Source organism: Polypterus senegalus, chromosome 8 (assembly GCF_016835505.1).
Source record: "Polypterus senegalus isolate Bchr_013 chromosome 8, ASM1683550v1, whole genome shotgun sequence".
NCBI classification, from domain to species: Eukaryota; Metazoa; Chordata; class Cladistia; order Polypteriformes; family Polypteridae; genus Polypterus; species Polypterus senegalus.
The window spans coordinates 45,681,628-45,825,806 of NC_053161.1; the positions used below are offsets into that span (position 1 = coordinate 45,681,628).

At 36.8% G+C, this 144,179-nt stretch overlaps 1 protein-coding gene across 1 annotated transcript; it reads left to right on the forward strand.

Annotated features, from left to right (window-relative positions):
* The first annotated feature begins 7,978 nt into the window (after positions 1–7,978).
* On the forward strand, positions 7,979–107,177 carry LOC120533935 (putative interleukin-17 receptor E-like). Its single transcript, XM_039761065.1, has 18 exons — positions 7,979–8,131; positions 16,376–16,403; positions 48,759–48,899; positions 49,201–49,310; positions 65,931–66,045; positions 66,596–66,640; positions 67,255–67,394; positions 74,381–74,452; positions 75,460–75,514; positions 84,125–84,288; positions 91,399–91,443; positions 94,543–94,600; positions 95,314–95,468; positions 97,291–97,356; positions 97,442–97,499; positions 99,786–99,890; positions 105,021–105,089; positions 105,480–107,177. Exons 1-18 carry the CDS (start codon positions 8,024–8,026, stop codon positions 105,488–105,490), a joined length of 1,545 nt encoding a protein of 514 aa, XP_039616999.1. The 5' UTR covers positions 7,979–8,023; the 3' UTR covers positions 105,491–107,177.
* The last annotated feature ends 37,002 nt before the right edge of the window (positions 107,178–144,179 follow it).

The following is a 144,179-nucleotide window of genomic DNA, read 5'->3' on the forward strand; positions in this document are numbered from 1 at the left end:
TTGAGGCATTTTAAACAGTTGTTACACAACAGAGTCCAAAACAGAACTGCCTGCCTAAGCAAAGGCAGTGAGCTTTATAGCACAGAGGGCGGAAATGATGTCGCCCTCTGGGCCGAACTGGAAGTGACATCATCCTTGGGGCCGGAACCGAAGTGACCTCATTCTTGGGGCCGGAACCGAAGTGATGTGTCCTTCCTGGAAATGGCGGCTCCTGGTGGGATTTCCGGTAAGACCTGCAGAGAACTCAGAAAGAGCGCCAGTGCACCCGCCCCGGGCAGATGTATAAACAGTATTTCTAAGCCCTTCAGCTGCTTCCCATGCACACGCAGGTGACAAGACTCCCCTCAGCCCAGACCCGTGGTCGGGCGACCTGCACCGAGAGGTCGTGGGCCGGGAGAGGGCATCGGCGCTGGCATGAAGAGACCCCTGTCGATGAACGAACGTATACTTGTACTGCTGCAGGTCAAGAAACCACCTCGCGGACCCGTGGATTCACTCCCTGTGAAGGGCCATCCACTTCAGAGGTGCATGATCCGTCACCAGAGTGAACACGCGACCCAAGAGGTAGTACCGCAGCTGAGTTACCACCCATTTGATCGCCAGAGCCTCTTTCTCCACCGCCGCACCTGGTCTCCCTGTCCAACAGTTTCCGCTCAGGTACATAACGGGTGTTCAACACCGCCGACGCTTTGGCTCAACACGGCACCCAAGCCTGTGTCCGGCGTCCGCCTTGAGGATAAAAGGGAGAGAGAAGTTAGGGGAGATCAAGATAGGTGCTGAAGTCAGAGCCCTTTTTAAGTCACTGAATGCAGCCCCCGCTTTATCAGACCATACCACCGTATTAGGAGCTCTTTTCTTTGTCAAATCGGTCAAGGGCGCCGCTCTCGGAGAAGCGAGGCACAAACCGGCGGTAGTACCCGCCAAACCGAAAGGATTGGACTTGCCGCTTGGTTTTGGACGGGCCAGGCCATTATGGCTTGCAACTTGGAACACTGTGGCCTCACAGTACCCCGCCCACTAGGTAGCCCAAATATTTGGCTTCCTCAATCCAAAGAAACATTTCTTGGGGTTGATTCGAGCCCGCCTCTCCCAGTGTCCGTAATACTGCTGTGACCTGCTGTATGTGTTCCTTCCAGGTGCTGGAATAGATGACGACGCCATCCAGATAGGCAGCACAGAACGAGTTATGGGGCCGGAGCACTTTGTCCACCAGACGCTGAAAAGTCGCAGGCCGTGTAACCCAATGGAAGGACACGATACTGCCAGTGTCCGCTAGGAGTGCTAAACGCGGTTTTCTCCTTCACGGACTCCGTTAGAGGAACCTGCCAGTACCCCTTTGTCATGTCAAGTGTAGTCAAGAATTTGGCTGGTCCCAGTCTCGAGGAGGTCATCCACGCGAGGCATGGGATAAGCATCAATCTGGAAACTTGGTTAAGCCGACGGAAGTCATTGCAAAACCTCCAACTGCCGTCAGGCTTAGCAATCAAGACGATGGGACTGGACCAGGGACTACTACTTTCCTCGATTACTCCTAGTGCCAGCATTCGCTTGATTTCCAGTTCCACTTCTACTTTCTTTGCCTCCGGGAGTCTGTAGGGTCGCCACGGACGATCACCCCGGTCAGTCAATATGTCGGCGCAATCAGAGAGGTCCGACCGGTTTTCACTTACCACCTCTGGGACAGAGCGGATAGCTGCTTCGAGCTCTTGTTTCTGTCTGGGGATAGCTGCTCGCGAAATTAAGGGAACTTACTTCAGCGAAGAGAGCAGGGCTGTCCGGAGGAGGGATCGGGATCCCTCTCCTTCCACGGTTTCAGCAGGCGATTGGGCTGTTTCACCAAATAGTCAACCAATCCCTTCCTTTCCTTAATTTCGTAGGGGCCTAGCCAATGTGCGAGCAGTTTAGAGTGAGAAGTTGGTACCAATACCATGACGCGATCCCCCGGTTGGAACTAAAGGCGGGCCTGTGCTGATTGCGCCTCCTCTATATGACTTTTTAGAATCGGTCTTATTGCATCAAATCTATCGCGCAATTGGGCGATATATTCCAAAATATTAGTGGAGGGCTGTGCCTCCCTTCCCAGCCCTTTTTAAAATATCTAATAAACCCCGGGGTTGTCTTCCGTACAGTAATTCAAATGGAGAGAACCCCGTAGAGGCTTGAGGAACTTCCCGATATGCAAAGAGGACAAGGGGGAGGAGTTGGTCCCAATTCCTCCCATCCTTGCTGACTACCTTACGTAGCATTTGCTTGAGAGTTTGATTAAATCTCTCCACTAGCCCATCGGTTTGAGGATGATACACCGAGGTTTTTAAATGCTTTATTTTCAGTAACTTGGCAGTCTCCTTGAACGTTTCCGAGGTAAAAGGCGTTCCTTGGTCCGTCAGGACTTCTAGGAATGCCTACTGCAAAAGACTCCTACTAGTTCCGTGCAATATTTTTGTGGTAGCCGAGCAACGGAACGGCTTCAGGGAATCGGGTAGCATAATCCACGAGGACGAGTATATATTTATGTCCTCGGGCTGAGGGTTCTAGGGGTCCTACTATATCAACCCCAATCCTATCAAAGGGAACGTCAATAAGGGGAAGGGGAACCAGAGGAGCACGGTCCCTCCTAGGAATTTGCCGCAGTTGACATTCCGACAGGAAATGCAAAAGCGCTAACCTCCTCATTAATCCCCGCCAGAAAAACGGAGCTTAATTCGCTCTAATGTTTTATCGGAGCCGAGATGGCCTCCAAGAAGGTGGGAGTGTGCTAACTCGCAAACCTGCCGCCGTAGGTCCGCTGGATTAGCAACAACTTCGGACCTTCCCCTCATGTTCAGCGACCCGATACAACAAATCATTATCAATGACAAAGTGAGGTCCCTGTGGCATGGGCAAATGCGTGCGTTGGCCGTTAACGAGAACCACTGCATTCTTTATGTGTTTCAGAGAGTCGTCATTCCATTGTTCTCTTGAAAGAAGCCGGTGTTGCTCTAAACTGAACGTGCAATTCAGAGAGGGGTCCGTCTGACCTCAAGGGGCGGAGATTCCTCCTCGCTGCCGGGCGCTTAGTGGATGACGAGTAGCCCGCGACGGTCCGGGAGTGTCTTCGCACTCTCTTGGCCTACCGCCCCACTCCCTGTCGGCTGATTACACGGTGTGGAAGCAGCTTGAGATGAATCGTTGTCATCTATAACGAGGCCATAAGTTTTCGGGAATGCTTTCTAAACTCCCGCCGTTACTATCAGACCAGTCTGCCCGAGGATTACGGGAAACGGAGGATCCGGATGCACCGCCACGGTAAGCTGTCGAAGGGTTCCTCCGAGACATACGTAACACCGGCGGTATTGTATGCGGATATCTCCGTGTATACATTTTAGACTGGTCTTCTTTTAATCCACTGTTGCGGTAGAATAAAACGGCGAGCAACGACAGACACGCTACTGCCGGAATCGAACAGCGCTGTTATTTTATGACCATTAATAAGAAGCTCCCCCGTATGTTTATCCGCCAGGGGATTGCTAAGGGCACACAAACAACCCCGCCATTGTCCCTACGGTCCGCCTTTGTTCCCGACAGGTCGCAAGCCAGACGGCCCGCGACTTCGAACAGGCTCTGGATTGCGTGGAAGGGACTGCTTTAGTAGGACATAGCTCCTGGTAGTCCACAGAGCGGCTGTTCTGCCTCCCAGGTTTCACAGCCGCTTCTGGGTTTGCAAGGTTTGTAGCAGCTCGTCCATAGAATGGAATTTGCCCCAGGCCGCTGGGCAAAATCCTGGGGTAGCTTTTAGCAGCAAAAACAGGCCACTTGCTGCACTATCTGTAAGGGGTCAACTCAATGGCCGTAGCCACTCACCCACCTTTGCCAGAGAGCCATAGCCTGCTCTGACAGCCCTTTGTTTGGGTTAAACTCCCAGTTTATTATTTCCTTCACCTGCCAGCCTGGGGACAACTCATCGTTAACAGGGACCTTGGTCCCGATGGGCAGCTCGGCTATCCTGCCAAGGAGAGCATACTGAGCCACTCGTGTGTGTTCCCCAGAAGCCAGCCCACGCCTGTGGGTCCCCTCTACCTTCTCCACAGATGGGTGGTCAACCCGGTTATGCTCATGGAGCAGAGCCTGCACCGCCCTTCCTGACCCTCCGGCGCACTCCCTGCCCTGAAACTCGGCCCCGGTACTCACCCACCTGGTTCCATGAAAGTTCGTGTCCCGGTCGTTCCCGGTGTTCATCGGGGACACCATCCTGCCGACTACGCCACTGTAAGAAGAGGAGACCAGAGACGAAGAAAGGTTTGGGGCAGCCACGCGCTGTAATGCGGTTTCCAGGCTGCAAAAGTCTTTGAGGCATTTTAAACAGTTGTTACACAACAGAGTCCAAAACAGAACTCCCTGCCTAAGCAAAGGCAGTGAGCTTTATAGCACAGAGGGCGGAAATGATGTCGTCCTCTGGGCCGAACTGGAAGTGACATCATCCTTGGGGCCGGAACCGGAAGTGACCTCATTCTTGGGGCAAGTGATGTGTCCTTCCTGGAAATGGCGGCTCCTGGTGGGATTTCCCAGGTAAGACCTGCAGAGAACTCAGAAAGAGCGTCAGTGCACCCCGCCCCCCCCAAGCAGATGTATAAACAGTATTTTCTAAGCCCTTCAGCTGCTTCCCATGCACACGTGTGTGACAATGTGTATATATATGTATGTATGTGTATATATATATATATATACACACACACCCCTATCTACATTATATATATATATATATACACACACACACATACATACATACATACACACATATATATAATTTGTGTGTGTATGTATGTATGTGTGTGTATATATGATGTAGATAGGTATGTATATATATATGTGTATATGTAGATATGTATATATAGATATGTAGATATGAAGATATGTATGTGTATATATATGTGTATATATATATATGTATGTATGTGTGTGTGTGTGTGTATATATATATGACAGCAGCAATCCAAGCTTTGAGAAAACAGTAAAAAGGAGGCGTGTCAGACGTCGTGGTACATTTTCTGATGCAGCTACCGAAAACAACTTCGTGACGCTGCCGCCAAATACACAAAACAATTACTTTGACAATCATGTTACATTATTTTTAAAATGTTTCCTTTTCTTTTTCATAACTTCTTAAACACATGACATCGCTGCGAAGCGCGGGTATTTTGCTATATATATATATATATATAGATAGATAGATAGATATGAGAACAACACTCATATCAATGACAAAACAATTACATTAACAATCATGTTACGTTATTTTTAAAATTTTTCCTTTTCTTTTTCGTACCTTCTTTAACACACTACTTCTCCGCTGTGAAGCGCGGGTATTCTGCTAGTTAACTTATATACTGTATAGCTTTGACTTCAGAAGTTCAATATACAATATCTTCGATTTTCCACAAATATATCAAAATGTACATAAATGCCCATCTAGGGGAGAAAATTGTAAAAACCAAGGCAAAACATATTTATTTTAAAGTACAAAAAAAGCAAACAAAGACACAAAATGAAAAAAATGAAGTAAGAAAATTTGCCTAAAACTTGCAAACAAGTCCCAACATATAATACAATAATCAAAACAAAGCAAAGAACAGAAGCAAATAAATCCAAGAATCAAAAAAATAAAAATCAAATACAATTGCACTCTACAAACTTCAATAAATGACCACTAAAGGACCTGCCTCCCATCTTCAACTATATAGAGTGAAGGTGGTCCATCAGCTGTGACATTAGGGTGTCCCCGGCTCTTGTGGGTTCTACCCTCAAAACACAAAGAACAATGAACAACCCATAACACGTGCATAGTAATAAATAAACAAAATAATAGGAATAAAATACATAAATACAATAAACTTTAAAAAAAATCAACAAAGAAGACACCAGAAAGGAAAGTAAACATACAGTAAGCCAGGGAATATACTCTTGCTGAAACTAATAATAATGTGAAAAGTGAAGCACCTTTTTCATTTAAAAAATCATTTATCTGTTTCAGTGGTGTGAGACACACCAACATCTCCCCAATTTTCTTTATCTGTTACCAATCAAGTGTCTATGATAGTTTCTGACCTGCCAAGTTTGCACTTTTTGGGATTTGCAGTTAGGCCAGCCTCAAACAGCCACGAACATGAGATGGGTTCCCCATTCATTGTTAGTTAAGGAGCTGAGTGTTCTTCATGAGGTTCAAGGAAGCCTGACAAGAAGAGTTCTTCACATGAATTATAACAAAAGTAAAATACAGCTATGAGTCATTTATAGCTTAATTTTCTTTTCTTTGTGTACAATTTTATTAATTTATTTTTATTAATTGCCTTTTTTATAAATTTGTACTCAAGGTTATATAGCGTATTTTAAGAAGTCTTATGAAGTAAATTTTGCTTACCCCACTGGCAGATTTTTTACTTGTTACATAAAAGCAAAACATCTTCCATTTTCAAGTTTTTGTTTCGTCTGTTTTTGTTTTTTTTCTATTTTTAGCATATGCATTTTTTGTAGTGTGAACAACTGTGGAGCTATATGAGTAAACGTGGCAGCTGTTTTCCTAGAAATTGATTTATCATAAGAATTAGCTGCTTTTGCAGAAGTTGCTTTATCTGAAGCATTTGGCTATCTTGTGAGGAGCTGAGTGGTGCACTGTTGTGGCTCTCTGATCAAAGTGTTTAATCTTTTGGTTACAAAATCCAGTAAATTTCAAAGTCATGATTAAGTTCAAATTCATTGTCACATGTATAGAGTACAATGAAATTCTTAGTTTTATGTATTAGCAACATGTTGCTACTGTGGCATAACAAAATCTACTTATACAAGGAACTGATAACATCAAATTGGTTCAATAATAACAATAACAATTTATTTCTTATATAGCCCAAAATCACAGAAGAAATGCCTCAAAGGGCTTCAATAGGCTGTTTTTGACTTCCTAAGAAAACAAGATAAAACTCCACCTAAAAAATCCCTTGTAGGGAAAAAACTGGAAGAAATCTTGGGAAAGGCAATTCAGGGAGACACCTACTTCCAGGTAAATTGGATGAGTAATATACAATGCACAAAACATAACAAAGGTAACCCGATTCACAGAGCTGCATCTATTTTTTCCACCTCAGAAATACAATACAATAGTACAAACTGCATTGTCCTTGCACAGTGTGTCTCACCAAGTGGCAACTCTCAAGGCAAAATGCAAGAATAGATATTACCACTCACTAAATATAGAACTATCATATATAAAGATACAGATTTGTTGAAATACATCAAAAGCAAATTAGAAACTAGTTAACATAAATGAAAGCCAACACTGCAGAAGATATATCTTTTGAACATGTTAGGAGAAAATAATAAAAATGGACTCCACATACTTGGGGCAAATAAGCAAAATAAGCAAAGCACCTTACTTTACCTGTATCTTCTACTATGCTGTAATCTGTAATTAACAGGGCCCTAAATTCTGGCACATAATTAAAACATGTTCTTTTGGTTTGTGAAAACCATTTGCCCATTTAGAGGGGGGTACTTCAGGGGTCAGGACTAAGTCAATCACACTTACAAAACAAGTTAAAAATGGGAAGACTTTTATGTTTAACTAACTTACTGTACTACACATGTATAATCTTCCAGATGCTAAATCAATTACTCTGCTGCCTTGCAAAAGTCAGGCTAGTCCTAAGGAAGACACTTAGTATCTAAAAGTAAACTGATTTTCAAAAATCATTTACATTTTAATAGAAAATACATAGAATGTGGTCTTTACAATTTATAGTAAATTAAATATAACAATATCAGTTCTCAGTCTTCTTTTTCTTCTGCTTCTTATTCTCCTTAAACAGAGGAAACACATACACCCACACACACCCACAGACGCACGCACACGCACACACAGCACCTACCCTACTAGTAGGTGTGTCTTTTTTTTAATGGGAGCCTACATTGATATGAGACAGCTAGCCTGTAAACAGAAGGTAGAGTGCTGCTTGTGAAGAGTGATTCAAAAGAATTGCTTCACTGGCACTGAAAGATGATAGTTATACATGTCATTTCAGTTATGGTGCTTTGTGTAACATACTTAGTATGTGGCAGGGAGAGAATTGAGCGAATTAACCAATGTGAACACCAATGCTCTCCGGTAAGTGGCAATTTAAACTGTTTTATGTTTGTACTATAATTTACTTTAAGGTGATTTTAAGTAGCTCATCAATGCTTTTAAACAGAACCCTGTTTTTTACTATTATATTAGAACGTATCAGTTTTTTTTATTAAACTGTACCATTCATTTTTTACACAGCTGTTTTCTATACTCTTAGAAAAAATGAATAATTTAATGAATACTGGGCAATGTGTTCTGTTTCATTGTGACATCTGTGTTTAAATTGTTGTTCATTAGAAATTTAAGTAGGTGCTCTTTTACTTCTAGATATTTTCATAACTCTGGCTGTTGTTTGCAGTATATGAGTTCCTTGTAAGTACTGTAGATTCATATACAGTATTATGCCATGTATAAATATGTAGATACTTATAACCTGTCTTAAACCAAAGCCTTTTACAGATGGTTAGACTTTGTTTTTCATAAATGTATACTCTATTAGGAATTCATTTTCAATGCCTTACATAATTCAATTTTTTTAAACGCATTTCTCTAGATTATTTTTGCGGGGATCCTGGAGATTATCCCAGCAAGCAATGTGTGCAAAGTAAAGAACAATTTCTGGACAGGGCACTGGCCCATCACAGGGTGTACATAATTAATATTGTTTCTAATATGATACCTTAAAACTCTATAACATTGATGTTCAAATATAAAGCCATGCATCCACTTCCTGAACCCATTTAATCTAATTTCACGTTAGTGTTGGCCCAAATGCTACTCTAGCCTCAATGAATGAAGGGAGGGACAGTAAATGAGTGCAAGCTGCTAGTCCACTGAAGGGAGTTCTTACATAGAAGTCTACTGTCTCATAACAGGACAGTTCCTTGTCTGTGATATAAATTCTTAGCTCAGACACCATCTGTGTGAAATTCACATGTTTCAAGCCTGTCCACTTAGGCTTTCTCTAGGTACAATGGTTTGCTTCTCCCAAGGTACATGCTAAAGCTGTGTTTCTTAGATAGCATCAACTGTTAATTAACACATTACATGAGGTGTGTGCATAAACATGCCTCGTGGCAGACTATTATTTAATCTAAGGTTGTTGGTATTTTTGGTTCCCTGTGATCCTTTAAAAGGCTAAGCAGGTTCAGAAATTAAACTGATGAATGGTTATAAATAAGAAACTTTTTCAAAAAATAACAATACTTCAATGGTTATTTTCACAGTTCCAGGGGACTTGATTCAAATTCTATTCTGGTCTCTGTTGATGTGAGGTTTGCACATTCTATCCAAGTCTAGCTTTGGTTTTTCTCAATATATTCTGGCTTTCTCAGAAAAATGTATGTAAGGTTGAGACTGGACAGTCTAAATAGGATTCGTGTGAATGAGTGTACCCCTAGTTTAGGAAATGGTGGGATGAATAGTTAACCATAATGACATCTCACTTCACGATTTTCTCTGTATGTTACCATAATTCCACATTAGCAAGAGACAATGATACACACTGAATTAAACAGATTCCCGTATACAGTATAATGCCAACATAATTTTCCTTTCTCTATTTATTTCCAGAAGCATACTTTGTTCCATACAGGCTATTGGTGTTTTCTGGTCTATCCTGATACCACTGCATGCACTACAGCTCATCACATGACAGGATAGTAGTGTCCATTTATTTTATAAATCTGTCATTAGTTTTACGCTTTAACACCAAGTTTGATACAGACATAATCAATCAACCTGAGAACTTCAAGAAGTTGACAAGAATCCATCCATCCATCCATTATTCAACCCGCTATATCCTAACTACAGGGTCACAGGGGGTCTGCTGGAGCCAATTAACAAGAATACAGGAGGAATATATAAACATCACATTAAAAGAACACCATCCCACAAATGATCCCCAAAGTTTATGATACCCTCCGCTTTAGCCAAGTTCCACCTTCTTAGATAATATGAACTGTTTGCATCATCTAAGGCTAAATTATGAGGGTACAAAAATGCATTAAGCAAAAGAGAATATATTAAAGAAAGTTGAAATTATTACTATTTATTTCAAAAACATAATAGTAAAATAGCCTTTATTATTTTTCAGATCGATGTTGTAAGTGCTGATGGGCTACATAATAGTGATTCTCATTGCATACTGAAATTAGTGATTCAGTAAAAAGGCCTCTCACTATGAGAAACAGAAACTAGCATAAAATAAAATACAACAACTGAGTCATTACCTTATCATGCCAGGAATTTATCCTCGTCAACTGATGCTTACTTCTAACTGGTAACATCTTTCTGACTGCAAAAAAGTTATTATTCCCATTACCAAAGTTCATAGTAATTCAACTATTGTTCAAAAAAAAAAAAAAAAGCTCATACTTCCTTATCCCATATTAAGCTCTAAAAGAGTACTGACAGTAATTTCTTGTTCATATTTTGAAATACACTTCTTAATATTTAGTCACATATTTTTGTAAGCCTAATGCACAAGTGCCATAACAAACTATGCTTCAATGCAAATGAAACCCAAGACACATGGTATATGATATGTAACAGGTGATGTCAAAAAAAAAACCAAAACAAATTCTCACACACAGGAAGTTCTGAGAAAAATTACTCTAATTTGGTTACCTCAGTGCTATGAGTGAAGATAAACTAAGCTGACTTAAGCAAAACAGCTTGCAAAATAAAAATCAATTCTAGTCAGACGTGAGTCATCCTTTGTTGAATTCTCATTTAACATGCATCACCAACTAGGCATAAAACCATTCAATGAAAAAGGCATTGATTCTTTGCCAGGGCAAAGCATAATTCCAAATCAGGGTCACTGCAAAATCCCTAAAAGGATAATAGCCTTCTTTTTAATGCTTGCAACTTGATTAAATGACTAAACTAAAAAAAATGTACTTTTCTGTTTTTAAACCTGGAATTTTCACATACCAAACATTATGTTTTGGGTAAATTCATTATGCTTATCACTTTTGGTATGAGTCTCGTGTTTAAATCATCTGTATTTAGCAATATAGCCCTCATTTTTCAGCATTTAAATGTTCTAAAAAAGTAAAAATCCTTTGCTATGTATCAAGAAAGATGAACGCATGACAAGTCAATGGAGGTTGTCCTTAAACTTTATAATGCAGTGGTGAGGCCTCACCTGGAGTACTGCATTCAGTTTTGTTCTTCAGGCTACAGAAAAAACTTAACAGTGCTAGAAAAGTGCAGAGAAGAGCGACTAGGCTGATTTCAGGACTGCAGGGTATGAGTTATGAGGAAAGATTAAAGGAGTTGAACATTTTCAGCTTAAGCAAACGAAAGTTAAGAGCTGTCATAACTGAACTTTTTAATTTAATGAAAGGAATTAGTACAGTGAATTCAGGCCATGGTTTTAAAACAAGTTCAACAAGAACATGGCTACGCAGTAAGGATAAATTTAGCAGTGGACTGAGTTGCCTCGAAAGCTTACATATTGTAATTTTTTTAGTTAGCCAATAAAAGGTGTCATTTTGCTTCTCACTACGCAGAATTGTTAGAAAGTTTTTCTTCACACAGAGAACGGATGGATGGATTAGTGAACATTGTTGGAGTGAATGGGCTATTCTCATGTTGAAATGACATCTGGTTAAGTTATACAGGTAGACATATACACACACACGCAGATAACAAGATCACATGTGAAATCAGCACTTTTAACAAAGGGCAACTCTTAACTCCTGATGTAAGGGTTTAAATGAACAACTGTGTGTGAAGTAAGTCAGCATGGTGTTTTATAAGAGGAGGACATGTCTTCTTCATCTTTTACATTTGCATTCAATTGATTACACCTATTTCTCTGAATCATGATAGTCTCTAAAGATCAGATTGCCCTTTAACCTTTTAAATGTGGCGTAGTAGATTCAGGAAGAACTCTCAAGTCTTCTACTACTTCATTTTATTTACCTGTTTCATAAAAAGGGCTGGTCAAACTATTGTACTCTGTTTATTATACTGTAGTCAGTTTATTAAAATGATTAACAACTAGAATTGCAGGTTCCTCTTACAATATAACCTTTAATGTGTTATAAATGCTCAGTTCAGTTTTTTCTTAATGAAACATGTCTTTAAAAAGTCATTGGAATATTATTAGTTGAACAAAACTCTGCTCGGGTCACTAACTGTATTTTACACTTTTTAACTAAAAAATTAGGCACTGCTGTGGATGAAGCTGATGTGCTCTTATTACAGAGTACTGCGTGTTTAAATCCTAGACTCAGAGCTGTGCAGTTTGTATATTCTCCTTATGTGCCTATGTCTTTTTCAGACATTTCTAGTTTACTCGTATATCCCAAAGGTGCACATTAGGTATTTTAAAAAGTCTAAAGCTCTAGAGCTTTCCCTATGATTGACTGATGTCGAATCAAGGGCTGATTACTCATTTGGCTTTCTGTTGAAGTCCCCACACCATATTGGAATAAGCAGATCATTGGATTTATGGAACATAAGGAATATCAACCAGTATTATGAACCATAATACTTTTTATACCTCTATATGATTTCCCAATAATATTACAGCAACTCTCCCGACATTAGCCCTTTATTCCACTGTGAGTACTGTATATGAAAAGCAAGAAATTACATTTATAGATGTACATATTTACAAAATATTTAACCAGTCCAATAAACCTGAAACATTTGAAGAAGTAAAAGATCATTAGTTTTTCATTTTTCCTAGCATGAGGCATATACTGTACATCTCTACTGACTTCTTGCACAGTGCTAATATGTTTCTTTGTTTAATATAAACTGTTTCCTAGTAACTATGTAACATTTGCCAGTTAAAAAACTAAAAAAAATCTAGGCCTTAATTATAGTTGTTCTGTCCAAACTTGTACTGTTTATAGTGTAATATTCATTATAACCCAACATCCAAGTTTATTTTTTTCCAAATTATTTTTCAACACTGGATTTAGAAATAATTCCCCACAATTTCCTACAAATTCTACCTCATTCCAGTTTGAACCCAATTTCTCCCCAGTTCACTGTCAGTAATGCAGCACAAACAACAAATAGAAAATAGCACACCACCCTTTAAATTAACCATCAGACAATACACATATGAAATTATCATTCAGTTGTCACTATAAATATCTGTTAAATACCTTATGAATATCTTATGCCCTGTGACTAAAATTGCCTCAGAATTCACATTTCAGTGTAATACTGGACCTGTGGTAAAAGTGACTGTAAAGGACTTTAACAACATATGCAACTGTTTCCACATATTTATGTTTTCTTGTGAAAATCTTGGTTATTCTACATTTTTCTGAATGAAGTAAGCATTTATGTCTTTTCATCATACTTTTTAATATTTCTTTTTTATGTTTCAACTGTTCACTTCATTTTTTTAACTAATAAGCACGCAAACAAATGACAATGAAGTAGCCACTTGCGTAGCGGTCTGGCACTGCTCAGATTTACACTGTCGTAGTTGTGTACTAGACTGTGGACTTGTATACTTATCAAAAGAAAATGACAAAACAGAGTTAAAAGTTTAAAGCTATGGCAAACAATTCAAGTATTTCTTAATTTTTATCATCAATGTAAATTTGAATACTTCTGCACTTTTTTGCGTGCAAAATAAGAAAAGGTAGAAAAGGTCAAATGATGAAACTATGAGAAAAATTTCAAGGAAAAATCAGTCACTGATTATGAAGCTGGTTGGGAAAAAACCTGCAGCCACAGGGGTCATGAACAGGAATTGAAAACAAGTGAATTATCTAAACATGCATATGTTTTAGATTTCTTGGGGGGATTAGTGTATGTACAGGAAAATGTATGCAGACATAATGAAAAGGATCAAAGTCCGTATAGACAATAACCAAATATGGGATTTGAATCTTGGATGCTGTATCCACGGGGCAGTAGAGTTAACTACTGTCCCAGTGCTAAATACTATTTATTTATTCATAGAAAAGGTCCTAATAACAAAGAGCTTATTTTGGCTAATATTCAGCACAATCTAGACCCAGATTCAAAGAACACGTGAGTCAGAATCTGCTTTGACAAAACAAGCATAGCCTCTCAATATTTATAATAGAAATGCAAGCAACCAATCATTCACTTAAAATGATTTTCAATTGTTAATTTGAATCCTATTGCTTTTGGTATAAATTATCTTGTAATTGTGGGCTCTGTGAAAGACTTGATAGAATGAAGCAACATTTTTCATTAAGGTTATCATCATTATCATCACTAAAATTACCAAAGGATTAAAAACTTGCCCTTGTATCAGTTTTTAACTTTGTACAAATGACGATGATGACATATGGAGCACAGCATGCATTCATTTTGTGCCCCTACATTTTCCTATACAGAGCAAAAATCACAGGGCTTCCTTAGTTCAGTTTTTCAAGTCAAACATTTCTTCACAAACATGATATGTATGCATTTGCCACAAAAACTGTGTCCTAAAGTGAAGTGCTTTCTAAGAATTTAACTAAATAAATTTAAATGCACTAGTGCTTTACATTGGAGGATATGGGGCACAGAGCAAAAATTACAGATTTACCAAATACATCAATTTTCCAGCCAAGACAGTTGTCGAGTATTGCTATGCATCTTGTGATTACAGAAACACATTGTAAAATAGCTTATGCATATCATTTTTGAACAATAAACACCAATATTATGAGATTCAACCATTTTAAAAGAAGATCTGTACATGATAGCTCAACACTTAGTCTTACTGTGCAGCAACCTTTCATAATCACAGGTCTTGGTCATCTCTCGAAAGACTAAATCACAGTAAACTGTTCATGTGACATGATTGGTTTTATCATGATTTACTTCTAGATTTATGTGAAAACTTGCACAAGTGAATAGAAAATGTATTCTTACTATGATAAAAATAGCACCAGGAATATGCGATACAATAATTACTTCCAAATCCTGATTGTTGTCACAAACATGCATCAGTAACACAGAACAACTGTCTTGCCTTGAAAAATAGACTTATGTGGAAAGTGTTTAAGCTTTTATTTCATATCCCATATCCTCCATTGTGAAGTTGCAGTGCAAGTAACATGTTTCTTTAAATTTCTAGAACGCACTTAACTTTAGAGCACAGTTTTGTGTGCAAATACATATATACCATGTTTGTGAAGAAATGAATGCCTACTCAGCATTAATCAGCACAAAAAATGTTATCCGTTATTAAATTACTGATAATATACCAACTGAACCTGAGAGTCAGCTATTATAAAAACTGATAACTCTCAGTTAGGCATTGATAAGAAACTAGACAACTGAATTGTATTATACTGTATCTACAGCAAGAGGATGAACACAACTTTCCTTCTATGAAACGTATATTCCAGCATGTATCACATTTTTGTATAGATTCAATATTCACTATGCACTTTGTTTTGCCTCTCATGATGAAAACTTATTATTACTGAGGTAATTATAAGATATACTCTGCTCTTCTATTCATTTCAAGTAATACAATTGTTCTTTGTTGGTATAATTAGTTGCTGTACATGAATGACTGATGGGAAATTGTTTACTTTTGCATTAACTCTAACAATGACAATAGCAGTTTTCGACATCATTGTGATATTTCTTTCATCTGAAAGAAGGATGTGATGTCTTTACAGTCTTGGGAAATCCCCTGCTTTCCCCACTGTAGCAGGTTTTATAAAAGAGGAAAAGGATATGTCCTTTATGTATGATTTACTGTGTTACCAGTAGTTATGGCAACCAACTACGAGGGTGAATATTTTAAGACCATCAGATAAAGCTGATTAATTTTCTGGTCTACTATTAATAAATCACTTTCAGTTTGTAAGCTGCACATATAAGATCTAAGTATAAATCCCAACTTTAGGTAACATAGCATGGTGTTTTATTTCAATTAAATTTTTTGCCAGAATTCAATTCATATGTGTATAATATTGTATAGAAAAGTAAATATATATATATACAATTTTTGCATGTTTAAAAACTGAGCTCAATTGTATTATGATGTGTTTAAAATTAAATGATATTACCAATAGAAAATATAAACTTTATATTCCTGTTATCATTTTTTCTTGCTTGACTAAGAGCATTTGCTGTGAAGTTAGTGGTAGCCCTTTTCTTTTCATAAATCCAGTGAAGAGAACAGGCACCTTCATTAATCTCCAGGGCTGACAAACTGTGGAATCCAAGAAAAAAATCTGTCAAAAAAAAACTGTGACAATGTAACAATGTCTGACCTTTTTTCCTATTTTTACAAATGTATTCTAACACTTTTGTGACATTTCTTTGCAGGGACTGGAATGCACAGTGAAGGCAGTATGTAAGTAATGGAACCTTTGTAAGCAGTTTTCCGCTTACAGTACTTAAATAATACAGCATTGTTGACAAATTTGCTTCGTGATGCCTGCTCTGTTGAACTCTCTTGCTTTGTATATTTGTGAGGAAAATGTAAGCCTGTGCACGCAATGCTGCTCTGGATTAAGAAAATGCCATTATCGCTCCTCATCTGGGACTTTTGTACGAGCTATAATTAATTTGGTCCTCCCTTGTTATTGATTAACATTTATAAGAATGTTTTGTGAGAAGGGTGTATTATTTCCCATACAAGCTAGTTCAAGTGTTTTCTTAGTTTTTACTGTCATTTAATCACTCTTGACTGCTCCGACCCCATTTAAAAGAAAACACAATGGCTATTCAAACTTGACATTAACGTTTAACCCAACTGACACATTAAGCAATCAAAGTCTAAACTGTCTTTCAGATCACTACCATTTTCTTTCTGTGCAGTAATTTGTTAACTGATAATAACTCATTCCAGCTTTACACAAAGATGGTAGTGGAGACTCTGAAATGTTAGAGGATCATGTGATTATATTTTCATTGGCTGTGTTACACATGAGCAGCATATGAAGACATTCTGCTGTTTACATCTTTACTATTTTTCTCTAGTTGTGAATCTCATGATTCCTTTATTCAGTCTACTGAAGTTATTGTGTGTTCAATTTACTACTTTATTGTTTTCATTTGAATTCTGTTTTTATTTATAGATAAGGCACCTTGTAAATGCACAGTCTGAAAAACTGTGCTCTAATTAACATGTTTTATTTGACAACATCGCACCCATTGCAACCAGTACCAGCTATAACTTATAAATTGATTAAGAATGTTGTTTTATCTTATGTAATTGGTAACGTTATTTAAATACTTTAGTATGTGATATCTAGAAGTTAATCTGACTATTCATTTGTTCATTTCCTCATCATGTTTTAATGCTATAGAGAGCTTGAGCATGTTCTGGCAACCAAGACAGAAACTAGCCCTGGGCAACCTCACACAAACATATCTACACTCAGTCACAGCTTTGCCAGTTTAATGACAGCAATTAACCGAAGTTTCACATCTTTTTGAAAGTGGAGGAAAACTGGAGTATTTTCTACAAAATCCACAACTGCACACGTAAATCACACAAAAGTGATTCAGCCAGGAATTAATCTTTGGCCTTTTGAGTTGTGTGTGAATATTCCTAACCACTGACTCCCTGTGTTTCTCTACATCTGCTGTTTGTTTTGTAGAAAAACAGAATTGTGGAAGGGTATATATGTAAGTGTTTTCTAAAAACACCACACTTTAATTAAATAGCATTTGTGTCCACTGTTGACCCTATCCTCAATATTGTGTATAAAACTCCCATAACAGATTCACTATGACACTTATGCGGAGATGTCTGCAGAAAAAGCAATATGTCCCCCCATTCATTTTTTATACATGCTCTGTTCTGGCTAAAATCACAGAGAAGCAGACCAAACTATGGCATTAATGGTCTTAAGACAAAAGTAAAGGCATAAATCAAAACAGACTACTGTTGAATAACAAACTAACTTAACTGGATGTCTGCAACCCCTCAAAGTAAATGGCACAAAGACAAGGGAAAACATGAAAATGCTACACAAATGGGACACCAGCCAGAATTTAAATAAGAGTCCAAGTAATTAGAAATGGCAAAACTGCCTCCAAAAGTATAACAAATAAGCATAATGTCCCACACTGATATTTACAAAATACCAAAACAAATATTTATTTGCATGGGGTGTGTTTTGTTCCACCACAATGTCATGATACTGTACCGTATCTTCCCATTATCAACAAATGCTTAATGAAACTCATCTCGCAGCTCTAGATATAACTCATTAAAAGCCATTTAGATTATTAGTAACTATGACTTATTGTCCTGGAGTGCTTTTAATTAACACAAATGAGACTTTTTCTGTGCCCACAGCCTCCAAGATGTATAACTTCTTGTCCCACTGTGATGATCATCATCCTTTTTTAGTTAAACAAGCATATTAATGCAAAGACTATATTTTGTTAGGGATATTGTAAAATTTATATTCTCCATCTGTACTGTACTGGCTCTGCACTTTTACTGCAGTTTGCACTATGTTCTACATTGTTATTGCACAATGTGAATATCCATTCAGGATCAAACATATCTATAATAAGTTTCAAAATTTGCGTCCTTAGTGGCCAGTGGTTTTCTATTGTTCAAGTTGTTTTCAATCCTTGCCAGTCGTGGAATCTGCTGTTTTAATGATTTAATAATGCTTTTATTCATCCAGTTCAAGTTATTCTTATACAAGTGCTATTACATTCTGATGATATCATCCGCAGGATTTATTGACTTGAGGTGGTTATTCCTCTTCCAAGTCTTTCCAAATATTTTTAATACAAGCACTTCATGATGAACACACACAAGTATAAATGAGACCAAGTTATATGGTGAACTGTTGGCTCCTTTATCATTTGCCTCTCAGTGTTACAAGGCAGTTGGTTAAGAAAAGAAGAAGCAAATAAAAACAGTAAATACATCTCCTTAAGGATAAAATAAGCAATTAAGGGGTAGGGAATTGTTAACAAGCAATTTAACTAAAATGAAGCCATAACTGTTTTAGCAGCAATGATTGGTTTCTAACTAATAAACTGTTCTGGAAAAAAAACCTACAGCCATTGTGGCCCACCAGGACAGAACTTGGGAACACTTGGACTATATGTTGACAACTTGCAAGTCAAAGGAACATTTTAGTGGATCAAAAACATTCCCTCAACAAAGCAGTAAAAATAAATAAATAATAAGTTAAACACTGTATATACAACATATATGCACAATTTAAGATCCTCCTGTAGCAATGATGCTCTTAGGAACAATCCTGAGCTTAACATGGTTTGAATTATCCATCCATCAATTTTCTAAACCCCCTTATCCAGAGACATGGGTAAACTGGAGCCCATCCCAGCAAGCATCAGATCTAAGACTAGAACAATCACTGGAGAGGGTGCCTGCCCATCACAGGGTGAGCAAAATCAGATATATAACAGGCATATTTACCAGTTCACCTAATCTGCTTGTCAGTGCACTGTGACAAGAGCACCTGAAGGAATCCCACCTAGACATAGGATGAACATGAAAACTCCACACAGTGAGCACCTGGGACAAGAATCCTAGTCTCCTTGTTGCAAGTCAGTAGCGCTAACACTGCTCCATCATGCCACCCCTGGTTTTAATTACTTTAGTATAAATGAAGGAAGCAGTAAACTATCTATCCAGTACAGTATTAACAATAGGTTATCTATGCTGCACCCCTGCATGATATTACAGTACAAAGGCTTGAGTGGCATTTTCCACACAATAAAGAAACACAGGTTTGACATTATTATCAAATTATATAACTATTTTAAACAGCAGTCTATAAACTGTAATAAAAATCTCCAAGAGCACATTTTTCCAGTTGTCATTAATTATCCATGATCTAACAGCATGCAAAACTACCTCCAGAAACACACAGAAAAGCACCAAAATGAAAACCAGACATGATGTGTGCACCTAAACAGTTGTGGTTTGGTTGATAAACAGAAAAGCAAATGGTTTATTTGTAAACAGGAACTGCATTGAACATTATGCATATTAAATTTACATATCTGGTTTAACAATTACCAAAGAAAATGTCAGAGAAAGGGATTTTTTGTGCTGGGACAATAAGTTTATTGTGGAAAATTCAACTTTGTATCCAAATAGGTTTTATTTCCTGTTTTTCAGTAACACATTTGTCAATAAGTACCTTTTTAATTTAAAAAATGACTCTTTCAACATATGCTGCATCGTTACACAACATCTTAAAGAATACCTAAATAAGCAGATTTATAGTAAACTCAAAATTACGCTTTCTAAATAGGTACAATGAGAAAATGATCTTGGCAAGGTTTGATTTAAATATTTTTATTCAAAGTGCCACTTAGGAAATATCTACTGTAACCACACAAATTCAAATGTGACGATAACTCAGATTCAATTTCCTTCTAAGGACACCACTGCTACATCAATAAAAATCTTTATACAAGACTTCTAATTGCTATTTTTGCCTACCTCTAAATATGAGAGTGACAAGAACATGGAGAGTCAGACCAGCTTGGACATCACCAAGATTAAAAAGGTCTGCCTCAATACAGTAAGCAGGAGTATTTGGTTAGTGAGCTCTAAAGCAATCATAAATCGAAAAGACCTGATAGCCTGGAAATAATGGAATGCTACTGCTGTACAAAAGCAATCCCAATGAAAGAGGTAAAAATGCACAATGGAGCTATGGATAAAGAGAAGATGATCATTCTCAGAGAAACAGTTGGTCACACAACACTCATATATAATCAAAAGATGCCTACTATTAAAACTAGAAACTGATGATATAAAACACACTTGCCAAGATTTCATTCTTACACAATCGCAAACTGAATCCATGCAGTTAGAACAGGAACCCATTGAGGAATTATGTACTGGAATTTATGCCAATATCTTTTTATGTCCCAGCTGCTGACAGAAAGAACACGATCAGGACCATCCTAATCACCAACAGCCATCAGGCTCAGCTTGCCACACATGATGCCAATGTACAATCTAGGAGTATGCTAGCAGATTTGAATGCAGCAGTATGCACTTTTCCATCTACCAATCTGCAGTAAATGAAATTAGCAAACAAATATTTGCCAGAGCAGCAGTGATCTCAGGACTACTGGGTTGCAAAAGCCTTTGTGCAAAATTTTCTTAGTATCCTAACTGAAAAGTAAGACTCTAAACTAAACATGACTCTGAGCTCATTTTTAAAAGGCCAAAATAATCAAGGACAAACTCTGCCTGCTTAAAGGGTACAGTGGTGTGACTATGCCTAAGGTCCTAGAGACTGCCAAACAAGGGCTAATGGTACTTCCTGCCTGACTACTGACAAACATAGAAGAAACATTCACAGTATACTCTGTTATAGTGCAATATTGAAGAACAGATTGGAGAAGGAGGCATTGCATAACAACAGTATTCAATGGCTAAGAGAACTGACGACTGGACACAACAATATTCTGAAGCACAAACCAGTTTTCAAAAATAATATGATCAGGACAGGGGAGTTGATTTACCATAGGGTAATGTAAATTAAAGACCTAAAATAAAGTGCATATAAATATTTACATATATTTGTGTGCATATGTATGTGTATATGCATACTTTATATATATGTATACATTGTTTGTTCAAACAGGACTGTTTAATATCACATCTCTGGTTTATTGTATTAGAATTCTACTGTCATACGTTATCTGGATAGTGGATGAACACTATTTAACATCATACCTTGGGTTTATTCTTTCAAGCCTAATCAAGATTATATTCTAGGTTTATAGTATTTGAACTGTATTGCCAATAGATATCTCTACTCTATTTCTTCTACACTTCTGCTTGGGGGCTTGTTTTGTTCTGGATGTGCTCTGTCTCTAGACATGTCAGAGGACTTGTACTTCGTAAAGAGTGGTCTAGCCTCACTTGGGCAGGCAAAATGAGAGCAAGCTGTTTCTAATCTATCCTTTTCATCCCCACAATTTTAAGTGCCAACACAATAATAGGCTTTATAGCCATAACTCCTGGCAATATTGGAAATTAATGTTAAAGCTATCAAATGCAATAGTGTACAACCTTAATTTAAGATTATAAAATGACAACAAAAGTTCAGAAGCAATGTCTCTATAACTATACAGTGAACTTTGTGAGCTGGAATGTCAAAGGTCTTAATCATGAATAAAAGAGGAAGAAAGTAGTCTCTCACCTAACAGGTCTCAACACCAAGATATTATTTTTACAGGAGACTCACTTAATCAGCAAGGATCAGTTTTGGTTGCAAAAAGACTAGACTGGCCAAGTATTCCACTCCAGCTATACAAAGAAAACTACTAGAGGCATGGGAATCTTAATTCATAGAACAATTTCATTTGCAGTATCAGATGTAGTATCTGATCCTGAAGTGCAATATATAATGGTGATGGGTAATTTATTTAATTGTAAAGTGATTTTGATAAATATCTACGCACCCAATGTGGATAATAGAGACTTTATCCAAAATGTATTTGCATCAATTCCTAATGTGAATATTCACAAAATTATAATGGCCGGAGGCTATAATTGTGTTTTAAATCCAGACCTGGGGCGTTATGTATGAATGGTGCGTACGCACAAAAATGTTACGTAAGCCTGTTTCCACGTTCAAATCGCGATGTATAAAACCTAAACTTGGCAAAAAGCCACGCACATTTACACAGTAGCTCATATGCTGGCAAAGCAGTGCTACTGTTCCAGTGTGGTTTCACTTTCTTTTTTAGATCCACATCCCTTTATAAATACACTGAAATTAACCACATATTGTTTATTAGTTTAATGCATCTGATTGTAATTAACCTGTGTGAACGATAGGGGGTGCTCTCGCTCCCTTGAACCCCTGTCCACGACTCCAGACACCAAGTAAAAGTCCAAATGTTGACTTTATTTCTCTTCCACAGTGCACAAAGCACACTCTCCTCCACAATACTCATATAATCACCAGTACTACACAATGATACAATAAACCAATCCTCCAGCTCCCAGACGCGTTGCCACCCTTCCACCCAGCTCAGCTCATTGTCTGTGAGTTCCCAAAGTCCTTTTATACTCCTGACTCGGAAGTGTTTCTGCCCAACAGTCCACAAGTCCTTATTCCTTCCGGGTCAGGGTAAATAGTCCTTTTCTTCAACCCGGAAGTCCGTCGCTCTTCCTGTGACGAACCTCCGGGTCACAGGGCACGAAGAAGCCCTCGGTCCTCCCTGCAGCTCCCTCCTGTGGCCCCCACGGCATCCAGCAGGGCTTTGCATAAAACTCCAATGTCCATGATGCCCTGCTGGTCTTCTGGGGACCTCCACGCTGCAAGGAGGGCTCCACCTGGCGGCTTGGGGGTATTGGCCGGGATAAATGGCCGGCCATCCATCACACCTGTAACAATATAATGGTCCACAGAATGGTCGAACTATTCTAAATACCATAGCTGCTTTAGCGCTGCTACTCTCACTGCACCTTCTTCTTCTTTTTTCAGCTGCTCCCGTTAGGGGTTGCCACCGTGGATCATCTTTTTCCATGTTACTCTCACTGCACCACTCAGGGTATCTATATCACTGCATCTGAGTGGGGAATCGCAGCTACACAGCAACTGATCAGAAAGAGAATTATCAGTATTCAGCATAAAGCACATGCTGCCTCAGCCATGCTGAAAAATTGAACTGCTCTCATACGGCAAACGTTTCAGAGCCTTACCTGTGCTGAGCTCGCGGTTCAGAAACAGTTTCATCCCAAGAACTATAAATGCACTCAATAAGTCCATCAAGTGCTTCTTGTAGAATTGTCTGTACCTGTAAGTACAATTACCTCACTGTAAACTTGCGGTACAGTTATAATATTGCACAAACTGAGCCACTTTATAAAGCGTGTATTTACATATAAGGACAATATCATTTTTAAGATGAAATACAGCAAAATATGTTTATTATATTATTCAGATAAAACTTTAACTTCATTTAAATAATCTATATTGTTAATAATTAAACATGTGAGGACACGGTGCCGCAGCGCTAGCGAGGAGCTGGCGCTCCGTTCACGGATTATTCCTGCCTCGCGCTGTGCTGCTGTGGCTGGCACAACACTGGAAGGATAGATGGATGGAATAATTAAACATGTACTACGAAGATATTTCAATGTTCCTTAAAAGTTTTGAAGAATCGGCGTTCTAGGCTTACAGATGGCTTAACGTTTATTACAGAGCTGATTGTGTGGTGATTGGGTATTTGGTAAAAGAAAAGTAAGGATTTGAATTGGGGGTTAGTACTTTTGAAAGAGATAGTATTGCTGAAATAAATTATTTAATCGAAGGTCGCGCACAGTGCAGCAAGCATCTTGCGTGAGGCATGAACAATCACTGCGCCACCGTGTTCCCATGTTTAATAACATGCTTTAACTCCTATCATCATGAAAATGATATCAAGTATACATCTCAGTATTTTAATTATTCAGAGAGCAGTAATATCACGAATGTAAAGGATTCTGTGTCCTGTCGGAGGAAGAAGGGCTATTTATGTTGATTTGCATATTCAAAGAGGCATATTTCTGGGATGAGTTGGGGTGGGACAGCAGGCGCGTGCACATGTGTTACTTTTCACTCTCACTGGGATTTATGTAGCGGAAGAACGTGGAAGTTGTTGTTCGCACAGATTTATGCACCTGGATTTTTTTGTACGTAAGCACATTTCCGCTTTTGTCCATATGCCATGTTATAGTGTGAATTCTACGCACAGCGTTATGCATGAGACCCCTGGATAGGTCTTCAGCTACAGGGATGACAACATCTAACACTGCAAAAATAATCACACAGCTTTTAATTGACCGTAACTTATCAGACCCATGGAGATTTCTAAATCCATACTTAACAGCATATTCCTTCTTCTTACCAGCACATCATTGTTACTCAAGAATTGATTATTTCTTTATAGATAAAAATTTCTTCCCCGCAATCAAATCTTGCAAATTATCTACGACTGTGCCCCTCTGGTCATGGTGCTCTTTATTAGCTGACAAGAACTGTACAGAATTTATATCCAAGAAAACTGATTTTTTTAGAGACAAATGCATCCTCAGAGATTTCTGCAGGAATACTCTGGAAAATGTTTAAGCCGTTTTTAAGAGGACATATTTTTCATATCTCTCCCACAAAAATAAATCAGAAACCAAAAAGGCCTCAGAGTTAATCAGTGAAATTACCAGAATAAATCAAGAACATGCCAGGTCTCCAAAGGAGGCACTTTTAAGGAAAAGACATGGTTTGCAATCAGAACTCAACCTTTTGACAACAAAAGAAACAAACAATTCATTACATTGTTTTATTGAGCACATATCTTATTTAAAATTGTCCAAAATGTTTCCAGGGCAAGATCCAACCTGTGAACATTGCAGTCAAGCTCCAGCTTCACTAGGCCACGTTTTGGGCGTGAACCAAATAAACATCATTCTGGACAAACATTTTTAAATGCCTATCAGACAGCCTTGGTGTCACAATCACTCCTAATCTATTAATAGCTGTGTTTGGTGTACTCCCAAATTGGCTTAAAGTGGAGCAGGGCAAACAAACTGTAATTGACTTTAATTAATTATTAGAATGCAGACTTATCTTGCTCAACTGGAAGAATCCTAACCCAGCTATTTTAAAACACTGAAAACAGCAGTGGTGCTAGATGTGGCGAGGTGAGGCCAGCATCAGTTAGAAGGAACATTAGAAGCTACACTTAGGGCCATGACCCTCAAGCTGAGACTACATCTTATATATCTATATATACAATAGCTGTGTTACTCAACTTCACTTGGAAAATTTCATCAAGACAATGAGCCTCAGTTGTAGTAACACAAGTTATTTGGATGTATCAGAAGTACTGTTTTGTTACGACGGGCCAATATTATTGACAGTCAGTGTAATGTAGTGGTTAAGGCTTTGAACATAGGACTTCACACCCTGAGTTTGCTGGTATAAATCCTGCTGCTGACACTGTGTGACCATGAACAAGTCACTTCAGCTGTCTGTGCTTCAGTTCTAAAAACAAAAGAAATGTAACCAATTGCATCACAAATTTGTAAGATGCCTTGAATAAAGGCATCAGTCAAATAATATGAAATAATAATATTATGAAGTCAGTGGAGCGGCTTACTCTTGAACATGCTATGTACAATTGCCCATGAGTAAAACATTCCGAGTGACTGGGCTTTTGTTGAAGGTCAATGCAAAAGATATTTTTAAAGGTAAGTGTATTCTTTCAAAATTATATGGGTAATCAGCTAATCTAAGCTAGCCCAGGTGCACAGCCATGTACTGTATCTGCTCAGCTTTATTCTATTCCCACTGCTCACAACTTCTCCTGACTTTTGCCCTTTGGTAATGCTCCCTGTGCTCCTGAAATTCCACAGATCAACCACTTTATGTGTTGGTGCTTCACAGCGCTTAGACACTTCATTTTTTTTAGATCAATGTGGGACAATTTTTTTTCTGTAATTAGAGATCATGTTTTAATGATAAGTTAATTTTTGATTTTTATATCACTTTTTTAGTGTTGATAATTACTGCATATACGGTATGTTTGCATAGAAAACATAGCTAAGATCAATATAAAGAAGATGTAGACAAGACTCGAGCCACAGTTGCTCTGACTTGTTATGTGCTATTAAGCAGTCTCAATAGACTGCAGCTCATATTGCTTTTTCCAACCATTAATTGCACAACATCATATCAATTTTCTCTGATTTTTGTTCACATTTAAAATGATGTTTTTGATGAGTTTGGGTTTTGTGTCAATCAGTGAGTACCTTATATATATATATATATATATATATATATATATATACACATATCAATGGTTCTGTGCAAACATCTTAGATCACCTAAAAAATATTCTAGTTATCTATCTAGATATTAATCTTCTTAGTTAAAGCAGTACATATCAGAAAAATCATGAGCATGGGTGGATGCAGGCATATAATTCAAGATAACAGCAAATCATCACCAGATTAAACTGCCATCATTTAGAAACCTAAAAGGGATAATATACACATATCATATTTCCCTGGATGATGTTTTGCTTATTCACATTTACAGATACTGGAATGCATTTAGGAGCGAAGGCCAATAACTCCAACAACATTACATCATGCTCAAGTACTTTCTGTTTGTAAATAAATGATACAATTTCCCGATGAGTTCACATTGGTGAAGTTTCAAAAGATTAGTTCATATCCTCTGCCTTGATTTTTGTCTGTATGGAGTTTACCCAGTCTTCTTATATAAGAGCAAGTTTTTATCTGAGTCCTTTGATCTTCAGTTTAAAGATGTTTGTATTAAATTTACTGACGACTTTAAATTGCCTTGGGGTGAATGACTGTAGTTGTGTGAGAGAGCGCAATCTGTCACGGAATAGCCACTCGTATAAGGTTGGTTTCTGACTTGTTCCTCATAATGCCAGGAAAAGTGCTAGCCTCCTAACCCTCTACGCTGTTAAATATGGTTCAACATGAATGCAGGCATCCTGCCAAATAAGACTGCAAAAGAGGTAAAGTTAATCATTTTAAGAAAGAAAAGCAGAAAATATTTGTTTGTAAAAGTTTGTATAGCATAAATATGACACCACTGTACAAAAATGCATTTCAAATTACATGTGCAGGTTGATGATTAAGATTTTGAATTACATGCAGGTCCTTAATTAAGTCTACTAACACTAAAGCTACAGAAATACTGTATGCAACTGGTTTTCTTTACTGTATTTGTAAAAAGGCTTCAATTGGTGTTTGCTGTTTAACAGACTTTTATATGTATGTATAATATATATATATATATATATATATATATATATATATATATATGTATATGGAAAAGAAGCCTGTGTGGCACAAAGGCTTATGCTCTGAGGTTGCAGATTCAGTCTAGTGTCTCACTTTGTGACCCTAACCAGGTTGTTATTGTGTTGCTACTTCAAAATACACTGTATACATGCAAACAAATTATACTTCGTCCCTAGGTAAATCAATAATAAGATGGGAAAATAAATAAAATAAAAAAAAAATTATTATTATTATCATTATAAATAATAAGAAGAAGAAGAAGAAGAAGAAGAAAAGGCACCATATTAGTGCCAGAAATAGATGCTCTGATATCAAGGGGGTGATAGCTCCAGAGTTTGGGGGTTATAACAGAGAGGAGCCAGACCATTCAAAGCTTTATAGGTTAAAAGTCAGATCTTAAACTGGATCCTGTAACTAACTGGCAGGCAATGAAATGAACCTAAAATAGGGGTGATAGGAGCAGAGGACGTAATCCTTGTAAGGAGTCTTGCAGCAGCATTTTGCACTAGTTGCAGCTTAGACAGACTGATTATGCTAAAAGTTGACAGCCAGGAGTTACAATAATCCAGATGTGAAATAATAAAAGCATGAATTAATTTATCAGTGTCCCCGAAGACCAGCATGGTTCTGACTTTAGCAATAATCTTTAAATGATATAAACAAGACAACCAGTTTTTTGACACGAAACTCATAGTTTAACCTAGAGTCAAGTCAGTTTCTGGCCTCTGTCTTAAAGTTAACAGCTAGGTTTGCCAGGCAAGGTTTAACCAGATTATCATTTTGTTGACCACCCATAATTAGCCTAAGGATGGCATAAAGACAGAAAATAATAAGAGGCCCAGAACTTTGTGGTACACCATAATTTAAGATTGAATTGGACGATACTCTATTGCCACAGCCAACTTTAAATTTTATGTTTCACAAATAAGAAGAAAACTATTTTAATGCTGTTCCAAATAAACAAACCCAATTATTCAATCAATGTAGCAATATAGAGTGATCAAAGGTGTCAAAGGCGGCTCTTGGATCGAAAAGAAATAAAACTGAGGTCTTGCTCAAGTCCTCATTTTTTAGGAAGGTCATTAGTGACCCTAAGGAATGTAGTCTCAGTGCTGTGATTTTCACTGAATCCTGGCTGAAATTTTTTAAAAATACTGTGCTTATTTATGACTGTTAAAAGACCAGCTACAACTTTTTCAAGCACCTTAGACAAAAAAGGAAGATTTGAGATAGGCATATAATTATTTAAATTAGACCAGTCTAGATCAGGCCTTTTAAGTAGAGGATAGACAATTGCAGTTTTAAAATGATCTGGTACAGGGCCACTTAATAGGGAACTGTTAATAACAGACAAAATGGTTGGCCCAACAGATCTGATGACTTCCTTGAGAAATTTTGTTGGAAGAATGCGAAGGGAACAGGAAGAAGATTTCATTTGAGATATCAAGTCAATAGATCTGGTTCTAAAATGGGCTTAAATGAAGCTAAAAGATTTAAACTGGGACCTGGTATCTCAATGTATGAGACAGGGTGAGTGATGGAGGCCCTTAGTGTGTCAATTTTATTGCTAAAAAAGGATAATAAAAATCATCACAGTTAAACATAACACTATTAGCCTTCCTTGTTGTTGGGTTGACGAGGCTATTTAAAGTTTTAAACAGGAAGCTGGAATTATGACAGTTCACATCAATGAGGTTAGAGAAAATGAGATGTTCTAGCTGCTTCTGCAATATGTAGACATCAGTTCTTTCAATTGTTCCATGTCTGTACGTCACCAGTTAGTCACAGAGTAACAATATGTTTTCGCTTATATTTAAACTTTACCTGGGTAACAGAATCCAGAGCGGACTGACATATATGACTAAAATCATCTAGAAAATCATTTGGATTATTTAGATTAAGTACATCTGAAGCATGATCTCTAGTAGGGTCATTGAAGAGAATTTCACAGCAGTCTCATTATTAAACAAACTGGTCAGACAGCTCCGTTTCCCTGACATAGGAGTATATTGTACACAAACAATAATATAAGTTAAAAGGAGATACACTAATTGTAAAAATCAGATCTATTGTATGACCCCAAATATGGGTGGGGCCAGTTACATGCTGTACTATGTTGAAGGATTGAGTAATGTTTAAAAATTAAGCTACTAAAAGGATCATAGTTGTTAAAATCACTGCCAATGATAATTCTATCATATCATAATACAAAATCTAATAGCAGATCAGAAAATTCCGAAAAAAACATGATGGCTTAGAATTAGGGGCGATAGAATAAATAGCACAAAAGGGGCAAAAGGGGCAACCTTTAACCAAGTTTCTGTAAGAAGTAGAAACTCAAGCCCATGTGACAGAATAAAATCGTTTAAAGTAAAACTCTTATGTGACTCAGACCTTATGTTCATTAGAGGTTTCTTAACACCTATATTACTTTTAACAGAGGTAGGATTTGGAACAATGAGGTTAGAATAATCAACATATCTAGCTTGAGCTCTTGTACAAATTCTAATAGAGGGTGCACTGGGAAACTGGACATTTTCAATTGATGCTCACTGCACGAATAAACACATTACTAAATACATTTACTGATGAAATGTATTGTACAGGATATGCGATTAATGATGGCAATCAATATTCATTTTATGTTTTGAAGAAAACATCATGAAGGTGTCCATTTCTCCATACACATTCTGACAGCATGTTGTGGAAATCCTTCATTGCTCGAAGCAACATGTCAAGAGGAATACCAGTGATTTCCTGTTAAGTCCTCCTTTTTAGTTCAGCAATGGTTGCAGGACATGTGCGGTACACTTGGCTTTTAAGATGTCCCCACAGAAAGAAAATCACAAAGTGAGATCTGGGGATCTCGTCAGTCATGAAATGTCAGCGTTGCATGAAATGACAATCGTCAAATAGCTGCCATTGATTGTCTTATAAGGGGCTTCTTTTTTAAGAATGAACCAGTTTCTTCAAAATTAAGCATCCATGTTGTAATCACATGAGCAGACAAGACACGATCATGACATCCTAGCTGAAATTCCCTTTATGCAACAGCCATACTATCACCATTCTTATGAAAGGCTTTCACAGTGAACTCTCTTTGCGCACCACTCCATTGCTCCATTATAGTAAATAGAATAATACTCAAAAAACAATGCTGCAGACATATCTTCTAAATAAATTTCGAGATGTAATATACAGCAGAACCCGAACAAAAGCCATGTTAATGCAATCAGAAGTGTAGTATTTCCCTTCAAACATGCCCCTTTTCACTGAAAGAAAACAGAGAGCATACAAAGATCAAAGGATGTGCTGTATATTATTTGTAACCAGACTCTACAGACTATAAAGAACATTTAATGGCTTAGTGTCATGAAAAATGACAAGCTGTGTCTTCATGAGGGATTGATTTGTATTTACTGAGCAAATTAGTTAAAAATCAGAACAGGAGTCTGCAATAACACTGGCAAAGAGTTAATAACATGTCATTATGGTAAATTGCACTGTTATTGTCATTTTTGGATCACTAAGATGTACTGTACCTTTTAAAAAATAGATCAATGACATAACATGTAATGTGGGAATTACTGTTTTTGGTGGGAATGGCTCTTTGAATGCTGGAAGTACACTGTATACAATGGTAACAATATCTTATATTTCCCATAATCTACTCAATGAGCACATAAGTTTCAATACTGTGCCTCATTTACAGTTACATCAAGACCACTTTATTTTTAAAACGCTGGATGATGGCAGTGGACACCTTACTGTGACATGTATTTTATGTCAAAGATTACAGAAAGCTGCTCCTGATGACTTTATTTTAAAGTTACAAACTCAACCGATCAAGCTTGAAACCATAACATGTATGTGATTTTCACTGAAAGAAAAACTTTCATTCAGCTTTGTAACAAACCTATTATAATACAGGGTCATGGAAGGGATGGAGCCTGTGCTGAGTGCAATGAACACAAGAAACAATCCTAGAATAGGTATGAGTCCTTTGTAAGGCGAATCTTGATTTTCAAAAAGTATCTGACAAGGTGCCACATGAGAGGTTGGGCATCAAGCTAAGAGAAGTGGGAGTTCAGGGTATTGTATGTAGATGGGTGCAAAATTGGCTCAGACACAGAAAGCAAAAGGGTATGGTGAGAGGAACCTTATTAGAACTAGCTGATGTTGAAGATGTTGTCCAACTGGGGTCAGTGCTAGGGTGGCTGCTGTATTTAATATATGGCGTATAAGTGATTTGGATAGGAATATAAGTAACAAGCTGGTTAACTTTGCAGATAATATCAAGTTAGGTGGATTGGCAGATAATCTAGAATCCGCTGAATCATTACAGATGGACTTGGACAGCATAAAGGCTTTGACAGATTTGTGGCAGATGATATTTAATGTCAGTAAATGTAACATATTACATATAAGAAGTGAAAATTTTAGGTTTGAATGCACAGTGGCATTACTGAAAATCGAGAGTACACCCTATGAGAAGGATTTAGGAGTTGTAGTAGACTCGGTACTATCAACTTGCCGACAGTGTTCAGAAGCCATTAAAAAGGCTAACAGAATGTTAGGTTATGTAGCTATTTTACCAAGCTATAGATTTGATTGATCCATTCATCTATCCATATTAAACCCACAAAATGTAGTTCAAAATGATGGAAGATGGAGTTTAATTTCACCAGCATCAGCTGGTGTCCAGGATCTGACTCAGAATGTAGTGCAGGGCACACATAAGCATACACACACGCTCAGTCAGTTAAACTTTAATTTCATAACCTTGCATTATGTCCCCACCTTGACTATAGCAATATAACCCTTGTAGGGCCTGAGCTTCCTGGCCTTTGCGTAGCCAGAGAAAAGCCATACTGGCACTGGAAAAACAACAGCTCTGTCCAAAAGCTCCAAAATAAAACATTAAATAAGCAGTTATTTACACTAGTGGCTCAAAGTCTATGAAACTCAATTTGTTGGTCTTGCACTGGGTTGTCATTAATAATTACATTTATGTCAAACTTAACCTTTTCACTTTCACATGTTTAGATCAGCTTCTTGTATGTATCCATTCATTTCTTAAACTTCCCCAGTCCAACACATGATAGCATGGAACCAGAACCAATGCCAGCAGCACCAAGCCCACTAGCTGTAGGATCCAGCACTGAACAGAATAGGACATAAACACTCCAGACCAAATTAGAGCTGTCAGACTGCTTAATTTGTGTATCTTTAGTATGTGAGAAGAATACCAGAAATAGCACTGTAGATATGGGAAGAATGTATTCATACAAACAATGCCCCTGTATTTATTTCTTTAAACTGGCTTTTTTAGAATCTGTGCCAATCATGTGTTACCATATACACAATAAACAACAAATATTCACACCCAGAAAATTGCAATACAGGTTGCACCAATGTCTATAATTTCTTACAAGGGCTAATACACACAGACCTTCAGAAGAGCATCAGTCCATCCATCCGTTATTAAATCTACTTATCTAGTTCAGATTCATTGTCCCATCAGCCAAGAACTTACCTTTTATGGCAAACAAACACATTTTAGGACGCACCCAGTCACATGGGGACAATTGACATTCACCAATCCCAACCAAATACAAATGTCTTTTGGATGTGATGGGGAAATTGGATAAAAACACTTATTATAATCACACAAAACTAAGCACATATGGCATCTTGAGATATTCATTGTAAGGCAAAAACAATCTGCAGCAGTGCGGTCATTCAAACACTCGTTTGTGAAAAGCTTGCTTTTAGACATTGAGCAAATCATCTAACTTCCTTACACTCTTTATTTGACTCCGGCTAAAAGCAGAAGTGTTAGGATTAATTTTTGTATTGTTATGATTACTTCAGGATTTGCACTAATTGTAGAAATTATTGTATTTTCAAGTCATATTAATGAGACTGTAGAAAAATGCCCATTAATCCATCCATCCATTTTCTAACCTGCTGAATCCGAATACAGGGTCACGGGGGTCTGCTGGAGCCAATCCCAGCCAACACAGGGCACAAGGCAGGAACCAATCCTGGGCAGGGTGCCAACCCACCGCAGTGCCCATTAATGATCGTAGCAAATGTATTTTTTTTTATTGTGGCCACTATCAGAAGAACAAAAGAAGGTTTTTGCTTAGGATAATTGCTAACCTAATATTCTGGGGCCTCATGTATAAATGGTACATATGCCTCTTGAATTCCATTTTAATTACACTTCCCAATAATTTTTACAAGTGTCCTTAAGTAATGATTCACCATTTAACTGAAAGAATCATGATGTATCACTTTCATTGATGAAAAATAATGATATGTAAGCATATATAGTTATTTACACTTCTTGTACAACATATCTGTGATGGACTGGTACCCTGTCCAGAACTGTTACTTGTCTTATGCTCAGTGCTGCTGGAACAGACTCCAGCCCCCACTGACTCTTGAATTGGATTAAGCAGGTTTGGGTGTTAAGAATGTTGTATTGTTTGTGTTATACCAAGAAAAAAAATAACGTTATTGAATGGTGATTATGCTACATTGCAGCAGATAACACAAAAAAAAATGATAAAATAACATAAACTGTGTCCAATAATGATCAAAAAGGTACATCATGCACTGCTTTTGGTTTGAATCCACTCTTGTGAAATTGATGTTCCGCTCACAGACACCAGTAACCCAAGGAACACAAACCAGCCAATCATCACCATTGATTCTCCAGTGATGCCAATCAGTGTATGACTCTTTTCCCAGATCGACACAAAGGTTTTCTGTCTGGTGAGGCAATATGGTATATTTACACAATTTCAAACTTTCAACTGGAATATCAGTATCTGTGACCATGACACGTCATTTTCTCAAGAACTGTTATAAATATGCAGTCCTCTTGAAGGGCCATGGCCATGTATGAAAATGCATCATCCATAGTTTTGTGTGGATACACGATGACAAATAGATCCTGAATTATGGCATATCACATAATACTCCTTAAGTTATTTCTCTCTGTAATCATTTTATTTGTCCTATGTGATTTTTGCATGAAAATTGTGGTTGGGCAATACCAGAATTTTCCTATATGTGTGCAGACGTCTCAAATGTAAAAATGACCAAACTAATAATATCAAATTAAGTCAAGTGGGCTTTATTGTCATACCATCCACTGTATACACATAACTTGGTACATTATACAGTGGTACGAAAGTATGTTTTCCCAGGAACACAGTGCAAATGTTAGGTAATACAGGAGTGTGGATAATTTTACATACAGAAATGTAAAGCAATGAACTACATCTGTGCAACTCAAAATCATATTGAAAAACATTATGAGCCAAAGTTTCTATAAGGCAAAAATACAAACATTTATATAGGAGTACTACAGTGCAAATAATTTGCTAGCTGTAAATGTGCAATCCTATTCAAAGTATAAATAGCAGCAGTGCATAACATATCATATACATTGGTGTATAAACTATCAATGATAAGATAAAGAAAAACACTAGCATCAGTTGTGCAAAGTTGTTGTTCAATCTGACGGTATTAGTTTATAGACTCTAATATCTTATGCTGGATGGAAGCAAGGGAAAGATGATTGTGGGAGGAGTTGCAAGAACCCCTCACAATGCTGGAGGTCTTGCAGATGCAGCAATTTGTGAAAGTTTCCATGATAGAGGGAACAGAGGTCCCAGTGATGGCTTCTGCAGTGCATAATTAACTTGAGATCAGTTTGCATACTGGATAGTAATGCAATTGGTCTCAACACTTTCGATTGTTCCCCTGTAGAATGTCTCGAGGATATGGCATAAAAGTCTTGCTCTCTGCAGCCGGATGTGGAAAATTGAGTCACTGCTGTGCCTTTTTTTGTGAAGGAAGGTGTCAATAGACCATGTCAGGTCCTCCACCAGGTGCACATCATGAAATCTGGTGCTTTCCATTCTCTCTACTATATAGCACTCAGTGTGAAGTGGCTTGTTAGTAGGGTGGGACTTCCTAAACTCAGTCATCTAGTTAGTTTTATTAACATTGAGGGACAGGTTGTTACATCTACACCAGTTTACCAGCTGTACCACCTCCAAGTTGTACTCATCAGATGAGAACCACTCTGTTACATCTCCACCTTCAGTCATGGGTCAGCAGGGTGAACAGAAGTGGCCCAAATATACAACTCCAGGGAGCTGCAGTGCTCCATTTTATGGTGCTGGATATGTTACTGCTGATGTGGACTGTCTGTCAGTTTTTCTCCCTAGAAGTCCAAAATCTAGTTACAGTGGGAAGTACTGAAGCCCAGCAATGTAAAACTGAAGGTAGTGAACAGCATTTTGACATAGGTGTTTTTGAGTGAAACATAAACTGGTGAAGAGCAAATGATATAATTACCATTGTGGTCCAGTTGGAGCATTAGCAAACTGTGGAAGGTCATGTCATGCTGTTATCATGCTTTGTGGTAATGGGTGTGAGTGTTAAAGGTTGATTTCTTTGCCACTGGAATAATAGTGGTGAATTTGAATAACATAGGAAAGCTGGCCTGATACCGAGAGGTGTTGAAGATATCCATTAGGACTTCCACTAGTTGATTTGTACAGTTTTTTGAGTACTTGGCTAGGGATGTTTTCTGGTCCTGCAGCCTTTCATGGGTGCACTCTGGTGTGAGTTTTTCTTACATTAGGAATAGGGAGATTCAGTGTTTCTTCATTAGGAGAAATGGTCTTCTTTGTGAGCACAATGTCCATTGCATCAAACTGTGTGTAGAATTTTTTTTCAGTGTGTCTGGTAAAGGTATCAGTTTTGCAGACCTGTGGTGCAGGCCTGTATTCAGTGAAGGCCTTAATACCTTGCTACAAGTGCCATGCATCTCTGAAGTCTTGGAAGTAGCTGTGGAGTCTCTGTGCGTATCCATGCTTTACTGCTCTAATGCCATGAGGCAGGATGGCCTTACAGCCCTAACATTTGCCCCATCTCCTAAACCTAAAAGCAGCATTGAGGAATTTCAGTGGTAAGCAAACTTCTGGAGAAATCGGTCTTTTTCATCTTTTTACCAAGAAACATATTGCTTACGCTGTTCTCTGTAAAATAAAGAGACTGTAGTGTAAATAAATACGAAGAGGGATGCTGAGATGGCAAAGTGTTACAATGGTAGATCTCAAACCTCCAGGTCTCCTCCACATCTCAGAGATATACTTGATAGGTTAATTATAAATTATTAACTGGCCCGGCATAAGTGAGTGTTACCTGCAAACACTTACTGGATAATTAAGTTAGACAATAGATGGGGGAAGGTTAATAAAAATGCTCATGTTATCAGAAAACAGCTCAGGCTATCACATTTAACAGCTCCTTAGTTTCTCTGATCATATTTCTTAATGTAAAAGTAAATAAATCAAAATAGGTACATAGAATAACATTTGTCATACTGTAGTTGATAAAATATGACTAATGAACAACATGTGAGTAACCCGCCTATGATCTTGTGTAAATGAAGAGGAATTCAGATGGAACTGAAAAAGGACAGAACTATGTTTGAACTTTTTGTTACTTCCACTTCCTCAAACAGCTCTCTGTAACATTAACAAGGAATGTCTGCTTTAAGCAAAAACAACCTACAAAAAATGCAGGTATTTCATACAATTAAAACAAATGTTCTAAACAATCTTCCTAACCAAAGTAAACAAAGGATTTAATCTCACAGAGCCAGGTAAATCATAATAATAATGATATCAGTTGTCTGCTGACTTAATTTTCCAGGGACCTCAATTTCATTTCCACTTAGATCACTTTTTGCAGTCTGGACATATTCCCTTTATTTATTAAGGTTTTTCTTTTTTTAGATAATTTAGGTTTTTTCCCATATGCCAAACACATATAGAAGAAGATGATTGATAATGCTTTGCAAATGTAAATATGCTCTTTGTTGAACTGGCCTTCAATAACACAGTACTATAAATAACTTACAAAAGTTACTGTGATAATAGTTCCTGTTTCGTTGTAATGTTATGTAAGTCCTTTATTGCCTCAACTTTCTTATATAGACTGAAAACCAAGCAGTGGACCTCGTATATTTTGTGCTGTGCCTTAACACCCCTAACACACTATTTGAACTAATTGTTCTGGCAATCTAAAAGTAATCATCATCATAAGAACATATGAAATCTAACAAATGAGATGAGACAATTCAGTCCATCAAGCCCATTTATTTAGTTCACGGGTGTCAAACTCCGGTCCTGGAGGGCATCAGTGGCTGCAGTTTTTCATTCTAAACCATCTTCTTCATTAGGGACCAGTTTGTTTTGCTAATTAACTTCTTTTTCTTTAGTTTTAATTAACTTGACTCAGACCCCTTCATTGTCTCTTTTTTGCTTAATTAGCAGCCAAACAATAATGAGACACAAAACACATGACCAGCTCATCTTTGCCCATCACACAATATCTGAAAATAAAGAAAGGTGATGGTTGTCTGTAAGCATGATCTATCAGCTCACCAAAAGATCTTGACAGTGTTCTTAGAAAAAACAGAAAAATCAACAGTTTTGGAAATGGCTGCTGTAGCAGAAAGAGAGCAGCAAAAAGCTGTGGAATTAAATAACAGGTTTAATTAACAGCAAGAATCGGCTTCTCATTAAGAGATTGGTTGGAGTGAAATTGGTTAGAGTTTGAAATCCCAATTTAGCTGGTCATCTGTCAGCTCTTTCACATCTCATTTCTGTTTGGCTGTCATTTAATGAAGAAAGGAATAAATTCAGAGGACTGAATACTTAAAAACAAGGCTATTAAAATGAAGGGAAAAGAACTTAATTAGCAGTGAAGACCTATCACTGATCAGGAAAAGGGTTAGAATGAAAACCTGCAGTCACTGCAGCCCTCCAGGCCCGGAGTTCGACACTCCTGATTTAGTTAATAGCTAAGTTGTCCCGGTATCTCCTCCAGATATTTCTGAAAGGTTGTCAAGGTTTCTGCTTTAGTAAAGCAACTAACTTGGAAAGCATTATAGTAGAGGTGTTATTGTGATTGGGTCAAGAATTATTATTATACAGTGTAAGAAAAGGCATATGATGAGTTGTATGAGAGGTTGGACACTAAGGAGGGAGAAAAGGACCTGTACCGATTGGCTAGAGAGAGGGACCGAGCTGAGAAAGATGTGCAGCAGGTTAGGGTGATAAAGGATAAAGTTGGAAACATACTTAAAAGCACAGACAATGTGTTGAACAGATGGAAAGAGTACTCTGAAAGGCTGATGAATGAAGAGAACGAGAGAGAGAGAAAGTTGGATGATGTGGAGATAGTGAATCAGGAAGTGCAACGGATTAGCAAGGAGGAAGTAAGGGCAGCTATGAAGAGGATGAAGAATGGAAAAGCCGTTGGTCCAGATGACATACCTGTGGAAGCATGGTGGTGTTTAGGAGAGATGGCAGTGGAGTTTTTAACCAGATTGTCTAATGGAATCTTGGAAAGGATGTCTGAGGAGTGGAGAAGAAGTGTACTGGTGCCAATATTTAAGAATAAGGAGATGTGCAGAACTGTAGAAATTACAGGGGGATAAAATTGATAAGTCACAGCATGACGTTATGGGAGAGAGTAGTGGAGGCTACATTAAGAAGTGAGCAGCAGTATGGTTTCATGCCAAGAAAGAGAACCACAGATGCGATGTTTGCTCTGAGGGTGTTGAAGGAGAAGTTTAGGGAAGGCCAGAAGGAGTTACATTGCATCTTTGTGGACCTTGAGAAAGCATATGACAGGGTGCCTCGAGAGGAGCTGTGGTATTGTATGAGGAAGTTGGGAGTGGCAGAGAAGTACATAAGAGTTGTACAGGATATGTACAAGTGAAGTGTGAGTCTGCGGTAGGAGTGATGGATGCATTCAAGGTGGAGGGAGGATTACATCAGGGATCGGCTCTGAGCCCTTTCTTATTTGCAATGGTGATGGACAGGTTGACAAACAAGATTAAACAGGAGTCCCCGTGGACTATGATGTTTGCTGATGGCATTGTGATCTGTAGCGATAGTAGGGAGCAGGTTGCGGCAACCCTGGAGAGGTGGAGATATGCTCTGGGGAGGACAGGAATGAAGGTCATAAAAAAAAGAGTGCAGGCAGGGTGTAATGGGTGAAGAAGAATGTCAGGAATAATTTGTGACAGACAGGTATCACCAAGAGTGAAAGGGAAGGTCTACAGGATGGTAGTGAGACCAGCTTTGTTATGTGGGTTGGAGACGGTGGCACTGATCAGAAAGCAGGATACAGAGCTGAAGGTGGCAGAGTTAAAGATGCTAAGATTTTCATTGGGTGTGACAAGGATGGATGGGATTAGAAATGAGTACATTAGAGGGTCAGCTCAAGTTGGATGGTTGGTAGACAAAGTCAGATAAGCGAGATTGCACTGGTTTGGACAAATGCAGAGGAGAGATGCTGAGTATATTGGGAGAAGGATGCTAAGGATAGAGCTGCGAGGCAAGAGAAAAGAGGAAGGCCTGAGAGAAAGTTTTTGGATGTGGTGAGAGAGGGCATGAAGGTGATGGGTGTAACAGAGTAAGATGCAGAGGACAGAAAAATATGGTAAAAGATTATCCACTGTGGCAACCCCTAAAAGAATCACCCAAAAGAAGAAGAGTGTTGGAAAACAAAGTCACTAGAATACTGTGAAGTTTACTTGTAGCATTTTGACTTTACTTAAATGATTTTTCACGACCATCTGGTGGCAGGAGATTTTATTATATACGTTATGCCAGCATTTGTAATAAAATGAACATAACACAGTCAAAGATATAAAGAATGTGAAAGAAATTATGAATGGAAGCTATGTCACCTTTGGTGATTTGAGTTTGGAAAATACCCTACCATTTTATGTACATTCAGGCCCAGTTTTTTTTTTAGAACTCTGATTTCTCTTTCTACATCCCAAAGACGCATGTATTAACTTATCTGGCAGTTCTAAATTTACGTAGAGTTTCAAAGTTTAGATCTGTGCCTGAGTGTAGTCTGCTCTGTGATGGATTTGCAGCTTGATGATGTCCTTCTCGCAGTTAGTTACTGTCTTGCATCTTATCCCAAGAATCCTAGACTGATAGACATCAATATAATATAATATAATATAATATAATATAATATAATATAATATAATATAATATAATATAATATAATATAATATAATATAATATACAGTAGTTCTAAAAAAGCTTTAGTATAATGGAGACCATGATAATGTGTGTCTATTTGCTTTAAAAATGTTTAATCATATAATCATAACTCCTCTGTGCTTTAAATAATCTATGTGGAAATACAATAGGATTGTGAGACCAGTGACATAAAATAATAAAGAAATACTTACTGCTCAGAACATCAAAAAGGAATACCTTTTAGGTAAGTACTATGTATATTATATATGTAAGGCCTACACTGACAGAAGTATCTGACAAGTACGCTTAAAGCAAACTGCTGAATTTAAATAAAAGCTTATTAGCATCCCTGGTTACTAACATAATACAAGTGGAAGCAACTTGAGATTTCTCAGTTAATTTCCTTTTGTGTATAAATTTGGATTCATTGGTTTATTTTTCATTTGAATACACAATCAGAAAAAATAAAGACTATAATACTGAACCATAGCAAGAGTATACATTTTATTTCCATGAGTAAACAACAATTTTGATTTTCTAAATACAAGACCAGTGATTCATAGAACTTGACCTTTACCCCTTAATTTAATACTGCTTTTCCAGAAAGACACTTCCCTAAAATTATTATGCTTTATCTATTTCCAGAAAGCCAAGATTGGATAACATTACAAAGAGCTGTCAGTGAGCCAAATGTGATAAAACACAGAGCAATATGCCATGCATGCCAGAAACATTATCTAACCTATTTGATTTTAATGCTTTTGAATAACATGTACAAATTAATTAACAAGATCATTTTATCATACGAAATGTCTATATGAATGTGGAGACTACTATAAATGACATGTGATATTTATGAAATGCTTCAAGCTGTTATTATAATAACAAATACGGTTTATCACCAAATTATTTTTAAGCATAGGGAACTATAGTATTTGGTCAATTTGCAGTTTATATTACTGGGTCATAGTGAGAAAGAACCCACATGAGGAAGAACGGGTGTAAGGCAAGAATAACTCCTGATGGGACAGTAGAATTGCTTTCTTCAAATAAAATAGAGACCATGGCACTAAGAAGTGGGTATGAGTCTATACTTCTCTCATATCTACAACCGCACTTTTACGTAGGCAAACCTGAGCTGCAGCCCAGTGTCCCAAAGGCTACTGGGGCTCCAAAATTAAGATATACTGCTGAAAACATATTTGTTTTTTGTTTTAAAGCGTGATACATTCCACTATACTGGCTGATCAAATCATCTCTAATCCCTTTAATCCTAGTCGTATGCACACTCTCATCCTTGAGTTTATGTGTCACCAGTGAATGAAGGGTTATGGCTGGGCAGGATTTCCTTCAGCCAGGGAGCTTATCACAGGCTTTTGGAACAGACATCGTGTGGCAAACAAATCAATTTGTTGTGCTATAATTGTTACAGTTCTTCTGCAATGGTTAGTGAGAGCATTATAGACTAAAATTCTAGTGATAGTGAATCATACAAATATGATGATTTTGAATTAATGGTAATCTCTAACGCCACCTCTGAATATCTTTGATGTAACAAGAGCCTTGGGCTACATACAAAGCTCATGTAAACTGATAGCCAGGGCTCAAGGCGGATACATCAAGGCAGATGATCCCTTGCAGAATTTCAGTCTGTTCATAAGTGAAGACAGTTAGATATAATTGTGACTAAGAACAAGAGATGTGCACATAAGCCTGTCCAGCAAAGCAAACTAAAACCAAATTATAGGCTGTTCATGTGCTCTAATATCTGTTATGACAATCAGCTGGTTTTCTTTGTAATTATTATACAATAATTCCAAAGCTGAAATGTAATGAGATTTACATTTATGTGAAATGCTTATGATCCATCCTGGATAAGGATCATAAGTGGAAAACACCTCAGCTTACTTCTCAGGAGTTTGCATTTTGTTGACAACAAGTAACCTGTCATTTCGCACAGTACTGAGAATTCCATTTTGAAAGTAAAATTGTTCTCTACATTTTATATGCCTAAGTAAATTGTTGCTGACAGCGTTACAAGCTGCATCTCATACAATTTCAGAGCTGCCTGCATCTCTTTTTTACAATCAGTGAAGTTTATTGGTAGCCTGACAAAAGTGCACATAGTCTGTAAACTGGTGAACAACCAAACCTGCCAGCATGTTTGTATTTTTATTTTATTTGTAAGCTTATTTTTTCTGTTTTTATTTTGTGAAAATAACTTGGTGCCAGAGTACTAATTTTAAATATCTTTTCAACTGCTCTTTTTTCTTTCTCCTTCAAAACAGACACTTGAAGAATCAGACTCTGTTCGTTTTTAATATTTAACACTATGTACTGTGCTCCGATGGCTATCACATATAATTTTAAACTGTACCACAGCATATAATGTCCCATCTATACTGTACATATCATTCATAATCTTTGATGCATTTTTTGTGGATACTGTTACACTACTTGTTGTTCTTATATAGGTCCTATTCAAGTTTTGTTGACTCCTAAGCTTTGATATTGCATTCTATTGTTTCTGTGGTTCCCTGAGAAGACCTAAAAGGGCGTCCAAACAACAATACAAGCTTCTCTTCCCTGATCATGTCACATCTCTTTACCAAAAAAATTTGCATTGTTTTGTAATTTGGTAGTGTTCCCAAAAAAAACTGAATCTATCTCCTTTATCTATGACTGATTTTCTGGTTAAACATCCAAATTTTGTAACACATGCCACATTGCATGAATGGAGACAGGGACCTAATTTTCAGCTGAAAAAAATATATCACTGTTCTGAAACAGTGCGTTTTATTTGTTTTACAAATTATCATATGTGATTTATAAAGAATTTACCACCATTACTGTACATCTCCAATCTTGGACTTGACAAAGGAAACTCAAAGTTTTGCATTAATCAAAGAGGCACAAGTAACATTCAATAAAATTTAGAACCTATTAATTTCTTCTCATGTACTATGGTGCCCTAATTGTTGGTTGCAATTTGAAGTAGACATCAAGTCTAGGGTACAGGCTTAATTCAGCATTTTCTGGACACAGGAAAATTGTAGCCAAGTGCATTCTTTACTAAGAAGTTCCCTTCTGTAGAACATAAGAAAGATGTTGGCAATCAAGAATTATTAGCTACCAGTAACAGCGCACTGCACAATAACATGCAGTGAATACACTTGACTTGAGCATTCATAGTATTCATCCTCTTTCTCTGTACATTTAGCATTCATTTCCTAAGAGGTAGATGCGCTTGCAGCTTCCTGAGCAGATCTTCTTTGCTCCATCCAAGCGGCCCGCTTCTTGTCTTGTTTCTTCAGCATCTTTTCGCGTTAAAACTGATTAAGTCAGTTTTTGTGTTGCAATTACTTAGTATGTTTTCTTTCATTTTTCACTTAAGCTGGCACTTAAGCATGATTTCAGATATAAAGAGTTTGGGGAAGCGATGGTGAAGGTAGTAGGGAAGGAGAACGGCTCCCGTACACATGCGCCGCACGGGCCTCCCTACTGGCCACTGCCGAGAGTTGATTCTTCAATAAAATAAAATGAAAATAAAAAGAGGAATAACTTTGGAGATTAATCATCACCCCGAAAGCGGGTAGTAGACGTCACATAGTATATGTGTATCGAGTTTCAGGTCAATAGGTCAAACGGTTTGTGAGCTACAGGTGATTTAAAATCCTGGACTGACAAACGACAATCTACTGAAAAATACAACTGAATATGACAAACCTTGTTTCCACAATTCCTTATTTCTCTCTTAATATTACAGAATTTTGTTATTCCATTCAGAATTTAACATATCTTTTTTCAAACAAAATATAAAAACTACATTGACAAAATTATTGACACGTGAGAATTAATATTTGGTAGCACACAAAGAATAATCACAATCAATGTACTTTCCACATCTCTCTACTGAAGGTTTGCACCAGTCTACTTTTTTCAAAGATTTGAATGATGCCTTCTCCCAACGGCAGTTTTCAGATCTCACCTCAAAAATTCAACTGAATTTTGATGTGGATTCATTGCCAGCCACTTCAGAACAGTCTCACTTTTTGTCTTTAAACTTCCCAGGGTACTTTTTGATGTGCAGTTATTATTCTAATATTGTTTTCTATATCAGTATACTGCTGCTGGATTATGTGAATTTCCCCATGGGATTAATAAAGTATCTATCTATCTATCTATCTATCTATCTATCTATCTATCTATCTATCTATCTATCTATCTATCTATCTATCTATCTATCTATCTATCTATCTATCTATCTATTCTGCTGAAAAATCCATAATCTTCAACAGAGACACCACATTTCTAACACTGGGTCCAAATTGTCTCCAAAAATACCTTGGTAATCTCCTAATGTCATGGTTCCATGCACAAACTCTAGGCACAGGAAGATTAAGGTCTCTGGAGATGGCCATATAATTTTGAGATTGTCCATGCTTTAATGCAATGCTTACAACTCACTCTACTTTTTCTTCTTTAATCTATATACAATGTCCAATAGACAGCCTTAAAAGAGCACAATTAGAATTATGTTTTCTCATCATTCAAGTACTTGAATATGTGCTACTTACATTGCACACACAAACAAGCTAAATTTCCTTGCACATTAAAGGAGAAATTACTTGAAAGAAATCAAAAGATTCCTTACAACCTTTAAAAGGTGGCAACCATTTGTGCAGTACTTTTTAGATTTCTTTGCTAAATAAGATAAGATTTAATATTTTTTACATCTTTTTTGTGTTCCTCCACTGCAAATAACATATGTAATAAGCAATCACTTTTGAATTTTAACAAGCTTCTAGGAGAACTGGTGCATTATTTGAAAAAGTGCAAACGTTTCTCACAGATCCTAAAAATCTAACATACTCAAAGAGAGCCAAATGCTTTAATGTAACATCAATGCGTACACATGCTGATCACCCATTGTTACCCTGCGGATATTAGAATTATTTAGACAATAAACCTCAGGTCTACCACAGAAGACACACAGAAGACTTTTCAATAAATTTGAAATGGTTTGTTTTAATAGAATATGAAAGTGAACTGGGGCCTCATGTATAAATGGTGCATATGCACAAAAATGTTGCATATGCCAGTTTTCATGCTTATATTAAACTTGGCATAAAGGTACGTACATTTTCACGGAAGCCTCAAACCATGCGTATGCATGTTTATGCTCAGTTTTGTAAACGTGTGGCACCCAGTTTCAATGCAGTGATGCTGTTTCTGTGTGGATTCCCTTTCATTTTTAGAATCACATCTGTGACGCAGGCTTTATCAAATATACCAAAATTAATTTAAGGCAATTAATTGTAATGTAACAATATAATGGTGCATGGAATGGTCAAACTATTCCAACTAACATGGCTGCAAATGAAAGAAATAGAAGAGAGCGCATATTTAGAGACACTGATTTCTTGTCCCATGATGATGACTGGCTTATAAGTCGATTTTCATTTCCAAGAGCTATCCTCTTGGAGATGTGTGCTGAACTGCTGCCGGCTTTACAAAGGCAGACTTTAAGGAATTATAGTCTACATGTTCCTATGTAAGTTCTGTCCACTTTTGGGTTTTTAGCCACAAGATCTTTTCAATGTGAACTGACTGACTGATCGGGTATTTCTCAGTCATCACTGAGTCACACCATGCCAGCTATATGGGATGTTATTATCTGCTTGTCATCCAGATTTATGATTTCCTTGCACTGTGGTTGAAAAGGCAAACACCAAAGTGTAATTTGCAGCAACATCCGGTTTTCTAAATGTAATCAGAGCTGTAAACTGCATGCACATTGCTATAAAGGCACTTTTGGAGAATTAATTTGCTTTTGTAAATAGATAACATTTCTACTCTGTTTATGTGTGATGTGAAAATGAGTCTTATTAATTGTGATGAGATGGCCTGACTCATTCATTCTGCAAAATAGTAGTGTTTGGAAAACACTTGAAAATGTTGCGTGTGATGGCTGGCTCCTCTGTAAGATAAGGCATTTAATATTACTACTTTGGTCAAAATTGTAAGTTATCTGTATAATGTAACCATAAAACACAATTATTAAGGTGACATTGGTTACCTGCTGAAGATGTGGCTTCTCACCCCGCTTGCCAACCCTCTGACTGAACAAGAGTGACATTATAATGACAATAGTGATATGATGTACTATTGGGCAGCTTAAGGGTCATTGGTGCTGCTTGGTTAAGACTGGTGGAGTGCTGCTCCATAGTCCACAGAAAGTGTATCACATTTCACAGGCATGTACCGTGCTAATGTGGCCCACAATCATGGCTTGCCCATACCTGAAGAGTTGCAGCATGATGAACATGACTCTGACCTTCCAAATGATCAGCCAATTTGGACAGCATTACAATTTCATTTGAATGTAATTAGCAGAATATAAAAACAGGTAATTGGATGCAGCATTTATTTTTTTATTTAATTTGTGGTCAATAACACATAGTACAGCATTTATATTTAATTCCTTTCTCTTAAAGCATCCTCTAAAGTATTTTGTGACTCAAGTACAGTGTCCGTCAACACACAGCCAGATGGTAAATGCCAGTCATAAGTGTCTCGCCAATAATTGCAGCAGTTCAGTGCTTAAACGTGTGAGCCCCGGAATTCCCTACCTCCTGCAGTGGTGTTGACACACAACTTTGATATCTGACAATTTTGTATATCTTTTTTATTTTGGGCACTGTGCGACTTTCTGAATTTGAACTTTTGAGTACCTCCGCCATGCTGTGCCACTCCATCAATTTCCTTTGTTGCTTATATCACTGCTTAAGCCACCAAATAGTACGATTTTACTTTTGTCTATTTCACTGAACAGAACCTCCATTTTGCTGAACACTGAATGGAAGGGGCTATTTATATTGATTTGCATATTCAAATAGGCATAATTCAGTGAGGAGTCAGGGTGGGGCTTTAGGCTCTTGCATGTGTATTAAAATTCACATTAATTGGGATTTATCAAGGGAAAGTGCATAGAACTTTTCTGCATACTCTTTTATGCATCTGATTTTTTTTGTGTGTACACACATTTCTAGTTGTCCATACGCCATGTTTTAGTTTGAATTCTATGCATGGCGTTGTACATCAATGGTATGTGGTAGGACATGTATGGGGTCTGTGGTAATGTGTGCACTTTTAGTTAAAATTGTGTGCTCAGGCTTGAAGTGGGCATAGTAGCGTGGCCGAGCAATGCCAGGACCCTAAAAGGAATGAGCGGGATGCACTCACAGGACCAAGTTGATTCTGCCGAATGCCCAGGAATTAGGAGGAGAAAACAGCAGTATTTGCAGGGTTCCCAGCTGAAGGCCATGTGATGACTTGATGGTTGAATGCACTTGATGGAGAATGTTTCCCCTTCTTAGTAGACAACAGAGGGACCTGGGGATCCTAATTGTGTTTTAACCTTCTAATTTTAACAGTCTGAATTTATTTTTTATTCATTGACTGCTTTAACCTTAACTTGAACACTGTTTTTATTGAGGATTATTTATTTGTTTATCAAGAAGACTGTCCAGGTTCAAGAAGGAGGTAATACCAGCTGTGAGTAACCCAGGCATCACATGACACAACTGACTTAGAGATGCAAATCTATATAACCTAAACCTTAATGGGATGTGAGGAGAAATCTAAAAACCTTAGCAGAATAAACAAATTCTATACAGTAAAGATGTCTGATGTGTCTGAGTGGTGTCAATGTTGACAACTTTATCACTATCATGATTTACAAAGTAGGTAAATGAAAAGCTACCATGCATTTCCTAACATCCATCATGATTTTGTTTTTTAGCTGAAATTGGTTTATGTCGAAGACTCCCAACATCATTTTCTAATCCTCTTAAAAGTGCTAATATCTCGACTGTTATGAAATGTGACAGGGAAAGGCATTGCTCCCTATATCTAAAGGTTGTTGCATCTGTGGAACTTCATGGTGTGTAACCTTTCTATTTACATTAATTTTTTTGCAAATAGAAATGAATATTTGTATTTTATTTGTACAAAGTGTTAAATGTACTGACCAGAGACTTGTAAGCTGTTTACACTACTTTACTGTGAGCTTTTGTAAAATATAAACTTAAAATGTTGAATTCATTCCCAAAAATGTAATTAGACAAAATTGCAAGTTTGTTATAAATTGAGTGACCAACATTTTGTATACAGTGCACAAGACTGCTTTGAATTACCTCATTTACAGTTCATAGGTTATAACGCGCACAATCTTTTATTTATAGAAAAACTCAGAGGAATTGAAATGTGTACTGTTTCATCTCATACTTCTAAGCAGCAGTGTACAGCAATCAAATTCCGTAACACCTTAGGAGGGAATCATCAAGATCGACAGGTAAGAGTTCCAATCATAATGTTTTATACTAGTCTAAAGCACAGATGTTCTAAAAAGTCTTGTTTTGGCATCAAAGCAGCAGTTTGCACAGTAACATAGCATGGAATATAAAAGCTGGATTATGTTGCATTAAAAATGTGCAGAGACATAAGTTTATATTTAATATTTCAGTTTGCTAATAAGCAAACTCTGACTTGCTAACCAACTTAACATGTACATCTTTTGGCTCTGAGTTGGGAAAAACCTCAGTACATGAGTGAAACCCATGCAGATACAGTGAGAATATGAAGGTGCACAATGAATGGGCCAGAATTCAAATCAAAGTTTCTGAACGTTTGAGTCAGCAAGTGCTTAACAAACGCATCAACATACTGTCCTCTGTCTTTTATGTAAATAGTAGGCTGACATATTTTACTGCATATTCGATAAATGCAACAAACAATTACATGGTCGTTGTTGAAACCAATAGATTAAGGCGAAGTTCATCCTGAAATCTGTGGTTTGAGAATCACGAATGACATGATGAAAAATAGTATGGCAAAGAAATGCAAATGGCGATATATGTTGCCCATTTAGTGTTACAGTTTTGTGTTGGTGGAAACCATTCCACCATAAAAACTAAACTTCTCAAATCTAATCCTCATTGTTCAAATTACTAATAACTTTTTGTATAATCCTTGCCTTTTGAGGAAAATTGTTTATTTACATTACACATATTACAATTATTAGTGTAGCATACACTATTATTCAAAGCAAACTAACAAAAGAGGTGAAAATAGTCAAGTTAACATCAGTCTGAGGACTGACAAGATTATGAAATTGATTATCATAAGTAAAAAACTCTGACCTAAACATAAAACTAGCTTTATCAATTACACAGAAATTATACAGAACAAAAGAGTCTTCAAATGCTTCTTTCACACATTGAGGGCGTCAGCCATTCAGGTGGAGGTAGGTAGCTTGTTCTACTATGAAAATGCCAAACAGGCCATAAATCATATATTTTTGTGTGTAATCTATTGGTTTACATGTGAACAATATTGGTTTATGAATGTTTACCATCAGTCTGCATGCATAATTGGTTTGCATGTATACTACACTGGTTTCTTTCATATGGACTATATTGGCTTGTGTCCATATACTATCAGTTTATGAGTGAACTATATTGGTTTGTGTATGCATACCACTGGTTTGCATATGAACTATATTGATTTGCACATGTATATCAATGTTTTCAGCGTGTTTGTTATTGGTTTATGAGTAAACTGCATCGGTTTACGTTCCATTGCTCTCTGTTTGTGTATGAACAATATTGGCCTGTGTTCATATACTACTGGTTTGCTGGGTCTAGCAATGGATTTGTGTATGCACTATACAGTATTTGTTTCATGTACATCTTATGCTGGATTGATGCGGGTAGCTTGTCAGTTTTGAGCTTGAACTCTGTTGATTTTATGTGTGTACTATGCTGGTTTCACGTACGAAACATGCTGGTTATGCACACGCACCATGTCACAGCTTTGTATATGAATTATATTGGTTCTGCATGCAAACTATATTGGTTGTTTACATGATCTTTAGGGGGAATGGGAGGGACAAGAAACAGGAACTCAAGGGCTGGTGGAGTCATTGATTGTTAAGAGAAGCAGGTAGGAGACGGATCTGCGTTTAAATTTTGTTTATTTTGACTTTGGAAATATATTAATACAGCATAACAGTTCACATTAAAAATACTGAATGGATAAATATGTGTGCAAATCTTTTGTTATGCAGAGAGTTATGATGACTTTCAATGGAGCTGAATACTTCTGCATGTTTGTGATGGGGCTTGGTGGTAATTTACAGTATATATAAATTATGCATGTCTGCTAGAATGTTATCAACACCTATCATAAAATGGGTGTTAAAAGGTAAGCAACAGAAATAAAGAAGTCCCATGTGCACACTTCTTTTAACCACAGCTCCACTTTCTTTTCATAAAAATACAATGTTTGCATTTACTGCCAACCATCAACCCATGAAACCACTGAGTGACACAGAGCAAAAACACTAACCACTTTAATCTACATTGCTCCTCTACTTGAACAAAATATGTATCATTACTTAAAAAAACACACTAAACTGATTAATGAAATGTTTGAAAATTAACCCAAATAACTTGATATATATCTAGTATGGAGCAATTCGTTTTTTAAACTGCCTGCAGGCATCTTTCCTGTCTGCTGCTTATAATGTTGCCCTCAAACATATTAAAGCAGCTCAAATCTAACCTGTTTTTCATGTCTTTTTATTTGCAAAGTGGTGTCTGTTCTCCTGGTAAGTCTCTTCTGATACTCAGTATTCCCCATTCATTTTTCAGTTTTTATATTTGTTTTGGTATTTCCCTTTTGCTCTGTTTACATGATAGTTTACGCAACAGCTCAAAATAAAGTAAACTGAGCATGATGAATGCAGACGTGTGCCCTGTGATTTACAGGTCTGGATCTTATGCCAGAAAAGGTTTGAGTTTCCTTTGACTCTTAAGCATGTAAAAAATGGAAGGCTGCATATAAAGTAATTATTTTTCCCCTTGGATGTCAATAAAGTAGTATCTATCTATCTATCTATCTATCTATCTATCTATCTATCTATCTATCTATCTATCTATCTATCTATCTATCTATCTATCTATCTATCTATCTATCTTCTTTTACTGATAATGCTTTATATGTAGAAGCAAATTTTTTTTTTTTTTTTATTTATTAATTTTATTACAATCAATACATAGCAATCACGTTTTTACAAAAAAAAAAGAATTATACTAAGAACAGATCGATCCCCACCCTTGAGAGAGAGAGCAAGCCAAATGGTGTAAAATTTAAGGCTTTTAAAAATACCTAAATCAACAAATTCTCTGTGCTTTATTAAATCATTTCAAAATATTACTGATTAGATCCTGCCATGTTTTGAAAAAAGTCTGCAAGAAGCAAATTTATAATGAGTTTAAAAACAGCACAGTCAAGGTGGCTTTTGATACAACCCTAAATGCAAGAAGAGTAGATGGACTTTTTTGGTGTAACTTACGCTTTAAATTGCAAAGTTGGCATTTCAGAAAGCAGGGGTCACAGCTCTAAAAGAGTTTTAAAAATGGATGCAAAATGATGCTCTGGAAAAGTAAAAAGCCTAGTGGTAGAAGAACTTAATTGTCTTGCAGGTAATCTGAAATATTGTGTAAATAGTTATATCAAGACATCTGAGGTTTTATACTTAATATCTTTGCAAGTCAATTTAAGAGTCCTGAGTATAATTTTGTATCAGCAACAAATATACTGTAATTAAGCTGAACCAGTCAACATGGTCATTGCTCCAACTTTGCATGGCTAATCATCTATTACTAAACACGCTTAATACAGCTCAGGGTCACTGTGATTGACATCTGTGTTGACAGCACTGGGCTCATGACAGGAACCAACACCAAATGGGGCTGCATTCCACTGTAGGACACACTTAAGCAATGCCAATGAACCAAAGCTGGACATCTTTTGAAAGGTGGGAGAAAAAACAGAGTAACTGTATTAAAAAAGCAAAAAATAAACTGACACAGTTTGAAGAAAATAAAATTAAAATCCTATTTCCAAGAGCAGTGAGGCAGCAGTGCTAATGACATGACCATCAAAATTCAATACTTCAAAGAGGAAACCCACTGAAAATCACATTACTGAAGTTTATACTTAAAAGCTTATGTAATCCTAATACTTGTATTAGTAAGTAATCTTTAAATTACCACTAATATACTTTCTGAAGCTAACTACTAATTGTTTGAAAAGAACTCAAAATTTTCATTTGGACAAATTGATTGGATGAGATTTCCAGGAAAAATCCAATTTGCTAATTATAAAATCTTGATTAGAAATTAAAAGGTAAAAAGTATGAGCAACAGTAAAATGAATTCATATTTTTCTGTTACTACAATTTTTAACTATAGTTCATTAAATGCTTTCCTAAATCTACTCAGATTCAATATTATTATAAATCTGTCTTGAAAATGACAAAAAATTGATTTTCCCTGTCCTTCCCTCTGTTTTATAGGCCATTCCATTACCAGCTCACAAGAGCTGCAGCCTAACCTAAACGCAAATGGGCACTAACAAAAAGATCTGAATACACAATGGGATGTCAGAAACCTGAAAATACACATTATGAAAAGGACCTAAGGAGTCTTAGTGTACTTATTACTATTACTGTACATAGTTTACTGTCAAATAATGCAAAGTGTACGCGACACATGTTTCGCCCTTATTTGGGCTCATCAGGCGTACACACTCTACTGCTACCATCTCGGGGATTGAACCTCGGATGTCAGCGTCAGAGACAAAGCCCCTTTACGCTGCGCCACGTTGTGTGGTTTGTTTATTTGACAGCCTGTAGGTCCAGAATAATTACATTCATTACATTCGTAGTCTGAGTCATGACCTGAATTGTGTGGGTGGTTACCCACCAGGTAATGCTTGTGGTTGGTCTGCCATTCGGCAAACATCTGCCACGGTGCCCTCAGTTGCGAGAAGCAGATCATGGAATGTTACATAGTTTTCTGTCAAATAATGCTAAGAGTACGCGACACGTGTTTCGCCCTCATTTGGGCTCAGGTAACCACCCACAGCTTTGGTTTTTTTACAGTACAAAAAAATAGCAGAACTAGACAAGGCCGATTCCAGGACAAAAAGGTGTGCGCTATGATTAGGGATTGAAGGAGTCATACCTTTTGAGTTTAGTCAGAAATCAAGAGGAGACATGATCGATGTGTTCCAATCAATCTGTTACTTTAAAATAAATTATGGAACAAGAATACTGGGACACGGTTGGAAACTTGGTAAGGGCAGATTTGGCACAAATATTAGAAAGTTTTTCTTCATGCAAAGAACCATAGGCACATGGAATAAATTACAAAGTAGTGTAGTAGAGAAAAGGAATTAAGGAACTTTCAAATGTCATCTTGATGCTAAACTGTTTAAATGTTCTAATATCCAAACTGCAAATCTGGACTTATTGTCTGTCTACAGAACAACACTCTCACACACTTGCACTAACACTTAACACTCATACAGGTCCAGATTAGAGTCACTAGTTAACCTTAACCTGTATGCCTCTGAAATGTGGAGCTGCCCAGAGAAAAAAACACACAGACACTGGCAGAATAGGCAAAGTCCACACAGATGATGAACAAATTACAATTCCAACTTTGAGTTTTCAGACAGCAAAATTAACCACTACAGCACCATGTCACACATAGAAACAATTATTATAAGTATTTTATTCTTACAAAAACTTTTTTTGTATTTCAAGGTACTGTATAATGATACCAAATTGAACTAAACTTAATTCATCATTTCTGTCTGACTGCAATTTATCTCCAGTCCTCAAGCACCAGGAAACGCAAACATGCTTAGATTTCCCAGAGAATAAAAAAGTGACTATGGTTTAAACCAATCTACCTAAGTAGGAACACCCAGTAATACCACCTAAATGTCACATATCTTTAATAAGAACCATTCCAGGGTATTTTACAGATACTGCACATAGATAATGTATAAATAATACAAATGTTTACTGTACATCAATCATTTTTACAACTGTAGAATGAACCAGTGAAGAGACAATCTCAGAACCACATTGGAAGCCAGAGGCAGGGATTGAACTACAGTAACTGCTGTGTGGTTTACAAAGATAATTGTTTAAACACTACAGTTAAATTTTTTTTAATTAATTTTACACATTATATTCGGCAGCGAAGAGAAACAACACAAGGAAGCATAGGTGTGGCCATAATTAAACATAATTTATTGTAAATTACAAATTTATAGGGAATGCAGACAAACAGCCAAGTATAACAATACACTTTTGAAAAGGGTTCAAGCATAAAGTTACAAAGTTTTTTTTTACCATTCATTTTTGCTGTTATTCAACACTCCCCAATGATCTATCAATCATAGCAGAATATTAAAATCATTCAAAAAAGCGAGAAAACATTGTGAAGGAAAAATAAACTTGCATTAAGTTGGTCCTTGTGCCATTTGGTAACTCTCTCTAATCAATAGCTTTAAAATAAAAAACAATAAAAAGATGCAAAATCTCAATCTTAATATCAACAATAAATCATACACAGTAACTCAAGATTCAATAATGTCCCAGGCAAAATATGCCAACTCAAAACTCAGTCACAAACATATGCCAGAACAGAAAGGCATCATACGCTGAAGTATGTTCACATTAACCCTTGTGCACTCATCTGACACAATACAGCACCTAAACAAACACAATTCTAACCTTGGAGAAACAGTAAACAAGTCGGCAATATAATCCATTGATATTGGGTGGGACTGCTTTTCTACATACTTGTATTCTTTAACAATGGTAGACATCAACAAGGTTTCAATATGTCAAAATATAAAGCAATGATTTCCCAATCAGGGAAATAAACAAATGTAACTTCAATAGGAAAAGCAAATCATGCCAACACATTTTCACTATTGTATAATGGCATGCTGAATACTTTTTCATCTTGTCAGATAGTGAAAGATGTGCAGTGCACATGCTCTCCTGGAACACCCTTCGGATGGGAGGACCAGGGGAGAGAGCATTCATCCATCAATCCATTATCCAATCCATTATCCTAACTACAGGTTCATGGGGGTCTGCTGGAGCCAATGGGGAGATTGCATGCACGAGGCAATATCTCCCCCAGAACGATAAATGGCAGTCCCCATGGCTTGTTGTGGTTCCTCGGATTCCCACAGGACATCATGGGACATAGAGTTCTTCAATGCAGCCTATGTTGGGTTTCGTGTGTCCCACCCGGAACTTGGGAGCCATACTTCATGGGTCTCAAACTTCACCCAGAAGTGCTTTCGGACCACATGTTTGGAAGACCGGACCATTTAGTCACCTTTGTTGAGGCTACCTTATGGTTTGTTAATTCCATTGTTGCCCATGTGGTCACTCTTATCTGGAATACAATCTGCAGTTTTTCATCATTACTTATAAACAAATCAATGTTTCATAATTAACAATGTGCCATCCTATTTGCCTTTTCCAATTACTGCCTACAATTTTGAATAGACAGATTGCAAATTAAATGCTGTATCATTTGTTAACCAGTGACCTTTATGAGTAGCTCTAGTACAGTTTTATAGAAGACCATAGCACCAGTTCATTTTAGTTTAAGCAGTAAATGATCTGTTTCTAAAATGTGAATTAGATTTTGTTTTTTTATGCTTCCATTGGATCTCTCAGCAGCTTTTCAGACAGGTCTGCTGCATCTACAGTATGTCTGGTATTGTTCTTACATGATTTGCTCCCTATCTGTTGAAACATAGCCTGTTCATCTCTGAAAAAAAAAAAAAAACTAATAATTTCAATCTGCAATCATTCTCCGCAATTTGGGTGTTAAGCAAAGCTACATTTTAGGTTGTATTTCATTTCTTGAATATTTACTTCCCTTAAGTTGTATTATTCATACATTTTTTATTTATTCAGAAAATATTCAGTTCTACATGGCTATAAATAATGACCTTTATGTTGATTCTTCATACTCTCAGAATATTTAATGAATTTCATGTTTTCATAAATTATATTATTTTTGCATCTAAATGTGAATAAAACTGAGACTTTGAAAAAAATGTAAAAATATTCCTTATTATTTAAATAACAAAATCAATTTTAGTTTCTCTTTGTGTGAGCTTAGCATTTCTAAATTTTGTCTTATTGGACAAATGAAAGTTGCTCGTAAATTTGCACACTTCCATTTATTTGTATTTATTTGATCAGTTTTCCAATATGGAATGTGACCAACAGTGGAGCACCACAGGAAACAGCCCTGTCTTCTTTTCTCTGACTATAAATAAAACAGCAGGTCATGTCACTTACAGAAATTCTCAGATGATTCCACACTTTTGAGGTGCATTGTTAAAGGGGATCAGACAGAGTACAGGAGTCAAGTGGAGAAGTTTATTTCTTGAAGCAAACAATCAAGGATCTTGTTATTGACTCTCGCTGCACCAAAGAGCCTCAATAAAGAGCCTCAATGAGCGGTCACTGTTCAAAGAGTGGATTTAGAGGTGGTCCACACCTACAAGTACTTGGGGGACCACATTAATGACGTGTTGGACTGGTCTTGGAACACAGAGGAAAAACGCAAGAAATGGCATAGCAGGCTCTTTTTCCTTAGGAGACTGCATTCCTTTAATGTGGACTGCATCTTCTACAAGTCTGTGATGGCCAGTTTGATTTTCTACGCTCTAGAGTGCTGGGCTGGTAACATCATTTCAATAGAGGCCCAATGAATCAAAAAGCTAATTAAAAGGGCAGATGTAATTATGAGACACACTCTGGAACCCCTGTAGATAGTAGCAAAGGAGAAAATTAAAACAAAACTGATTACCATTATAAACAATGCTGCACATTCTCTCTCTGATACACTAACACTGAACAGTTTCAGCCAACAAATTATTCAGCAGAACTGTGTTAAGAAACGGTACTGTCGCTCCTTTATACCAACAGCAATACAGCTGCATAATGCCACACTGTTGACTGTGTCAGCCAAGGAGAAGATTTCTTTCTTTTTAGTCATTCTGATGTACTGTATATCTGAGAGGGGCTTGTTGTTTGTCATAATATAACAAAGTATTTTTTATTTATTGTGATTCTGGAAAAAGTCAAAATTCTTCCTGTGGTCAAATAAAATACTATCTATCTATTCAACATACACTTTTGCAAATGCGTCCCTATCTAAATTTCTCTGCTACTAAAACATATTAATGTTTTTTTTTTTTTTTGCTTGGATTATTGTAAAACCATATATAATGGTCTTCCACATGGATCCTTAACTAAATTGCAGATAGTTGAGAACTAACACATTTTGACAAGGTTACAGTAAAGATCAATAGTGTATTCATTTCCAAATTCTATCCCTAAGTTTAACTGAAAATCCTCTTGATATTTATCATTTTTGATAAATTATTTTACAAATAATGCTTTCTGTTCCACTGATGCCCAATGCTTGTTCAATCCACATTATAGATACAACACTTTATGGCCTAGGATCGATCGGTATCAGACCACTGAAGGCACAAGTTAAGACTCAAGGCCTTTTTATTTGAGTAATCTTTTAGCTATGTTAATTTATTTGTACAGATTTATGCTAGAGTTGTATTGTGTAATAATTTTTTTTCATATCTGACATTTATTGTTTTTAACACCTTACTATTTCTTATAATAAATATATAAAAAAGAAACAAAAGAAGAGTCAGGACTTCAAAGGATTCCCTGTTTAATGTCCTGGCTGTAGGAAGGAAAAACTTAGGCTGAGCAATAATGAAAAAAAGAATACAACTGCAGTAGCCTCAGAATAGTTGTTGTGAGAGAGATCTATCCCCTTCTGAAGGAAAGTCCCAAATGAAAACTTACTTCCTGTTAGACAGACATTTAAATAGCAGAGGAAGCAGAATGGTGCAGTTCAGGGACACCAAAGTTGGAAATGATGTCAGAAGTCTTCAGGGCTGTCCTACTCCACTCTAAAGGGAAAAGAAATTGTGTTAGTGGCCGTATTGCAGCAAAATCCACTCACATGTCTGACAACATACTTTTAATGAAGTAAAGTACTTTATGACATTTATTGTTTTTATACCTTAGTATTTTATATATTTTTACTGAAGTAAAATACCTTGAACACTTTTTGCGTAAATGGGTATTGAAGCAAAAGCTTTTAATTCTTTTTTTTTTCAGTTTTATTGATTTTATTGCAATCATTCCATACAAATAGATTACTTTTTTGCACAAAATAGGATTGAAAACAAATCACCCCCCACCCCTGAGAAAGAGAGCATGGCCAATGGAGTAAACTTAAAGCTAGTAAAAATAAATAAATTGATGAGTTTTGTAGGCGGATAAAGAAAAATGGAGAAGAAAAAGTAATGGGAAGAGAATCTACTTCCTCAGTGCTTTAAGAGCTTATTCTAAAATATTATTGATTAGATCCTGCCAGATTTTGAAAAAGTTCTGCACAGATCCTTTAACTGAGAATAAGATTTTTTCCAATTTCAAATAGTATAAAACATCAGTTACCCACTGACTTAAAAAAGGAGAGTTTAAAAGCTTTTAATTCTTGAATCTCGAATCCAGGTAGGGTTCCTTTACAGTATATGTGTTTCCATTAACTCCCCATTTTTTTTATTTCCATTATATTTTTTCCCAACATCAAAAATATGTAAATAGCTGAATAGAAACTAAAGTGGCATGGTATGTTGCACTTGGTCGCTGTTCCATCCTAGGGGCTTCCTGCCTTTCAGGTGTTTTATACTTTTCAAATAGCCTGACCTGAAAAAAGTTTACTAACCATGGAGGAAAAATATATACTTGTTATCGTAATAGCTTGTTCACGAATCCTAGCGTTTAATTTTAAACTGATTTTGAAGTGGCATATATCTTCTTATGAAAACAGGTAGGATTTCGTAAGCTATTTTTAAAGTATCACTTTTTAATAACATTTTTTGCACAAAATGCAAAAGTACCTGCCATGGTCATCGCGTCTGTCTGTTTGATTGCATAAACCAATTTGCTTTCCAATAGATAGATTTTGTTGAAATTCGGCAGACTTGACTGTGAAAACATCCAATCATAATGCATTAAATTAACTGTACATTTTTTCAGTAAAAAAGCTGTCATTAAATTAAAATAATGATATTAAATAGATAAATATATGCAAATTTAAACGTTTTACCTATCAGTATCAGATAATTGTTTCAATGTGCAAGATTATTTTGTGAATAACTGCAGCATTTCCTTGAACTCAGAATGGTACTGAATTCTGAATTTGCATAAAGTTAGTATATTTGCATAGGGGAACCCGACATTTGCAGCAAAGTGGAACATTCTTCCTTATAGCTCCCATATTTATTCACGGTGAAGAGCTAAAATTTAATGACGGTTAGAAAAATATTTTTCAGTGTGCTCTAAATTGTGGTTATAGAAGCGTATTAATTTGAAGTTATTTTGTACTGGTGAAAACGTTTCCTTCTCCACTTGATGACAAGAGTTATGTTTAATAAACATGGGTTTCTGTCAAAATGATTAAAATAATTGCTGGCATTTTTTTAATATATATACAGTATGTGATGTTAATCTCATACAGGTACACAAACTGTGGTATGTGGGTATAAGTTAAAAGCTATATCACCAAGCTATTTAGCTTAAGTTGGTTTCATTTGATATAATGAAACAGTTCAATTTAATACTAATGATGATGAAATTATATTTCTTGGCTGCATTAATTTTACTGAGATAAACCCTACACTGGTCTATGATCTTGACTGTTTTTAATAATAGTAATAACAATAATACAATTTATTTTTATAACACCTTTCCCTTGTTAAAGGTGTTTCACTAAGTCTCATAAAGAAACAGCAGGTATATGTAACAGTGGATACAAATGTTTCCTGAATCGAACACTAAAACGGATAGATACAGGATACACAAAGCATTAAATACAATAAAAAGTAAACCAGAGTAAAATAATAACTTAAAAAAAATAAAGCCTAGCAAATGACATAATCTGTGATATAACACATACACACAAATTATACTGAGCATCTGGACAGAGAGGCAGACTGAAAGAGGAGGCAGAATGTCAGGTTAAGTTAAAAGCCTTCCAGAACAAATGAGTTTTAAGCTGTTTTTTAAAAGAATGAACAAAGTCAGCTGATCTAATTAATTTCGGGAAGTCATTCCAATGTCTGGTTGCTATGGAGCTGAAGGCTCTGATACCTACAGAGTGCAGGTTAGTTTGGGGCACAACAAGATTGCCAGAATCAGAGGACCTTGGACAGCGAACAGGAACATAGTGACAGAGAAGGTCACTAATGTAGTGCAGGGATATTTAAGGCTTTGTAGGTAACTAACAGAATTTTATATTCAATTCTATAAGACATAGGGAGCCAGTGTAGGTGAAGCGAGATGTGTGTGATGTGCTTGCTGTTGCTAGTTTGTGTTAGGACTCTTGCAGCAGAGTTCTGAATCAACTGGAGCTGTGATATAAGATTAGAAGCAGCACCTGCCATTAGGGAGTTACAATAATTGATGTGGTATGTCTTTTAAACATGAATAAGTTTCTCAGCATTAGCAAGGACAGGAATGATTGAACATGGGATATGTTGCAGAGGTGAAAGTAAGAAAGTTTCTTAATGTGGTTTATGTGGGTGAAATAAGAAAGAGGGGAATCAAAAATTACACCAAGATTCCTTGCATCAGAAGATGGTCTGATGATATCACCATCAAGAGTGACTGAAAAGGAGCTCATTTTCTTAAGTTGCACTTTAGTGCCAATTTGCAGAGGTTCAGTTTTGCTGCAATTTAATTTTAAAGAGTTCTGCTCGATCCAGGTTTTAGTTTCACTGATGCAAGTTGTGAGATAAGAAAGCCCAGATGAAGTTTCACTTTTAACATTAAAATAGAGTTAAGCACCATTTGCATAGAAATTATAAACCAATCCATAACTACAAATGATACAGCTATGGGGAAGCATACAGATACAGACGAACAGAGGGCCAAGGACACAGCCCTGAGGAACCCCTTGTGTGACTGGCAGTGAGCTGGATCTGCCTGTCAGTCAGATAGGACTTAAACCACTGGAGGGCAGTGCCAGAGATACCCAGCATGTTTACCATTCTGGACAGTAGAATGTCATGTCTGACTGTGTCAAATGCTGCACTGAGATCAAACAGAATGAATATGCTGGTTTGTCCAGAGCCTGCTGCAATTTTAAAAGCGCCTGGCACAAAGCTTCTGTCAAGAGATGTACTTATTAGTGTTGTAACTGTTGGAATTATGGCATGAAGGCAGGCTTTAAGAAGTGTGGTGGGGATGGAGTCCAGTACACAAGAAGTCGTCCTATTCTTACAAAGCAGGTCATTAACAAATTCAAATTTGGATGGAATGGAGAGAGGTTAGGAGCATGCGCTGATACAGCGCATTGCTGCACCCACCACATGACAAACCAACTCAGGATGCAGATTACGATTCGAGTGCAGCCATTCAATTGGTGACAGCTCAGCACCACACTAGTTCAGAAGGAGTAGAACCAGTGTGAGGTTTTTTATGGTGGGTGTAGTGCCAATTCTGCCACCGACCCCCAGGTTTTTCCCTGCAGGTTGGAGGGCCTACATTCAGGGCTGGATGAAGATTAATGTCATACCCAGGTTGGAGCAATTGCAGGTTAAGGGCCTTGCTTAAGGGCCCAACGAAGTACAGTCACTTTTGGCATTTACGAGATTTGAACCGGCAACCTTCCACTGCAAATCCCTAGCCTCAGAGCGGAAGACAGGGAAATATATAAATGGATGACAGATTTATGTTAGATGAATTATTTAGATTTTTTATTTTATTGCGGAAAAACTGGAGGAATTTTTCACAGAGTTCAGTATAGGAGGTAATTGGGCCAGATGCAGGTTGATGTAGTTTATTAACTACAGAGAACAAAACCCTTGGGTTATCATAGCCACTTTCTATTATTCTGCCATAATGGGTGTTCTTGGCTGCAGTGAGTGCATCCCATAAAACCTGTTGATGGTCAGAGAAAGCCTGGATGAGCACGGTGTGGCCAATCTTACGTGACATTCTCTCAAGGCATCGGCCAGCTAGAGTGCTTAAAGGAAACCTCCTTATTCTTTAAAGGAGCTGTTTTATATGGTGTGGAAAGAAGGGCTGAGTTATAGTGCTCAATAAGACTATCTAGCATTGATGGAATACTGTATGTGAAGACAGAAAAGATCAGAAATAGAATTAGCAAGCATAAAGGGACAGATATTTTTAAGGTTTGACATTTACAGGTAAGAGAAAGAGAAGTAAAAAGTACTGCTTTATGATCAGAGAGCCTCAAATCAATGCTATAAGTGTTGCTGACAGATAAGCTAGATGTACAGATCGAGTCCAATGTATGACCACCAGATTGAGTAGGAAAATCAACATGTTGTATCAAGTCAAAGCAGTCCAGTAAGGATAGGAATTAATTTCTCAGCTTACATGTAGTAATGTCAATATTGATGTTGAAATCGCCAGGAAGAATGACTGTCTGCGAAAGGGAACTTAAGTGGGTTAATCACTCAGTCGATCAGATTAAAAAGAGTGACGATAGAGAACAATGAGTAAGACAGGACCTGATTTCTTTACTAGCTTAAGATCCAGACATCCGAAAGAAAATGGGCAGTCTTGAGCTGTGAGGCTCTGTGAAGTAAACATATCTGAATGATGTTTCCTCTGTGAGAGATATAAAATCGTTTGGTTTTTGCCAGGTTTCTGTTAGGCATAGCATGTTAAGGTTGGAGTCTGTAATGAATTCTTATAGCATCAGCGCTTTGCCATTAAGAGATCTTGAGTTAAACAATGCAATATTAACTGACGAGGGTTCATTGTGCACAGATCCATGATTAGAGTTTATTTTTCAAATTTGGCACACTGACACTACTATTTCCAAAGCCATGAATAGGACAGCATATTCCTGAATAAATGCTGCCATTGGATTTTTCATTCACTGCCTGGCCAGTGTCTTTTGCAACATTCCAGTCTGACCATTTGTTCTGGACAAATTGTTTAATATGAAGGAGTTCATCACAAGAATATTTTAACATAGTACAGAGCGATACTTATCTGATAATAGCAGAGAAGAAGCAGAGTGAAGAAGGTGAGATGGGTGAGGTGGGGTGGGGTGGAGTAGATAAGTGGTGATAGTAGGCAGCAGAGGAAGCATAGTAGGAGATATTATAAAATGCACATGAAGATCCCAAAATTCAGAGCTTACAATATACAGCCACATACATATGCTAGATATTACAGCCATGATTGCCCCAGAGCTGCAAGCCAGGTGGGTGTAAAATCAGATAATTTCTCAGTCATTAGGTACATAAAGAAGGAATCAAAAGCAATCCAGTATATCCATTACAATCAATGAGATAGACCATCCCCTGCTTCTAGATTGGCATGATGCAAAGAAATGTTCATAAAACCTCATCCCGTGAACCACAGATTCAAATGTCTCTGAGACTGCAAAAGTCCATAAAGTATATAAAAATAATCCAAATCAGTACAGTTTGAGTCAGATGCATCTATAAACTATACATACAATAAAAAAAAGAAATGCAAAACTTGAATTTTAACGAACAGTGCTGTTTAAAAGGGAGGAGTATCAGAAACATGCATGTGCCAGCATCTCCCTTCTTGATGGTGTCAAAATTAAATGAGTGAAACAGTGAAAGTTAAATGAGTGGCAGCTCAATTAACAGTTAAATGACAACCACATTTTTTATAGTGTTATTTTTCAAGCAAATTTGACCTGAAAACTTAGTGTGTTGTACAAATGTCCAAATGGTTGAAATCTGAAAATTTCCCAAATACCTCTTTTACACAATAGCCACTCCTGACAGCAAAACAAATCCCCATAACGAGCTATTAAAACTATAGTAGAATCACATGTGTAGTAGGTAATACGCTGTTATATCGGCAGTTTGTGTGTACCAATGCCACTTCAACTCACTTCTCCTAATGCTTAATGTCGTAATAAGTAAATCAAATGATCTGTACAAGCAAAGAAAGCAAAAAGTAATTTATGTAGAGATGAATAATAAAAGGAGTTACCAACAGTTTTAGCTTTAACTGTCCATTGATTACTTCTTTAAAAAAATGTATTTCATATGTTTAAAAAGACTTAACTACAATTAACTTTAAATTGCATAGCATTAAAATCTCTAATACATTTAAGTACATTGTAGAAGATCAGCCTCGACACAGACAGGCAGACACCAATATTCAAACCCACAACACGTTTATTATAGTACTATTTACAAATAATCAGTACTGCACACGAGCCAGTGCCCATGCACTACACACTCTCAAATCCGGCTTCTCCCAAGTCCTTTCTTCATCGCCTCCATTCCTCTCCTCCGAGCTTCGTCCTCTCGAACCCGACTCCAGCTAATGACTGGCGGGAGGCGGCCCCTTTTATCTCCACCTGGACATGCTCCAGGTGCCCCTGATGAGCTTCCTATGGCACTTTCTGGTGTGGTGGAAGTGCACATGAGCACCCGGAAGCACTCCAGTTGTCCCTGGTAATACTTCCACCAGCACCTCCGGGTGTGGCGGAAGTGCTGACGTCCAGGGCTTCACAGTCTTCTGGGCACCCCTCGCTTCCATGCTCAATTCCCGTGGCCCCAACACAAACCAGGGTAGCTGCCCTCTCGTTGTCCAAGAGAGATATAGTCCTTCTCGCCATCCTGGCTAGGCACAGCCCCCAGCCGCCCACCACAACATATAGGTATCACTATCTCATATATGACTCATTGTTAAAAAAATAAAATCAATGTTAGTGTTCACATCTGTGTCTTTGATGAGGTAAATGAATAGCAATTAAAATTTTGCAGCTTTCAAAATAAATAACAAACCTACACTATTAGTACATTTTCTAACTTGTTAAAGTGTAAAGATATATAATTCAATTAGGACTACTCTTTTCTTATTGAATTCACACTAGCTTACAGTTGTGTAATGTAATTTAATAGCTGATAATGTCTACATTTATCAGTATTCACCTGTTTTTCTTAGGTATATGTGCAGTTCAACTGCTTTGAAGTTGGAGTTGCTCAACGGCTTCTTGTTACAATTAGAACTCTTCCAGATTTTTGTGGCACTGCACTTTTTCAGGAGTATGCAGTCCAAGGTAAGGCTTTATTAAAACGATTAATCTTACGAAATGCATTTTTACTTTTTACTTCACTCTCTGTCTGCATGGCCCATAGTAGTGCATATTGGACTAACTGGTGTACCTAATTTGGCCTATTGTGAGAGGGAGTGGAATATAATAACATGGTGACATTTCCATGGCTGGTTCCCGGTTTGCAGCCAGTCCTGCTGGTTTTGGCAGTGGCTTCCTGTATCTATATAATAAAAAATACAAGTTTGAAAATGAAGTGTTACCGAAGAGTGCTACCTGTGATTTTTTTATTACGGCATAAAAGGATGTTGCTTTTCAAAATCTCTCAGTGGGCAAATTAATATTTAAGTTGTTTAAGAAGTTTTTTTTGCATGTTCTTGTAATTCAAACACTTTAAAATATGTCTACGATATTAAGACAGAAATATCATAGTTCTCAGTGTTAACTTATTTAACATTTTAATTGCCGTCATTAATCTTACACAATAAGGATAAGTTGTATTTTATAGAAAAAAGAAATAAAGGAATGCTCTGTAATATTTTCTTATTTATTTTAGATTGTCAGAATGCTGACATAAGGAGAAATGTCCCAATATGTATTGGTAAGTCAATGTGTGAAAAACATTTGATTTAATGTTGGTAGAAAAGATGTTACTTAGTGCTACTGGCTCATAGCTCAAAAGTCGTGAGTTCAAATTCTATCCAGGACCCTATGAGTTTTCAGATTCCCCCAGCATCTTTGCTATAAAGATATATACAGTAACTTATGTGGATTGGCATCTCATTGGTATATCCTGTAAAATCCTACAAGACATCCAACTGAATATATGGAATGTCTTTACCTAAAAAAAAAAACTATCATGGGGTCATGTAATAAGTCCTAGCCATGCCTATGAAAGACTAGGACTCACATTGAATCACTTAAAATTGGCTTTTATTAGAAAAAATGCCACTTTGTTTACACATGATTAAAAAGCCTGTGGTTAGGAATTCCCTACTGCTATTTTACCTCGCATTACAGCCTTTATTATTGCAGCACATTACAGATCTATAGTAGGATCCATACCCAAGTGTACATTTTGGCTACAAAGACAACTTGCCTCCAAAATGATAGCCTTAAAACATAATATATTGTAAGTATATATCACATTCATGTAGATTTTTTCACTTATATTAATATGTTTTAATAAATTATTAATAATTTGTCTTTTATCAGCTGGAAAACTAAATTATGCTGTTGATGAAAAGAGAAAATTGTTGTCAGTTCAAGTATCTGAATTTCTTGAAGATTACGACTATCATTTAAGATTATGTCACAAGTGGTATTCATGTGAAAGTACTGGGTCTTATGTCAAGGTATTTATATATTTTTTATATATAAATAGAAACTTCAGGATAAATCTGAATGTTTATTAGTGTTCTCTGGTGGTCAAATTCATTTCCACCTTTTCTATTAAGACATTAAGATTGTGAGCAAGTATAGTAAAAGACAATTAGTCACAAAAAAAAGAGCTAGCAGGCATTTATGAAGGACTATCATATACTAAGCTTTTCATAACTAGATTAATTTGTAAATAACTTCAAATGGTAGAGAACACTATTTTCTCATTGAGGTATACTAGGTGGGTCAACATTGACCCGGTTGAGAAAAATAAGGTGATAAGCAGCATAATCCTGGTTTTCATGATAAACCTTCATTTTAAGCAGTGTTTCCTTATTTGTTTTTATCCTGGATTGAGCTATTAAATGGTGAGGATACATGGTAATAATAATGCTGTCTGATAGGTAGGTGTAAACTGTAATCAAGTAAGGTTTAACTGAGGATCCAACAGAAGCTGACTTTAAAACATCTCTTGCCAGTAATTTTTGGAAAGTCTACATCACAACAAAAATGATATATGAGAAATGTATTTTGAGCTAAATTACACTATCTTACTCAATGTAAGAAAGAGTATAGGTTTGACATCTATCAATGAAGATCTAATTATAAAAGTCTGTTTCTAGTATATCCTTAAATTGTTTGCAGATTGTTTTAATGATTATCTTTTAGTTAAATGTATCTTGCTGAACAGCCTTTTTGGCAGAAATCACCAATAGTAAAGACATTCATGCTTAATTTTCCATGAACAATCTACAATAACTTTATAGGTAACAAGATTTAAGCATAAGTATGTTTGCAACATGACTGTTGAAACTTCTCCTTGAACAGGAGTTTTCCATTTTGGTCTAATGTAGGTCTTTATGATCTAGATATTTCAATAAGATGTTGATCAACACCTGAGCAGGTTTCTTCTTTCAGTTACATCCAGGAGATACTGACATTAGAACTCTGAACATTGTATGGTCCTGGAGGGCCACAGTGGCTGCAGGTTTTTGCTCCAACCCAGTTGCTTAATAAGAAGCACTTATTCCTCAAGTAACACGTCTGCTTCACTTTAGTTGTCTCGCTCGTTAAGATTTTGAACTCTTATTGCTTATTTTAGTCTTAAACAGCTGTATTGTTGGTTTTCAGCTACTCCTAATTAGCAATTACGTGCACATGACAAAAGAGACCAGCATTTTCCATTTAGCTTGTTACCATTTACACCTCTATGTGTATTTATCATGTACTATTGGGTTTAATTAAATACTTGGATGGAAAGTGAAGAGAAAAAAGTGAAGGACTGAGAATTTCCCCTCCATTTTAGCCTTGAAATCATTTGGATGGTATCCTTAGAAAAGGGAAGAAAATCTAGGACATGAGAATTACATGACATAGCAGAGTTAAAGCACTAACAAGCCATGAAATTAAATTATTGGCAAGAATTGCTTTCTGATTAAGCAACCGGGTTAGAACAAAAACCTGCAGCCACTGCGGCCCTCCAGGACTGTGATTGAGGACCCCTGTTGTATGGTAATAAATACAAAACAATGAAACTAAGAGGCAAATCAAAGAAAGGAAAATATCATCTGTGAACCAGACTGAATTGTGTTTTTATATTGGATTTTCAGTCTTTTCCTCTTATTTATTAATATATCCTTAAAATATATAAAAAATTTCCATTGACCAAAAAAGAGCACATTAACTGTACCAGTTTAGCAGAGAGAAAAAAACTGAAAGAAGGCAATCCAAAGCAAGCAAGTCTCAATACACATTTCAGCAAACAGAAACAAAGCCAAAAATAATCTAAAAACAAAAAATCCAGTAATAAACAGCTATACTTACAAAAATGAAAACTCCATTCATAGGCCTTCTCACTTTTATAGCCAGTTTGAGGGCCTAGGATTGGTAATATCAGGGTGGGTCTGCCTCCTATGGAGTCACCCACAAAATACATAGAACATAAGAATATTTTAGAATTTGTAAAATTGAAACACATAATCACTTAAAAATAACAATAAAATGCATAAACGTGTATACCAAAACACGTAGACCTGTCAACACTTTTACAACAAGAATATCAGCCACCTGAAGCATTTCTGACAACACTTCAGATGGATGCTTTATTCACTTTCTTCATCATCTTTTTCAACAATGATGCTTTCACCTCTAATAAAGAGATTGTATTAAACACATAATCTTAAATGTCAATGTTTTAAAAACTACAAAGACATTTTTAAAATTTAAAATAAGAGTAATGCACCATGAAATTATGAACTTTCTTTAAAACAAACCAGAAGAGTATTCTTTAGTCAGGAAGAGGTCAAGACTCAAAAAAAGAAAAGCTACAAAATCAAACATCAAAATCTAAATAAAAGGCAAAATTCATAGAGTAACAACACAAAAGTTCTTAACACTGATTAATATCCTTACCATTTGTATCTTTACTATTATCACCTTTGATCCTAAGCTTGGATCTCAGGCTGTGTGCACCAAAGTCTTTTATAAAGGCTGAAAGATGATATCACATGTCATGCTCAAGTAAAGGCAAGTGCCACACCCATGTGACCAGCAATGGCTGTTGTAACCAGCAGCAATATGGCAGTACCCATGAAATCAGTGCTGTGAATATGTGCTGTGGATATCAATGATTTTATTTGTTCCATTTTTGGAATTTTTGCACATTTATTTTTGTGTATTAATATATTACATTGTTATTCTGTCAATGGCATTATTTGTTTTATGGTCACCACCAATTTTTATATATCTTTGCAATGTTGTTTATAGTTGCTATACCCATTGTCACTCATGTAGTAAGAAATTTATGTGACATTCTGTATCATCATATTCCACTTACATAAGTTGGCAGCACCAAAGTTCCATACTTTTAACTAAAAAATCTCCATTCTCTTTTCTTTAGAAAGGTAATAGACACTTCTGTGAAAATGTTACGTTTTTGGATCTTTGCAACAGTTATTTTGACTACACTTTCCTGTTTTGCATTTTGGGATATGTTATATAGTTCTAACAATTTTTTTGGTTATTGCAACTATAAAGAAACCATTTGCAAACTTGACCACCTATTGTATGCTGGGTGCACACAAAATATCAACACTATACAAGAAAATAACTACTAAATGTCATTGTAGTGAAGTAACAAATAATGAGGATAAATAAAAACCTAAAAAGTTATACTAATTATAAAAGAAAATACCAAACTCATGACATTAAAGGAGAAATGTCAAAACACTATGTATAACAGATTTTCTAGTGTAACGAAAGGGAGAAATATCATATCTTTATATGCTCAGAATGTGTGCGAAGAACCAATATTTCATTCATATTTGTTTGGCATGGGCTAGAATTTAAATCACAGACTGTTTGTCACTACTTTAAGAACAACTCAAATGTATTCAGAATTAAGCCCAATCAGTAAGAGATGTAACTCGATGCCAGACTCCCTAAGCTTGGTATATTTACTTTTGCCTTGACTACCAGGATTACATATTTTTATTGTTTATTGGATGCTCTTGGTATCTCAGTTGATCCTGATCCACTCATATCCTACTGTATTTAATGTCATCCCAGATGTAATCCCTTTCCTCATTTTTCAGAAAACTTTCCTTTGTTATATTCTTACCTTGCTCAACTTGATTTTGGAATGGTTAAGAAATGTGTATTTTAACTAAAAACATCCAGCTATTTTATAAAGAACTGTAGCATTTCTTAAATACAGCTGTTCACTTTTCACTAGCCAAATAGGAGACATAATCATTAGACATAGAACTTTATATTTTTCTGTACATTTTCAATATTTTGTTCTTTGCTGGAGAGTTGCATTGATTTCTGGGAAAGACCAAATATTATATAAGCAACATAAGTATAATATGATACTTGTGTAATATAGTAAAAGAAGAATTTAACTTGTTTGTTAATAAATAACATTTTAGGACCATAAATTTGAAATATGTCTAAATTTAATTTAATATTACTGTGCATTTTCAGGTTGCACCCTAGAAGAACCAAATAATAATAGAACAATAACTGCAACAGCAACAAATAGGCACTCAAAAATTTTAAATGTTTTCGAACATTGACCCTTACATCATTCGATATCATCAATTACAAAACTTTAAGGATAAGAAAAAAGACTGACTTTAGTAGGAAAAATAACTTTCAGTAACTTTGAACAGCAGCCTTTATATTATTAAATATTATCCTACAAAAAACATAATCGTTAGTAGACCTCTAACACATTGTCAGTTACAGCACTCAAGGTTCAGGTTATAACATTCTAACTTGTGTACATTGTTTTAAAGCCACCCAGAGTATGATAAGATTTGTAGTAATATGTGCAGACCTCATTTCTTGTTGATGGCCTTCATCTGTAGCTCCTTGCCAAACTTTCTCAAAGTTTTTTTCTGGATGATCTCTCTGAAGTATGGTTAATTATTTTTTTAACTGCAAAGCACTAATGAGTGAATGGGAATGATTAACTGCATCCTGTTGGTTGTATTTCATATTCTGTTTAACACTATAAGTGGTACATTTAAATTTTGCTTAATGCAAGCAGCCATCTTCCATATTGTATCATGGCCTCCATGATGTCTCAGATCACATGGCATGTGTGGATCCACTCAGCAAAAAATGACAGAAAAAGCATACATACAAAATGATGCAGTGGAAATATTACAAAAATAATGGAAAAATATACACAATTAAAATACACACACTCAAACAAAGAATAATACTGTAGATTAATTAGCCAAGTATTCCAGAACTGGAATTTGATTGTATATTTGTTGTCATTAGCACATAATATTCTAATGTTCTAATCACAGTTAGCTTAGTAAGAAATAGGATAGAAAACACCTATACAGAAAAATACAAGTGACACCTCAATTTTCTGCACAGTACTTCCTTAATAGTGCTACTAACTTAGAGTTCTGCAGAGATGGATTAGCAGTAAGTAACGTTTGATTAATCCTGCTTGCTTTGCTGTCACAGAAGAAACTAATGTTCATTACAATAAAAAGGTTAATTTTTTGGTTTGAAGTAATTCATAGAATATTTTGAATTTAAAGAAGTATCATTTGTACAGAGGATATGAACAGGACAGTTCAGGCTATGGTTTCATTGGCAACAGAGAGAGCACATTAATTCAAATAGAGCCTTTTCTTTTTTATCTGGTTTTATTATGTATTATTGATTTTAAGGACAGACTTAAACATATTTAAGTACAATACAACATGCTTTTTCTGTTGTGTTATTGTACATAGGTTAGAATTCTTCAAATTCAGAAAGTTCATTGCTGTAGTGCAATCTTAAACGTGCACACATACACACATATGTGAATAAGCACATAGTGTAAACTGAAAAAATCTAAATGTATTGAATTTTAATTAACGCTGTATATCATAGCAAATTTGTGAAGAAATATTTTTTACATTTTAATATGTACACTTACTAACAATATGTAGAAGGTCCAAAGTATTGGCTTTTTCAAAAGTACAAGGATTGGCTTTCATAAAATATTTAGTGTAATTGTTTTTTTAACATTTATTGTACAGAGAAGAATGAAGTTGCTATTAACACGCTTGACTAGCTAACACCATGCCACCCTAAAATATACAGTAACATTACATAATATAGCACAGTGTGATGGATGGCCGGGGCCCATGCCTGGCCGGGACGCCCTTTCCCCACATCTGCCAGGGGGACAAGGGTGGCAAGCCCAGTATTTCCCCCTGGATGCTTGATGGCAGCCTTCCCTGTGTTGCAGTGGTGCCTCGGACTCCCCCAGGGCTTCATGGGGGCTGGAGTTCTGTGCAGCTCTGTGGGGTTCTGCAGGTGCAGCAGGAGCTGCTGGCCCATTTTGGGCACTGGTTTCACCTTACCCGGAAGTGCAGCCGGATGTCGCCCAGTCAAGCACCTGGAGCACTTGTGGGTACCCAATAAACGGGAGCCAATGACCACCACTCAGGGGCCAGAGTCGGGTGGGAGGAGGACAATGCTTGCTGAGGAGGAGTGGTTGTGCCAAAAGGAAAAAAGTGCTTGGTGTGTATTTGTATACTGTGCTAGGGACTGTGTTGCGGCTGGAGGGATTATGGGGAAGATGTGCCCTCCAGCTGAAGAAAAATAAACAGTTGTTTTATTTTACCGATGCCTCCCGTGTGAGTCTGTGTTGGGTCAGGCACTATATAGCACCTTTCTTACAACAGTGATGAGTGAAACAGTTAAGTTTAATTTCACATACAGTGAAAATGACGCTTCTGTTAATTTTGCATGAGATTTTGCATTTGCAAAAAATACTAGAAAGATTTTTTTTCCACTGACACCATACACCCCTTTATGACACTTACATTCCTCAGAAAAGTGTACTGATGAAATTAAACTAACCAAAGTGGTTTAGAAAAAAATGCAATAGTCTTAGGTGAAATTCTGCTTTTTGGACACTCCACCTCTTATTTAAATGTCTTCCTTTCAGCCCTAGTGCATTCCTTCTGCCTGATGGAAGTTGTAGTCCTTACCTCTGTTCTGCTACAAGGTTAAAGATGACATGAATATATTGGCGAAAAGGTTTTTATTATAGTAAACGCCTTCCTTCATGTGTCAGTAGTGCAAATTTCACTACTGCAAATGATTTTGTGACATGAAACATGACGTTTTACTGTGAATTCCATTTTGCATAACTCATTACTCATAATCAGCCAAAAGTAGTCTGGGTGTGGGTGCCCCCCTGGTTCTGCTGTTTATGTCAGTATTAAACTCACTTATAACTTTGTAATTGTGCAGAAGCTATTGACTTTCCTTCTGCCTGACCATTTTTGTTATAGTCGGGGACACATTGCACAAGTAATGTGCTTTGCAATACAAGACACTAAAAATATGTGTGCCTGGTAAAAAAAAAAAAAAAAAACACAAAGCATTTTCATACTTACCTTTTTAAGTCATTAATCACTGTTTACTATTCTTTTCTTAGATTGACAGAGAAGACCTGGTGAACAATGTGTCTTTGTCATATTCCCGATTATTGCCCTGTTTGTGTATTGAGGTAACTATCAGGAAGGCATTGCTAATATACAAATAAATAACATTTTTTTTGCTGTGGAAGTCATTTCCTAAGTATCATTTTCCAGTAACATGACTAAATGACACTTAAAACTGATTCCTGTAACCAAAGTACAGGGTATTACTTACAATAAAAGTATTTAGGTAACACCATGAGCATTATTTCTCAAAAGGAAAGTGTTATGATGCATTTTTTTAAACAGGGAAATACATTGAAAGGTCATCTTGGAGTTTTTCCCACTACCGGCAGGCAAAAGGAAATGATAAACAGACTGTTAAATTGCTTTGTTTATAAACTACTTGATTCATATATACATGCTTGAGAATTTGTCTTTTATATGCAAGGAACTTAAAATCAAATTACTCAGCACATTACATAATCTAAATGATACAGTACTTTTGGAAAAGAACACACTTAAATTTTATAAAGGCCTAGATGCTGAGTTTACTAAGCAATAGTTTTAGTGAAAATGAGATCTAACTCAAATGTAGTAAGAATACAACTTAAAAATATTTTTAAAAAATGACTTTGAACAATTGCATTGGAGAGCTAAGGAAACCTTGTAGTTCCAGTTTAACGACTCTGTTCTCTGTGTTCTTACATTATCTAATGTAAGCTTTGCAAATGTTTAGTTAGGTTCCTCCCTGGAGCTAAAAAAAACCCTAAAAGCAAATGTGTATGAAAGGGCACAGATTTTTAGATGTATTGTTCTACAGCAACATTTTTCCTGAATTGCATAAAAATTATATATTTTTTGTCTTATATTTATGAAAACTTTTTGAGTAATTTATTAAGTTTTATATTTTCATTCAAATTAATTTAACTTTAATGTTATAATTTCTGATTTAAAGCAAAAATACAATATATAAGTAAAATGTGAGTTATATTCCATATCTGGAAAAAATACTGTCAAAAACTTCACGAAATAAAGCAAAGAGTACATAGTACTATAAATAGTATTTTATACTATTTTTTTATGTTTTTATCAGGGATGGTCTTCAATTCCCGATGCCAGTAGAATGCAACTTTGCCCATTTAAAAACTGTAAGTTTAACTTTTTCCAGTATTGTATCTCTTATGTTTACAATTTTTAACTGTTTAATTTGTATTTTGGTTTGGAGAAGGTGATTTTTCCCCACATTAATATTAGGCATTACCCACTTAATGGCACCTCATTTATTTAAAATTATCTTTCTGTAAGCAAACTTGCTGCATAACAATTTGCAACTGAATTCCATCCACCATTAACTCCAAAACATTTACACATTCTCCTTTAGTGTCAAGCTTAAGAAGTCTGTCATTCTCTTAAACTATCCAATTTCCATGACAATGTCAACTGAAAATGTAAACTACCTCAAATTATGTTATAGCAGAATATCTTGTGAGAGGAATATCAGGCAATAATTGTAACTCAGTAATCCTGCAGGAAGTATTATAGATTGTTGTAACTGAAAGAGCCAGAATGGTTAAATTCATTCCAAATGAACAGGAATCACAACTGCTTGAATATGAAGCTTTCTTCCTACCTAGTAGACAATGTATGATCATTTTAGGGTATAAACAGTTTATAATTAAAGCAGCTTAATTTCAAGACCATAATTAATAGAAAATGTGCTAATCCAGTAAAAAGGGCAGGAATGATCGATAATCTGAATAAACCCAATTTGGTATGTTGCAAGAATTCTTTAATAGTTTGTGTTTCATGTTAAAAATCCATTGAAATTAAAATGGATTAAACTGAGCTATGTGGGTGTACATATATCATGTAATGAACTGTTCAGACAGGTACATAATAAGGACATTATTACAAGGATAGGTTTTTGTCAGTTGTTCTACAAGGTAAAGAAGAAAAAGAAGATAGATGAGAACTGCAATTCATCTTGAGAAAATGCAGAAGATGAAAGAAATGCTATGAATACAAAATAAATATAAATATAAGAAAACGAGACTGGAGGTATCACCTTGGCACAAAATTGGGAAAACTTGAAACCGTTCTTGCAATCAGCACAATGTTGTTTTCACATCCAGACTTGTCATTTATCACTAATTTTGCCCTAACACACAATGTGATTTTAAAAAGTATGTTGAAACGGTTGCATGGAGTTACATTGTAGCTAGGAATGCTGATGCATGAATCAAAGATCAAGGATTTGAATCAGGCCTACATCTATAGTCTGTGTGGGGTTTAATCCAGGTGCTCCAGGTCTCCTCCCACACCCCTAAATATGAACAGATCAAATTAATTGACAACTCAGAATTGGTCCCAGAATGAATGTGGGTGTGTGTGTTAGTGTACCCTGTAATAGACTAATGGTTAGTAGTGCTTTCTGGCTTGTGTCGAGTGCTACTGGGATAGACCCAATGACCCTAATTTTATAAGACATCGGTCACCAGTTTGTCAGGTAAAATCACACACATTTTAATTTAAATGTAAAAAATCTGATAATTTCTTGTCAGAGTAAAGGACAAAAAGGCAACAAAAAGGTTTGGGATAGCCACCGTGTACATTGTAGTTTGGTCGCTGGAGGAAGCAAAGAAATTGAATTTCAAAACTAAACTGCTGTATATGGGATAAAATGGCGGTTTTAAAGAAAAAGAGAAAGGGTTAGTGCACTCTGCCACCCCCTGGTCTAGCACAGAATTACCCTTTTTCAAAACCTTTGACTGCCTCCCATGCGCACATGTGTGACACTCTTTACATTGACACCATTATTCCAGGCCTTTATATTCAAAATTGGAGCTAAAAAGAAGTCATTAGCTCAATGAATTGTGACCTACTGTACATAATGATCTTGGCCTTGGTGCTAGTATACATATTGTTGAGGATTTTCTCCTTGTTTTTTGTAACACCTTTGGGAAATAGAATTGGAACAAATGCATAAACAAGTTGTTTTTCCCATTTCTATATAGAAAGCATTTAATCTGTATCTGGTGTCTAGGATTAGAACATTTCTGAAATGTTCTTTCCAGACTAATCAAATCATAGAATTATAAAGAGAAAGTCTGTTTCAGTAGCATGAAGTGCAAGGTAGGAACAAACTCAAAGAAGTTCAAGAAGACACTCCTAAACACATCCAGTCAGGCTGAACATAGACTTGCCAATTAACATTATTGTCTTTGGGGTATCAGGGCTAAAACTGCAGTACTCGGGCGAAAACCTATTTAGTCTTGAGTAGAATGTGCAAATTCTACACATTAGCCCAGTCTCCTGAAACTCTAAGGCAGTCTAACTAAACACTACATGACTGTGTTGTCCTAATGCCCGTGCTTACACTTTTAAACGGTTTGCCAGTTTAATGTTGTATTCTTCCCAAGAGCATATGTAGCTCCAATCAGTGTGCACTAATTTTAGGCCCACTACACAGCCTCTACCTGGCTTGCACATATGCATTCACCTTTCTCTGACATAGCACCTTCTTGTGCAAAGTCCACATTTGCTGTATAGTATACGGTGCATGTTTAACCATTATTGTGAAATCTTATTTCCTGCATCACCGGAGGGTCACACTTTCCTTGTATTTTTAATTACTGAGGCAGGTGACACATCAGGAGCCGTGGATTTTCCTGATGAGTACTCTTAAATAAAAGTATATTAACAAAGAGTGAATTTCCCCTCCTGTAAGTTAGAAAATGTGTTCATGTCATAATATTCATGTGTGTTCCAGCACTTAGTTAACTGATGTACAGTTGTGCTTGAAAGTTTGCGAACCCTTTAGAATTTTCTATATTTCTGCATAAATAAATAAATTTTCACTCAAGTCCTAAAAGTAGATACTGAGAAACCAGTTAAACAAATGAGACAAAAATATTATACTTGGTCATTTATTTAATGAAGAAAATGATTGAATATTACATATTTGTGAGTGGCAAAAGTATGTGAACCTTTGCTTTCAGTATCTGGTGTGACCCACCTAAACGTTTCCGGTAAGCTTTTGATCATTCCTGCACACCGGCTTGGAGGAATTTTAGCCCATTCCTCCGTACAGAGCAGCTTTAACTCTGGGATGTTGGTGGGTTTCCTCACATTAACTGCTTGCTTCAGGTCCTTCCACAACATTTCGATTGGATTAAGGTCAGGACTTTGACTTGGCCATTCCAAAACATTAACTTTATTCTTCTTTAACCATTCTTTGGTAGAATATAATTCAGAATTCATTAATCCATCAATGAAGGCAAGTCGTCCTGGCCCAGATGCAGCAAAACAGGCCTAAACCATAATACTACCACCACCATGTTTCACAGATGGGATAAGGTTCTTATGCTGGAATGCAGTGTTTTCCTTTCTCTAAACATAACACTTTTCATTTAAACCAAAAAGTTCTATTTTGGTCTCATCCGTCCACAAAACATTCTTCCCATAGCCTTCTGGTTTGTCCACGTGATCTTTAGCAAACTGCAGACAAGCAGCAATGTTTTTTTGCAACCTTGCAACCCTGCACACCATTGTTGTTCGGTGTTCTCCTGATGGTGGACTCATGAACATGAACATTAGCCAATGTGAGAGAGGCCTTCAGTTGCTTAGAAGTTAGCCTGGGGTCCTTCGTGACCTCGCTGACTATTACGCCTTGCTCTTGGAGTGATATTTGTTGGTCGAATACTCCTAGAGAGGGTAACAATGGTCTTGACTTTCCTCCATTTGTACACAATCTGTCTGACTGTGGATTGGTGGAGTCCAAACTCTTTAGAGATGGTTTTGTAACCTTTTCCAGCTTGATGAGCATCAACAACTCTTTTTCCAAGGTCCTCAGAAATTTCCTTTGTTCGTGCCATGATACACTTCCACAAACGTGTGTTGTGAAGAGCAGACTTTGATAGATCCGTGTTCTTTAAATAACACAGGGTGCCCACTCACACCTGATTGTCATCCCATTGATTGAAAACACCTGACTCTAATTTCACCTTCAAACTAACTGCTAATCCTAGAGGTTCACATACTTTTGCCACACACAAATATGTAATATTCGATCATTTTCCTCAATAAATAAATGACCAAGTATAATATTTTTGTCTCATTTATTTAACTGGTTTCTCTTTATCTACTTTTAGGACCTGAGTGAAAATCTGATGATGTTTAGGTCATATTTATGCAGAAATAATAGAACATTCTAAAGGGTTCACAAACTTTCAAGCACAACTGTAACTTATTTATTGACGTAGTTAACTGATTGGAGCATTTACATTTTTAGTTACTTTATCAAAGAATTAATGGGCCAATTTTGTTCAATAAATAGTGTAACAATGAGTCATATTCAAAAACACAAGCAATAATAGAATGCATTTCATGTGTTAGTAGACTATATTTAAATAGCATTTCAACAGCGTTTTACATTGCCAGGTACTTAAAAACGTAGCCCAAAAAAAGGTTGTGGTGGTTCATTAGCTTTCATAGATATCAAAGTAATGCAAAAAAAATATGAGTCCTCAGTTTGAATTCCAGCCCATTCATTTTTTGTGTCAATCTTGTGCCTTCTCTGTGTTTGCAAGGGGTCTCCTCCTAAATTCCAGAGATGTGCACATAAAGGTTAACTGGTCATTTTAAATTGGCCCCGGAGTCCTGCCACGTGCAAAAGTTCGCTGATGACATGTTATCGTGTGCTGCATCAGGAGTGGACAGGAGGAGGAGTATAAGAACCTAATCAAGGACTTTGTTAAATGGTGCGACTCAAACCACCTACAACTGAACACCAACAAAACCAAGGAGCTGGTGGTGGATTTTAGGAGGCCCAGGCCCCTCATGGACCTTGTGATTATCAGAGGTGACTGTGTGCAGAGGGTACAGACCTATAAATACCTGGGAGTGCAGCTGGATGAAAAATTGGACTGGACTGCCAATACTGATGCTCTGTGCATTAGAGGACAGGGCCAACTATACTTCTTTAGAAGGCTGGCGTCTTTCAACATCTGCAATAAGATGCTGCAGATGTTCTATCAGACGGTGGTGGCGAGCGCCCTCTTCTACGTGGTTGGTGTGCTGAGGAGGCAGCATAAAAAAGAGGGATGCCTCACGCCTGGACAAACTGGTGAGGAAGGCAGGCTCTGTTGTAGGCACGGAGCTGGACAGTTTGACATCTGTGGCAAAGCAACGGGTGCTGAGCAGGCTCCTGTCAATAATGGAAAATCCACTGCATCCACTGAACAGTATCATCTCCAGACAGAGGAGCAGCTTCAATAACAGACTGCTGTCACTCCTCCCCCACACTATGCGACTCTTCAGTTCCACCCAGGGAATTAACATTATTAATGTTGACATTATATAGTTAGTGACTGTTTTACCTGCATTTTTATCACTCTTTAATTTAAAATTGTATGCTGCTGCTGGAGTATGTGAATTTCCTGTTGGGATTAATAAAGTATCTATCTATCTATCTATCTATCTATCTATCTATCTATCTATCTATCTATCTATCTATCTATCTATCTATCTATCTATCTAAATGAGTGCAAGTGGAACCTGTTAAGGTATGGCATCCTAGCTAGGACGGCTTTTCTCCATCTGGCCTTGCTCCTGAGATGGGCTCCTACTACTATTTAATTTAACTAAATGGGTATTATAGATGAGCAATTAAAATTTTATCTTAGACAAATAAACTTGAAAAGAATTAATACAAATAAATAAAAACACTATCAAGCATTTAAACACCAATGCACATTAAAATTATGCAAACCTTTTTCAGTGTCACTAATTTAAAGACATCAATAAAATCTTGAATCTCTTCATTCTAAGCAAAAATTAAAAGTGGAGGAAAGAATTATAGCAGTGCTGACAGTAGCAGCAGCAGTGAGGAGCAGAAAACTGAAACAGAGGAAGGAAAGAGATTGCATGTTGAGGTGGTGGAGCGTTATTAAAATGAGCAGCTACAATGCCAACCACAGGAGAAGCATATAATCCTTCCGAAATTCCATCCTCACCATCACAGCATGGCTGGCTGTCACAGCAAGCTTAACAACAGCAACAAAAATCTCCAAGTAAATAAGGTGGATATCAGGTATCACTTTTTAATCTTTTCTTATTGAGATATGATGAATTCTGGATAAAGGTAAATTTCACCCAAGTCTTAGAATATATACCTTCATACTGACGACTGTAGATAGCAAATAGGTGAAATATTTGTAGACACTTGATGTGAATGGGAACTGACTAGATACACCGCGCTCAAAATACTCTTACACCTGTATGCTGTTGAAGAAAACAGAAGTATTCATACTGCCTGAGTACATTATGAAAGTGGCAAATACAGCCAAATGAATGCTGAAGTGACAATGTGACAAATTAAATAAACAAGTAAGTTAAAGTTAGAAGACCAATGTCAGGACAAAATTCCTAGAATAGTACTATTCTAACAGATATAAAGTGAAATCAGTAGTTCAGAAGGTCATAGCTTAGACTAAGATTAAAGCCAGCAAAAGGGGGCACAGTGGACAGATAACCTTGACAGATGCCACATACTGCTTGACACACCTGACATCAAAGACATCTGAAATGTCACTCATGGAAGGCTCGCAGTAATTTTCTCATAGCTTTCAGGCTTATCTCGACTCTTAACTGACACATACAAATGGCTAGGTTACCCTGTGTGTTCTGAAGAGTTAACCTTTGCTGCTATCTGTATTATTCCCTTCTCTGAAAACTGCAACCCATAGAACTTAGTGCAAGGATGAGGTAAAACTTGCCTAAGCTTTAAGGTTTCAACAGCCACAAGGGACATTAGGAAGGTCTTATTTAAGTGTACTTTGAAAAAGAAGGTAAAATAAACATTCGAAAGTGAAGGTGAACTTTCACAGTTTGCCACTGCACTTAAGCAATGATGTGCTCATCTCACGCTAAACAAGTATCTGCTAGTTAGCACGTCCTGAGGAAAAAAAATTCAGCTGGAGATGCCACCCTGTTTTAACCTCTCCCATGTGTATGGGTGTGAAAAGGGCATTTATGTAAGGAATTTTGCCAAACCCTAATTGAAAAGTTCAACTTTGCAGAGTTATGATCAAGTCCTTTCACATTTTCACATATGAAGACAACAGTCAGTAAAATTCTTCAGAATGGTGCGTTTTCCATTTTTAACATTTTCAGTGATGGGTCTCAGGATTGTCAAGTTTCAACTATTATTACAGATACAGACCATGATATTTATTATAAAATTCAGTATAGAACAAAACAGATTATCAGGAAAGATAGAAGGGAAAAAATTGAATGAATGAATTAAAAAATAACTAAACCACTGGAATGAATCATTTTCAAGACCTGCTATAGAATTGACAGTAGTTATTAATATTTTTATATCAAAAAAGAACCTAGTGTAATTTATATTGGCAGATTTAAAGGTCTAAGAATATTTTATATTTTGGAAATGTTAGCTTTTCATAATCATAGAGTACATGCCAATAGTTTTATATTGGTCTATTTCTGTGCACATGACAGTGTAAAGAGTAAATTAAAGAGGCCCACTGGTTACTACTGCTGCCTTGCATCTCTAGGGTCCCTCTTGCGGTCTTTATTGACTTTTCATGTTCTACCCTTGCTAGCGTTTACATTTCTCTAGGTAGGCAGTGCACCACACATGTCAGACACTTGTACTGCATGTTAGTTTTGAATGATGACTCTGAATTAGCTCTTTTTTGACTGTTGGTGTATGAGAGAGACCCCTTTTATGGGCTGGAAACCAATCCAAGCTTGGCTTTTTGCAATGCTCCTGATGCTGTCAGGTTAATCTACCCTGCATAAGAATAAGAGGGTTCAGTAAATAAATGGTTAATTATTTTAAGTCATATATATCTAGAGAGTACAGTGAAAGATAGCATCAGCCTGTATCTGCTAAATAAGAGAATAGCTAAAGGTTATTTCCAAGATAAAAGACACAAAATAAGATTAGAGACACAACTCTTTTGGATATGACATGCCTTATGAAAACTACACACTCCAATTGAATTTCTATCCTGGAAATAACCTTTAACTATTTTTTCTTTGAAGCAGTAGATTTTACTGCCACCTAAATTCTATAAAATCAGTTTTAGCTGTGCATTGAAATGTCATTTCAAAAAGAAGAAATGTCAATGCATTTAAAACCTAACTAAAACAATTTATGCCAAAGGTGCCCTTTGTCTGTTTACATTTGGCCCTACCTGCCTCTGTAGTTTAACTTGATTTCACTGAACTCTCGGTTTTCAAGTTTATCCTCTACTCATTATAAATTTACTTAATCTTGGTTTCTCTTCACCAATGCTGTAGTACTTACAACTATTTGCATTATATTAATTTACACTCTGCTTTTTGCAGTTTGTATTACATACTTCTTCTTGAAAAGTCAGTGAACAGAATACTTGCAATGTGTACAGTGCTGTTTTTTCACCTGGTGCAAATACATAGAAATTTATGCTTAAATATACCACTTTGAATAGTAATTTCTGGCAAATATTGGTTTAAACTTCCCTAATATTGATTAAAAAGTTTTACATTACTTTACAATAATTTTACTGCAATAAATCTATGTGTGTCTATGGTGTGCAGATGCTTCTATTTACAATTTAACATATTAATTTTACAGATGATGATAAAAAAGAAACATTTTCTTAACTCCAGCTTTTGCAAACTCTGTGAAAAATGAAACTGTTTATATGCAGGCAAAATTGGAAAGTCATTAAGACTTCTGTCCCTTACAGATACTGAAGAGCTCTGGAACGGGATTACCTACAATTCTGAACATCGGCAACTGTTGTGGGAATTGAAGTGTCCCGTGGATGTGTTTGTGAATCTCTGCTGGCAAACAGAGCAAAGAAATTCCTGTATTGATCTCTCAAACTCATCACAAAAAGTGTACAAAGTTGTAAGTTAGAAAATGGCTTATGCATATTAAGTAAATGTAATTTAAATAATTACTATTTTCTGAAAATTTTGGTTTATTTTTTCATTTCACTATTCACATTAGGCACAACAAAAAAGATTAATATGTTTGGTTTATTTAAATTTTTCACTTCTATTTAAATTGTGTATGCAGGTTAGGTGGATTGGAGATTCTAAATTGTCCCTAGTGTGTGCTTGGTGTGTGTGTTCTGCGGTGGGTTTGTGCCCTGCCCGGGATTGGTTCCTGCCTTGTGCCCTGTGTTGGCTGGGATTGGCTGCAGTAGACCCCCGTGACCCTGTGTTCGGATTCAATGGGTTGGAAAATGGATGGATGGATGTCATCTATACTAATAAAAGGCAAAGCCCTCACTGACTCACTCATTCACTCATCACTAATTCTCCAACTTCCCATGTTGGTAGAAGGCTGAAATTTGGCAGCCTTATTCCTTACATCTTACTTACAAAAGTTGGGCAGGTTTCATTTTGAAATTCTACACGTAACGGTCATAACGGTTGACAACGTCTGCCATATTGAACTTTCTTATTTATGGCCCCATCTTCACGAAATTTGGTAGGCGGCTTCCCTGCACTAACCGAAACCAATGTACGTACTTATTTCAGTGGTATGACGCCACTGTCGGCCGCCATATTGAACTTTCCAATGTCACTAATTTTCCAACTTCCTGTGTAGGTAGAAGGCTAACCCCATCTTCATGAAATTTGGTAGGCGGCTTTCCTGCGCTAACCGAAACCGATGTACGTACTTATTTTGGTGGTATGACGCCACTGTCGTCCGCCATATTGAACTTTCCAACATTACTAATTCTCCAACTTCCCGTGTAGGTAGAAGGCTGAAATTTGGCAGGCTCATTCCTTACACCTTACTTACAAAAGTTAAGCAGGTTTCATTTCGAAATTCTACACGTAACGGTAATAACGGTCAACAACGTCTGCCATATTGAACTTTCTTATTTATGGCCCCATCTTCACGAAATTTGGTAGGCGGCTTCCCTGTGCTATCTGAAACTGATGTACGTACTTATTTCGGTGATATGACGCCACTGTCGGCCGCCATTTTGAACTTTCTAATGGTCTTTGTTACTTATGGGCCCAACTTCAAGAAATTTGGTACACGGGTTCCCAACGCTAACTGAATCCTGTTTAAATACATATATACGTCCATAGCCTGCAGCTCGGTCACCGTGTGAGGCGACATTGGGTCCCCCATCCCAACGCCTCCTACGTTGTTTGCTGCCTGCCTATATAAGGCCATCCGTCTCTCCGGTCTCTACATTCCCTTCCTTGCTTCGCCACGGAATTCACGTCTCCCTGCTGATAACTACAGCCTTTTTATTTAATCCACGAATTATCTGATTTTTTATTGTTCGTTTATTGTGATTATAGTTATTGTGTAGGTATTTTAGACTTACTTTACATTGTTTAGGTACCCATTTCCTTTATCATTCCAACCATATCCACATTAACATGTCTATCGATCAAAGAACTGTCACTTACCGAGTGGTTTCCATGCCCGGAGATGGAACCTACCTTTTCTATTCTCTTTGTTACATATTGCACGGCCATATCAGGCCCACTCTTGATATCCGGAGGAACATTGTGTCTTATGTATTGAATGACTAGGACAGGTTCAAGGTGTGGACTGATGATGGTACAGGAGATAATTATACTACACAGGAGCACTAGAAGAGTGAAATGCTTAAACCCTTCACCTATGGCTCTGCATGTGAGTTGATGGCTGTCGCTGAATTGTTTGGTTGTCACTTTCAAGTGTACCGAAATGGCCAAATATTTTACACCTTTCGACAACAGCCAATGCCTCTAAAACATCTTAGATTCACAGGTGACAATTTGAGTAGTGGACACTTTGATGTTTATGAATGTTTAAACTCTCAAAAGCTGGATGTGAAGTTATCGATGAAACTGGTTGTATACTTACAACGCTTGACAGATGCCAAATGTCTCTTCAACACAAGTCCTGCAAATACTGTCGTAATTGAAACAAACCATAAAACTCAAACTGATTATGACAGCAGCAATCCAAGCTGTGAGATTTGAGACAAGATTACTTTTCACATGGCCAACTGTACATTGCATGCTCAAGAGTAAGCTCAGCGCACAGCTTGGTCATATTACAACCGGAGGGCCGAACTGACAATGTGGTATACAAAGAGATCCCAAAAAGTTATTGGTATATTTTCACTCAGTTTAAAACGGTTTTTATTTTCTTCTTAATAAACATTTTAAGGCAGTACTTGGCCGCTGCGAAGCGCGGGTATTTTGCTAGTTTAATATAATCCCGAAAATTAGACTAAAACTTTTGTCTGCACAGAAAAATGCTTACTAGGTTTGTTGCAACACTTTCTGTAAAGCAATATTTACTGAACAATCTGTCACATTGTTGCTTCAGTCATGTCATGAAGATTACCAACTTGGGAATTGAAAAGTCATGACTCACACTTTTTTTGAGACTTTTTTTCTTTTGTAACTTTAAATGTCACATTGTTATTGTTCATTTTACTTGTATTATTTTTGATAACGCCCTTCAGAGTCAGCATGATTTACAGTGCTGTAGATTGTCACGTGTACAGGAAAGCAGTACTAATGGAAAATAAAATATGAACATAGCATCATGCTGCATATTGGAATTCCATATCTTAAGCCTGATATGCTTAAGGCAGGTTGATGACAGAGAAGAGGAAAACAAAAATTGGAAACTCTTTAGTAGAATTAAAGTTACAGTCATGCAGAACTAGGCCATTTTTGTTGTCTATCCCCACTGTGAGAAATGAGCAACCAATCTGAGTTCAGAAAATGGACCCTATGTCAGAAAGAAGGAGCATATTACATTTGCACATCATCATAAAATAATTAAAAACCACTGGATGCATTCTGTAAAGGTTAGAAACAACTCAAATAAAGAAAAAGTATTAAGAACTATACTGTAATAAAATGTTCATCCTCATTGGCTTTTCAAAGAATTAACTTGAAAATGTTTTTTTTTATGTTCATTTAGACAAATGCTAAAAGACGTGCTAGTTCAAATTGATCACTGCAAGTGTGTGGTTGTGATTATGAAGGGACTGTGCACTGGTCTGGCACCCAGTCTAGGGCTGTCTCCTGCCTTGTGCCCAGTGCTGGGATAGAGTTTAGCTCCCCATGACTATGAGGTTGAGTAAGTGTGGTTAAGGAAATGAAACAGCTTCAAATGTGATAATTAAATTAGAAGAGGCAGGTTGGAATAATGCAGCATTATAAATACCATTCTTTGTTAGTAGTGTCTAAAGGTATTTTATACATAAACTGTAAAAAGACCATTTTTATTATGGCAATATGACTGTAATAAATTATATAAAAAGGCAAGAAATTGCAATAGTACACATAGCTCAAACAGTTCCATACAGAAGAATATTAGGGCCACAGAAAAAAAAATTAAGACGTGTCAGTAGATTTTGCACCCTTAGAAACCAAGTTACCCAAACTACTCTATAACATTTCAGTAATTATTTACTGCTCTGATGCTGATCTTCCTGATCATAAAATAGGTCATTACGATAGCAACTGACAAGAAGAATTCAGAATTAATGGCAGGATTACATTATTTGAGGGTTCCCTTAGAGTGCCTCTTTCTCTTACAGAATTTGGCTCAAAAGCTAATCAGCACATTGTCATCTCATAACAGGCTTAAGTTTTGAGTTTGGTATTCTTCTGTCCAGCCGTTTTAGCTCTGGATTTTCCTCAAGAAACTGTGATACACAGACACATGCAGATAGATACACACCCATCCTCAAGATATCAATGTTTTTGGTATCGGGGACCCTAAAACGTCAAGATCGCTTGTAAACCAGAGATCAAAATTTTTGACAAATCTAAAGCTTTCACTTCTCCACCGTAGATGATAGGTTATGGTTGGGGAAGGCACAAAACAAAATTAGGGACACAGTGAAAAATAAAAAGTTACTTGTAAAGTTGAAAATTTGAATTTAATCACACAATAAACCTTTTTTTTCCCTCTCTGTAGGCATTAACATTTTCTGTAGTTTAACTACCACAGCATTGTGTTATGCTCATGTCCAAATAATTTTATAAAAATGTTCATAATTGAAGGGTTCATGTCACTTTATTCTTTGCTTTGCTGTTCACTCCTGAAGTAGTCTGTATAATCTTTAGAAGAGCAAATGATAATTTATAGGAAACATCTCTTATAATAAAACCCAAAACAAAATTTATGTAGGAAGCATACTTTAACGTGCTGTATATGGTTAAAGCAGATGTCTCTAGCCTAAAGATAATGAAGGGTTAGGAGGATAGTTGTTTTTTGGGTTAACAAATATAGCAATAATTTAATTCACTTACAAAAGTTTATGAGCCCAGCTTTGCACATGTTAATTTGGAAAAAAAATCTTTAGTACTGCTATTTTTTTTGTAAAATTGGTCCCATTATATTACTGTAATTGGCAGGTTTTTTTTTTTTTAAATTCAAGTTCACACCTCACAAGAACTATCTCAAAGTTCAGTTTGCACAGATTAAAATGAATAAATTCACGTTTTCACGTTCATAGTTCACCATTTCAATTTTGAACTAGTTCATGTTCAGTTCATTTTGTATTTTTTAAGGAGTGAGAATAAATGACCCATGAGTTTACATTTTTCAATTTTACATGCCTTCTATTAGGTTATTACAGTGTTCTTAAATAAAATACAATAATTATGAAGACTTTTTTTATTTAAATACACTTTATTGAGTTATACCCAGCAACAAACACGTATAACCATATATGCTAATATCCTCCTGGTCAAAAAAGAAATTAAATAGATGCAAGTATACATATAAATTACCGCTCTGTTCCCAACCGTGTGACACAAATGGTGACTGTGGAACCAGCATGTAGATGAACTAATCTATTACGCTGCTGGTCAAAATTCACGTCACATATAGCATGTTCAACGGGGAAAAATATAAAGTGGACTCACGAAGTACAACGTTTTCCTAAAAGCGAAAGCGGAGCTTCACCGTCAGCGGGGGTGCAACTTAAGCACAAGCAGGCAGACACAGAGAGTTAATTTTGCGTTATTTTTTCCGGATACAAATAAATGGCAAAAAATTTTTACAAAATAATTATTTATAAAAATCTACTATGTCTGCTTATGCGAATATTGTATTTTGATCCGGCTCCACCCCTACATTACAGGGTAAGGCAAAACATTTAATCTGGACCTGAACTAGCTCACATTCAAGTTCTTCACTCAAATGTGTTACATTGAGTTCACCATTCTTAGAAAAATGAGCTTGTTCAATGAACACGCTCTTTTGAACTAGTTGATGCACACCACTACCCATCACAGGGCTCATTACTAAACACATCCACATGGCTTTAATTTAGAATTATCAATTAACTTTCCATTGCCTGTCCTTGGACATGTGGGTGAAATATTACTGAATGCAGATACAAGTAGAACATGCAATGTCCAAACAGACAACAACCAAGCTGGGATTTGAATCGAAGGTGCTGGATTTGTGAGGCATTGATCCTAGTTTGTTAGTTGTTTCCTATTTATTTTGGCTACTGTTCTGTGTTTCAGCTTGCAGTGTCATATGTTTTTGTATGATGTAAAGTTTTGGCTGTAGAGTTATGTTGTGATGATTTTTAAGAAAGGCTTTTATCAAATCTATCTTTTACAAAACTCAGTTTGCCCACATGAGTTAGGAGATCTGCCCTTTGAAGTTACTTGGGACTTTTCCTTCTAAAGAGAAAACCGATCTGTTCATTAAATAAAACAGAGAAGAGAAGATAAGTAAGATACTAACTTGTTCCTTGGATGTTTTGTAAAAGAAATGAGTCACTGCTATAAATGCCGTGCAAATGTTTTGTTTTGCAAAAGCTCCTCTGACTCCTACTCCTTGTTAGAGAACTAAAGCATATTCTCAATGAAAAAGGGCAGAATCCAAAAGTTCAGCCTCATCATTTTAAAAATCTAAAAACTCTTTCAATATTGCACATCAGCTGGCAATTTGATGCTATCAACAAGTAGGGCTCAGTCTCAGGTAGAACAGCAAACAATCAGAGGGTATAGTCCCAAATCACAAAAGCTGCATTTAATGATGCAATTTGAAAATGTTTCTGTAATATCATGAGAGCTCAAAAGCTATTTTGGTTGTGAAAATAATATAAAATAGTGAAACTCAATGAAACTGAGATTTTTAGCGAACATTTCACATGAAAATTTATGTGGAGATGTGCTTTAGTATAAATTCAAACTTGACAGCAATTTTCTCAGTATTGTATGCAGCAGTAGGAAGCAAATACATCATGAAATAATATACCACTTAGTATATCAAACAGTTGGAAAGAAGGAGAAGAGTGCATGGCCTTTTTAATTTATTATCATGGCAGTCTTAAAGGCAGCCAAAACTCACAGACAACGTTTTACGTTTAGTTCCAGGTGGATAGTTTGTGACTAAAAGCAGTTTTGTTTTTTGAGCGCCATCACATAACAAGCTGTCTTGTGTGGCATTCGTGAGTAGGAGTACTGCATCTGTCTGCAGGCCTGATTACATGTTAGTACAGAATATAATTTAACCTTTTAACAATTTGGGGGCCCTAACCCTTTTTCGGACTAATGTAATTTTTTCAAGTGCACCTAATTATGGAGCTGACTTGAAATTGGAATGAAATGCCGCGCTTGCACTTTAACCTTCATTTTCTTCTGAAATATGCTGTACTCCTTCTGGACTCTTATGGTATTTTTGGTTTGTCCTTGTATCCTTTTGCCTTTCTAATTGCCTGGAGATATACAGTAGTTGACATTTTGTACAATTCTGTGTTGCTCCAATGCCTGTTATTTGGATGACTTGTAGCTGTTGTTCTCTTCCTATTTAAGAGGAAGAACAGACATATTTAGGGTAGCAAAGTAGCTCCCTGAGCAATACATAGAAAGTTCTTTTATTTTTCATTACAGTTTATCATTCTCTTTAATATTGCATTTGTGTCTCCCTTGTGAGATGAGTAAATTGTGACAATCCGTTTAATAAAAAAATATTTTAAATTTGACTAACATTTTCATTAATTCACAGGTCCAATACACTGATGTTGAGCCTCACCCACGACTCTGCATGAAGGTAAATTTTAAATTAATTTAAATGCTTATTTAAATTAGAAAATCACATGAGACTGCCTTTGACAAAATCTGTAAGGAAAAAGAATTATACCTCAAAATTCTATATTGTAATGGTAAAAGTTAATTATGATGTTATGTAATGTGTTAAGCTTCACAGACAGTCTGGGACCATAGATATGCCTATTGCAGCAAGCAAAATTGTCTTTTGTTATTCGATTTTAGTAAACACCATATCAATATCCCATTAAATATCATATCATACCCTCGAGGTGTCTACAGGAAATGGATCTTTACAACATTTCAAGAGTTTAGTCAGTACAATTCAAATAGCTCTCTGTGAACTGGCTTTATGATCAGCAGTGGTTGGGGTGGGGACTGAAGGACAAGAGTATCTTAAACAGAATTATCCATCCATCCTCTTCCGCTTATCCGGGGTTGGGTCGTGGGGGCAGCAGCTTAAGCAGAGAGGCCCAGACTTCCCTCTCCCCGGCCACTTCTTCCAGCTCTTCCGGGAGAATCCCAAGGCGTTCCCAGGTAAGCCGGGAGACATAGTCCCTCCAGCATGTCCTGGGTCTTCCCCAGGGCCTCCTCCCGGTTGGACATGCCCGGAACACCTCACCAGGGAGGCGTCCAGGAGGCATCCTGGTCAGATGCCCGAGCCACCTCATCTGACTCCTCTCGATGCAGAGGAGCAGCGGCTCTACTCTGAGCCCCTCCCGGATGACTGAGCTTCTCGTTATATCTTTAAGGGAAAGCCCAGATACCCTACGGAGGAAACTCATTTCAGCCGCTTGTATTCGAGATCTCGTTCTTTCGGTCACTACCCATAGCTCATGACCATAGGTGAGGGTAGGAACGTAGATCGACTGGTAAATTGAGAGCTTTGCCTTATGGCTCAGCTTTTTTTTCACCACGACTGACCGATGCAGAGCCTGCATCACTGCGGAAGCCGTGCCGATCCGCCTGTCGATCTCACGGTCCATTCTTCCCTCACTCATGAACAAGACCCCGAGATACTTGAACTCCTCCACTTGGGGCAGGATCTCTCCCCCAATCTGAGAGGGCACTCCACCCTTTTCCGGCTGAGGACCATAGTCTTAGAGTTGGAGGTGCTGATTCTCATCCCAGCCACTTCACACTCAGCTGCAAACAATTCCAGAGAGAGCTGAAGATCACGGCCTGATGAAGCAAACAGGACAACATCATCTACAAAAAGCAGTGACCTAATTAAACAGAATTACAGTAATCCCTCGCTATATCGCGCTTTGACTATCGCGGCTTCACTCTATCGTGGATTTTAAATGTAAGCACATCTAAATATATATCACAGATTTTTCGCTGGTTCGCTTTCTGCGGACAATGGGTCTTTTAATTTAGGTTACATGCTTCCTCAGTTTGATTGCCCAGTTGATTTCATACAAGGGATGCTATTGGCGGTTGGCTTAGAAGCTACCCAATCAGAGCATGTATTACATATTAACTAAAACTCCTCAATGCTATGATATGCTTCCGGCGCGGTGCTTGTTTGCTTCTCTCTATCTTTCTCACTCTCTCTGCCTGACGGAGGGGGTGTGAGCAGAGGGGCTGTTTGCACAGAGGACACGGACGCTCCTCTACAAAATGCCGCTTTATCGTGGTGCTTCTGTATACTTAAAAGCACGTATTGATTTTTTGATTGTTTGCTTTTCTTTGCGAGCGCTCTCTCTGACATTCTCTGCTCCTGACAGCGCTCTTTTGAAGATAAGATATGTTTGCATTCTTTTAATTGTGAAAAAGAACTGTCATCTCTGTCTTGTAATGGAGCACAGTTTAAACGTTTGAATAAATGGTGTTATTTCATGTCTAGAGGGCTCTAATAATGTTAACAGGGTGGGAGAGTTTATAAGGGCTTAAAATATATAAAAAATAACCATACAAACATATGGTTTCTACTTCGCGGATTTTCACCTATCGCGGGGGGGTCTGGAACGCAACCCCCGCGATCAAGGAGGGATTACTGTAGTGAAAATATAGTTCAAAATTATTTTATATTATAAACAATTATACAGACCTCCAAAAAAGTATATAAAAATATGTAGCAACGCACACACTCTAAATATCACTTAAATACCTTGATGCGGCAATGGTATCTAGTTAACTGTTGGTTTCCCTGGAAAGACTATTTGTAAATGAGCATTGATCATTTGATCAATGATGATGAAGTTGTTTTAATTTTAATAACAATCAAACATACAATTAATATGGAAAAAGAACTTTGATTTTTTAATACAAGGGAATATTGCAAAGTGAAGGTGACTTTGGATCAAAGGTTGAGGAAAGTGACTATTGGCTTTGATATTGCAGTGTACTTCTGCAATTGCTTTGTCTTTTGTGGTATAAAATCATGAGCATAATTCTGGGTGCACAATTCCCTTGTAAACAGTAAATAAACAGTGTTTGAAAAAGGCTTCAATTTTGTACCGAAATCTTTGTCACTAATTTGAAATTGGTATCCTGGTTTCAACACACCTTTCATAACATCCATCATTGCACACTACATCATGTACAACACAGATTACATCTTTTATATGAATGGCTCACAAAATATTTGCTAGCTAAAACTTGTTCTACAGGAAAAAATTCTGCATGAATCATCACAGATTAAATCTTCATGTTTTCATACTTTAGCATGAATAAAACAAGAATTCCTTGGTCTTAAAACAATTATTTTTTTTAAATACTAATGTGATCATTTCATTGATAGCTAAAGTATACAATTTTATTGTAAGAAAATTCCACTACTTTAGTAAATCACAAAATGATTCAATGTTATTCTGGTCTTTCGTTTTCGTTTAATTTTTCTTCCTGTTTGATTGGCAATTCTGAAAATGTAAAAAATATATTTTAAATACATTTTACATTTCTTTTTAAAATGAATCTATGTAAAATATATTTCACTTTGTTCATATTAGAAAACTTCACAATATAAACAAGGTTTCTACCATGTTGCCACAGTTAGTTCTTCACCACAATTTGACTCAATAGTAAAATTAAAGGGGGATCTGTTAAATATGTAGATTCAGCTGTAAGTGATATTAAGTGATATATTGTTGTTTATTAGTTTACTACAGGAATCTCCTCATCGATAAGATGCCCTTTTGCTATAAGACACGATAAAGGTAACCAATTTTTATCTTTTTTGAATTATTTAACAGATTGAATGAATAATTTAGGAAATTCCTATTTTGGCAAGAGGAATCTTTTTCAATCTAACTGGAATGTCAGGAATCATGTTGAATAAATAAAGTATTCATGTAAATGATGATTTAGACCTGCTGTTTAGTAGGCAATCAAGCTTTACTTTCTATTTCTCACCCTAAATGAAGGCATTTTTGTTTGAGTAAGTGCTTTCTGAGTATTCAGGTTTCCTTTCACAATGCATCCTATGCTAGATAATCAGACGACTCTAAACTGGTCGTGTATGAGTGAGCCCTGAGTTTTCTATCTCTATCTGCCCATAAAAATGAAATCTATTTATTTTATACCTTAGTGTTAAGCAATAAACTTCAGATAATGCAGAAATTATTATTGTTATTAAACACTGAGAGAAATAAACAATCTTATCCGAGACAGGAATTTTGGTTCAAGTTAGCTGTTTTACCAAAATTAAAAGTAAAAATGTATTTGTATCAGCAGTGCATCATAAAAATGTGTGCATTGTAGAGTTTTTCCTTCAATTTCTGTGAATTATGCATACTGGCAAAAGGAAAGCAATGTGTAATAAAGTGCATGCAAATTGCATGCTATTTGAAATAATCACTTTATCTCATCATTATATCTAATAATTTAATTATTAACTTGAGTGACTGACTTTATTTATTTTTCTTTTTAGTGTGGAACATGAGTTTGAATTCAGCCTCTGACCATCAGAGCCTCATTATCTCTTCAGAAATCAATGCTATGATTTCTCTGACACTTTGCAATATGAGTACTTTTTCTACCGGTTTATGCAGTCCAATTGGAGATGAACTCACTATGCTACACATAGTAAGCAATATTTAAATACTATATTTTATTAACTTTAAATGTAATTATGGGCAGCACGGTGGTGCACTGGTAGTGCTGCTGCCTTGTAGTTAGGAGACATGGGTTCGCTTCCTGGGTCCTCCCTGCATAGAGTTTGCATGTTCTCCCCATGTAGGTGTGGGTTTCCTCTGGGTGCTCCAGGTTTCTCCCACAGTCCAAAGAAATGCAGGTTAGGTGCACTGGTAATTCTAAATTGTCCCTAGTGTGTGGGTGTGTGTGTGCGCCCTGCAGTGGGCTGGCACCCTGCCCAGGGATTTGTTTCCTGCCTTGCGCCCTGTGTTGGCTAGGATTGGCTCCAGCAGATCCGCGTGACCCTGTGTTAGTATATATTGGGATGGATGGATGAAATTACTGGAATTAAATGTAAAGAATTATTATTATTATGTACTAGTAGTAATTAAGTGCAAACCATTTAGTTTTTCTTATGGAATGGATAACAGTTATAATAATGGTACATATACAGAGAGATGTATAAAATACTAATGGCATCCTTATGAACTGAAGTGATCATTTTGAATCCCCAGCTATAAACTGCAATTGTACAAGAGTAAGTCAGACATGTGAACTAATAAAAGATAAACAAGGACAGAAAAAGACCCCGGTTCAGATGTTTTAGGGGACACTGCTAAAGTAGTTACATTAAACTACAGAATAGACAAGAGAGCAAAAGAAAACCCAAATAAAATCAAAATATGTTATTATACTACTAGATAAAATTAAAAAAAAACAAAACTATAATGCAAACCTTAATACATAAGAAATGCACAGAAGTGAAGACTGAATGGTGTGAATATAGTAATTTTTTTTACTATACTCACATAGTGATGATAATAATTGTTATGCATTTATATTTATATATTAATGAAATCAAGATAAAACAATAGGATTCAGACAGGGCTCAACCAATAATTCCACTGACTTGCAGTTGGAACATGCTAACATCTGCAGCCACTGGACTATTAAGGTTGCTTAGGGCCGCTAGATTTCCATTAGTGAAAATCCATTAATCTTACATTGACTGCAGATAGCCATGAATTTCTTATCAGTCAGACTGGTGAGTCAGTCAACAATAATTGGTTTATATAGACAAAACAGATATGACACCTTCAATTGGAAACTCAGAAGTTTAATTAAAAACCAAACAGTTCCAAATAGAATAGCATAATTTTTAAACTTTGTTCTCTTTTATTATAAAGGAAGCTCTCAATAGTTTAAAAATAAGATGGATTTGAGGTAAATTTGTGCTAATTCATTTGAAGAATGAAACTGCTGTAGATATCAAGATATTTTGCAATTTATATGCTAAACACACATATTCAGTGTAAAGGGATTGCTTTTTCTTTCTCTACGATCATCTGATCATTGGAGTATCTACAGTATATTCAAGTTGCAGGTATTTTTGTTTTTTGTTTCTGGACAGCCCCCTTTATTGTAGGGATCTCCACTTACAAACAATGGGTAGCTAATAATCATAACATTAGGAATAAATTATTACTATTAGAGTTTCACATATTTTAAAATTCTGCAATCATGCTCAAATTATGATAGTACAGTACATCAGATTTAATGACAGGAGAAAGGGTTAGGCTGCTTTCCTTCCGAAACTTAACACCTTAATAATAGGTTTTGAAAAGCTCTTCGAGCAGTTTGAAAGTAATGTAGAAACCTAGTTTTGAGTCAAAAAAGGTGGGGTGTGATTTGAAATTTTTAACTATGTTTGTAGTATAAAAAAATATTTTATTACAATTCTGTTCTTACATACTGTGCCATTTTTATTTTTAAGGGTTCATCAGAACAAATAACTGTAAACTTACCAAAAGAAGCATGCCATCCAAATATTTGTGTGCAGGTAAGAGGAAGTACTTAAGTTGTGCATTTCTTCTACATTTTTGTTTACTTCTGACTGACTGTCTTGAAACTGTTATGCTTGGCAGGGAAGGAGAACAGATGTTAAGTATTCAATACCTGTTCTGAAGTGTGGATTGCAGTGCCGTAAGTCATTTTTTGATGAAATATGAATATTAGTAATGACTTAATGTCAAAAGACTGCTTGCAAGGGCTATATCCTAATTATTTGGAAAACTGAAATGCAAATTATTGTGATCTGGACTATAGCTGTGTAGCTGAATCATTTAGCTGCTGTGTACTGTTTTATTTCAAAACTGCAATTAAATGCATTTAATATGATTACATTTATGTAAGATGTTATACATTACATCACCTAAACCTACATCAGTTTAGGTGTGGGCAAGCTATAGCATGTGGGGCCAATGGCATAGCTTTGAGCAGCCTGTGGGCTTCTCATGCAAATCTATAATGTTCCAACCCCCCGGTTCCTAAGAAGATGATGCTACAGTTAGCTGGTGTATGTAAAGTTGATATGAGGTGTTATCTAAAAAGTGGTATATTAAAGCAAGTTTACACCATACAGAAAGGAACACTCTGTAACACTGCCAAATATAGGGCTATGCGTGAGTGTTTTAAGTAGTTTGCTTGCCTTGTCTATGTTTTCTTGGAGAATCACACATGACATTTTTATCAGTGATGGATTTTATTGGCAGCTAAATTTAGGGTCTGTGCACAAATTAGTATTAAGTGTGCCATTTGCAAATGTCAAAGGAGAAGGTTAACACTTTTAATGAATCATCCAAGATGGATTAGGCAATTTGTGTTTTTTCAAAGGTTTATTTCAACTCAAAAGAGGAGGAAAGTCATGGTTCCCAAGTGAGCTCATTTCATCTTTGGTTAAAGCACTGTTTATTTATCTTTTTGTCCATTCATCAAACTTTGTAATAATCTGAGTGAGTTGCAACAGGCAAAATCTAGTTTCCCAAATGTGGACTGCACCAGACAGGCAGCTCAGATTGCCATCCTTCATCATGAATTTGCAATTTGTTTTCAGAACTTTAGATGCTGTGTGATAGAAGCAGTTTTTGCTTGGCTACTACCAACAACTTATTACTTCAAATTTGTTACCAAGGCTTTGCAAGCATGTGCAGTGCACAGTCTCATTACTTGGTAGCATATACAATTACATGCAGGTCCATTAACAAATGAAAATTACCAGAAGTAAATATAGTAGTGGGTGGTGCAGTGGTAGCAGTGCTGCCTCACAGTAAGGAGACCTGGGTTCACTTCCTGCGTCCTCCCTTTGTGCAGTTTGCTTGTTCTCCCTGTGTCTGCGTGGGTTTCCTCCCACAGTCCAAAGGTATACAGGTTAGGTGCATTGGCAATCCTAAATTTTTCATTTTCCTTTGCCTAAATACTCATTACAGTGCTGAGATTAACACATTATTCACAAACCCTTACTAAACAAAATTCAAAATTCACCTTTGACAGGAGAAATAACTGATGCCTAAAAAGCTGCAAGTGTTCCTGGAGTCCTCAAGCAGGACAGAACAATGTACTCCAGTAATTATTGATGTCTTACCTTACTCTGTGTAAAATAAAACAACTAAGCTCAAAAATGAAGCTTATTTAAAGACTATACATAAGTTTAAAGACTATTTATATGAAAAGCCATTTTTAATAGAAGATGACTTAGGCTTGGAAGGAAATATTGTGTCAAATAAGAGATATTTAAAGAATACACAAAAATAAAGCAAACAATAGAGCATTCTTAGATGTTCAAAAACCTTTCAACACCACTGCTAACACAAAGTATTTCCTGAAAGTAGAGTAACTTGTGACATTGCATCAACAGTAGGAAACAGAGCCAATAGGTACAAGTTGAATGCTCCTCACAGGGCTTCATCCTTCATTGATTCGCTAGAGGAGCTGTGCTAAATAACCCCTCCTGAATTATTAACAACCAACAAGTTTCAAATGCACTGAGTAAATGAGTGAAGTTTGCAGCTTAAAGTGAGTAATGACAAATAGCCACAGTAACAAAAAGAGTTCAACAGTATATAGAAAATCAGCTTAACTAAATGAACTACAGACTACTATGAGCAAATTACCTTTATTAATTGAATACACATTTTAAAAATTCTTTTAAATACAGTTCTAATATGAAAATGTGTTATCAATTGATTGAAAGTCTCAACGCAGTATAAATGCCTCCCTTGCATCTTGTGCACTAATTTTAAATGCAATGTAAAAAAAAAATTAGAAACTTAACATTGATGGTTAATCAACTCAATTTCTCTCAGCATATAATTATACCTTTATTTTGCACATTTCTGTTTTTTTAAGTATCAGTTTATAAAAATAATAAACTTTCAAATAAAATAAATATATATTTACAAGATGATGTTTTGTTTCCTTGTTTCCCTGTAGCATTCAAAAATGATAAAATGACAATTTTCTGGATACTGACAGTTTCATTGGTGGTGCTCTTTTTGCTAATTGTGGCAACCCTTATGGGACATGTACTACTAACAGGTAGGCTAAATATTAAAATAATAATGCGTCCCTCCTAATTCATTCACTACATAAAACTAAAAGGTATCTTTGATAACAATGTGCATATAAATATTTTTAAAATTTACTTTATTATGTACTATATGAGGTTGTTGAGGTTTTCTTGGTTTTATTCTGTGTTGTTTATTTATACAGAAAGTCTTTGGCGTCTTTATTTATATGGTTTACATACAGCTTTTTAACTCAAGAAAATAAAAAGCAACAAAAGGATAAAATGTAGAGTAAACTCTGCATGTGTTTGTAATCCAACATTTTAAAAATACTCCTTCTGGTTTGAGGAGATATGGTATTCTAGCCTAACTGTTAATAATAGGACAAGTCCCATTTTCCAGTCAGTTGGGATGATGGCAGTCTCCCAAATCGAGACAAAGATTGCTTGCAATGCCAGGAGGACAGCCTTACCACCAGCCTAGAGACGTTCAACCCGGATACCACAGATCCCTGCATCCTTCCCCCTCAGCTGGTTCACCACATGTGCAATCTCAGTGAGATTGGGAGGTTCACAGCTAATTGGAGGATCAGCCTCAAGAACCTTGAACCCAGAGATATCCAACAACATAGCCGGAGGATCAGCTTTGAACAACTGCTCAGAGTAGCCATCCCAGCAGGTCACAACTGCAGTGTCATCCATAAGGACTGTTCCATCAGCTGCCTTGACTGCGACTCTCCGAGGAACAGATTCAGATGTGCGTAATGCTTTGATTTCTCTGTAAGCAGGACGTGGGTCGCTAGACCATCTGCCCTCAGAGCCCTCGCAGCCATCCTTCTCAGTTCCCAGTACAGACCAGAGTTGCCATTGAGCCGTGCTCTGCAACTCCTCTCGATGATATCCAGGGTGCCCTGCGAGATGAAACACCTCCTTCTGGGAAGACACCAACACAACCCTCAGCAACCTTCAGGGTCTTGTCATGGATGGTCTCCCACATCACATTAGGATCGGCAGTCATACCCAAATCTGAAAGTCCAGTCTCATTTTCCTAGTAACCTACTGGACCTAAGCTGGATCCTAGCAACAACAAGTCTGTGGTGAGAATTCACAAATTGGGCACTTCTGTAGACCCTGCCGTTTTGCAAGAGTCTCCAGCATCTGCCCACAAGGAAGTGATCGATCTCCTTCACTGCACCACCAGTAGTGAAGTACCAAGTCCAACAATGCGGTTTAGGGCACTGGAACTAGAATCCAGCGATTCGTAGCCCCTGACCTTTTGCAAAGTCAAGGAACATGGAGCCACTTTCACCATGGTCACCAGACCCATGGGGACCAAGACAGTCCTCATAGCCAGCCCTGTCAGTGCCAGTGGCTGTACTGAAGTCACCCATGACCAGAGGAGTGTCACCTCATGGGCACCCATCAACCACCGAGCGAAGCTGTGAATAAAATGTCTCCCTCGCCGAGACATCACTCACCGCGGTCGAGACAACAGACAAGGCACCCAGGGAGTAGCGTAATCTGAGTCTCATAATACGTTCGTTGAAAGGAATGAAATAGGACACCATTGTAAAAAGCCAATCCGCTACAGCAACAGCTACTCTCCGAGTATGACAGCCATCAGACCGACGCGACCAATAAAAGGTGTATCCACCTACAGAGATCTGGCCAGTCCCCGGTCTGTGAACCTCAGACAGTGCTGCCACAGAAATGAGGAGTTTACGCAGCTCCTCCGAGAGCAGAGGAAGATGATCATCTTGCTGGAGAGACAAGACGTCCCATGCACCCACCCGTATGGGCTGCCTCAATTTGGGACCCAAGTGCTGCCATGTAGTGGGCAACACCTCAGCACCACACCTGTTCCGATCCCCTTCCTATGGGTGGCTGCAGCAGAGCTACACCCACGGAGAGTAAAAAGGAGTCCTTTCTGTAGTCTCTGAGCTTTGTGAAGTTTTTTTATGGTGGCTGGAGTGCCAATCCTTCCACCAACCCCCATGATTTTCCTGCAAGCAGTACAGATGCAGTTTAACGTTATACCCAGGACAGAAAAAAATTCTGGAAAGGGAAAGGTAATTGCCTGGATTGTAGCAACTACAGGGGGATAACACTGCTCTCGGTGCTGTGTAAGGTCCTTGCTAGTGTCGTCCTCAATAGGATCCGTGATCACTTGCTCACCTACCAGCAACCGGAACAGTCTGATTTTATGCCTAAGAAGTCTACCATCGACTGCATCCTGGCACTGAGGTTTTCTCATGGAGCTGAAACGCGAATATCGGCAGACTTTCTTTGAAGCCTTTGTCGATTTTCACAAAGTGTTCGACTCAGTTGATCGAGCAGCCCTGTGGGAGATCCTAAGGGTTCGAGGGATCGAGAGATCCCTCGAGGTTGCTGGATATCATGGCCAGCCTGTACACTGGTACTGTGAGTGCTGTGCAGAGTGGAGGCAGGACCTCTGCGTTTTTCCCAGCTGATTCTGGGGTTCGTCAGGGGTGTGTTCTTGCTCCTACTCTGTTCAATGCTTGTATGGACTGGGTGTTGGGCAAGGTCGTGGGGTCCATTGGCTGTGGGGCATCTGTTGGTGAAGAAAGATTCACGGATCTTGACTTTGCTGACAATGCTGTGATCTTCGCGGAGTCAATGGAGGCTCTGATGGGGGTGCTCGAGAGACCAACCGAGGAGTCTGAGTGTCTGGGCTTGTGAGTGTCCTGGATAAAAACCAAGATCCAGTCCTTTAATGACCTCTTCGGCACAGCCATTAGCTGTCTGTCTGCGGAGAGAGTGTCAACCTTGTCGAGAGGTTTACTTACCTTGGCAGTGACATTCATGTCTCTGGTGACTCTTTATATGAAGTCAGTAGACGGATTGGGAGAGCATGGGGGGTCATGAGGTCGCTGGAAAGGGGTGTGTGGCACTCCCAATATCTATGCAAAAGGACAACGGTCCAAGTCTTTAGAGTCCTGGTACTTCCTGCCTTGCTATATGGTTGCGAGACATGGACACTATCCAATGACCTGAGACGAAGACTGGACTCCTTTGGTACTGTGTCTCTCCGGAAAATCCTTTGGTACCGTTGGTTTGACTTTGTGTCGAATGAGCGGTTGCTCATGAAGTCCCGAATGAGGCACATAACTTACATTGTGAGGGAGCGTCAGTTACAGCACTATGTGGCGTGTTTCCCCAAGGGTGATCCGGCTCGTAAGGTCCTCATTGTTGGGGACCCGAGTGGCTGGACCAGGCCAAGGGGCCGCCCACGTAACCCCTGGCTGCAGCAGATAGAAGGTCATTTCCGGAGGGTGGGAGTGGACCACATGTCTGCCTGGGGGGTTGCAAACCAGGATCCCGAGTTGTTTTCCGTCATGTAGTGGGTACTGCAACGCACTGTACCAGTACATGCTCCCCTACTTGACTTGACTTGACTTGTTAATAATGTAAAAGTCTCAGGTACATGATATCCATCCAGCCATCCATTTTGTTAACCTGCTTATCCTGGAGCCTATACCAGTAAGCAGTAGGTACAAGGCAGGAACAATTCTTGGACAGCCCATTGCAAGGTAAACACACACATACTCACCCACAGCCACATCCAATTTACTGTTGTCAAGCCGAGCAATACAATACAACATATTCTTTCATTGCAAAGCTTCACATTGTGAAATGAAAAAAATAAAAACACTGCTTTTATGGAATGCATATAATTAGGAATACAAATGTAAAAGCCCTGGATGATAACATCTTCATATTTCAAAGTGTTTCTTTGTTTCTATAGAGATATTAAGTAAAGATGTCATTTTTATGTTTGTTAGAACAGAATAATACATTTTTAGCTAAACCTTAAAAGACCAGAAACATTAAAGCAAAATTTAAAGAATAAATTCCCACATATTTGAAAGATTCCACATAAAATATATTTTCCTGATAACAGTGAAATAAATATTACAATAAATAGTAACATCTGTGTTGGTTAGAATTATTATTTCTATCACTCAATATTTAATGTGTGTGTTATTTTCAAATTACTTTTTGCATCAGTTAACTTATTTCAGTAACCACTATCAAAGCAACCAATCAGTGTGTTAATGCTCAATGGCATTATTTTTATTATTCTTCAAGTATCCCATACAAGTTGGCTAGTACATTTATCAAGACGTTGATGCAAAGTTTTTGGAAGATAAAAATGATTATGTACTTTACAAGCAAATACATGTAAGGATAAAAGAAGCTTTGTAACCTTTATTTGTGCTCTTTCTGATAAATAATGTAAGATTAAAAGCTTAACCTAGCCTTTATTTTAACCTTAAGATGTTTTTTTCCATAACAAAAGTTATTGAATTCTTCACAAGCAGTGGCCAAAGCTCTAGGCTTTAAACAAAAAGGCTGCTAGTTTGGGAACTGCTGCCAAACTTTATGTTACACTGAATTTGTAATCTGTTGTTGCTTTATCCATGAATTATTGTACTATATGTACTGTACTTCTCATAATTTATAGGACTTTGTTCACTATATAGACAAGAATATAACTAAAAAGTAATTTGTTAAAATAAAGAACTGTAATTATGACAATTACATTTACAAACATTACAACTTTTTTGAACTAAACCTGCCTAATCCTGAACACACATAAAAAGCAACATACAGTAACTAAGAAAAATAGAAATGTTTTAAATGAATGAACACAGCAAATTTCCAAGAATGCTTCTTTGTCTCTGTTATTGTCCAACCTCAATACCTCAATTTGTATTTAAACAGAACTTGATACTGGTATGATTTTATCAAAGTTGAAGTGGTGTTCTGCATGTTTATGTATGCAAATATTGTAAGGTTAAGTACTTTACTAGTATTAAATTAAGGATATAGACAATAAACCTCTTAGATGTTTAGGCAGAATCAAGCAGAAATGTACTAACCCATTGGTATTGGACTGATAATCATGGGTAATGTCCATTCAGAGGAATGACAGCCATTCAACAGGGTGCTAGAAAAACTCAGTATTTTAAAGTTTATTTTTCCTTATGAATAAAATTGTATGAATAAAGACACAGTAGATATAAATGGTATTTATAATCATCAGACCTTTGCCATGTATTTAACATGAAATGTAAATAATGTCTGTACTAATATTGTGAATGGCAAGTGAGCATTTTGATTTGACTATTTTTTTTCAGTGTTTCATCAGAGAAAAGGATGTATACTTAACAAACAAGAAAAAATACAACTTTTCAAACCGAACACAGGTATCCAGTCTTTGTACAGTATATAATAAACATTTTTAAAATATAAACCTATTAATTAATATTCAAAGAAATATAATTTAATAAATGAAATTTTAAGAAATGTTTAACTATTGGAGTCACTGTAAAAATACTTAAACATTGTTCAGGACTGTCTCTTGCCTTACGGCTAGTTTTGCTATGCTAAGGTCCTACCCTCCCACAATACAGAACTGGATTAAGCAGGCCTCAAAATGTAATATTAACTAATAACTTTCCAAATGTAATACTTTATGAGAGTGTTTGGTCATATTTAACAGTATGTCTGTCACATGTTAAACGGTTTTAAGGTTTATGACATATACTAAGTAAAGGGATAAGTAAAGTCTGACTGTATGTTTTTGTCTTTTTCAGTTTATTTTTGAAGAAACAATGACCTCCTTTGAAACTGCAGTGGTAAATAAAAGAGTCTGGCTTCCCCAGCTGTGTAAAGTCTAAGAAACTAAAGTGAAAACGTGGATGGATGGAACACCATAAGACATTTCAGCTTAGAAGATCATATATTCTAACATACAGTAGAATGCAGAACATATTTTATTAGCTTGTGTCTAGGTTTAAATTTCAATTGGTTGTCTCCCAGGTCTTGATGCACTTTTACAAAGAAGAAGACCAGATGCAAATGAGTTTTCATCACACTGCTAATGGGTGACATTTTTCCATTACATGGCTCAGAGCTACTTTACTTAGTCCATGGGCGTCTGTAATAAGCCAAGATTTGCTTTGCAATAAACATTTTAAGATTCTTTTCTCTAGTTGTAAATTAAATCCTTGCTTAGTTTGCCTCTTTTTTACACACTCTCCTTTTAGGATTAACCTGTAGTATGAACCTTAGCAAAGATGGGCACTAATGTTGTGACACATTGATTCATGAACTGCATCTTTATTACTTATAGTAACTGTGTCATTTGTATTTAGCTTTGGGTTTTTTTCTATTTCAGTTTGGTCTGAGCAAGTTACACAATGCAGCATGGAATTCTCTGTTGGATTTATGTGAGCACATGTCCCCATGTTATGGTCAAACGTGTTCAACTAACGATTCTTAAAAAAGAGAACGTGCAACAGACAGATCTGAACGATAGAATATAAGTGTCTTTGTAAACTACAAAATTCCATATATTTAGTATCATCAATGTAAGATGCAAAACTGGGATAGAAAAAGTCAACCTTAATGTCTCATAAAGTTGTTGACTGCAATGAAAAACTACTTCCTTGTTTTATCTCCCTCCTTGCAATATTAGATTGTGTAACTTGCTTGTGTTTGGGAGCAAAATAGTTCTGAAGTTTTAAGTGTTTATGTAGAGTACAATGCAGATAATATATATGGGTATGCTCTTAAAGGCTAATATTATATGGCTTTCTTTCTTTATTTAATTTGTTCATCTTGTAGTGTGTTTCTAAGAGTAACCAATTATTTTTATTCTGTCAATCCACACAGCCCCCTGTTAAAGTAGCCTTGAAGCTACATTGGACATTAACCAAAATAATTATTGTATGAAAATGAGTGTGCTATCCATTTTGTTTACACAATATTTCATTTCTGTTTGTGTTTTTTTATCTTTGTGTATTTATGTGAATGGTTATTTGCAAATGAGAGATGTAAGCTGCAAAATATGTTGACATATCTGGCCACCTGATAAGCATACTATAACTTGTTACACCTTAATTATTCCTCGTTGCTCTTTCTCTAAATTATTTATTAATATCGGGACAAAATAAATATGGCTTTGATTCACTTGTAGTAAAACCATGGCACCTGTGCAGGTCTGGTAAGGAATAAGAAGAAGGTAAACTACTAAACAGTGCACGAGGGACTCTGCAGTGTTCTTCTGTCAGTGAGTTGAACTCCACTGTCCCTGGATTTATTCTCAGTTTCCACCAAAATGTGGTTCTTTTAAAAAAAAACTAGCAGATGTGATAATATGTGAAAAAAGCATATGTACTGTATAATATATAATACACCAAAAAATAAATAAATTTTTGGTGGCAGCAAAATTACTTAAGAGAGAATAAAAATTAATCGAAGTAAAATGTTATTTCTTACAAGTCTGAAATTGAAATGAAAAAGGGGAAAGGATTTGAATGATGTTATTGATTAGGCAGCTCTAAGTGTAGCTTTATGAAAAGTGTATATAGTATCATTACTACATACTGTACATGTATACACTCATTTACAGTATTCACATGTATATATTTATTTTATTTTTGGATAATATATAAGCTATTTCTCATAAGCACTTTCTTGTTATTTTAGCAGGTTAACCTAACTAGTTCTCTCCTAAATCTTAAGCATACAGTTTCTTATTTCTATAAGTTTCTGATACATATTATTTACTTTAGCAATTTATTAATAACTCATCACTATGAAGCAATACTATTGAAGAATTCTTTTTACTTCATCTTAACCATAAATGAAATAAATTGTAAAACTATGAAATAGTGCTAAATATCTACCATTCATAAGTAAAAAGCATACCAATACGCACAATTATATTTTACTGCACATTGATTATGTTTTTTACAATGCACGTCCATATATATTTTAGGGTAATCTCATTGGCATGAATACCTTTTTATTTTTCTAATTTCCAAAACACAAAGTATTACGTGTCATACCAATTTCATATTGTTGCTCTATTTTTATATATGTTTGAAGCAGGAGTTTATATGAATATTTATTTGTCAAAAATATAATACTTTGTATTTATATATGCATGAGATTTAGCTTTTGCCCAAATTTATGTTAAAATAAAAATGTAAATACATTTTAATTCAGTGTTTTTGTTCTAGCTATAAATAAAGGTGTCTTCTGTATACTGTGTTGTTTTATGTATTAAAAGATGTTTTTTTTTATTTATTACTGGAAAAAAATCCTGGCAGAAAAATTAAAGAGTTACATAGTTTTACAGTATATGAATTATATTTAAAAAGTGTGCCCTGTGATGACTTTCATTATTATTATTATTTTACCATTTCAGAAATTTACAGGTATACTGACTTGACATCATTTCAATGTTATTATAGAAAGGACTTGACAATGTGGAATAATTCATGTGATTTACACTTGTTAGGCATTATCTTTAAGAGATCTAAAGGGATCTTCTATAAATCCTTACCTCTTTGATCTGTTTTTGATGTGTTGAGTCATGGGATAAAAGAATAATCCCTCTGGTTCAGGCTTTTTGGTGATTACAGTGGAAGAGAAAGTGAGGGAGTCCAAATCGAAGGTGGATAGACAAAGTAGACGATCTGAAGGAAAACACGCTAGACTGACGAGGAGGTAAAGGACCGAGCTGTTTGGAGAAACTAGATCATGGGAAAAGGTGAAGAGGCAGAAGAAGAAGAAGGCATTGTGCCTCGGTCGTTAATTACACAGATACTGTAGATAGATGGCAGTTTATTTATCCCAAAGGAGAAATTTGGCTTTTTATTAAATATTCCAGTATATTATAGTATGACATGCAACAACCCCCCTCTCAAATAACTTACCAGAATAACTAAAAAGAAAGAAAATACTTCTCACTTGGCTAACAGTGAGGCATTATTGCTGTGGTATAGCGGGTCTGCGGCTTCAAAAAAAAAAGTTCAGTTTTAAATCTATAGAGCTGTGTTGTCTCCATGGGTGCATGACTGCGGTAAGTTAATGAGGTAGTTAAAGTGAGTCGTACCTGCACGTGTGGGTGCGATCATTCCCAATTGCTTCATTGGCTTCCTGCGGCGTGTGATTAAGGCTCGGAGACTGGAGTGTATATATATATATATATACGGGTCGGCACAATTAAAGAGGGGAGAATTAAAGAAAAGGAGAAAAGAAAAGAGGTTAAAAGACATGGAAGGCAGACTTGGGAACGACGATCTGGCCACCTGGAGGGAGAAGACAGTACGAGCTGGGGCCCTGTGAAGGAGCGTTAGCTGTGGCACTCTAGGGGCTAGTTCTACTCACTGAACATCCAGGTGGAATGTGGCGAGCGAGTCAGGTGCCCTCCTTAGGCTTCTGAGGTGTGACCACGTGAGCGCGAAGAAGGAAGGGAGGAGAGCCGAACTTGGACGGTCTGGCCATGATGCCTGGAGGCAGCCAAGACGGAGGTCGGCCGAAAGGAGCTCATGGCTGCCGAGTCTTCGCCGGTTACGCGAGCAATGGGTGAGCCAGGGAGAATGAAAAAGAGGTGAGATCAGGAGGAGTTAGTCTGCATTTTAGCCCCCGGATTTTTAATGTATTTATTTATTGATTTTTATTCCCACTTTTTATTGGATTGTTATATGTACTTTGTTTTTGAACACTGCACCATTGCCACTTTTGTTGGTTTTACTTGTGTTTTGACTTTGCTTTTAATAAAAGCACTTGAGCACCTTTTCCACCATCCTCTGGCATCATCAGTGAATTGTCCTCATATGTCAGCCCATCTCGGTCATAACTATCGACGGTGTTGGTTCAGCAGACTCCCATGTGGGAAGAGGGTGTCTGTAGGGGACCAGCATCGCCACAATTGCTATTGATATAAAACAGCCCCAGTACCAATTCTTGAAACACTTCTGCTAAATAATTGATTGGCTGAAAGTTCTCCATGTTAGTTTTTCAGAGAGAGGATGTGCAGCATTGTTCATAATGACAGTCAGTTTTGTTTTAACTTTTCCCTTTGTTACTAGCTCCAGTGGGTTCAGAAAGCATCCTATAACTGTGCTTGCTCTTTTAATTAGCTTGTTGATTCAGTGGGCCTCTTCCTGGCCCAGTACACCACAGCTTAGAAAATCGCACTGGCCATCGCAGAGTGGTAGAAGATGTGAAGAATGTCATTACTCACATTAAAAGAACACAAGAAAAAAAGAGCCTGCTCCGAGCATTCTTTTAGAGTTTATCTGTGTTAAGACCTGTCTGGTGTAGCTCATTTAAAAGAAGGACAAAAACTGCAGAAACAACATTTGCAACCTGAGAAAGAGAATGCTGAAAGAAAGTGAAAACACCATTGAATTTCTAAACATGTGCTGGCCTTTTGTTTTTCCAGGTCTTAGTATTTATGGGGAGATGCCAGGGGAGCTACGTGGCAATTTAAAATTATCCTATTTTTGGTCATAAATATTAAAGCTCCTCAACATTGAAAACTGCCAGGTTATTCTGAAGGAGTTTGGTAGCTGTTGCCATCTGGGAGGGAGGAGTTGAAGGTATGATTTACAGGTTTGAGTGTTTGGGATGTCACATGTATTCTTTGAAACTAGCACAAAAAATGCACACAGCCAAATCAACGTTTTTCCCCGCACAACACTTTCAAAAATAACCCAGTATAGCATGAATACCAAACATCTGGCAATACTGTTGCCTTGACCAATGGATCCACTGACTGGAGTCTTGGAGTCTGGTATTACAGAGATTGAATATTTTGTGAGTGGTTTTTGTGCCTGTGGTGTTACTATTAACTTGTTCAGGTTCATTTTGGTGGCTGTCAGGCATGGCAGAAGGGATGGAGGTAGTTTTCAGGAGATGGATGGTTGTTGGGTAGGTTTGGGCTGTGTTAGGGGAGGGAGCTCCATGATTATTTGTTGGTGCTTGCATTTACAGTGGGGAGGAGTTGTGCAGAGGCAGGTATTCCCAAGCACTTCTTATTTCATTATTTTACTTCTGCTGCATCTCTTCATTTTTCTTCTTTACTGTGATCATATCTAATCTTTCTCATTCCTCTTGGAGTCTCCAAGGACTTGGACCAGGAGATAAGCATATTGGTGTCCTTGATTACTTATGCAAAAGGGGGTGGATGTGGCATTTTTTTCAAAAATCCAAATTATTAGCCAAAAAAATTCAGTGATTTAAACACCAGACAGAATCAATCAATTTCAAATCTGCGACAGATTTGCACAGTGAATGAGCTGACCTTAGTGTATGTTAAGAATGAAGTGCTGTCATTTTATCTAGCAGAGGATTCATAAAGGCATTTGCATCTCAACCATTACTAATTTTTTGTGCAGACATCATTCCTACTCAAGACTATATTATATTTTTATTTCTAATTTGCTTGCCTCCCTTTCGGTTAACGTGTCTCTCCAAACAACCTGTCTATCAGATCACCACTGCACAATGCTAGAAATTGACCTTCCAGTTGCACTAAATTGCTCCACAATGAAGAATTTTGTCAGGCACTTGCTTCAAAGCTTTTAGATTTTATTAATATTCTGCACTGTTGATTTCCTAGCATGTGTGTGGATGGCCATACAAAGATTTGTTTTTCAGTTTCATGATTGCATATACCAGTATGTTGGCTAAAGTTCACAGGCAAAAAATAATTGATCTTGAAACTTGTCTCTCATCTTGGAAGGAAACATATCCATCCATCCATCCATCCATCATCCAACCCGCTATATCCTAACTACAGGGTCATGGGGGTCTGCTGAAGCCAATCCCAGCCAACACAGGGCGCAAAGCAGAAAGCAAACCCTGGGCAGGGCGCCAGCCCACCGCAGGGCAAGGAAACATATCCTCATGTAGCAAGTCAGACGTAAAAGCTGTTGATTAAAAGCACACACTCTCAAACTCCATGGCTAGACTAACAACCAAATTGGACATTAATCGTTTCTGGAATTTTATTCTGAATTTGAAAGCTGTAAGTATTCTCCTTCAGAAATTAGGTAAACTGTCAACCATGCTTTCAGCTGATCATTGGAACTTAGGGAGGTTCTAAACTCCTTGAATTCTGGAAAACTGCTTGGATCTGATGGGTTGCCTCAGAAGGTCCTTTCTGCTTTCTGGAGTCAGCTAGCACCCTCACAGATCCAAATGCTGAACTCTGATATTTCTTTCACCAATCTAAACCCTTCAATTAATTCAGGACTGAATACCCTTATTTAAAAATAGGGCAAAGAACCATCTGAATGCTCAAATTATTGCCCAGTCTCTGATAAATTGTGATGCAAATTATTAGCAAAGCATATGACATGTATTACCTTCTACATATTATAGACTAGCAAAATAACCGTGCTTCGCAGCGGAGAAGTAGTGTGTTAAAGAAGTTATGAAAAAGAAAAGGAAACATTTTAAAAATAACGTAACATGATTGTCAATGTAATTGTTTTGTGTTATGAGTGTTGTTGTCATCCAGGATTTGATCATCATTATTTCTTTCAATCAGGTTCATATTTGGAGGTTGTGTTATGTTCAAGTTACATTCCGTGTTTGTCTAGTCTATTCCTGACCATCTCATCCTCATTGTTAACCGTTGTAAAGATAACAGGTTTCATTCATTGAAGGGATCACCACCCAAATAGGTACTCGTGAATCTAAGATGTTTAGCAGGCATTCCCAGTATTAATTTGTGGATTTGCCTGCGGATATTTAGCGGCAGCGTGTCTATGAACGTAATTTAAACTTAAGCTTTACACCTTGCTTTCCTATTGATATGTCTACAAAGGCTTGTTCAGCGTCAGAGGGTTTTTCCTATCGTACTGCATCAATAAAAAGCTTGTCTTCCTCTTTATCTGAGACATCACACACTGCATGCACGGGTTTACCTTTCCCAGTCCTGCAAACTTTAGCAAATTGCTTCAATTTACCACATTTTTTACACTGTCTTCCTTTAGCTGGACATTGACTTTTCCACCATGTGGTTTGTTTCCACAGTAGGTGAACTTATGAATATGCATGTGTCAGTCGCTTCATATTCTATTGCTGCCGTCTGAAATGTGTAATGCGTTTTTTGTTCAGCGCTCTTTGGCGCTCTTGCTTTTTGCCTCCATACTGCGTTCACAGTCAGTTCACGTGAGCTGCTCGGTGTACATGCATCGAAGGTTCTCAGCTGTGCTTGTGCTACCTCGTGCGATCTTGCGATGTCCACGGCTTTATTTAATGTTAGCTCAGACCCGCCACTTATAAGTTTCTCTCGCACTTTTGCTGAGTTTGTGCCAAACACTATTCTATCCCTGACCATCTCATCTTCATTTGCATAAGCACAGTCCTTCATCAGCAATTTTAACTCTGTTACAAAGTGATCAAAAGTCTCATTTATACCCTGCGTCTTCTCATTAAACTTGTATCTCGCGAATATCGTATTCGTCGTAGGCATGACAAATGCCAGCGGTAGCGTGTCTATGAACTTAATTTGAACTTAAGGTTTACACCGTGCTTTGTTTGCGCAGTAGCTGCACTTATGAATATGCTTGTATGCATCACTTGCTTCATATTCTTTTGCTGCCTTCTCAATTGTGTAATGCGTTTTTTGTTCAGCGCTCTTCGGAGCTCTTGCCTGTTTTCTGCGTTCACAGTCAGTTCACGTAAGCCGCTCGGAGTACATGCATCGAAGGTTCTCAGTTGTGCTTGTGCTATCTCTTGTGATGTCCACGGCTTTATTTAATGTTAGCTAAGACCCGGCACTTAAATGTTTCTCTCGCACTTTCGCTGAGTTTGTGCCAAACACTAGTCTATCCCTGACCATCTCATCTTTGTTTGCATAAGCACAGTCCTTCACCCGCGAATATTTAACGGCAGCATGTCTATTGGATTGCCGCTGAAGGACGACCTTATATGGGCAGGCAGTCAATTACGTGGGAGGCGTGGTGATGGGTGACGCAACTCCACCTCACACGGCGAACGAGCTGCAAGCTATGGCCGTATATATGTACGTGAGTAGGTTCCAGTTATGACCGTTACACATAGAATTTCGAAATGAAACCTGCCTAACTTTTGTAAGTAAGCTGTAAGGAATGAGCCTGCCAAATTTCAGCCTTCTACTTACATGGGAAGTTGGGGAATTAGTGATGAGTGAGTCAGTGAGTGAGTGAGTGAGTGAGTCAGTCAGTCAGTGAGGGCTTTGCCTTTTATTAGTATAGATGTAGTCCCCATGCTACTCCACCTTGCAGCCTTGCTTTTTCTTGATGTGGAGAACGTTGACTGCATTAATTGGGATTTTCTGTGGAAGGTATTATAAGCAGTAGGTTATACAGTGAGCTACATTAACCTCATTAAGGGTTTATACTCTTCCTGCTGTAAGAACTGGAGACCAGAGGCGTGGAAAGGTTTGGGGCAGCCACCCGTTTAATGCGGTTTCCCGGCTGCAAAAGTCTTTGAGGCATTTTTAAACAATGTATCACAATAGGAGTCCAAAACAGAACTGCCTGCCAGAGCAAAGGCAGTGTGCTTTATAGCACAGAGGGCGGAAGTGATGTCGTCCTCTGGGCCGGAACTGGAAGTGACATCATCCTCAGGGCCGGAACCGGAAGTGACCTCGTTCTTGGGACCGGAACCGGAAGTGATGTGTCCTTCCTGGAAATGGCGGGTCCTGGTGGGATTTCCCGGGTGGGACCTGCAGAGAACTCAGAAAGAGCGTCAGCGTACCCCGCCCCCCCCTGGGCAGATGTATAAACAGTATTGTCTAAGCCCTTCAGCTGCTTCCCATGCACACGTGTGTGACACTGCATGGCTTCAGTTCTCACTGACTGTACCTTCTAACCCAGAAGGGTGCCAGACAGGGCTGCCCATTATCTCCATTACTTTTTATAATTTCACTTGAGCCCCTTGCTATTACTGTTCATAGTCTTTAAGTTGGTCACCCCCATTACAGTTCATGGTTCACACATGAATGTTTCCAACTGCCTAATATTTTTTCTGTTAATATTCCCCTTTTGTCTCATATATTTCTTCCCCTGAATCTCTCTTCTCTTATGTTGATTTCTGTCAATTGAAGGTGATTCTGTATAAGTACCATCTCTGCTAAGCTCATTTTATCCTGTAACTGGAAATCTCCTTACTCGCTTTCTGTAAGCTTCTGGAAATCCTTTTTCTTTAATCTAACCCTACTTGAACCTTTAGCAACATAGATCAATTGATCATTTGGCTCCAATATAGAATAGGGGCAAACTGTTGTGCACTTGACTCAGACCTGGCTGGCGAGGGATCCATGTTGTACCACTAATCGTAATCATTACTTTTTCCCCTTTTCTTAATCCTTTTCTCTGCTGGAGCTCACTGTGGCTGTCTGGCAGGTATGCATGGCCATCATTTTTAATTCGATATTGATCCCTTCTTACCGGGGAATTTTGGGTTTTGGCACAACAGGACAGGGTAGCGTTGATGATCTGTTCCTCTTTCAACAATTCTTAAATGTCTTTTTTGGTGATCACTGAACACAAAAAAAAGAAAGTGTTGTGGTCCCAGGTGGGAAAACCCCTGTTTAATTAATAGAAGGCAAAGGTTGATGGAATAAAAAAATCTCAGAAATATGGAATACCTAATCAGTGCCACTGGGGAATCTTTCAGTGTGTTTGTTGTTCAGCTAACACTGACTTCCTGCTTCTCCTGTCCTTTAAAGTCTGACACTTGTGGTCTTTGTCATTCTGGCCAATACCCCCAGGCCGCCAAATGAAGCCCTCCCTGAAGTATGGAGGTGCCCTGAAGACCAGCAGGGAGTCATGGACTATGTAGTTTTCATACACGAAACTGCTGGATACCACAGGGGCCGCAAGAGGGAGCTGCAGGGAGGACCGAAGACCCATTTGTGCCCTATAACCCAGAAGTATGTCAAAGGAAGAGCAACCTGCTTCCGGGGTGAGAAGAAGGACTCGTACCTTACCTGCAAGTGATAGAGAAACACATGGACTGGGGATTGGGAACACTTCCAGGTAAGGGAGGATAAAAGGACTGTGGGAGCTCCTAGACGGTGAGCTGAGCTGGGTGGAAGGGTGGCAACGCGTCTGGGAGTCGGAGGATTGGTTTATTGTATTTGGAATTGTGATTTGTATGAGTATACTGGAGGAAAGGGTGCTTTGTGCACTGTGGCAATCGAATAAAGTCAATATTTGGACTTTTACCTGGTGTCTGAAGTCTTGGACTGGGGTTCAAGGGAGCGATAGAGCCCTAAACTGGAGGCAGGTGAAATTGGTGTCACTGATTTTCACCAGGCTTATTCTCCTCCAGCCTAAGGGTGAAATTGAAAAGTGGGTCAGTGACTGTACATTATCCATTCCCTTCCTCCATATATTGATAAAAACTGTCCCCATTAAAAAATTCACATAGCACATACTGTATGTGCAACATGATATAGGTATATATACTATTCTTCCTTCCTTGAAATATTCAGACTTTTTAAATTAAATATTGTGTAATATTAGTGTTTCATTGTAAATGTCTTTTTTTTTTCTTTATGTACAAGGAGTGACAATATCAGCCTACAAAAGACTAGTAAAAGTTAATTCCACATTTGAAAAATATAACTTTGTAAAAACATACTGTTCTATCCATTTGGCTTTGATCACATGCCCCTTCAACATCTGTATTCAATTTCAGCCATGAAGAACATACTGAGAGTTGTCTCAAGGAGACAATGACATTCTTCTAAGGCTCATATAAAGTGTACTTATGTGTGTTTGCACCATTTAAGCATGTGTACTATCAGAATGTAAGAAGCAAATGGCAAAGGGTAAAAATAAAAGCAAGATGCAATAAGTAGAGCATGTATTTTATTTGAAAGGTATTATGGGCCTGTAAAATACTTAAAGGAACAATAGGCACAGAATATAAAAAAAAGTAATCTACAATCATTCATCACTTCTTTTACTAAATCATCCATATAAAGCAGACAGTTGTTGAGGCCCACACACATTCTGCATATGAAGGTGCAGCACTTTGGCTGCTTCTCTGTTAACAACAGTCTATGTAAAATATCACTTTTTAAATACTGATAAATAAAAAGAAAAAGAAAGCCGTAATAACATGGGAAAACAATTTACTTGATTGTTTTGAGAGGTCATGTTCATCTGATATGTAAAAATAGACTGAAAATGTGTTGCATTTTAGATTGTACCTCTCATTTATGCCATGTGAAAAAGTCTGACATTGCTATATCTCTAGGCAGGTTACAAAAAATGCTAAGTTAAACAATTCCACTGCTAGGCTGGCTTTTTCTTATTGAATGGATTATTGAGAAATTAACCAATATTTTGTTTAACCCTGTTATAAGTGCCTGTATTAGAGGATAATGCTGGTTTACTTTCAGTATGATACAATAAGTGGCACATATAATTGAAAGAATCAATCAATCACAGTCTAGCTTCATGGACAAAGCGATCAGCAGAGGTGGGTAGTAATGAGTTACATTTATTCCATTACATTTACTTGAGTAACTTTTTAAAAAAATTGTACTTCTAAGAGTAGTTTTACGGCACCGGTACTTTTACATGAGTACATTTGTGAAGAAGAAACGCTACTCTTACTCCGCTACATTGGGCAACACTCGAATTGTTACTTTTTTTCCAATATATTTGTTATATTTTTGCCAGAGAGAAGCCGCCAATGGATCTACTGCATGACTGTTTCACCAATCAGACGTCGCAACAATAATCACAACACTCCGTTTCACCAATCAGACGTAGCAACAATAATCACATGGCCCCGTTTCACAAATCAGACGTAGCCATGCAGTCACATGACCACACACAAACTGTGGCGGCATAGCGGCACAAACTCCTCACAGACAGCAGACAGGGAAAGAAAGACCTCGGTTTGCGAGCATAATTCGTTTCGGAAAACGTGCTCGCAATCCAAAGCACTCGTTCGTATATCAAAGCAAATTTACCCATAAGAAATAATGGAAACTCAGATGATTCATTCCACAACCCAAAACTATTCACATAAAAATGATTAATACAAAATATAAAGTAAAAATACATAAAACAAATTAACCTGCACTTTACCTTTGAAAAGAATCATGGCTGGTGTGAGTGAGTTTCTAAACTCTTGTGGGATTTCACCCAACGAGGCAACACGCAGAAGAGTATCCCGAAGCAACCGAAAGCACCCAGCGCTGTAGCAGTTCGCCGTAAAAGCAAATCTGAAAAGATTGTGGTCATGCTATAAGCACCTGCCGCTGGATGATACAAGGAACAAGGAACATTATAAATGTGCAGGGCATAGTATTACTTGGCCACTAACCTGGGCATGACCCTGCCTGACTGCTGTGTCTGTGTATAGGAAAGTGGCAGATCCCACTACAATAAATAACCTATTCCTGTTTCAAGCGGAATAAAGATGGTGTCGCTAAAGTATTGAGACTCAGCTTCGTGTTTTGGGGTGCAAGACAGGGACTCACATGTCACAGCACACACACGTGGTCACAATGCTGTAGTAAACAGTAACACTCATACGGATGTTGACTATATGAGTGAGGCACGCTGAGTGACTATTGCCCACAATCTCGCAGCGCTAGAGAGAAGAAGCATCAGCTCAATGTGATCGCGTGACGCTCGGCAGACCAAGCATATAAGGACTACTCGTATTGCAAGACCTCACTCATTTATCAAGTCAAAATGTATTAAATATTTTAGCTTGTCTTGCAAAACACTCGCAAAACAAGTTAATCGCAATCGAAGGTTCCACTTGTACATGAAAAATGAGAGCCAACTCCTGCTGAAGCTTAACCATCGCTTCACTGAGTGAAGAACATGCACGTTTTAACCAAACATGCACAGACTCCGACAGTCAAGGTAAAGTGAGACTTCTTGTACGTGCACAAGCTGCCTTGTTCTAATGTTATTTTCTATCAGCTGTGCTATTTGGAGGCCAAGTGAATATGCAGTATTATACTGTCAGCGTACAGTATATCTTGTCAATGTAAGTAGTTTGCACTGTTCAAACATACATGTTACCTACTGTAGGTATTGGCTTCAAAAGCTTTGTTGTGAAAAACTGAGATTCGGAACTTTGTGTTATTTGTGCATCTTTATTTTGTAAATATGTTATTTATTTTTACTCATTTTTTATTTTATAATTTGGAAATAGCATAATTTGCACATTATTTTATATTTTTGTCTGTCTTATTAAATTTCTAAAAAATAAATCACTTATTATGATCAAAAAGTTACTCAGTACTTGAGTAGTCTTTTCACCAAATACTTTTTTACTCTTACTTGAGTAATTTTTTGGATGACTACTTTTTACTCCTACTTGAGTAATATTATTTTAAAGTAACGCTACTCTTACTTGAGTACAATTTTTGGCTAGTCTACCCACCTCTGGCGATCAGAGCCTGAAAGTGAACAGCAACTGATGCATCAGGAGGAGAAATAAAGAGGCACCTTAGTAATTTTATTTCTTTGATTATTGACAACTTGTTAAAGTGAGTATATTGAGAATACAATGAAAGCTGAAAAAGATTTTTAAGCCTTCTTTAGACAGATGGATGTCCAGTCTCACAAGCTATTACATACTGCTGAAAAATTGTATTTTTTAAATGGCTTCAGGGTTTTAATACTTTACTTTGAGGTATGCAACTTTGATGCTTGCAGTCTTATAAATACAATCTCTTAAAATCTTTATTCTTACCTTTCCATTAGTTGAGTACCCCCTATGTTGAAATGTCTCCTTTATAACTACCATATTTGTAGTGCAAAGCAAACATAATAAATAATTCATGTCACTGTGAGGTATGGTTTATATTGTAAAATATAATGAAAAATGAATATTTTATATACAAAGGAAATAAAAAAATTAAAAGCTCCATATTTCAAAACAGTTAGCTATGTCCTCAAATGCACCTAAATGTTACATTATGCATACATTTTCTGACTTGTTTTGTTTAGTTAACATAAAAAATACCAATGTTTAATGTCGTCTTTCAACACGAAGTCACAGCTCTACATTATTAAATCTCCCTTCTGCACAGTTTCTATTTCTATAGTCCTGGATACATGTGTAATACCTTTTAATTTAGCATTATTTTCGTTTTAATTTTCAGAACAGAATAAATTCATAGCAGCAAAGGTAGAAGGCAGGAAGCAATCACAGAAAAGATTCTACTCTTTTGTAAAGACAATCATGGTTCTAACACTATGACAACTTACATCCATGGCTTCAATACATTTTTTCATTGCATTTTGTGTATTTGAAACCTGAATATTTACAATAGACGCAAAAATGTTTTTTCATATCAGTTACCTCATGGCAACTACTCTGTGTTGTGATTCAGTGCCAAACGGGTGTATCTCCACCAATATATATGTCTGAACACATGTATCTGAACTGATGTACAAATTTGACTTTACCTTTACAACTTGCATTACCTTTGAAGAGGTGAAGATCATACAAACAAAAATCAAGACAAAAATGTCATGATTAGTCATCACTGATTATTACAACCAGGCAACCTTCACCTAACACACACAATGTTTTCATATCTATGAAAAAGAGACTCATATTCCAAATAAAAGAACAGAATGGATTGCAAGGGATTTTAAGGTCAAGATACTAAATTATTAAAAATTATAAATACAATAAACATGTCAAGATAGTCAATTATTCCAAATTATAAATACAATAAACATGGATGATACACTTCTATTATAAAGAAGTAGCTCGCTTCGCACGCCAACCCCTGGGTTTGGTTTACCGGATATACAATTTAAAGAGATTGTTATTTTCATGGGAATTGTTACATTTGTATTATTTTTACTTTTACTTTATAACTACAGTTACAACAATATTTGGAATTAACCTTTCTTCAAGATCGCATTGAATTTTGATTACGTGTTTGGAGTTACATTGTGACAACTCAACGTATAACTGCCCTTGAGTGAATAGCGTTTCTTTCTCTCACCGACTTTTACGAATATTTGTCCCTGTGATTTGTTAATAGTCATAGCTAAAGTTATTCTCACGGGAAACTGTAAACGTTTTAATACAAATGGCATATCAAGATCTCCTTTGGTGTCTAATGTACTACATTAACTTTCTTGTCGCCTGTTAAAATTTTACATGTTAGAATTGTTCGACCAATTTTTAATACAACTAATCTTGTTCCATTGAATAGTCCATCACTCATACATAAATTATGCAATAACATTACAAAACATCCTTCTTTCAACTGTAATCCAACCAGTGGAAGACCGGATAGTGTTAATGCATGTAGATATTCTATGGGATATTGTAAGTTGATGTTTTCATCTTTCGCACGATCACCACCAATTGTTTCAGCATAGTCTATTGATACGCATTTAATCAATCTGCTGTGTAACCTATCAACAATTTTCACGTTGTTTCGTTTCACTTTTTCATTTCTCGCTGCCATATTTAGATGAATGGGTGATTCTAAACTGGACCTTCGTAAGTGTGTGTGTGTGTGTGTTTATAAGTAAGCCCTTTAATGGATTGGTGTCTGTCCATGTTAAATGCTGGAATGCACCTGATGACCATGGTCTTGTTTGAAAATAGTTGTAAGTAGGGCGTGACTTGAAAGAATCTCATGGTAAAAGTCCCAGTCTCGCGGAACTTCCTTCCAAAAAGTCTCTTCAAAAAGTTACATCTCATTGCAGGATTAGTCTCGTCTAGTCTAGTCTTTTACTATAATAGAGAGACATAATACCTATCATACTGTCTACATTATAAACTAAATTTTGTTTGCTTTTGCAGTACAGTGGAAAGATAAGCAATCAAAATAAAAAAATACATATTTACGTTCACTACCTGTAGGTAGTTAATTACAGTATTTATAATAATTCACTCTTTGTATTGAACGGTTGCTGTGAACAACATCAGACACTCACAAGCCATCGCCAAACCCAGAAGTAGCTGCATGGAAGCAATATTAACTCAAAAAGTAGAACAGTATTCGAGGGCAGCACAGTAGTAGCACTGCTGCTTCGCAGTAAGCAAACCAGGGTTCGCATCCCAGGTTCTTCCCATGTCTGTGTGGGTTTGCTCCAGTTGCTGCAGTTTCCTCTCACAGTCCAAAGCCATGCAGGTTAGGTGGACTGGTGATCCTAAATTGGCCGTAGTGTTGTTGGGGTGTGCTTGTGTGTTCACCCTGTGATGGACTGGAGCCCTGTCCAGGATTTGTTCCAGCCTTGCACCCTATGCTATCTGAGACCCTGTTCAGGGCTAAGTGTGTTAAAAAATAACTGACTGAACTCTATTAATGAAAAAAGAAGGGAATTAAGACAAGGAATGAACATGAAAATAAACAGATACCAAACACCTGGTGCCCCTCTGAACCTACCTCAAAAGATCTTTAACATCAGTCAGTCTAATGGGATGGCATGCCCACATGAAAGTGCCTCAGTCAAATACTTCTCTTGTCAACCTTCAGTATTTTTATCTTTTCACAATCCACCCAGCACTTCAGGCCTTGCCAATCATTACCATCCTTAAACCAAACAGACTGAAGCACTGTCCAAAAAAAATCTTTAAAACCAAGCAATTACCATATCTGTTTTCATACCTGTAACAGTTGTAAAGACTCAGGAACTATTGGGACCATTATCCCAGAACTCCCAGTACCAACCCTACATATCCCTGCAGTCCCGAGCTCTAGCATGCACTAAAAGATCTGGGTAACTCTCCAAGAGGGAGTAAGTGAGTAATGGATGCATTTTTGCAGTACAAAGCAATCATACCTATCCCACAAATATTGAAAACATCACTTAGAAATTTCGTGTAACATTTAAGGATTGTACTTTTTGCTGTGTTAAAGTCTGTTTTTAGAAAATAAAGTTAGTACTTTGCAGTTAGAATCATGTTTGAGGTTGCAGAGTTTAAAATAGGTATAAATAATGTCAAGCACAAAATGTTCAGTGTTTAACCTAGGTCATATATTGTTTCCTGCAGATATAAAGAATAAATCACTATTCTTATGTGTAACAACCACACACTTAGTGGATAGGAACATGAGGCCAAACACAAAAATGTACAAAAGACAATAAGAACCCCTTTATCCCAAGAAGATTTATTTTACATTGAACCCTGATTCTTTAAACTGACAGTTACCCTCTTTATACATAGTTTTTATCTTTCTTCTTCAATGTCTCTCTTTTTTTTACAGTGAGAAACACAAACAGTGATTCTTTGTTTTTCCAAAATATGCAAGACTGTTGTTATTGTAATGTCTTTGGGAATACTGATCTACAATAAAATAGCCTCTAGATGAGCCTCCTTGATCCTGATAAGTTTTTCATGTTTAAGCCTTTTAGTGGAAAGCTATAGTATATGTGCTATCTAACATTCCTCCTAGAATTTATTCTTTTCGAATTCCATTTAAATAGAAATCTTGTGATGGGGTCAAAAAAATCAATATTGAGTTAAGTTCAAGATTCAGATTTTCCAAAGAAACGTTGATTTTAGTCTCAATGTGTCTATGAAAACTTACAGATGCAGCCATAAAGAATCAGTTAATACCACTTTAACTTGTGTTATGCCTCCTGTTTTGCACTACCTTTTCATAAATTTCACTGAGTGTGTGTGTGCCCTAAGGTGGGCTGGTGCCCTGCCTGGGATTTGACTAAAATATTTCACCAAGAGGCTTCAAAGGCTGGTAAGTGCATTACCTTTTTGTTTTGTTTTGTGCATACTTGCAAATCATCTACACGGTTGACATAATGGGAAATGACATGCATACATATGGCTAAACTAAAAGATCATTGGCTTTTTTTTTAAATTTCCATTTGCCACAATATAAACAATAAAACAATAGCAATAACAACAACAACACCACAGCATGGAACTGTAGGCTTTGAATGCATTGCTAAAGGCTTATGTTATTTAAAGTATGCTGTTCATTGATAGGATGGACAGTTTGCCTTATTTAAATACTCTTGTGAAGCTAAGGCAAATAGGAATTATAGGTTAATGTTGAATCTGTCTATTTATTTTGTTTTCAGATCATTTTGTAATTATATTAGGCTAGTAAGTTTATTTCAGTGACTTAAATTAGTTTAGAAGGACTGGAGGACTGCTTGGTAAAATTATAATTATACTGTCACCATCACTGTAAGTTATCTATTATGCTGGTGGATTAAATAGAAAGTTACTCTGAAATAACCTGTATTGTTACAAACTTCTTGTTTTCAATTCTATAATATGACTTTGATCATTTTAGATAGGGTGACCATATGCCCTCTATCTCTAAGACCTAAAAAATATTTTTGGCTGGGATTTCACTGTGGTGTTTCTACCAGTGAATTCACAGATGTCCTTGAATAAAACAATTTGAAGTCAGCATTTAGCTTGCTAGTCATTCACCCATCTTCCAAATCTGCTTATTCAGAACTGTTGCAGGGCATCTGAGCATCCAGAAGAAACCCACATGAACATGGAGAGAACATGCCATTCTTGTGCAGTGACTTTGACATTACATTCTAGTTTTCTTTGGTTTGCCTACACGCCTGTCCAAGTCCACACCACTCCTACTAACACTCTAAAGTGAATGGAATCACCCTAAAGCTTCCCAACCCAAGGCCTTCACTTATGCATGTATTAATTGTAACAATATTAATCCAATCAAGAGTCTGAAGGAGGTGAGCTTACATTGCCTACGTTGGACACAAGGTGGACATGAGAGCAGAACAAGCACTGCTAGGGCAAGATGTGAAGAGGTTTGATACAAAGTAGAGCTTTTACAATTTAAGAATGTCAAGGATGAAGTTTAATCATTTACGTTAATGTCTGTTTGTAAAAACAAATGTGTCAGAAAATATCTAGCAACTGACCTACAGTATACTACTGGCAGGATGGTAAGTGGCAGCCATGAAATACCACAAGTAATTGAACAGGCAGGTCTGTTTTTTGTAATAGTGGCATTGGGCATTGTATTTAAAAAGCACAAGATATAAAACACAATCAGTTTCTTGTTTCAAATCACACAGACAGTAAAAAAATCAAACTTTCAAGCAAACTAGATTTTATTGGGGTTGGACTGGCTTATAGGGTGGCTTACAGTGATGGTGACAATGCATTTATAATTGTTTTAAGACAGCCATCTAAACATCACTAAATGGACTATCTGGGAGAGTGGGTGCCTCGTGAAGCACTGCAACACGGGATAGATGCACTGCCGCTAAAATCACACAATTACCTTGTAGAATTTAATTCAGGTAAATTGATCCTAGTGACCTAACAGCTTTAAAAATGGTTTTATTACATACTGAACCATGTTTTCATTGCTTCACAATATAAACCTTTCTTTCACAGTACAAAGGTTTCATAGATAAACATAAATCATTTGAATTTCTATCCCCACGGCAAATATGATTGTGTTATTGACCTTTTGCTAGGGCATCCATTTCTATAAGTAGAAAGCTTTTGCTTTCTCAACTACAAAGGCAATGGAAGACCAAATAAATAAATCTACAAAACCATTTTATCAAATTCTCCAGTAGTACTGTTGTTTTGGGCATCTATTTTGCTTTTGCATCTTTTACCCTTAATCTTTACAGAACATAACACACCACACTTTGTACTTACTTTTTGTCACTTTCATTGTTATTTTCAAAAAACTCCATATAGTGCTTTGACATTTTCTTCCAGACATGTTGATCGCAGATGCCTTCGTAGTTAAAGAAATTTTAGATACTGAATTTCACCATCTTCAGGTCAGGCAGAAATTTTATGAAAATGCACAAATGAAGATTTGTCATTGATAATGATTATGACTGGCTGCAGCTCGAAGCAGGGTGCCACCATCAAGACAGACGTGGAGAGAGCAAACCAAATGAACAACTTCTTCAATAGGTTTGATCACCCTAACCCACTCTGACCTCGGAGTACTGCATCCTCCAACCATCCTTCTGTTGATACCAGCATAGGTGAGACATCCCCACCCACAATTACAGCAGCCCATGTGAGCAGAGAGCTGAGAAGACTTCGTGCCAGCAAAGCAGCGGGTCCAGATGGAGTATTGCCACGACTGCTGAAGGCCTGTGCGTTGGAACTGGGGAGTCCCCTAAAGTGGATCTTCAACCTGAGCCTGGAACAGGGGAGAGTCCCAAGGCTTTGGAAAACATCTTGTATCACCCCAGTCCCAAAGGTATCACGTCCTAGTGAGCCGAATGACTTCTGGCCTGTTGCTCTGACGTCACATCTGATGAAGACCATGGAGCGGCTGCTGCTTTACCACCTGAGGCCACAGGTCCGCCACGCCCTCTGCCCTCTGCAGTTCACATACCAGGAGAAGATGGGAGCGGAGGATGTCATCATCTATATGCTACACCGATCCCTCTCCCACTTGGACAGAGGCAGTGGTGCTGTAAGAGTTATGTTTTTGGACTTCTCTAGTGCCATCAACACCATCCAACCTCTGCTCCTTAGAGACAAGCTGACTGAGATGGGAGTAGACTCACACCTGGTGGCATGGATTGTGGACTATCTTACAGACAGACGTCAATATGTGCGTCTTGGGAACTGCAGGTCTGACATTGTGGTCAGCAACACAGGAGCGCCGCAGGGGACTGTACTTCCTCCGGTCCTGTTCAATCTATATACATCAGACTTCCAATACGACTCGGAGTCCTGCCACGTGCAAAAGTTCGCTGATGACACTGCTATTGTGGGCTGCAACAGGAGTGGGCAGGAGGAGGAGTACAGGAAGCTAATCAAAGACTTTGTTAAATGGTGTGACTCAAACCACTTACACCTGAGCACCAGCAAGACCAAGGAGCTGGTGGTGGATTTTAGGAGGCCCAGGCCCTTCATGGATCCTGTGATCATCAGAGGTGACTGTGTGCAGAGGCTGCAGACCTATACATATCTGGGAGTGCAGCTAGATGACAAATTGGACTGGACTGCCAATACTGATGCTCTGTGTAAGAAAGGTCAGAGCCGACTATACTTTCTTAGAAGGTTGGCGTCTTTCAACATCTGCAATAAGATGCTGCAGATGCTCTACCAGACGGGTGTGGCGAGTGCCCTCTTCTACACAGTGGTGTGCTGGGGAGGTAGCATAACAATGAAAGACGCCTCACTCCTGGACAAACTTGTTAAGAAGGCAGGCTCTATTGTAGGAGTAAAGTTGGACAGTTTAACATCTGTGGCAGAGTGACAGGCATTAAGCAAACTCCTGTCAATCATGAATTATCCACTGCATCCACTGAACAGTGTCATTGCCAGGCAGAGGAGTAGCTTCAGTGACAGAATTTTGTCACTGTCTTGCTCCACTGACAGACTGAGGAGATCGTTCCTCCCCCACACTATGCGACTCTTCAATTCCACCCAGGTGAGAAAATGCTAACATTACTCAAAGTTATTGTCTGCTATTACATGCATTTTTATTACTATTTAATTTAATATTTTTTTTGTATCAGTATAACTGCTGCTGGAGTATGTGAATTTCCCCTTTGGATTAATAAAGTATCTATCTATCTATCTATCTATCTATCTATCTATCTATCTATCTATCTATCTATCTATCTATCTATCTATCTAAATAGATTCTATAAAATATTTTCGTATGTTTTTATTTTATTTCAGTTTATCTTTTCTGTTACTGTAATTGTTTCATATCATTTTAGTTTTTACCTTAGTTTTGTTATTTTAAATTAATTTAAGATTTTTTTTTATTTATAGTTTTAGTTTTCATTTTTGTTTTAATTTACAAGTACCAGACACTACTGTTGAAAGCACCCTATAAAGCTGAAATGCAAAACAATCTCCATCTTGTGTAAATTCTGTTTGTCCTACCAATCACCTATTGGTATCTGTTAATTGCCGGCAATGAATAAAATCAGATGTCTGCAGCAGTCTTACAACATCACACCTTCCAGAGCTGATCCTCACCTCAACGGAAGGCTTAATATATATATATAGTGATTTTCTCACTACTCAAAGCACTCAGTAATGATTGCAGGTTAAGGGCCTTGCTTAAGGGCCCAACAGAGCAGGGTCCCTTTTGGCATTTACGGAATTCGAACCAGCAACCTTCCGATTGCCAGTGCAGATCCATAGCCTCAGAGCCACCACTATTCTATCATCAGCTGCTCAGCTGTGATTCAAATCAAGTAAAAAGAGAGAGCACTTTGCAGAAAGCAGGTGGAAGAAATCAAGACAGCACATCAGTTTCTAGAGTAAATAAGGCAGTAGGTTTTGTTTAATATCTTTTTCAGTTTTCCTATTTCATCATAGGATGGAGTGGTGGCTCTGAGGCTAGGGATCTGTATTGGCAATCGGAAGGTTGCTGGTTTGAACCCAGTAAATGCCAAAATGGCCCTTAAGCAAAGCTCTTAACCTGCAATTGTTCCGTCCTGGGTATGATGTTAATCTATATCCAGCCCTGTAAGTAGGCCCTCCAACCTGCAAGGAAAAACCTGGGGGTTGGTGACAGAACTGGCACTCCAACCACCATAAAAAAAAACTCACATTGTTCCACTCCATCTGAACTAATGTGGTGCTGAGCTGTCACCAATTGCATGGCTGCACTAATCTGGATCCTGAATTGATTTGTCATGTGGTGGGTGCGGCAATGGGCTGTATGCGCTGATAACCTCCTCCTATTTCATCTGCATTATACTTAATTAGAACTGGGCATAATTCAATACTGTGGTAAAAAAAAAAATTACTTATGAACATCACATCAGTTTTTTGTTTTTTTTTTGTCCGGTGCCTCCTGACTCACTAGAACAAGAATACCCCCTCATATGATATACCATTTAACTTGTCTTGATGTCTAGTAATGCAAGTTATCTTTGAACGTTTTGGAGTTCTCCCCACTTTTAGGACATCTTTTGACCATATTTTGTGTAACAGATTACACCGTATGACAAAAAGTAAACCAATAGGTGTCTTTAGCAAAAAATGATCTGAAGAATTAAAGATGTGCATGCCATATCAAACTGGGGGTCACCCCCTAATGGAATATGAGGGCTTAAAATTATTCCTTTTTGTAAAAATTTTGAAAAAATGATGATTGGTAATATAGGTATGTATAAATGTCTTTTCTGCTATTTCAAGGCTTCAGATCAAGGATATGTTCATATTTGATTCTTTACTAGTGCTATTAGCCCACTAAGAGCCACTCTCAGAAGGTTAAAAATGACACATTTCAAACATAAGCATGCAGGGTATAATTTTTAGACAATTTTAAAGTCAGTGATTAAAAATATAATGTTATTTTTGATCATTTACTAGATATATGCCCACGATGGACAATATGAAAGAGAATGAAAATTATACATTTCTGTGTCAATCAAGTATTTAGACTTTAAACACTTGAATGGAAGTAAACATTTTAATATTTTAAATGCTATTCTTGTTTATCACCATATATACCCGCGTATAAGTCGGATCTTGAAACCGGAAAAATCATAACATAAAATCAAACCCCAACTTATACTCCCATTCAAAAATATGACACTTAATTTTTTTTTACATCTTCCTGCTTCCTCCAATCTTTCACCAGTTTCTCAAACACATCAAATTTTATTGCAGCAGCTCAGTTACCAATTTCTTTCACTACTTCAACAAACATATAATTTAAAACAAGCTTCATATTTTGTTCTGATCGAACGCTTCATCGTAGATAAGGGATGCTCTTACGATAAAGGTGTATGAGGGTGTGAGATACAAAAACCAAATCAGTGCAAACGTTGTTTCAGAATACTTTGGGAATTACCGTGTAGTCACATAGGCACATTACATAGAAAAAAAAAGGCAGTGTGCTCCGTGGTAACTCTCTCAGTTGGGTGTTAGCATATCATAATCTGATCAATAGCGTGAGTTTTCCGCATTCAACTTATACGACCAACATTATAAAATACCAGAAATTATGAGGTAAAATCAAGCTCTAAACCTAAACGTGAGTATATACATTATGTCATTTTACCCCATGAATTAAATCACATTTCTTATGAACATCCTGAATTAACACATCTTAGGCTAATTCTGACTTTTTACCATTTGTCTTCATATCTTGATGATGTGAAGATACAGTATTATAACTGATTCAGAACTGATTCTGATTCAGAATATGTAAGCCACATTTTAGTTCATTTCATTTATTGAAAACTTTTTTTTTGTATTTGTTAAGGAAATTTGGTATACAGTTTTCATGTGTATTATTTGTTGACAATAAATCATATTTTAAACTGTAACAAAATATTGTTTATTAATTCTATAACACTGAACTAGGTAACTCTTTAAAAGTAAAACAGTAGTACTGCATGCAGTTCTATATCGTGAAAAATATTAAGATTTACAATTAATGCAGAAAAAAATGAAAACACATTTGGCTGTGTTGTCTAGCTCTGTACAGTATGTAATAATTGAAATATTTGGAGAGTAACATTAAAATTTTACTAGCCAATGACAATTCTGTCTTTAATGTCTCCGGGGAGAGTTGTAGAGACCCAAATTCCGAGCTTGTTTAGTATTTTACTACATAATTTAATTAATATGGGTGTTGATATGAAAATATTTAAAATATCTTGCAGTTGCATGTTTGCATAGAGGTTTTGAACTAGCATATTTTCCTTTTATTTTAGTTGTTGCTGTATTTATTTTTTTGCATATAAATTTTTTTCACACCTAATAGTGCTTTTTAATCATTAAACTTTCATTGTTTTTTTCCAGTATTGAAATCCAGTTTTTATGATGTATGTGTGTTCTTCCTGTGTCTGTATCTGTTTTCTCCAGATCCTTTAATTTGCTCCCACATACCAAAAAACAAGCAAGTTATGTTGACTTGTGACTCTACATTAGTCTTCAGTGAGTGTGTGGGTGTGTGTGCACTACAAAAGAATTGTATTAAAAGTTAGTTCCTTCCATGTTCCCAAAGCTGCTGGAACAGGTTTTATCTCTCAGTGACTCTGAATCAGAATGAGGATTTAGCTAATTTACTTCAGTGAGCACTGTAATGGACCTCAAGCTGGTTTTTGCTTTTTAGTTGATGCTGCTGAGATAGTATAAAATCTTACTCTGGATGGATGGATAGTTACAAAGATGTTTATTTTCACCTCACTATGTGAAACAGCTACATTAATTACAACTTAGCAATTATATTATTAGCATTGTATTACTTCCTGGTGTGATATGTACAAACATACCCTTGAGTGACCATTGCTATGAAACCTGGTTTGTTGATAAGATTTATATTTGCTTTAAGTGGTATGTATACACAAAGAAAAATGAAAGCTTCCTTGTGTGGTGTCCTTGCCTACACTATTCTCAGTGATTCAATTAAACAGACAACATTTTTGGAGTAGTGTACTTGGCATCTTTTCCTTGTTAAAAGACTACAAAAACATTAATTAAATTCATTTGGTAAGAATGGCTTGAATAATACTCTTTAAAGGATTGAGGGATTAATGATGCAATATTCTTTTTCTCCAGACAATGTGAAAAACCACTTTCAAAGTCAAATGTAATGTTAGGTTATATTGTAAAATAATGCTGAGAATAAAAGTAAGTCTAAGGTAAAAAATATTTTACAGAGTATACTAGAAATTACAGTTATACAATTTTATAATAAAAATATTTCTCTAAGACAAGAGCTTCCAGTATTTCTATACTTTACAGTGGCTGCCAAATACTACAAAATTTGGGCAGATCAGATACTGTAATTGTGAATAATCCTGTGGTGTGGAAATGTCCATAAAGAATAAAGTCTTAGTACCCTTAATAAAAGCCTATTAAAGCAGATGTCCTGGAACCATCTCTTATTTTCTCTCAGGTTGTGTTTTAGGACTACTACACTATCATTGCAGCCAGACATAAAACTGGATATAATAATTAACTGAAAATGTTGACCTCATGATGCCATAGAGGACATTTTGCACAATATGAAGACAGATTTTTACCATGGAGGAGTGTTTACAGATATATAGATTGGTTCAAAACTGGTTGGTGTTAAGCAAAATTAATGCCATGTCCACTACCAACGAAAACATTAATGAACAGATGAGGATTTAAGCTCTTGGTACAGAGTCAGAGAAGGTCCTACTTTGCTCCGAACAAACTATGGTAGAACTTCTTTTTGTGGCTCCTGATGTCTCTGTGCACATGTGCTTTCTCTTGTTGTTAAAAGGCCAGGTTTCAATGGTTAACTAAATACAGTTTAAAGCTAAATGTGCATAAGGTCTTAGAGAAACTACCAATGTGATTTTTGAATGTTCGAATGAGGTAAAAGGGTAATGAACACGACTCCAGAAAATGAGGATAAACTGATTGGAAAGCCCATACACCCCTCCTGTGAAACAGTGCTAAGATCTATGGGAAAAACTGCTGAACAACCCTCTTACTGTAGCGGTGTTCAGAATAATAGAAGAATTGACATGAGTATGAAATTACTGGTGGCATTAGCTGATTGGAGGAGGTAACAAAATTCTTCATATTAAGTGTCACATAATGTGATGTATTAGATGAGGTAATGGCAATTAGTTTGATTGATTGCTCACTTCATGGACTGTGACATTTGTGCAAATAAAGAGATGTTCTACATTCTCATCTGGGCTATGTGACTGCCTTGCTTAAAGATCAACATTCAATCAACCAACATTTATTTATATAGCACATTTTCATACAAAAAAAATGTAGCTCAAAGTGCTTTACAAAATGAAGAATAGAAAAATAGAAGACACAATAAAAAATAAACATAAGTCAACATTAATTAACATAGAATAAGTAAGGTCCTTGAAAGTCCTTTGAGTAGGTGGTGGTGGCGCAGGTGAATTCCTATCGGCAGGCTATTCCAGATTTTAGGTGCATAGCAGCAGAAGGCCGTCTCACCACTTCTTTTAAGTTTAGCTTTTGGAATTATAAGGAGACACTCATTTGAAGATCTAAGGTTACGATTTGGAATATAACGTGTCAGGCATTCCGATATATAAGATGGAGCGAGATTATTTAAGGCTTTATAAACCATAAGCAGTATTTTAAACTTAATTCTGAATGACACAGGCAACCAGTGTAGTGACATCAAAACTGGAGAAATGTGTTCGGATTTTCTTTTCCTAGTTAGGATTCTAGCAGCTGCATTCTGCACTCGTTGCAAGTGATTTATGTCTTTTTTGGGTAGTCCTGAGAGGAGTGCGTTACAGTAATCTAGTCTACTGAAAACAAAAGCGTGAATTAATTTCTCAGCATCTTTCAATGATATAAGAGGTCTAACTTTTGCTATGTTTCTTAAGTGAAAAAATGCTGTCCTAGTGGTCTGATGAATATGCGATTTAAAATTCAGATTACAGCCAACAGTTACCCCTAAGTTTTTTACTTCCGTCTTAACTTCTAATCCTAATGCATCAAGTTTACTTCTGATAACCTCATTGAATCCATTATTGCCAATTACTAACATTTCAGTTTTCTCTTTATTTAGTTTGAGAAAATTACTATTCATCCATTCAGAAATACCAGTAAGACATTGTGTTAGTGAATTGAGAGAGTCAGGGTCATCAGGTGCTATTGATAAGTACAGCTGTGTGTCATCAGCATAGCTGTGGTAGCTCACGTTGTAACCTGAGATAATCTGACCTAACGGAAGCATGTAGATTGAGAAGAGCAGCAGACCCAGGATAGAGCCTTGTGGAACACCATATAGAATATCATGTGTCTTTGAGATTTGATTACCACAACTAACAAATAATTTTCTACGTGCCAGGTAGGATTCAAACCAAGATGGAGGAAAGTTTTTCCATGACAACTGCCATCTAGGTGGTGCTCAATCTCCTCTCTCCATCATACTAAAATTGCAGCATCCACTCAAAAACTAAGGGGCATGGCCTGCTCAGACAGGTTGGACAGTGAAAAGAACATGTTTAATGTTGAACAGAGAAAGCAAGGACATTACCTAACACTGGCATTCAAAACTATCCAAAGCAGTGCAAAAATGTAATCTTCCTAAATTCTACTAGCAAAAGAAAAAAAGATGTGCATTATTTAAAGCTAAATGGAAATGAACTTAAGATAGAAGCTAGAAATACTTTTTCACACCATTGGCAGAGGAAATCTGGAATAAAGTTATTATGTGGTTGATGAAGAAATCCGGCTGAATTTTAAAACTGGTTGCAGTTGTGGATTTTGGAAAAAAATAAACTTAGCTAACCTGGTAAGTAACAGTCCTTTTTCATTTGTTAAATTTCTCATTTTTGTTAGTCTTTATTACAAACTGTACAGTATGTCATGTTACTTCACTAAATCACAACCTTTTGTGATTTAGTGAAGCAACAGAATAAAAAATAACAGCTAGTGTTATTTATTTTCACACAACATGTGATGCTCAATTTATGTGTAGTCGTCTATAGAAGCATTAAAATGTAAAAATTGTAATTTATGAACTTGCTTACAACAGAAATTTTTTGAAGCTATGCAAATAACATTGACTACTACTCTTGACCAAACTTATCTTGTATGCAAATATTTTCACCTAGGATTTTCTCCAGTTTGATATCCTACATCCATCCATCCATTATCCAACCCCCTATATCCTAACTACAGGGTCACAGGGGTCTGCTGGAGCCAATCCCAGCCAACACAGGGCGCAAGGTAGGAAACAAACCCCGGGCAGGGTGCCAGCCCACCTCAGATTTGATATCTTATTATTGCAAAATAATAAGCCAACCCAAGAAAAATATTCAGTGTTACAAATACTTTAGTTTCTATTCACAAATTGGTGTGTACTTTAAAACTTTATGGATATCATATTACTAATCTTCCAAATTCCAGTTTTTCAGTTGTTTGCTTTCTTTTGAATTATGAGCTTTCCAATAGAGTAAAACTCCAAACTCTTAGTAAGGGCAAATAAGGACACTTAAATTAACGGCAAAATCCTTAGAAAGTGCAAAATTAATAAAATAAGCACGTCAATCAATTGCTAGGTATTTTCGTGAAGAATCGTACTGAAAAATGGACAGAGTCCATTCCCCTATAATCTACCAGACTTTTCTGTAATAATGTGGTTTGTCAACCATTCATAACTGCCTGTAAACATAAACGAATATTGAAATGAGATTCATTCTAGAGGATCCTGAGTTGCACCTTAGTGTTGGCTTGTTCCAATGTCTCTATACTTCAAACATGTCCCATTCTTCAGTACTTATATTACATATTTAAATTAGCTGTCATTTATGAAATAAGGTTTGTTCCTTCATTAATTGTGCAAGACACTTATTTCCACATTTTTATTGAATAACAAGTGTCCCGGTCTTACATGTTCAACTTTATTCCAAATACAGACCAAATTGATGGGTTTTTTTTGCACAGCTTTCAATTATTAGGTCACATCTTTTCAATGTTTCCATGAAAATGGAGAAATATGTGTACAAGTAAAATTTATCACCTTAATTGTTATCGAATGTAAGATAGTTAACTGCACACTGTAAATGCTTTCTTACTGGTTGATGAGTATATTTGTTGTGTTACATGATAAACACTGTAGGTAGTTGGCCCCACCTGATCAAGAAGTGCTGGCTGCTAAACTAGCAGTAATTCTACCATTTTCTGACTCCATTTCAACAAGTGTTCAGGTGGTTAAATTAGTTTTATTTTTTATTATTAAGATGTATTTATTTAATAAGAATAATTTCTGTAAACTAACATCTGTTTGAAATGTCCTGCTAATTTAAGTGTTGCACTTTACTTGTTTAACTACTGAATTCACCGTTAGTGATCATTGGGCATTAAAATACAGAAAGGACTTTTTGTGTAATCGTTGTACTTTGGTACTTTGGTAAGTTGGTCCATAGTTGCTTGGGTTTAGAGATTAATATGAAAGTAAAGTAAATAGTACCATGATTACTATCTCTAGCACGTAATGAATAAAGTAATCCAGTAACAATTTGCATGAAGAACATTAATTTTTAATTACCGTATATAGTCACGTATAAGTCGGGCCTTGAAACCCCAAAAAATCGATCATAAAGTCAGACCCCGACTTATATGCTTGTTCAAAAAAGAGACACATTTAAAAAATTTTTTACATCTTCTTGCCTCCTCCAATCTCACATCAGTTTCTCAGGCGCATCGAATTTTGTTGCAGAAGCACTGTTACCAATTTCTTTCATTACTTCAACAACGTTTAATTAAAAACCAGCTTCATATTTTCTCCTGATTGATCGTAGATAAGGGATGCTCTTATGATAAAGGTGTATGAGGGTGTGAGATACAAAAAACAGAAATCAGTGCAAACGTTGCTTTGGAATAGTTTGGGTATTACTGTGTGGTCATGTAGGCACAGTAGAGAGAGAGAGACAGAGGTTAGGAGGACGCGCTGATACAGAGTATTGCCTCACCCACATAGAAAAAAAGGCAGTGTGCTCCATGGTTACTCTCTCAGGTGGCCGTTAGCAAATCATAATCTCTTGGACCAATAGTGTGAGTTTTCCGCATTCGACTTATACTTATACATTATAAAATACCAGAAATTATACATCAAAATCAAGTCCTGAGTTATCTGCGGGGGAACTTATCTGCGAGTATATACGGTAATTTCTTTCTTTGAGTACTACTCCACCTCTATTCTTGGAGGGCCAGTTTAAGCCCCAGTAAAATGAGCAGAATTGATGAAAACGAAAAGAGTTATTTAATTGTATTGCTTATTAATGCTATCATCAATGCCTTTTCAGGAAATTCTGAAATTTCAGCTTTTGTTTTCCTCAGGATATCATTAGAGCAAAGGTCCTCAATCTTTGTTCATTTCAGACAGTTTCTTGATTAAAACCCAGTTACTGCAGTCAACACTAACTTGCTTTGAACTTCATTTGTTAAATTCACAATGCTGCATTTCTTCAACTTTTAAAAATGAAATGTTAAGTGTTTCCTGATTTTATAAACTGCTTCCAAGTAACAAAGTAATCTCTCATTAACAGCTCACTAACTGTGTTTGGCACCATTTGCACCTGTGCGTGTTTATCATGAAATGGCTGATTCACTGAAGCACCCAGAAAGAAAAAAAAAACGAAATACCTTAAGTTATGGACCCTAAAGTGTTAATCTGTTTTGGCTCATGAGACACCTTAATAACAGCCACAACCACAAAAAAACAAAACTTACACATCACAAATGACTGATATTGGCTCTAATGAGACACAGAATTTCAAAAACTTGTTTCATTAACAGTAAAAATTACAGTATCTTCTAAATTATTTGGAGCAAAAACCTTCAACTGCTGTGGTTCTCCAGGTCTGAGACTCCTGTTTCCTAGGAAATGAATCATTTTATCCACATTCCATCTAATCATTAACAAAGAATCATACTTGTTCATTCAAGCATTTTTATACACAAAATTAGTATTTCTTTGCTCTTTAATCTGACGTAATCTTGTGAAAACAACTGGTAAAATATATGGGCTACCTAACGAGTTTCTTACAAAGTTCATATCCTTTACAATATACTCTTATCTTTCCTGACATAACATGTCTCAAGTGATTATGCTGTTAACACTGAAAAATCTTTCCAGTAAAAAGCAGGCAATCCTCAAAGGGAAATCTGACCTGTGTGTGGCTCTTCTTATAATGACACATTTGTTCCACTCTGACAAAGTTGTTTTTGGTAACTAAAAACTGTCTTTTCTCATGGATATCCTACACATTATACAATTTCTGTTTCTTCTTATGCTATTCAGACTTGGTTATTTAAAACTCGTGTTAAATATATGATTTACTTTAGCATTCAAGTAGGCTTCATATGGGAAATGTGTGAGTAATAGTGAACTAACTAATCACCATGTCATTTGCCATGACAAACTAATTTTCTCTAATTTTAGATTAGAGAAGGCAACTGACTTTAGTTGACTCACAAAGTGTTCTTTGTCACGTCAGTGATCTTTTACTACAGCCTTGTTGCGATTTTTACAATTATAAAAAAAAAGAGTAAAAATTGTAGCTTAAGAATAAACTGAAGAAGAAACCTTTAAAAAATTCTGGACTAATAAACTGGACAAGTAAGCTAGACATAAACTTTAATGATATTAAAACCAAAACTTTACTGCCCCCTTTGTTTAGTTCCCCATGTGTATACAAAATTTAGCTCTGCCACTGAACAGACACAAAGAAAGCCTTAGACAGATGAAAGTTTCTCTATTCTGTGTGGCTAACCCAATTATTTTCTGCAATGGCAAGGCTGTCACTATACTTTAGCAGAATTGCTTGCAGTAATATGTTCAAACACATAATCAAAGGCCCTTTCATTTATTCAGACTATACCTCAAAATTTCCCAATAAATTGGCATATTTGAAGCATGTGTAAGCATAGAATCAACCTAGTGATTTCAGAATCAAACCTTTTGTAATTTCTAAGAACTTGCCAAGTCTGCAATTGTGTGAACAATGCTATAAAACTGCATGACCATACAAGCAACTATTAAACTGGACCCCTATACATGTAAATACTGCATATCATTACAGACTTTGTTAGATAGTCCACTTTGGATTGACTGTTTAGCAGAAGTGTACTTGTTTTTGGGCTGGATATTGGATGAATTTTGAAATAAACATGCTACACCATTTAAGCCAACAAAGAAGCTTTTGCATTTGTTCATCACTGGCCATGGCTTTAAGCCATTTGCTTCAAAGCTTATACCATGATAATAAATTGGAACAGGGACAGGACAGTTGAACACAAATCTTGATACATTTTTGCTATGTTGTCCTTTTTTGGGGTAATTTGTTGTAATTTTTGAGTTTTGCAGATTGATGGACATTTTTCTAACATTTAATTTTAGTTTTGGTGTTATTGTTTAGTAGTTAAAATGATTGCACGTCTTTTTGTGATACCTTTTGGTTTTGTCTGGGTTCCACTGTAGACGGGTTGTTTGCAGTTTCTATCTCATTATGATGCATAAACAATTAAAGGCACATAACATCACTGGTTGTTCAAAATAATGTCAGATTCTAGCATGACTTCCAGCATGTGTTGTAATGTTTTGTGGTCCTGTGGCTTTCTATCTTTTTGCATTTGAATTTTAATCACAAAAACACAAATTCAAACATTTGCCCATTTCTTCGACTTTGTTACATTAAATTGCAATACTCTTGTTCTTTGCAGAGTAAGGTGCCAGTGAAGCATCATTGAAACAGGCACCACGTGCTAATGTGGTGGAAAATCAACTTTGTGCAGTCTTTGAAAACATAAAAAATGTAGTAGAATATGTGTTTGAATTATACTTGCTGTTTATTTGCCTGTCATATTTTTCCATTTTAGTTTCCCAGACAGGGACGGCATGGTGGTGCAGTGGGTAGCGCTACTGCCTCGCAGTTAGGAGACCTGGGTTCACTTCCTAGGTCCTCCCTGCGTGGACTTTGCATGTTCTCCCCGTTTCTACCGGGTACTCCGGTTTCCTCCCACAGTCCAAAGACATGCAAGTTAGGTGCATTGGCGATTCTAAATTGTCCCCAGTGTGTGTGTGCCCTGGGCTGGCACCCTGCCCGGGGTTTGTTTCCTGCTGTGTTAGCTGGGATTGACTCCAGCAGACCCCTGTGACCCTGTAGTTAGGATATAGTGGGATGGATAGTTTCCCAGACATATTTTTGTTTATATGTCATATGGGTCTTTACTATTGTGAAAACTGTTCTGACAAATATCATTAAAAGAACATTCACTGTTGCAGCCTACTTAGAGAAAAATGCCTGTGTCCTGGTAAATTACTGAGTCACTATGATATGTGTGACTATGCTATACCTCACTAAATTCCAGGGTGGATTAATTTAGGATTTAGGACCAGGAGTTTTGTGTGAAAAAGGTATAAATTGTGTCATATAATATAATGTGATGAAACACACTTGATCTTTAATCTTCAAAATAAAAATGCTTTCCCATTTTGTTTTTTTTTTTTCAAATCAGCAATTGTACAGATAAATTCCATTGCTCCTGGAACAGTTTTCATCTTTTTTTAAAGTAACTTTATTTTGATTTACATATCAGTTTCTAAAATATATATATAAAAAAACACTTTTTAAAAACCACGCTTATATTAAATTAAAAAGTGTACTAAAAAGTGAATAACATTTTAAGAAGAGTTTTTTGAATGTTGATTGATGAAAAGCGCCCACACTTTTATTTTATGAGTGATGTATGAGAGACTTATTTTTTACTTTTTAGTACACTTTTTAACTTAATATAAGCGTGTTTTTAAAAAAGTGTTTTTTTATATATATATTATTTTCAACTTTTTAGTCTTGGGTTTGTTTTAGTATAATTTTGTAATCAATATTTTAACACTTCCTTTAATATTTCTATCTGTTACTAGCACCATCAATTGGTGAAATCTTTATTCTTCATATGAAAATTCAATTTCTTAATTAACATGGATTAATTGATCGATTAGTGAAACCGATTATTGATTCATGTATTGTCAATGGAAGTGAGCAAGTGTACAAAATTTTAAGTCATTTGGACAATAGGAAGTGGGATAAATATAGATTACAAGATTTGTAGCAGACAACAAACAGGTCAAGTTAAAATAAGCGTGGTAAAAAGAGAAAAATATTATCCGAGTCCAGATTGTGGACCATAGGTTCATAGGACCATAGACTGCAATGTCTGGTCTGTTTGTATCTCAGGAACAATGTGAATGACAATGAAGGTAGAATATCACTATCTTCTATACTATCTGATCAATGATGTCAAGAGGCACAAGTTTCTATTTTCACATTGAATTGACAGGAGAAACGTACTAACAATAATGTGGCCAGTTCTGCTGAAAAAAAATGGCTGCAGACTGAATCAAAAACTTCAAAGTATCAATGTGGTAAATCAAAAAATATAATAATAAAAAAATGTAATATGGTGAAAATAGAAATATGAAGACACACATATAATATAAGTGAGAGCAATCAGTTACACTAAAATACCAACATGTGAGTTGTACATGAACAGCAATGTTTATCCATGTCATATTTTGTTATATTATGATATATTTTTTGAATGTGCTCAAGAACATTACATTTTCTTCTCAAAACTACTTCAGTATTACTTTGGTTTTATGTCCTATAGTGAAATCTTTTCCAAGGTATCTTGCAGATTAAAACATGTTATCCACAAGAGCAGGAGTCGCCAACTCTGGTCCTGGAGGACCACCATGACTGCATGTTTTCATTGTAACCCTTTTCTTAATGAGTGCCCTATTTTTGCTGCTAATTAACTTATTTTTAACAAATTTTAATTGACTTGCTCTTAAAGACTTAAATCCCTTAATTGTTCTTTTTCCTTAATTAGCAGCCAAACAATAATGAAACAACTGGAGGGTATTTTTCGTACATGGATTACTTGTTTTGCCGGATGTAATTGTTGACGATTTGGCATGATCCTGGATCTGTCTATTTTTCGAAACTCTTGCTGGATGTGTTGTCATAGCAGCACATCCAAATTCTCCAACCTGCTCGGAGCTGGTTTGTTCTATGTAAACAAGGATTAGCTCACACACTTAATCAGTTTCCTTGCATGGAATTCATTCAGTCATGGCTTTGCCGTTCATGAATGAGCTACTAATTGATATCGGTGCGCAAATTATAAGAAGAGAATTTCATATAGAGAGGGTTTTGCGCGATTGGTAAGACCCTTTATTGCTCCTGGAGGAAATTCTTTTCGAAAGAAACTGCTTTAGCTGAGGGGAAATATTGTACCTCAAAGATTTATTAGCACCTTATATTCGAAGTCGGGCTCTCACAACCACACAGACAGTATGCATTGCTTTGAGTTTTTTTGCAAGCGGCACTTTTTTATATACTATAGGCGATGCGGAAAATCTATTTAAAAGTGCAGTTTGCCAGGCAATTTGTATAGTCTGTTTGGCTCTGAAATATTTCCTTCGGGTTTTCATAGTGTTTCCTGGACACCTGCGTGTGCAGACAATAAAAGAAGCGTTTCATGCCATTGCAGGTGCAAAAGCAAAAACACCAACAGTTCCATAAAGAATCTCACAATCAGCCTAACATTCTCATTACCCAGGATTTCCAAATGTGATTGGGGCACATGGGACTGATCAAACATTATTTGAAAAATGTACCTCTCCTCCTGATGAATAATCAGACACAGTGTCTTCATCAAATATTTGACCTTCATCAATATCTCCTTGGTCAGACACAAGTTCTAGGGATATGACATTCCCTGCAACTGACCAAACAAAAAAAAAAATGCCCTCAGAAACAGGGCGATGGGCATTTTGCTGGAGAGCCAACTCTTCATCAGGGGTTAGGTCTGGACCGCGTGGACCTTCACCTGTTTTTTGCTTGTCTGCCTTCTTATTAGCTTTAAAATTAATGTTTTTTATATTATTATATTATGATTCTTCATGTCAACAATTCTTTAAATAGTTATATACCAATATTTACCAGTTTGAAGTATATTCTTGTACTTCACTTTAACCTGTTCCCATTTTCTCCTTGTGCTCACGTTTGATCTGGAATTATGACATATTAAATAATAATTAATCTGACACATAGAAAATGAAACACTGCATTCAGTAAGTACAATGCACACTACTTGGCGTTTAACTTGATTTAACTCTGGTTTGGGCTGCTTTTGCAGTGTTACCCCTTGTGCATATTAAATCTTGAAATTCTTCATATCCTTCCAATAAAAGGTCCTGCTCCGCTTGTGTGAAAAAAAAATGTGCCCGTTCTTTTGTCATTTTATTACAGCCTATCAAGGACTTGCTGATCATGTTTTCTAGACTCAATATATGTGGGTTTTTCAATCATTTACTTTACCTTAGGCAGGCAAAACAACTTGGAATGTGGGCTGAGGCACCAAATGCCACATTTGAGTACCGAAAAGAGAAACAGAATAGGTAAGGGTTAGTATTCAATTCTAACTATCATGTTACTTATGTTTTAGTGCTAATGACTAACAACAGAAATGCAGTCTGTACAGTTAATCAGCAGCTCTAGTCAGGATATGCTAAACTTCAGCCAGGATTTAAAAGCTGACACCAAAGGGGCATCTCTTATAGTAGCAGGTAGACCATTTCACAGTTTAGGGGTCCTGTAACTAAAAAGTCGACCTCCCACTGTTATTTTATTAATCCTTGGAATCATAAGCAGACCGGTTTCCTGAGATCTTAATGTGCACTCTGGTTTGTAAGTCATAATAAGTTCAGACAAGTCAGCCGGACCTTGGCCATTTAATGCTTTCTATGTTAAAAGGATGATTTTGAAATCTGCCCTAAACTTAACCGGGAGCCAGTGTAAGGATTTAAGAACTGGAGTTATGTGTTTGTAGTTTCTTGTTCTTGTAATAATTCTTGCAGCAGCATTTTGGATTAACTGGAGGCTGTATAAAGAACAGCTGGAACATCCAGTGAACACTGCATTGCAGTAGTCAATCCTACTAGAAATAAATGCATGAATTAATTTCTCAGAATCCTGTTTATTTAGAAAGCACCTTAATTTCCCAGCATTTTTAAGGTGGAAGAAACATTTGGACAACTTTGTAATATGCGCTTTAAATGACATGCTAGAGTCAAAGATAACTCCTAGATTGTGGGCTGATTCAGTAAAATTAATGGAGATTCCAACTGAGGTAAATGATGACAAAATATTGTTGTGATCAGCGTCATTCCCTCCAACATTTAACATCTCTGTTTCATCTGTGCTTATAGACAAGTACTTCTCATCCATCCACTCCTTTAAATCACTAACACAAAAGACAATATCAGAGAAACTTCATTTGGTCTAAATGAAAGGTATAACTGGGTGTCATCTGTATACAAGTGAAAATTCAAATTATGTTTCCTAATTATAGATCCCAGTGGAAGCATGTAAAGTGAAAGCAGTAAAGTTCCCAGAACTGAGCCCTGCCAGACACCATATTTCACTTCTGTGTATAATGATGGAGTTCTGTCAGCACATTTCTGTATTTATTGGAATTGATTTGATAAATAAGAACTAAACCAAGCGAGCACAATGCCTGTAAGCCCAACATCATTTTCTAACCTGTGCAGCAAAATAGAATGGTCAGTGGTGTCAAATGCTGCACTTAAGTCTAACAACATAATTACAGTGGAGTTTCCTCCACTGATGAAGTTTCCTTCATCAGAGGATATCAGAATGTCATTTACAGCCCACGTTAGTGCCGTTTCTGTACTATGACCAATGCGAAAACCAGACTGGAATTTCTCAAATAAATTGTAATGCATTGTAATGTAATCAAAGGTGTGACTGAAGCTGATTGGTGACTACTTTTTCTAGTATTTTAGAGAGAAAGGGTTAAATTTGAAATAGGCCTATAATTATCTAGTATGTGTGGGTTGTGGTAAAAGGTGCTATATTGCGCCCAACCCGGCACAGACTGACCCAGAGGCACGTGGGTGTTTAATTTTCTTCACCTGTGGGGCACATTTTCCCCTTGAACCCCACAGGCAATAAGCACTCCCAAAAGTACTAAAGGCAACAAAAAAACTTCTCCTC

Bases quoted from the DNA above. Each gene is read 5' to 3' on its own strand.
- LOC120533935 (XM_039761065.1), top strand. From the start codon at position 8,024: ATGATAGTTATACATGTCATTTCAGTTATGGTGCTTTGTGTAACATAC. The intron at 48,900-49,200 runs GTGTGTAACCTT...TTTTATTTATAG, and splicing joins TGCATCTGTGGAACTTCATG to AAAAACTCAGAGGAATTGAA. The intron at 74,453-75,459 runs GTAACTATCAGG...TGTTTTTATCAG, and splicing joins TGCCCTGTTTGTGTATTGAG to GGATGGTCTTCAATTCCCGA.